The 127,058-nt window shown below is 41.6% G+C and overlaps 3 protein-coding genes across 4 annotated transcripts in view; 1 reads left to right on the plus strand and 2 right to left on the minus strand.

The window, feature by feature from the left end:
• Positions 1-11,778, minus strand: part of srpx (sushi-repeat containing protein X-linked) — a 59,552-nt gene extending 47,774 nt beyond the window's left edge. The window contains exon 1 of the mRNA XM_078408692.1: positions 11,568-11,778. Coding sequence (XP_078264818.1) covers positions 11,568-11,634 — 67 coding nt within the window. The 5' untranslated portion in view covers positions 11,635-11,778. The remainder of the gene's footprint in view (positions 1-11,567) is intronic.
• Positions 11,779-13,978: 2,200 nt separating this feature from the next.
• On the minus strand, positions 13,979-70,598 carry rpgra (retinitis pigmentosa GTPase regulator a). 2 transcript variants are annotated; one of them, XM_078409175.1, is made up of 17 exons: positions 70,476-70,598; positions 62,959-63,084; positions 62,699-62,791; positions 61,743-61,805; positions 59,612-59,770; positions 55,616-55,765; positions 50,903-51,061; positions 49,473-49,628; positions 48,061-48,185; positions 46,175-46,366; positions 44,179-44,368; positions 39,917-40,017; positions 38,587-38,652; positions 21,548-21,721; positions 20,041-20,092; positions 17,048-17,577; positions 13,979-15,028 (listed from the first exon to the last, which is right to left on the minus strand). In XM_078409175.1, exons 1-17 carry the CDS (start codon positions 70,513-70,515, stop codon positions 14,801-14,803), a joined length of 2,604 nt encoding a protein of 867 aa, XP_078265301.1. In that variant the 5' UTR covers positions 70,516-70,598; the 3' UTR covers positions 13,979-14,800. The 2 variants fall into 2 exon arrangements, with proteins under 2 accessions (XP_078265301.1, XP_078265302.1); XM_078409176.1 differs by lacking the exon at positions 21,548-21,721 and having other exon boundaries at positions 13,980-15,028.
• A 1,411-nt stretch (positions 70,599-72,009) lies between these two features.
• otc (ornithine transcarbamylase) lies at positions 72,010-120,463 on the plus strand. Its single transcript, XM_078409177.1, has 10 exons — positions 72,010-72,249; positions 84,697-84,835; positions 86,295-86,376; positions 97,252-97,339; positions 102,743-102,896; positions 104,807-104,929; positions 110,711-110,764; positions 110,892-111,041; positions 117,126-117,263; positions 119,844-120,463. Exons 1-10 carry the CDS (start codon positions 72,191-72,193, stop codon positions 119,901-119,903), a joined length of 1,047 nt encoding a protein of 348 aa, XP_078265303.1. The 5' UTR covers positions 72,010-72,190; the 3' UTR covers positions 119,904-120,463.
• Positions 120,464-127,058: the final 6,595 nt, after the last annotated feature.

Consider the following 127,058-nt stretch of genomic DNA (forward strand, 5'->3'; position numbering starts at 1 on the left):
TGTCATCATTGGAGGCAATCTCAATGCAGAGAGATATCGAGATGAGATTCTGCAACCAGTGGCAATCCCATATCTCCACAGTCTGCGACCGAACTCTATCCTCCAAGATGACAATGCTCGCCCCCACAGAGCAGGGTTTCTCAGAGACTACCTCCAGAATTTGGGAGTGGAGAGGATGGAATGGCCTGCCAGCAGTCCTGACCTCAACCCCATTGAACACTTGTGGGATCAGCTTGGGCGTGCTGTTCGTGCCAGAGTGACCAACACAACCACGTTGGCTGACTTGCGACAAATGCTGGTTGAAGAATGGGATGCCATCCCACAACAGTGTGTGACCAGGCTGGTGACCAGCATGAGGAGGAGGTGCCAGGCTGTTGTGGCTGTGTATGGTTCTTCCACACGCTACTGAGGCTCCTGTTTATTAAATGAATAAATTGTTAAATTGCCAATATGTCTTGTTTCTTCAGACTTCAATCATCCAATCCAGCAAACAACACCGAACAAGAGTCAATGGCAGAATAAGCTGTTTGGCATTGGCAGAGAAGATTTGGCAGATTTTTCATGGGCGCAACCCACATACTCAGCTCTGCTGCTCATCCCACAAATGCACGTTCCTTACAAATGTGGCACCATTTAAAAGGGAAATAAACAGGCTTTCCAACGGTGTAAGATTTATTGCCAAGAAGCATTGTTACAACACCTGAATGGTGTCAGATTAGGAGAAGGGGAGGTGCAATGAGACCTGGGTTTGCTTGTACATCAGTCACTGAAAGTAAGCATGCAGGTAAAGCAGGCAGTGAAGAAAGCCAATGGCATGTTGGCCTTCATTGCGAGAGGATTTGAGTTTAGGAGCAAGGGGGCCCTACTGCAGTTGTACAGGGCCCAGGTGAGATCGCACCTGGAGTATTGTGTGCAATTTTGGTCTAGTAATTTGAGGAAGGACATTATTGCTATTGAGGAAGTGCAGCGTAGGTTCACAGGTTAATTCCCAGGATGGCGGGACTAACATATGATGAAAGAATGGATCGACTGGGCTTGTATTCGCTTGAATTTAGAAGGATGAGAAGGGATCTTACAGAAACATATAACATTCTTAGAGGATGGGACAGGGTATATGTAGGAAAAATATTCCCGATGTTGGGGGAGTCCAGAACCAGGGGTCACAGTTTAAGAATAAGCGGTAGGCCATTTATGACCGAGACGAGGAAAAACTTTTTCACCCAGAGAGTTGTGAGCCTGTGGAATTCTCTGCCACAGAAGGCAGGGGAGGCCAATTCACTGGATGTTTTCACAAGAGATTTAGCTCTTGGGGCTAAGGAAATCAAGGGATATGGGGGAAAAAGCCGGAACTGATTTTGGATTGAATGGCGGTGCTGGCATGAAGGGCCGAATGGCCTACTCCTGCGCCTATTTTCTATGTTCCTACTTAAAGATTTTTTATATTTTGGCAGTTGTTTTCCCTTCTGGAGCCAACACATTAAACCGTATTCTATATAAATTTCAGATATCACTGCTAAAACGAGTTCCAGCCCTTTCCTTGTAGCAGATGAAACAATCGTCAGGGATGAATGATTGCAATCCACTCAAACTTCAATCTAACAGTGAATATCGACCGAGAGAGCTATTGTTAGGGGGTCTTAGTGTCTGGCATTGTAGACTTCAGTTTGCAAAATAAATCACAGTAATTACATGGCATGGAGTCTTGAACGTCCAGAAAATATTCCCCTGGCACCTTGCTACAATCTGAAACTTAGGCAATATCCTGGGAAACTTCCATCTGGAATTCTTCCCAATAATCTAAATACCAGAATCTCTAAAATAGGAGACATTTGGCCAGCTCTCTCCATCCCACTCAAAACATACATTGCAATAGCCAACTCAGTTGGGAATGTATACATGAGTGCTTCAGAGAGAGAGTTTGCAACTATCAACAAAGCCTTCATGGAAAGACGTTTGCCTTTGAGGCTTGACCAAACATACTCAATAACAACAATTTGATTTATATAGTATTGCCATAAAATAACCCAAGTCACTTCAGAAGTATGATTATCAAATAAAATTAGACATCAAAAGCAGAAGGAAGACTGGGATAACTGACAAAAAGCTTACCAAAGGGAAATGCTTTAAATAGAGACATAACCTTTGAGGCCTGTTGGTACCTGTTTACAGCAGGCCGGTTTGATGAATTTAAGCTTGCGTTCACTGGAAAGATAATCTTGCATTAGATGGTAGAGATCTTCGTTCCGAGGCAGGTTGCTCAACACACTGAATTCGGAGATCAGAAATTGAGCACAGAATCTATGACAACTTCAAAATATCATTGATGGAGCTTTGGAAATGCTACTTTCTGATAAAGGGTTTAGCCAAAATATATTGTATTGAAAATAAAATTCGCAAGCAAGCAAAAAAAAGATGGAATGAAATGAAGGTAATGTGATCCTCCACAAATACCTCAGGGACAGTTTCTTCCCAACCGTTATCAAGCAACTGAACCACCTTATCACCGACTAGAGAGCGGCCTTGAGCTACTCATTGGAAATCCTCAGACTATCTTTAATCGGACTTTACTCAATTTGATCTTGCACTGAACATTATTCTCTTTATCCTATATCTGTACACTGTGGACGGTTTGATAGTAATCATGTACAGTCTTTCCACTGACTGGACAGCACACAACAAAAAGCTTTTCACTATTCCTCAGTATCTGTGACAATAAGCTAAAACTAAACTAAATTTCCACAAAAATATCAACTTGGGTCATAAATGCACACTGAATCAGAAATTTCTTGTTGAGCAGCTGGCATAATTGAATCAAGGATGTGTCGATTGCTGATTGAGAGATAATATTGCATTTTTCATCCCGTTTGACTACATCACAAAGAAAGTTCACCAGCACCTCGACTGCCTTGGAAATTTAAGATTCAGCACGTTAATGAATATTCTTATTGAACTTCTACAGGTGTATGGTGGAGAGCACATTGATTGGTTGCATTACAGCCTGGTGCAGTAATTCAAACTCCCAAGAATAAAAGAGGCTGCAGAAAGTATTGACATTGCCCGATCCCCACCAGCCTGACGGGTCCTGACCTGAAACAACGCCGCCTATCCACTCCCTTCATTGGTGAATTACTAGTTAAAATAACAGGCAAATTAAAAGTGGCTGATAGTTTGGAAACAGTAACATTGAAAAAAAATTGGCTTAAAGCTAAAAGATTGGTTCCAAAATAGTTTACATGCCAACTGGTTAGCCAACTTGGAACAAAACATATTTGCAGTGCAGGTCCAAATAAACATTGCTCATCTTACCCCTCCAATTATAACAAACCATCTGACGAGCTCATGTAACTGTAGAATATTCTTTTGAATTCCCCAATTAAAGTATAATCATTCTCTTTCTACTTTTTAGGTATTCTTCAAAAATAAAAGACCCATGCATGAATGTTATCATCTCCAGGTGTTAATTGACAAGCCAATTCTATAATTCTTTGTCTTGCTCCTCAATTTAAAATTACTTTCATCTGGATTTGGCACCCTGGAAAATACAATGGCAGCAACTTGTACAGATAACCAGACATGACTTTGAGTGAAAAGGGCCTGTCCCACTTAGGCGATTTATTTTGCGACTGCCGGCGACTATCAAAGTCGTAGCAGATCGCCAAAATTTTCTTTTACCCGACGACAATGACCACGACAATGCCGAGTCAGGTTGAGACTACGTCTTCTGAAACATCGTGAAAATTCCCACGCTGTCAATGCCTCTCCGGCATCCTGATTTTCGCTGAAATCACTGACAAGTCGGTAAGTACTTGAGAGTTTTGAACTATAACTCCATGTATGGGTTATTTAAAAACCACGCTTCACTGTAACAAGGCATAAACTGGTTTTATTTCCAGTTTACTAATAGCTGGATTTTTTTTTTTTAATTAAAAAGTGGTTCAGTGAAATTTTGTTAAAAGTGTGTGGGCATTCTTTGAAAATGTAAGGGAAATGCATATCTGGTTTCTGGGTTGCATATCTGGGTTTGGAGCCCACTTTAAATGTAATGGCTGATGGCCATAAACATCGTGAAAATTCCCACGCTGTCAATGCTTCTACGGCATCCTCATTTTCGCTGAAATCACTGACAAGTCGGTAAGTACTTGAGAGTTTTGAACTATTAACACCTTGTATGGGTTACTTAAAAACCAAGCTTCACTGTAACAAGGCATAAACTGGATTTACTTCCAGTTTACTACTAGCTGTATTAAAAAATATATATTTTTAAGTGGTGAAGTGGATTTTTGTGAAAAGTGTGTGGGTATTCTTTGAAAATGTAAGGGAGATGCATATCTGGTTTCTGGGTGGCATATCTGGATTGGGAGCCCACTTTAAATGTAATCGCTGATGGCCATAAACATCGCAAAAATTCCCACGCTTACCTGACCGTCAAACTGTCGCCTCCAATCTACCTGTCAAATGTCCTGACGGTAAATAAATTGGTTAAACACAAGCATTTTATGGTATTTTGAAATGACTTTACTTATTTTAATATTATGTGCTTCTAAATGCATCTATGAGAACCTATCAAACCTGGGGACAGCATGCGACAGCGCCCGCAATAAGCAACGATACCTGGCGACAAGCCAGCTATCGCCGAGAAATTTCAAACAGGATGATTTCTCAGTGACGCGCCGAGATCCACTACGATTTTTGGAAGACTCTTCACGATCATGCCCGCGACACCCCAGCGAACTGTCGGCGACAGCATAGTCGCCGGCAGTCGACTTAAAATCGCGTAAGTGGGACAGGCCCTTTAGGGGCAGCACTGTGGCACAGTGGTAGAGTTGCTACCTTACAATGCCAGTGACCCAGGTTCGATGCTGACTGCGGGTGCCGTCTGTAGAGTATGTACATTCTCCCTGTGTCTGCGTGGGTTTTCTCTGGTTTCTCCAGTGGGTGCTCCAGTTTCCTCCCATATAACCATATAACAACTACAGCACGGAAACAGGCCCGTTCGGCCCTACCAGTCCACGCCGACCACTCTCCCTGACCTAGTCTCATCTACCTGCACTCAGACCATAACCCTCTAATCCCCTCTTATCCATATACCTATCCAATTTACTCTTAAATAATAAAATCGAGCCTGCCTCCACCACTTCCACCGGAAGCCCATTCCATATAGCCACCACCCTCTGAGTAAAGAAGTTACCCCTCATGTTACCCCTAAACTTTTGTCCCTCAATTCTGAAGCTATGTCCCCTTGTTGGAATCTTCCCCTCTCAAAGGGAAAAGCCTACCCACGTCAACTCTGTCCGTCCCTCTCAAATTTAAAAAAACCTCTATCAAGTCCCCCCTCAACCTTCTACGCTCCAAAGAATAAAGACCCAACCTGCTCAACCTCTCTCTGTAGCTTAAGTGCTGAAACCCAGGCAACATTCTAAAACGTGCAGGTTTGTAGGTTAATTGGCTTATCTTTCTCCCTGGTGAATACTGAAATATTAATTCAGGCCATCACACATATACCCACCTCCACACAAAGACTTTCCTTTTGGTTCCTGTGCGAACATACTCTTCCCTCACTACCCCCTTGCTTCTAATATATTTATAATGGGTTTTGTAATTCTATTTAATCATGTTGGTCATGTTATCATTTAACTGCTTTCTTATTGTGGGAAGAAGTGCAGTTATCCACAATGGCAGGAAGAAGTAAAAGCATTTTTTTTTAAATGGAGTAATACTACAAAGCAATGTGGTACATAAGGATCTGGGAGATTTAGTCATGAAACACATTGTTAACCTATAAGTACAGCAAGTATTCAGTAAAGTCTGAAGAAGTCTCGACCTGAAACATCACCAATCCATGTTCTCCTGAGATGCTGCCTGATCCGCCGAGTTACTCCAGCATTTTTTGTGAGCTTTTGTGTAAACCAGCATCTGCTAATTCTTGTTTCTAAAAGCTAATGGCAAATTGGCCTATCATCCACGGTGTTTGAAGTAAATAATATGCAACTTTGCAAGGCTCCGGAACCACTCTCTGGATCAACACCTGGAGCAAGTGGGTTGATACATGAAGAAATATGAGCAGTTTGGGCCAACACTCATTGGAGTATAGAAGAATGAGAAATGATTTCATTGAAACACAAGGCAGAAGGAGATGGGCAGGGTGGAGGCTGAGAGGGACATTTACCCTGGATGAGATATCTGGAACTGGGAGGCACAGGTTTAGAATCAGGAATCACCCATTTCAGATGCACACAGAGGAATCTCTTCTCTCAGTGGGTCTTTGGAATTCCCTAGCCTCGAGAGCAGTTGTTGAATACAAGGAATATATTGACAGAATTTAAACTGTTAGAGGATCAAAGGAATTTAGCAAGAAAGTAGCATTGAGTCCAAATTGGAACATCTATTTTCCTACAACCATCATATTCTTGAACTGACCTGCACAACCTTAATCCTGCCCCAGTAATGGACCACTACCATTGACTATTTTTCTCATAGTGTTTTGCACTTGTGTCTTGTTTTTGCAGTCTTTTTCATTTCCCTGTCATGCATGACTTGTGTTGATCTAAGTCTCTGATGCTGCTGCAAGCAAGATTTTCATCATACTTATACCTCATGGTACTTGTACACATAACAATAAATGCAACAACAAAAAATATTTCTGTTAACATTGACATATTCTATTTTTTACTTAATTACTTTGAATGCACCATGCGTCACATATGCATGTTTTTTTCTTAAATTGTATATTTTATTTAAGAAATGATAACCTATAATGTGCTTTAATAAACCTACATCTGAAGCAGTAAACAGCTACCTGGATTAAAGGGTTTCAGTTACAGGGAGAAATTGGATAGACTTGAATTGTTTTCTCTGGAAAGTCGGAGGATGAGGGGAAACTTAATAGCAGTATATAAAATTATGAGAGGCATAGATAGGGTTGACAGTCAGAACCTTTATCCCAGGGTGGAAATGTCCAACACTAGAGGGCATAGCCATAGCTCTAAGGTGAAAGGGGGGATATTTAATGGAGATGTGCAGGGCATATTTTTTGTACACAGAGGGTGGTGGGGGCCTGAAACGCATTGCCAGGGGTGGTTGTGGAGGCAGATACGATAGTGACGTTTAATAGGCTTTTAGATAGGCACATGGAAGTGCAGGAAATTGCAGGATATGGATCATGTATTGGCAGATGAGATCAGTTCAGCTCGGCATTGTGGGCCAAAGGGTCCATTCTTGTAATGTACTGCTCTATGTAAATTAAAAGGAGATATTGTATTGCAGAGTTCAGTATAATAGCAATGAATTTCAATGTTACGATTCATATCCAGTGCATATGACACATAGTCAAGTTATACAACATAGAAATAGGCCCTTCGGCCCAACTTTCCCATGTCGGCCAAGATGAGCCACCTACACTCATCACACCTGTTGCATTTGCCACGTTTTCCTCTAAATCTTTCCTATTCATGTACCTGTCCAAATGTCTTTTAAATGCTGTTGTACTACCTGCCTCATCTACCTGGCAGGTCATTCCAGCTCATTCCATATATCCCACCACACTGTGTGAAAAAGTTGCCCCTCAAGTTCCTATTAAGTCTTTCCACTCTTACCTTAAACATATTCTCTGGCTCTTGATTCCTCTATCTGGATAAAAGTTTCACCCTATCTATCTGCTTCATGATTTTATATCTATCTATATCTTCTTCTATCTATATCTATCTATCTATATAATACTAAAACTCTGCGTTCGTATGTAGGGATGTATGTGTGTATGTACGGAAGTTTAACTTACAAACCCTACTCCTCCAAGACGGTACACCAAAGCGCTACGATTTTTGTACCGCCGTATTCACCATTAACCTGGGCTTTAACTTACAAACCCTACTCCTCCAAGACGGTACACCAAAGCGCTACGATTTTTGTACCGCCGTATTCACCATTAACCTGGGCAACTATTGTAAGTACTTTCGTTCAAATTGAAGCTACCTTTTTAAAGCTAGAGAGATATTAAAGTTTAAATTTTCATTTCTAACCCTTTTCTTCAAGGGGCTACATTTGTTTCCAAAAGTTTACAGAAAATCATTTAGTTTTCAGCAAGGATTTAGTTTTCAGCTTGTGACGGCTACATTGTTTCGAAAAGCTTCCAAGAAGTCTTTTTTGTTATTGCAAGTCAAGTCAAGTCAAGTCAAGTCACTTTTATTTGTATAGCACATTGCAAGGATTTAGTTTTCAGCTTGTGACGGCTACATTGTTTCGAAAAGCTTCCAAGAAGTCTTTTTTGTTATTGCAAGTCAAGTCAAGTCAAGTCAATTTTATTTGTATAGCACATTTAAAAACAACCCACGTTGACCAAAGTACTGCACATCTGATTAGGAAAAAAAACAAAAACATCTGATTAGGAAAAAAAAAAAAACGGGCACACTTGGAGAGTAAGAGTGGGGCTGGGGAAGGAGAGAATGGGGGGTGTGGGGACGGGCCCAACGGGCCCTCCCCAACGGGCACACTTGGAGAGTAAGAGTGGGGCTGGGGGAGGAGAGAATGGGGGGTGTGGGGACGGGCCCACAAGTCAATTTTATTTGTATAGCACATTTAAAAACAACCCACGTTGACCAAAGTACTGCACATCTGATTAGGAAAAAAAAAACAAACATCTGATTAGGAAAAAAAAAAAAACGGGCACACTTGGAGAGTAAGAGTGGGGCTGGGGAAGGAGAGAATGGGGGGTGTGGGGACGGGCCCAACGGGCCCTCCCCAACGGGCACACTTGGAGAGTAAGAGTGGGGCTGGGGGAGGAGAGAATGGGGGGTGTGGGGACGGGCCCAACGGGCCCTCTTTTCTAGTATACTATAAAATCACCCCTCAGCCTGTGCTCCAAAGAATAAAGTCCTAGTCTGCTCATTCTCCCTCATCTCCTTATTGCTCAGTCCCTCGAGTCCTGGTAATTTCCTTTAAACAGTATCCTGACATGTAATTGTAAATTTCTTTTTTCAGGACAGGTTGACACAAAAAAAATCTGCCAATTTGAGCAAAGATGCCTCTTGGCTCCACAAAGGAATCTGGTCATTCAGGGTTAAGACGTATCTCACATGTTCCAATGTCCAGGAGTGTACCTATGCATGAGCGTCACCAATGCATGTTCCCCATGGATGCTGCCTGACCTATTGTGCCTGAAGTACCAACTACGATAGCAATGCAGTAATTTGCGATCTCTTCCCTAACAAGGAAAGACGGCACCCGGGACAGGATGGGTTAGCACCCCAGTCTGTATCTTTCGTGAGAAAGAAATCCAATAAGCTACGGAAAGGCCTAATGCCATCAGGCAAGAATGAAATGCTCGGAGAAGGAGAAAGAGGTCCAGCGCATAGGCCTTGAACCCGGTGAGACGCAGGAGGAGCCCGGCCAGGACTCACCCCACAGAGCCCAGTCCATCCACGAACCAGAGTCTCCCAACCCCTGCAGAGTAGTTATTAAGAGGGCTGATCCATGGGCAGTTGCTGCTGGGACGCAAATCGGGGTCTGATCAACCCCGGCTGGGTCGCCTGGGCGAGGGTGTCTGATGTTGTGGGGCCCGAAACACCCGATGACCCCAGGTCACATCACTGAGGATGCGTCCCAGCGCATCCAGAAGTTGTATCTTTCACATCAACAAAACACATCCTATATAATCTAGAAGGACGAAAGCCACAATAAGGTTTCTATTGCTGAGCTGAAATCCTGCAAGTGCCTTCCGAACAGCACATAAATTGTTGCAATTCAAGGCAGCGCCTCACAATTATCTTCTGAATACTGGTCTTGCTAGTACATCCATGTCACATGAAAGATTAACAAACTAAAGTCTAAATTTACAACTTTAGAAAATATCAGATTGTTATATTCCATATTTTAAAACGGGAAGTGCTCACTTTCCATAACACTAATCGCACAAATAGGACCAGATTCTTTGTTTTACCCTATATGCACTAAATTTCTAATACACCGTACACTCCTGGACATTGGAACATGTGAGATACGTCTTTACCTTGAATGACCAGATTCCTTTGTGGAGCCAAGAGGCATCTTTGCTCAAATTGGCAGATTTAACAAGCAGTTTGTTTTTGTGTCAACTTGTCCTCCTGAAAAAAGACATTTCCAATTACATGTCGGGATACCGTTTTAGTTCAAGCATGTAATTTAACCCCAGGAGGCAGCTGCCTGATTCCAACTTGCTATACAACATCAGAGGAAATTAAACCAAACCATTTGTGTACATGACACACTAGTTTTGAGTGTACGGATTTCAAAACTTTTTTTGGAGTCTATTATTTTTATAAACGATCGATTCTGACAAGACCATTCCTGATCAGACTGATAAATTTCCACCCATTTTTGTCTTGAACCACCATCCCTTGTCATATCACAAATGTCCCTTTTCACTCCTTCCACCATCTCCCTTTCTTTGCCACAATCCTTACAGCGTAAACCAGCATCTGCAGTTACTCCAGCTTTTTGTGTTTTTCAGTGTAACTCAGCACTTTCTTCCTGCACATCTATAACACTTTCCACCTCTGATGGGAGGTTAGAGCTGAAATGCAAACAGTAAAATGCAAACAGGGAAAGCAGTGGTCAAAATACTTTTACAATCATAGTGGGTTGAAGATAAGTTTTATGCTCCAGCGAGTGTGGCCAACGTGGCCCAAAGTTTTATCACAAATGATGATACTTTAACTCATTATCCAGGAGCCTCAAAGTGGGGCCGAGTTCAATGCACGGGCAAGGGAAGTGAACTGAACCTATTGAAAAGATTTAAATTAACAGGAAAAGTGCAACTATTTTGGCGCTGCCAGGTCCACTCATGTGTGCGGATTTTATTTAATGGTTTAACCGTCCCTACACATGAGCATGCAGCTCCTTGCCATTTCTATGCTTGTTTTCAGTCTGCATTTCCACGTTTGGCTGCAAGTCCAAAACCACAGCTATGTTACCCGAATTACTGCTGCTCCGAGATGGTGTGGGTAGACGGGCGGGTGCCCGGGCGGACTGCAATGCATTGGCTGCAGCGCCTGCCCACGCGCCTGCAGGGATCCCCGGGGCGCGCGTCGCCAATTGCCACTCCGCGCGCGCCCCCGCCGCCGCTGCCTGAGCACCGGGGACGCCAGTGAGTCCCAGGGACAAGTTCTGCCACTCACACACAGGCTTCCTAACCTTACCTCGTCTCCGCTCAAGAACTGCGCCGCTTTCTCTCGCATCCTCTTTCAAACCCGGTGCTAAGTGCATTTTTTAAAGCATTCTCCAGCCCAACAATGCGAAGCTAATAATCAATGTTGCTCGCCCGCCCTGCAAATAAAACCGACTCTCCAATAAAAATGACTTCAATCCACTCACCGTGAACTTGACGGGATTTTATTTTTACCCCCTTTTAAAACTTCCCAACTCTCCATGCACACGCACGCATATCTGCAATCAGCCCTGGAAACACAATACAACCCCACTTTTCTGCAGGAAGCAGTTGGGCGATAAACTGAAAGCGTCGGACCCTTTCCCAAGCAAGAAACAAAATTGCAACAAAAAAACATCTGGAGCACTACAAAATTTCGCATCTCACATACCTGCATATGCCTCCGCTGTAAGAATGCAGAAAGCGGACAGAAAAATGCATTTGGTGACAATGTGCATACTGCGCTCTGGGTAGTTCGCTTTCTAACGTTTACAAAAAAGTTTGCATTAAAACTACTGCGAGTCAACGCCGCGTTTACCGGAAACCGCTTCCCGAATCAAGGCATAGTCGTCCACAGCTACCTGACGTCCAAGCGCTGTAACCCAGCTGATCAAAAAGCCACAACCAGTGTGTGGCTGCAGCAGCAAAGGGATGCTGGATTGGCAAATGCCAATGGCAACGTGTTTGGAATACGTTTCTGAAATTTGGTGGAATAATAATGTTATGAATGGAAGGATTCAATTCGATGCAAAAAAATAACATTGGAGGCTTAGAGTAGCAATCCTAAACTAAACAAGCGTATGATCAAAACAATTTTGTATTTTTACAATCATCTCTGTGGAATATTTAGAGAATGGGTGATAAGCACAGACATCTCTCCACTTTAATTACTTATGTATTAACAATCATGAACTTGTTTTAAAAGCTACAAAACATTAGTTTTGGAACCAGATCAAATGTACATCTAAGTATAAGGAGATACATTCTATAATTTCCCACATTGCAAGAAAAAGCATGCAAAGGAGTTTAGTAATATTTACAATTTATTGCATTAACGACCAAAACATTTTTGGCAAATATCACAAGAAACCCGGATATTAATTACCCCATGCAACCTTACCCTGCTGTCAGATCAACTTGCTTTTATAAGGTTATATTAATATGGAAAGTATCTTAAGGTGTATTACAGAGAGTTTATTAATAAGATGTATGCAGGAAACGGTTAGCAAAGGATGTCCAAAGATTGAAGAAATTAGTTTTAGAGATGATTGATCAAGATAATCACTCATCAGCATTTGATAGGAACATTATTGACTTTTGAACATTCACTCAGTAATAACCTCTTCATTTACTCAGTTACTCTTTGATCAGTAACACCCACCACCCTTTGTGTAAAAAAGTTACCCCTCAGGTTCCCATCAAATCTTTCCTCACTCACCTTAAACCTATATCCTCTGGTTCTCAATTCCCCTTCTCTGGGCAAAAGACTGTGCATTTACCCAATCTATTCTCCTAACGATTTTGTACACCTCTATAAGATCACCCCTCATCGTCCGACAGTCCAAGGGATAAAGTCCCAGCCTGCTCAGCCACTCGCTTTAGCTCAGGCCCTCGAGTCCTGGCAATATCCTCATAAATCTTCTCCGCACCCTTTCCAGCTTGACAAAATCTTTCTTATAACATGGTGACCAAAACTGAACAAAATACTCTAAATGTGGCCTTACCGATATCTTATATAACTGCAACATGACCTCCCAACTTCTAGGCTCAATACTCTGACTGATGAATGCCAGTTGCACCACTTTCAAGGAACTGTACCCGCATTCCTAAATCCTTCTGCTCTACAACACTCTCCAGAGCCCTACCATTCACTGTGTTAGACTTCCTAAAATCCAACAGCTCATATTTCTCTGTCTTAAATTCACTGGAGGCGAGTTTTAGTTTGCCAGAAATGCTCAATTCCAGCTTTCATTTTAGTATTGGTCAAAAGGAAAATATGATTTGACTTTCAGAGGCGAGGTGAGAGTTACTGCATTGGACAAAAAGGCATCATTTGACTGTGGCATCAAGAAAACCTGGTACGACTGAAATCCAATAAGAAAAAACAAGACACATGGTAAATTAACCCAGAAGGTTAGATTACATGGGATCGAGAGTGAGCTGAACAATTGGGCACACAATGGCTTGGTGGTAGGAGTCAGAGCAAAGTAGAGGAGAGTTGCTTTTCTAGATGAGCTGGGGAAGAGGGCCAAGGAATGGCAGATGGAAATTTGCAATTCAGGTGTAGTGTTTTAGTAGATCAAACCAGGGTAAAACTATCACAGTAAATGATCGGGCCCTGGAGAATGCTATAGAACAGAGACATGGGGGTATAGGTACACAGTTCACTGAAGGTAGATAGGGTGGTGAAGAAGGCAACACAAGGAACTGCAGAGGTTAGAATCTTGTATAGAACACAAAATGCTGGAGTAACTCAGTGTGTCAGGCAGCAGATCTGGAGGTCATGGATAGGCTACATTTCACATTGTGACCCTTCTTCAGACTAATTCTAATAGGTGGAGAAAGTTGGAAAAGAGGTGCGGGCGGGCAAAGCCAGGCAACTCCCCTATCACCTGTATCAATCTATCACTTGCCAGGCTTAGTCCCGCCCCCGCCTCTTTTCCAGCTTTCTCAATATCATTAAGCAGGTCAGGGGCTTTCTTGATTTAAAATGCAGATGCAAGCAAAACATAAAGCAGCCTTGATAAACAAATTAGAACTATACAGTTTTTTTACAACCCAGTATTTTCCTTTATATATTGATATCTACGCAATTTATCACAAGCTTAAAAACGAGAAGGGAATTAAAATTACAACTGCAGCAAAAGAGTAAACTAGCAAAAACATTGTTTTCAAAATGTTTTCATGTTTTATTCAATTGTAATGCTTAAAATTCAAAGACAGGTGTTGTTCCTAAGACAGCATACTCAAATTGTAACTTAAAATTGGTATTAGATATGAATGGGTTTACTTCACTGTGTAAAGACAAGTCTAACCAAATATTTCAGTTCTGCTGAAATTTCACAAAATCATACTACGTATTTACTTTTAGTGTGTTAAAATAACATGAAAACCATGAAGAATCCTGGTTTATTCATGACCCAAGTTAATTTCAATGATTTACCGTTCAAAATGTAAAACCCAAACATAAGTATAATATTTTATACGACAGTTAAGAAATTATTCCGATGACAAAAATTTAAACATCGAACAAACTGTACTTGTAATTATTTACACACAAGAGAAGTGTAGGATAAATAACTGTTAACAAGTGACAAATTAGAAAAGCACCATTAAAGCCACTGTTCTGAACCATTCGAACCATATCTTGTTCATACAAAAATATACCTGATCAAATCAGTTATTGTAACATTACGCCATTACTGTTATTGAATCCCTGAAAGATTAGAAATTATTCTCTTAGCATCAAATATTTCTTTGCAGGTCTCAAAGGACAGTGATTTTGGTAACACTGATGGCTTCGTAGGCACATGATTACATAAGTCGGAAAGCTCCATTTTGGAACACCATCCAATTAAAGTGCGACTTCTTCTAAATTGCTGAGAAGGATCTCCAGTTCGCTCCTTACACCAACAAACAAGTAGCTGATTTATATTTGCTTTTAAAATTACTTTGTATTGCTTTTGTTGTGTTTTGATCAGAGGAATTGTTGTCCCCTGAACCCTCTGCTGGACAGTTCAGATTTTTTCCATCTCCATCAGAGTTTTCTTTGGTTGATTCCTCAGACTTTGTTTTCCTCCACTGTATTTTTCCTTCAGTTTCTTTGGTGGAATTTCTCTTAAAAAATGTCAGCTGCAAATACACGGCGAAACTTCATTTAAATTGGGGCAACAGGTTAATAGAATTAAAAAATCATAAATATAATGCATAATATTTCAGTCAATCTGAATATTCATGAAAACTAAACAACGTGTTGATGGGCATGTGTGGGAATAAGTTGCAGAGTACCGGGAAAATAAAGAGAGAACTGAACTGATGGGTTTCAGATGCGAGAGGAAGAGGTGTGCCGGATCGAACAAACAGTCTCCTTCTATGTCATTAATGTCTAGAACGCAGATTAACCATCTTTTTTTGGTGATTTGATTAATCCTTATTTGTCTCTCTGCATGTTTTTGTTACCTCCCTGGACTTAACCGACTAAAATTGTGTTCCATCCACCTTCTACAAGCTAATGTAAAACTCAGCCAAATATCTGCTATCATTGTCCTGAATCACACTCTTTCCTGGTCACTTATAATTCACTTGCTCCCTGATGTATATTGGCCATTGAATAAGCGACATTTCATTTACATTGTGTAGAAAGGACATGCAGATGCTGATTTATATTGAAGATAGACACAAAATGCTGGAATAACTCAGCGGGTCGGGCAGCATCTCTGGAGAAAAGGAATAGGTGACTTTTTGATTTAGAACCCTTCTTCAGACCCTATCTGTCTGTCTGTGTCCATCTGTCTATTTTCATTTACATTTTCAGATCTTTCTTTGGCCTTGCCTTTTCATATCACAATTACCTCCTCTAAATTTACCCCACAACTTTCCAGTTGCATTTACTTGCGCCTCCCCATTTCATTCCATCCCAAGACCATATGACCTGGGACTCCCTCTATGAACCAAACCTCTGTGCCATTCTCTCTATTCCTTTTTCCTCTTAAGATGTTTCCATAAAACTCTACTCTTTTCCAAAACTTTTGGTCATCTGCTCTATGTTGCTTTATGCAACTCAACATCAAATTGAAGCAGAGGTCCTTCTGCAGTTGTACAGGGACCTAGTGAAACCACACCTGGAGTACTGTGTGCAGTTTTGGTCTCCAAATTTGAGGAAGGACATTCTTGCCATTGAGGGAGTGCAGCATAGGTCCACTACGTTAATTCCCAGAATGGCGGGACTGTCGTATGTTGAAAGACTGGAGCGACTGGGCTTGTATACACTGGAATTTAGAAGTATGAGAGGGGATCTTATTGAAACATAAGATTATTAAGGGATTGGACACGCTTAAGCACATTTAGGACACGTTTAGATAAGCACATGAAAGTGCAGGGAATAGGGGGATATGGATCGCGTACAGGCAGATGAGATTAGTTTAACTTGGCATCATGTTCGGCACAAACATTGCGGGTCGAAGGGCATGTTTCTGTGCTGTACTGTTCTATATTCTAAAATACTTTCTACTAACCTAATATTTCTTATTAAAGACACATTTCTAATATCACCCCATCAAAGGCAGTGATGATGCAATATCCACAGATTCACATTTTCAATGCGAGTACCAACAAAATGATTGAAGGCAAACTTTGATCACGTTTCTCTGCTTCACTCTAAAATTGCTGAAGCAAAGTACTGATATTGCAAATATGTGAAACATTCTTCGGCAGATGTTATATTACAAAGAGTTATATTTTATCATTTTAAATCTGCCTACAGAATGCAAACTGATTTTTGTGAACACAAGTAATATGCAGTGGCATTCCAAATGTTGTTTAATTATGTTTTTATGCTATAATCAGTTGAATCCATGTACCTGTATCATTCAATCTTTTTTTTTGCATTGTGTATACAGTGATCATACAGGATTTCTGCAGAAATCCTGTATCCAATAATTCACACTTTTACCATTTGACAGCCCATTTTGGTTTTCCTAAATGGTAACAATTTATACACTTTTAAAGGCATCAGAGAATGAATCTGAGAAATCCAATTTCCCACTTGTGCTTCTGAAAATGTTCTATAGTCAGTTGGCTTTCTACTAATGTGTATGTTTTATGAATAAATATGAAAATAAGTAAAATGAGAGAGAAGGAATGGCTACTTACATTTTTAGTTCTAATGAATAAATCATTCGACCTGTTCTCTTTTAATGTTTTAATTTCTTCAGAACCTTTTGTGTTTTTATTTTGTTTTGCGTATTCTGTTTCCTCTTTTTTTTCCAATATTTTTGAGTCCTCATCCTCATTTTCTCCTGATATTTTTGTGTCTTCATTTTCTCCTGATATTTTTTTGTCTTCATTGTCTCCTGATATTTTTGTGTCCCCATTTTTTTCTGATATTTTTGTGTCCTCATTTTTACCTGATATTTGTGTGTCCTCATTTGCTCCAGATTTTTCTGTGTCTCTGTTTTCACCTGAGTTTTGTAGGTGTTCAATTTCTCCTACATTATCTGCATCTTCATTTTCCCCTAAGCTGCCAGAATCTTCATTTTCCCCTAAGCTTCCAGAATCTTCATTTTCTTCTAAACTTTCTGAACATTCATCCAACTCTGAGCTTTCCGACTCTTCATTTTCTCCAAATCTTTGAGCATCTTCATTTTCTGCTGATATTTTCACATTTTCTTTTTTCTGAAAGTCTTTATCAATACAAGAACACAGTTATCAATACTCTCCATTAGTATTACATCATCATGACTTTAAAACATTAGCAATACAAAAAACTAGCAAACATAGCTAAATTCTGCTTGTTGCATATTTTATTGCCATTATACTGCATTTTATTTATTTCTCCTTAAAATTATTTACCCTCATTTTTTGGACATCATAGCCCTGTCACAATCTGCAACAAATCTGTTTAGAAGGCTTGCAACCTCCCTCCATCTCCCTCTTCCATGCAAAACCAGTACAGATGACGATGGGAATATAACATATACCTATATGGGTGTTTCCGTAAATACAGCGTTCAGTAGTGAAACTGAAGGTCTCCAAACTTCCAGATTATTTTCCTGTTTTTTATGTAATATTCCCATTGTTTCATATCCTGTATTTTAATTAGTATAGATCATGGTGTATAGCCAAAATAATGAGATGACGCAAAAATAAATACCAGATATCTGAAAAATATCAGATATGTCTCTGTATTTTCTTACCTTTTATTGTAACATTTTTCAAGCAGGATTTCATCAAACCCTTAGGCTAATTTATACCAGAAAGATTACATTAATTTTGCAATTAAATAACACTATATAAGCCAAATTCTGATTATGCTTATGATTTTTATCATTTATCACCTGATAAGATGGTTTTCTGATGCCCTGTTTTTGCAGCAGAACATGAATAGCAGTGTCCATTTGGTCATGTTGGGACATGTATGATTTAAAAGCAGAGTAACCATTTTTATATATATTGTTTCTTTTTTTATTGTTTATATTTTGTGTTTAAGCTTTCCATTGAAATACTTAATAATGAATAGAACTTAAAATCACAAAATAAAAATCTAGTTTGCTCACCTATTTTAGCGATGTCTCACTCTGTAGTCCCTCCCGTTGTCTAAGGTTTTCAATGCTATTTATCACACTATAACAGAGTTTTTTTTTGCACTCATCGTGATTTTTAAAAAAATTCAACCAACGTGATTATAATGACTCTGGCATGAACTACGAGCCTCGTGGTGTGTTAGGTGCCTACATTTTGTAAGGGAGCTTAGAAATCAGTAAGTGTCCCATATGTCTTATAAATAAGACATGTTTTTTTTTAATTTTGAAAGTATTAGATTTTGGTCGAATTTTGGTCGATTTTGATCGCAAATTAGCTCAAAAGGATCATAGGGAGGCCCATTCTTAATGCTGTGGTATTTCATTATGATTGAATAATTTTCAAATTTGGCCACCCATGTCACAGGTTAGTACCCTTATTTACAGAAACACCCATATACCTATTCAATGTGGATGTAAACCAGATTTTCCACCGGGGTTCATAATATTATACGTCACAGCATTGAAAGGCATGGAATTTTAAATTCAAACTAATTAAATAACAAACGTATGCATTCTGATAAGTACAGCTTCAATTTCCAGTTAGTTGAATTGAGCAACTTATAATCAGCAAAATTAATGTATGACATTCTCTTTTAAAATCACTAAAATCTTTTAAAATCTGTATTGCTTATTTTTTTTCTGATTTCCAGCATCTGCAGTTTTTTTAAACATTTCATTTACTGCTAGTGTTTTATAGACAAACGAAATGTCTACAACAAAGACATGCTCCAATTACATCATGGTTTACCATTTTGGAAATTGTATGACATAACAAAGGAGATATTGATAACCACTGTAATCAATTATGTTTAATATTTCTGCCTCTTCCACCATGGGTCCTCACCTCCCCATCATCTAAAATGCATTAAATATCATCAAAGACCCACACCACCCTGTCCACAGTTTCACCTCACTACTACCATTGGGAAGAAAGTACCAGAGCCTGAAAATCATGCCCTCCAGGTTCAAGAACAGCTTCCTCCCATCAACAATCATGCTCTTGATCTATGCACAAATATTAACCACAACTCTACCTCAGTAACAATGATCTGCCATGGATTTTGTTTTGGTTTCACTACATATTTTCATTTTGCACTATTATGATCTGGCTGCCTACGTGCAGGTCCCAGAAGTGAATCTGCAATCATTCATTACAATCGCTCCACTATTTTAAACCTCTAGTCCAACAGATTCTCTTTATCCTGTATCCATACACTGTGGATGGCTTGATTGTAATCATGTATTGTCTTTCCACTGATAGGATAGCACGCAGTAAACATTTTCATTGTACCTCGGTAAACGTGATAATAAACTACACTATTAATTTATTTTACCTACTATTTATTGTACATTTAGTTGTGCATTGTTGTGTAATGGGCCTTTAAAGCTGTAGCAAGAATGAGTTTCATTATTCAATTGCTGGTACATATGACAATTAAACACTCTTGTCTCTTGAGTTGCAACTATAGATTAATGTTGAATAACAGATTAAATTGTAATCTGTTTTACCATTGTTATAAATAGTTCATTTTTAATATATATCAATAAAATATTTTTGCCCACCTTCTTCATCTTCCGACTCTGATTCCAACTGATCTTTATTAATTGATGTTACCTTGTAAAATACAAGTTATGACAATTTTTAAATAATTGACATCTTTACCAATTATTTAGTAAATTAAAACCAATGAAGAGCTATGATAAATTATTTATTTACAATCAGTGTCCCATACTGCCTAACGTTGAATCGTGCAATCAAGAAGAAACCAGGATCTAAATTTGCTACAAGTTGTGGTGACTTCCACCTATCTATGAACTTACATAAAAAAGAAAGCCCGAAAGAATTCCCATATAAAGAACAATTCACACTCAAAAAATGTATGGTAAGCAAATTGATTGATGGAAATATATCAATGAAAATATTTCCTATTTTTCATGCATAATTTCACTCTGCACAAACTGCATATTCAACCATGACATCCAGCATTACTTGAGCAAAAGAAGTTGCTTCAGTTTTGCTGAACTATTCAATTGATTCCCAGGCAACTGACAGTGCTCAACACGGCCCCTCTATTATTAAAACAAACTGTTTAAATTCTTCAGTCATCAAAATTGTTGCCCCGGTGCATTATACCACAGAGTGACTGAGAAGTGTGTCACATCAATGGAAGGGCCATTGTACTGCATTTGGGCGGCACAGTGGCGCAGCGGTAGAATTGGTGCCAAACAACACCAGAGACCAGATTTTGTTCCTGAGGGTGCAGTCTGTACAGAGTTTGTATGGTCTCCACGTGACCGCGTGGGTTTTCCCTGGGTGCTCCAGTTTCCTCCCACACACCAAAGACATACATGTTAGTACGTTAATTGGCTTCGGTAAAAATTGTAAATTGCCCCTAGTGTGTAGGAGTGTTAATGTACGGGGAACGCTGGTCGGCACGGACTTGATGGGCCGAAGGCCCTGTTTCCACGCTATATCTAAACTGTTGTCTTCCCAATTACCTGATGTCCATCTGAACAATCCCATCTAACATCTACTTCAACCACATCTGCCCGCAACCCCTCATACAGACCCGAAATGTCACCTATCCATGTTCTCTAGAGATGCTGCCTGACCCGATGTTACTCCAGTACTTTGTATCCTTTTTTGTAAACCAGCATCTTCAGTTCCTTGTTTCTACAGGGAAAATAGGATTTTGGATTTATAGTTATTAGTTAAAGATTAATGGAGGAAAGAGCTTAATATGATGGTGGGCAAGAGCTTGGACCATACATAGTAAATTATCATTTCATTTGCAATAATGCAGGGCGAGGTTTCTTGATTTTTGTTTTCCCCTCAACCGATTGGGCTTTTGCAATAATATATTAAAGGTTCCTATAACCCAAGGTTTAGCTGGATGATTTGGAAATGCAACATTGATCAAGGCCACCAGCTTAAATAATATAACATTAGTGTGTTTTTTTTAAACAATGAAGTACATCAAATTTACAAACCAATCACACTATGTTGGCCAGACCTTCCTCGAACTAATTAGATGTTGGGGATTAAGGCAATGAACACAAAGTAACTAACCTGCTCACTGACATCATTCTCCTTCTCATCAACTGCTTCTACTAGACTTGCTGTTTCTTCACTGTCATCCACCTCATGAATACTCCTTTCCTCTTCATCATCCTCACCTTTATTATTTGTGTCTTTTACCACATATACAACCTCTTCACTTTCATCATTCTGAATTTCCTCCAACTACAAAAGAAAATTAACCAATTTAGCTTTATATTTCCACTCACAAGGAAAGCTACGCTACTTGGTAGCACTAAATGTTTGAGAATAACTGCTTAAGAAACAGTATTTTTTAATATGTAACATATATTTTTATCAAAGCCTTATTTTAATAATATGATTGTACAAGTGACATAAATGTAATTTATATGCTGTCCAATTATGACATGTTAAATCATAATATTGTGTGCTGTGCTGAGAAATATCTCACATTAGCTTCAATAGAAAATGGGTGTAGAATATACATTTATCCATTTGGAGTCATGAAATGTAACAATGATATGATTTGGTGTTGAACACATCCATGCTCACCAAGCATTAAAAGCTACTGCACTGAGACAAAGCTCTATGTAAATTGAAGCTCTGGTGCACAAGGTTCTGTATCCTTTCACCTTGATGCCTTTAGAGATGCAGCATGGAAACAGGCCCTTCGGCCCACCAAGCCCGTGCCAACCAGCAATCACCCCATACACTAGCACTGTCCTACACAGGAGGGACAATTTACAGAAGCCAATTAACCTACAAAACTGCATGTCTTTGGAAGGTGGAAGAAACCGGAGCACCCAAAGAAAACCCATGGAATCACAGGAAGAACGATCAAACTCTTTACAGACAGCATCCTTAGTCAGGATCAAACTGGGTCTGAGGCGCTGTGAGGCAGTAACTCTATCGCTGTGCCATTGTGCCACCCTGCCTGTCTATTAAGTGTCCCTATGAATGAATGAATATAACTTTATTGTCATTCAAAACTATACACCAGACGAGTGCATATTTGAACGAAATTCCATTGCAACTGGCTCACAATGTAACACCAAATAATAAAAATTGATTAAAGAAAAATAAATAACTAAATAACTCGCACATAAGATAATGGCGGCGGATCATTGTGAATTCAAGAGTCTGATGGCTCGGGGGAAGAAGCTATTGCAGAACGTGGCTGTTCTGCACCGTATGCTGCAGCACCTTTGACCAGAGAGCAGCATGGTCAATAGTCCATGATAGAAAAGGGTGGTGTACTAGATACAAGTATGAGTATTAAATATCTCCTGTTTGGCACGATTTCTATTTCCCCTTAGTTATTATCCATGCACATAACTGTTTTTATTTGCCTTAATAGTCAAATAGTGAATAGAAAAAGTGCCTTTTACAGGTAATTTCAATCATGAAAGCCTCCAATTTTTGGTTAATATACCTATCATTAATCCTTTCAGACCTTGCAAAAATGTTTACCATTTCTCTACTTATCAGGATTCACCTAATAAATAATCAATTACTTATTAATATTGTAATTATAGTTTGAAATATATTTATATCAATAGGAAAATCACATCTGTAATATTTTAATATATCCAGTTTGATTTAATGCACCATTCATTCCCAATTAAATACTTCATTTCTTTATGAATCCCTGATAATGAACTGTCTACTAAGGATAGACACAAAGTGTCTGGAGTAATTCAGCGGGTCAAGCAGAATTTCTGGAGAAAAAGGATGGGTGACGTTTTGGGTTGGGACCCTCCTTCAAACGAAGAAGTTCTGAAGAAGGGTCCTGAGCCAAAACATCACCCACCCTTTTTTGCCATAGATGCTACCTGACCCCCTGAGTTACTCCAGCACATTGTGACTATCTTCAGTATATATCAGCATCTGCAGTTCCTTTTGTATGCATTTTATTCTGCTAAAGAAATGCATTAAAGAGGGGGGCCTTTCCTAAATAATTGTATTTTGGTCCATAAACTAAAAATAAATTCACTAGCATAGTTCAGGTAAGTATTTACTTCCAAAGAAGGATTTTTATTTCATTTTGGTAGTATGAACTATATAGTATTCACATTTAGCTGACAGGACCCTAGTTCTCAAAACTACTGCATCACCTCAGGTAACACCTTTCTGCTCTTACTCGTGCATGGTCAGCTGAGACACATTTTCTGACACAAGCTGCTAAGCTGGCTGGAAAAGCAATCTTACAAGAGGTTCTCAGTGGGGAAACTGGCCTATTTCCATTAAAGTGCACAGTTTAATAATGGTCTGCTTCTTCAGTGGGTTTATGCATGCGGATTGCCAAGATTAATAAGTAAAATCTACACAATAACTCCTTTAAGATAGGTTAGCTCTATTTTTAATTTTTGAATAATAGCTTTGTAACTTTTGAATCTCCAAAACCAAAGCTAATTAGACTAAAGTTCACTAATCCTTTTCAAGTCTGAGATCAAACTAATACACATGATTACAATACTATTAATGCTAATGATTTTTATTTCTAGTGAGGCTATATTACAGTATAATGTGCAGAAATAAAAAATCAGATCCATATGTCAGAGTCATAGAGCACAGAAAGAGGCTTTTCCTCCCTGCTACTACATGACGAAAAAGATGCCCATCTAATTTAGTCCTATTTGCCCACATTTGACCATTAAGCCTCTAAACCTTTTAGACTTGAGAGATACAGTGCAGAAATAGGCCCTCCAGCCCACCGAAACTGCGCTGACCAGCAATCATCCCGTGATCTAACACTAACACTATCCTACACACTAGGGACAATTTACATTTTTTTTACGAATGCCAACCGATCTACAAACCTGTACATCTTTGGGGTATGGGAAGAGTATGGAGCATCCAGACAAAACCCACACAGTCACAAGGAGAACATACAAACTCCATACAGACAGCACCCATAGTCAGGATCGAACGTAGGTCTCTGGCGCTGTAAGGCAGCAACTCTACTGCTGCGCCACTGTGCTGCCCATGTTCTTATCCAAATGTCTTTGAAATGTTTTTGTAAATACCTTTAATATGCCTCTGGCAGCTCGTCCCATATACCCATCACCCTCTGTGTGAATGTGGCCTGTCAGATTGTTATTACATTTTTCCCCTCTCACCTTAAATCTATGCTCCCAAGCTCTTGATTACCCAACCCTGAAAAAAATAGTCACCCCTCATGAATTTATACATCACTGTAAAAGTGCTTCTCAATCTCCTATGTCCCAAGGAATTAAGTCCAAAGCCACCTTGTCTACTGTGGTCGACCTCTCTATCAATTTCCTGCCTTGCAACTCTGCCTCATTACTGCTTTGGACTCCACCCACTGTCGATCAAAAGTAAACAAGTCCACAGCACTAAACAATATGTCTGCCAGAATATTGGTCACCGTCCTGTTCAGGTGCAACCTGTCCTTCCAGTATGAGTCATTGTCATAGAGTCATTGTCATAGAGCATGGAAATAGGCCTTTCAGCCCAATCTCTCCATGCTGACCAAGGTGCCCCAACTGCAATAGTTCCATCCACCCGAATTTTGCCCATATCCCACTAAACCTTTCCTCTGGATCGCTTCTGCCCCAGAAGAAATCCCAGTGATCCAAAAATCAGAATCTCTGCCCCGGCACCAAATCTTCAGATATGCATTCATTTGAAAGATAGACACAAAGTGCTGGAGTAACTCAGCGGGTCAGGCAGCAGCTCTGGAGAAAAATAATAGGTGACATTTCAGGTTGAAACCCTTCTTCAGACAGAAACTAGAGGTGGGGGATGGGGGGTTGCGGGAAATAAACTGGGAGGTGCGTGAAAAGGCCAGAACAAATCAAAGCCGGTAACAGGTGACCTCAAGAAGGGTGGAGCCGTAATAGTCCATTGTTGGCTGGGGAAGGTGTGACAACAAGAGGGATACAAGGATGTGAACAGTGGAATGGTAGAACGAGTAGGGTACAATACGATACGATAGAACTTTATTTATCCCAGGAGGGAAATTGATCTGCCAACAGTCCTTCTACAGTTGTACCGGGCCCTGGTGAGACCGCACCTGGAGTACTGTGTGCAGTTTTGGTCTCCAAATTTGAGGAAGGATATTCTTGCTATTGAGGGCGTGCAGCGTAGGTTCACTAGGTTAATTCCCGGAATGGCGGGATTGTCGTATGTTGAAAGGCTGGAGCAATTAGGCTTGTATACACTGGAATTTAGAAGGATGAGGGGGGATCTTATTGAAACATATAAGATAATTAGGGGATTGGACACATTAGAGGCAGGAAACATGTTCCCAATGTTGGGGGAGTCCAGAACAAGGGGCCACAGTTTAAGAATAAGGGGTAGGCCATTTAGAACGGAGATGAGGAAGAACTTTTTCAGTCAGAGAGTGGTGAAGGTGTGGAATTCTCTGCCTCAGAAGGCAGTGGAGGCCAGTTCGTTGGATGCTTTCAAGAGAGAGCTGGATAGAGCTCTTAAGGATAGCGGAGTGAGGGGGTATGGGGAGAAGGCAGGAACGGGGTACTGATTGAGAGTGATCAGCCATGATCGCATTGAATGGCGGTGCTGGCTCGAAGGGCTGAATGGCCTACTCCTGCACCTATTGTCTATTGTCTATTGTCTAAAATACATGAAACATGAAGTTAAAGTGACGAGTGGAAAGGTTTGGGGATGTGCAAAGATTGGGGGGGGGGGGGGGGGAAGAGTCAGTCTCAGTTTACCCCATAACAAAAAGGGGAGGAGTTGTACAGTTTGATAGCCACAGGGAAGAAGGATCTCCTGTGGCATTCTGTACTGCATCTGGAACCGGTCCGTTGCTGAAGGTTCTCCTCAAGCTGACCAGTGTGTCATGGAGGGGGTGAGCTGTATTGTCCAGGAAGCTCCGCAGTTTGAGGAGCATCCTCCCCTCCAAGCCCACCTCCCATAAATTCAACTGTGCCCCCAGGACGGAGACAGACTTCCAGATGAGCTTGTTAATCCTATTTGCGTCTGCGACCTTCGCCCTGCTGTCCCAAAACACGGCCACCGATTGGTAGAACATCTGCAGTATCTTACTGCAGATGTTGAAGGAGCGGAGCCTTCTCAAAAAGTACAGCCGGCTCTGACCCATCTTGTATGGGGTCTCAGCGTTCCTGGACCAGTCCAGTTTACTGTCCAGGTACACTCCAAGGTATTTGTACTCCTTGGTAGACTGCACATCCACACCAATGATGGAAGCAGGGGACAGAGGTATTCCTCTCCTCCTAAATCCATCTTAATCTCCTTAGTCTTGTCAGTGTTGAGCTGCAGGTGATTCAGCCCACACCATTCAACAAAGTCGTTGATTACACCTCTGTATTCAGCTTCCCTCCCATCACTGATGCAGCCCACAATTGCAGAGTCATTTGAAAACTTATGCAGGTGGCAGGAGTCCGAGTTAAATCTGAAGTCCGAGATGTAGATGGTGAACAGGGAGAGTTTGCTCCCTCGCAGTGAAGGCTGGATGGTGTTAAAAGCACTGGAGAAGTAAAAAAACATGACTCTCACAAAGCTTCCTGGTTTACCCAGGTGAGGATAGGAATGATGGAGCAGGTGGATGATGGCATCCTCAACCCCCATCTTTGTCTGGTAAGCGAACTGCAGGCGGAGGGGGAGGGAATTCAGGAATGACCTGAAATGAGAGAAATTAACCTTTTCCCACTAGGTTGTAAGTTGCCCATGCGAAATATGAGGTGGTGTTCCTCCATTCATTGTCCTAGCCTCATTTTCCCACACTCACTGGTTTTGAGGGGAATGGCCACAGGGATTCCTGCATTATCTACCTACTCCCTTTAGCTTTCCTGGTAGTCACTCAGCTACTTTCTCCTGGCATTTTAGGTGCGACCAACTCACTTAAACTCCTATCTATGATGCTCTCAATATCACAGATCTTCCTGGGTATGTCAGCTCTAGTTCCAATTCTTTCATTTGGTCAGTCAGGACCTGCAGTTGGACACTTCCCATTGTTACAGTCATCAGGGACACTGGAAAATTTGCTGATTCCCACAAACTGACAGGGCTACAGGAATAAAATGGGGAAATGGGACCGATCAGATCCACAAACAGCCACTGGACTCAATGGGTCAAAAGCCCTACCTCTGTGTCAGGAAGTAAAAAGCTTCAGTTTATAATTGACATTAACATTTTACTGAGAATATTTAAGAATGGGACATAATAAATAAACTGTATGAAGTAATCTCTTTAACTTTAAGTCATGATATTTTGAAAAATCCTGAATACGACTCCAGAAATGTACAAATACTTTTCATTGGGAAGATGTGAGATAACGAAAGAGTTATTAAGCATTAATACTTTAAGATTCATTTAACCAAATGTGGTTTATCCAGATGTTGTTTTCCTTAAACACACTGGAGTAGGCAGCAGCAGCGTAGGGGAGCACTGACAGCAATTTCTGTTTTTCTGCATTTAACTTTACCTGTGCGTGTGCCAGAATTCCCTTTCAGATTTCCTCCACTCACTAATAGTGAATGGTGATAGTTTCACTGTTAGTCTCATTACAGATCCTGTGCCACTATTGTCATCTATACTTCACGATGGTAACATTTATCCACTATGAACCATCTGTGAATTGCATTAAATAACACATATACTTCCTAGCCTATTGTAATGCACAAGAACTTTCCTTTTGGCAACAACCATCAATGGAAAATACCTCGTCCAAATAAGGACAGTCTGCGTTCAATCTTGCAAAAATGACAGATCTGTTTATTTCCCAGTTTATTTAATCTCCTACTTCCCAATAAGAGATCATTAATTTGCTTGGGCTTGCCCTCTCCTCAGGTGGCATTATCTCCTAGAGGTGCACTGGAAATTGTCCTGGCACATATAACAAAGGTTCTGAATCTGGATCAGAACTAGCTCCTGAAATGGTTATATATTTCAGAAAAACACACTAACTCAATAAGGAAAAAATTATAAATGCTGGAAATCTGAAAGAAAACATAAAATGCTGCAAACATGGAGCGAACCAGACAACATCTGTGCAAAAAGAAAAATAGTTGATGTTTCACATTAGAGTCCCTTTGTCACTATTGGTCTGATGAAGGGTCTCGGACCAAAACACTAATTGGGTAGTTTACAACCTAACGAGATGAACGCGGAATTCTCCAATTTTAGATAACTTACAAACACCACCACTCCCTCTCCTTTCCCTCCCCCTCTCTCTTCCCTGTGCCCCACCTGGACTAGTACCCATTGCACCCCTCCCCCTCCCCGTTCTTCCTTCCTCTGGCTCCAGATTTCACACATCTTCTACCCTTATCTCACACCTTTTATCATATCATCTCTGGCCTTCGTCCAACCTTCTGCTTTTCAAAAGAAAATCCCTCACCTGTATCCAACTATTCCTCCCTAACTAAAAAAGTCACATATCCATGTTCTCCAGAGATGTTGTCTGACCCAGAGTTACTCGAGCACCATGTGTCTTTTTTTGTAAACCACTATATTGTGTCTACATTAATGTTGTTTCTCTCTCCACAGATGCTACCCAATTTCCTATGCTTCCAGCATTTACAGATTTCTTTTAGTCAATAAGAGGTCATTCAAGTGAAAAAGAAATATTATCATATGGGTAATGTTTTTCTTAATTTTAACGTAGAAATTTTCTCCTGACCAGCTATGTTATCCAAAACATTTCAGTTCAATTTCTAGAAATAGTTTTCAGTGGAAAAACAAAATAGTCTGTTCAATATTTAATTTTAGCAAATTACTTCACTGGCAGCTGTAACAAATGGAGAAGACCAGTGTTTTTAACCATCATTCATGAAAGAGAAAAAGTAATTCCTGCCACAAATAGGTGAGGAATCATTTTTGTAACATCCATCATGGCATTAAATTATTCAACACAGATCAGCTATGCTTTCTTTATTCTCCTTAGATTTAACAAATTGCTGTACATGCTGACTGACAAAGATGAATAGGTTCAAATTTCATTGTCGAAAAATAGTTAATGCCATGAAAACCCTACTGACAATAAAAAATGGTGGGCAGGATAGGTCATCATACTCCTTGAGCCTGCTCTACCATTCACTAAGATTGTGGCTGATCTAACTGGCCTTATTTCTATTTTCCTCTCCAATCCTAGATCCAGCTTCCTCTCTAAACCTAAAACCTCTCAATTCCACACCGTATAAGCATTTCTCAGGTTTGAATGTACTTAATGATTTGCTTTCTATAGCCCTATATGAAAATAGAAAATTCCAAAGATTCAAAACCTTCTGAGACAAAAAAAAATTCCTCCTCACGTCTTAAGTGACTAACTCTTTCTACTGAAACCATGCCCACCAGCTCTTGACTCTGCCACCCTGTTAAACTTTGGGTCAATTTTCTGAAGGCAGGGGTGGGGTTTACAGATTGGAAATGGGCAAGGACTTAGCTTCTGTTCTGCCTTCCATTGATTCAACTTGACAACATCTTTGCTTTAACATGGTGACCAAAATTGAACACAATACTCTAAATGTGGCCTCACCAGTAAACTGCAAAGAAATCTTGTGGCAAAAATTGGTGTTGTCCGTGAGATATCTATATACTAAAACTCTCTTTTTTTTGCTTGTTTGTTCCTGAACTACAGCCAAAACGGTACACGATAGCACAATAATTTTAGGCCCACCTTACTCACCGTCGTCCCTTTGGTGCTAATGGAAGACGTTTCATTGAAATCGGTGTTATATTTTTTAAGTTATTCACATTTTAAAGTTTAAATCTATCTCCTAGGGAGGGAAGGGGGAGGGAGGAGGGGAGGGAGGATAAGAATTGTGGGGGATAGAGTGGGGGGGAGGGGGATGGATTGGGAGGGAGGGAGGGGAAGGGAAAGGGGGAGGGGAAGGGGGAGGGGGATGGGGAAGGGGAGGGGATTGGGGGATGGGGATGGGGGGAGGGGAAAGGGGGGGAGGGGAAGGGGGAGGGGAAGGGAGGGAGGGGAAGGGGGGAGGGGAAGGGGGGAGGGGAAGGGAAGAGGGGAGGGTGCAGCACCAATGCAGGAGAGGTTTGAGCCCTACGGGTCCACTTGGTCTAGTATCTGCTAAAACCAAAAACCCATATTAGCTCCAGACCATGAAAAAGCTATAAATCCATGAACCTATCAATTCTGTATAGGTGCATGTTTATTATTACAATGAGATTAACGTGGATGCAAGTCGTTTATGGTGTTTTGCAGCAATCTTTCGTGACCATGTTTAAAAGGCGACCGAAAAATTCAGAGCACATTGGTTTATCTTTCTGCACATTGGTTTATCTTTTTTCCAAATAGCACTGAGAGTTACATTTTGTCAAAAGGCTTCCACTAATACTTGCGTTATTAAAAGCAAAGCACCATGCTTAATGTGCATAATTTCTAATTTGTTGGCTGCAATTAGAGGGTGTTTATTGGGGGCGTTGGACTTTGTCTCTGGAACTGTTACGCTATAATGCTAAGAATGATATCTGCACTCTATCTTTTTCTTCACCCTACTTGTATAGTCTTTCTGCTGGCTAGATTGCATGCAACAAAAAGCTTTTAATTGTACCTTGGTATATGGGACAATAAACTAAACTAAGCTATTGTATTTGAGTTTAACTTAATTTGATCTATGACCTGATTACCTGATTTTGATTAGATAGCATGCAAAACAAAGATTTTTACTGAACCTCAGAACACATGTCGATAATAAATCTAAACTTGTTGGACAAAATTGGATTTTCTTGCCATGTTGGAGGTTGAAGGGAGACCTGATAGAGGTATATAAAATTATGAGAGGTATATATAGGGTAGAAAGCAAAATATGTTTCCCCATGGCGGAAATGTCAAGGAATAAAGGGTACAGTTTTAAGGTGAGAGGATCAAATTTTAAACAGGATGTGCAGGGCAAATTTTCTTTTAAACAGAGATTTGTGGGAGCCTGGAACACATTGTCAGGGGTGGTGATGGAGGCAGATACGATAGATGCATTTAAGAGGCTTTTAGGCACATAGATATGCAGGGAATGGAGGGATATGGATCACATGTGGCAGGGGAGATGCGTGTAACTTGACATCATGCTCGGTACAGACTTTGTGGACAGGAGGGCCTGTTCCTATGCTGTACTGTTTTATGCTCTTATGAATTAAAGAAATGAATGTTTTAACCATGAGCAGAATTCAAGTGACAAGCGGGTAAGTTTAAAAACATGTGTTTAGAAGTTTTCAAAGTAAGGTCAGAAACAGTCAAGACAATTAACAATCTAAGAAATCTTGAGTTTTAAAATACAAGATTTCACTGCAAGAAATCTTTTTCAAATTAGGTAAAGAGCAGCCTAAACAGATTTCAAAACAAACTAGTTTTGTTCCAATAGTGGTCACTGTCAGCGGTGCTTACTGAACAGAGTAAAGAGAATCACTGCAACATAAAGGAAATTTAAATGGTCTGTATAACATGCAGCTGATTCACAAACCTCCCTATTCTGGGCCCCTGCTGAAATTTCATTTCACCACCAAGTTCCTCGAGTTGCTACACAGAATCATCTAACAATATAACATGAAGTGACTTGACACGGAGCATTTCTTTCTTCCTGGGATAGGATTTATGCACTATGAAAGATACAACAGCCAATTGACAAACGAGTGCATTGACATAGTTTCTCGAAATAAACCTAATGTTTCAAGCCATTTCTGTACGACAATAGAAGTGTTGCCAACTTGACATGATGAAACCACAGGACTTCACTTACTGACAAATACAACAAATGTCACGTGTCAAGGTTCAGCTGCATGAAATAAACAATATCCCATTATATCGTCAGAAGATTTTATTTTGGCATTCAAACAGTGTGCAGTTAATTCTCCTATTGCAGCTGCCAAGGAAAGCTTTATTGCTTAATCGCATTGTTTTCACTGGAAGACCAAAGTATTTAATCAACTTTTCTTGTCGGCTTATAAATTTAGCATCTGATAATGTAAATCCTAGCAAAGCACATCCTGATGTTAAGTAGCAGCAAACTGTAGATGTGCAGAAATATCTTTTCAAATCACCAGTAGATACTCCCCGACTTATGCAAAAGGCAACTTAGGTAAACTCGCACTTACGTAAATAATTCTGTACTCAGTCCCTAGTGCAATTAAGGCAGTTTGTAAGTTCCACAACACCATGCGATCACTCACGTTTACATCGGAACCAAGCTGGCAATGGCGGTTGTACTTACCCAGAAGGCCGCGTGCCACATAAATTGCCCCAGATGCAGACGCACTCCGCTGAGACAGTTAATACTCTCAGTGATGGACACAAAGTGCTGGAGTAACTCAGTGGGTCAGGCAGCATCACTGGAGAATATGGACAGGCAACATTTCGGGTCAAGATCTTTCTTCAGTGTCAGCGAGTTATTTCGGGCAGGAGATGGGGTTGGTGATTCTCATGTAAATTGGTGAGTGCCTGTCGTTAAACCAATTGTTTCATTCCAGCATTATTGCCTGAAGAAGTGTCTCGACCCGAAAGGTCAGCTATTCCTTTTCTCCAGAAATGCTGCCTGACCTGCTGAGTTACTCCAGCTTTTTGTGTCTATCTTTGGTTTAAACCAGCATCTGCAGTACCTGCCTGCACACAAGATCAGATCAGAACCTGGCAATACCAGTACACTACATACTGCTGGCAAGGTTGGCAGAAATTAAAGGACTTCCAGCAGATGCATTAACCGGTTAGTCCCATTCAATAGAAAAAAAAGTGCTGGAGAAACTCAGGGGGTCAGGCAGCATCCCTGGAGCTCATGGATAGATGACATTTCTAGTCGGGGCTCTTCTTCAGACCATTCAATGATATTTGCATCGTGGTGTGTGGACCCTGGTCTGTGCTTTCAGTGTCCAATTGTGAACAGGTCATAGAAGAGAATGATGACATACTAGAGTTAACTTCAGCAACCCCAGATTCTTTCCGAACAACCCAGCAAATAACTGTAATATTGTATTACCAAGGTATTGGAAGTTCGCGATTCACACCGATTGCATCAACCCAATGGCAAAATGTGACAAAATATAATTTTGATTTTTTTATGACTTAATTTCTTAATAAACTTAATAAGCAGGAATAGGAAGATTGATCATACTTATAGGAAATCATAATGAAGTTTGTAAACCCTACTTGAGCAAGAACTTTAATGAAATACATCTCGAAACACAACCCACCAAATATAAATTGTAAGAAATTTCTAATTTTCACTCTTATTCATTATATACAATATACAATTTTCAATGTTGTTTCAAAACGTAATTCATTTACTGTACAAAAATATGAAAATATACATACATTTTTACAGATCAGTTAGTAAATGTGGCAATAGTTCCAAATGTGTCAGATACAAATAAACAATGCTGCTTGTTAACTGCATAATGAAATTTACAGATATGGTGTTGCAAGTGCACGATATTTTGAACTACAAATACCACGAACAAGCTTGCAACCTGCCCCATGTGAACCAGATTATAGTCTCAAATGGAGTGCATTTGATCAATGCTTTGGTTGTGGCAACTTCACCTGTTGTATGTAAGTCAATTCTTAGAATGGAGATGAGGAGGAATTTCCTTAGCTAGAGGATGGTAAATCTGTACAATTCATTGCTACACATGGCAGTGGAGGCCATCTCTGGAGGACTGACTGCCTGACCCAGTGAGGCAGGCAGTGGCTCAGGCAGTCACAGTATATCCTCCAGAGATGCTGCCTGACTTACAATCACCATATGTTCTCCAGGGATGCTGCCTGACTTTCTGCATTATTCCAGATGTTTGTGTTTTTTTTTAATAAACTGGCATCTGCAGTTCTTTGTGTTTCTTAATTTCTTTTAGAGGTTTCTAAACCATTTCATCCCCTGACCTCTTTGCAACTCCCCTGACCCAACATTTTTATGCATTTGGGGGTCATTTTAACTTATCCCACCCCAGAGGAAATTAACAGAATCAGAAGAAAATCTGGTTTTACATGTTATCATATTAATGGAAAGCAGAAATTAATTGTGGAGTAATACTGGCCATTAATTTGATCTTATTTACTTGATCATCTTTCAGTTAAAAAAATCGATGTCATTTATTCCAACTGTTTGTCGACCATTATTTGCAAAAAGGCACAAATGAAATATAAAAGGAAATTGCGTGATATGCAAAATGATACAATAGAAATTAAAAAAGGACAGATCATAAAGTAAGAAAAAAGCATTGGTTCACAAATCACATAAATTAATGTATGAAATACATAGGGAAAAAATGCAAACTGAAGAACAGACTTTGAATGAGAAGCAGAACAGAAAGGCATGTTTACCCTAATTTTGCTCTATACACAATCACATGGACAGCAACTAGGTTGTGAAGTTTGTAACTTGCTAATAATAGGTTTGCTATCAATTCTTATTTCAGCGTTAAATAATGAGGTAGCACATTATTCCAAAACTGCTTGGAGTTAGCTTTCTCATTCTTTGTGCCAGGCTTTTCATTCAAGTTTTGTGCTCCACCTGTGTGTTCTTTCAAAGCAAACTTTGCTCTTTTAGGTTTTGTTTTCGGATTCCTGTCATTATCATCAACCCAATTTCCTTTATCTCTACATCTCCCTCCCCTGCTCTTGTTTACTTCAAAATTCCCTCCATCAGATTCTTCTAAACTTTCTCTTTCCTCCTTATCTGCCATTTTTCTTCTGTTGCTTTCAAGTTTATATTTCCCACTTTCGCTGTCCCCTACTGTGTCCTCCTCTTCCTCACCTTCACCTTCCTCCCCCTCACCTTCCCCCTCCCCCTCACCTTCCCCCTCCCCCTCCTCACCTTCCTCGTCCCCCTCACCTTCCTCCCCCTCACCTTCCTCCTCCCCCTCACCTTCCTCCTCCCCCTCACCTTCGTCCTCCCCCTCACCTTCCTCCTCCTCGTCACCTTCCTCCTCCTCCTCCTCCTCGCCTTCCTCCTCCTCCTCGCCTTCCCCCTCACCTTCCTCCCCCTCACCTTCCTCCCCCTCGCTTTCCCCCTCCTCCTCGCCTTCCCCCTCCTCCTCGCCTTCCCCCTCCTCCTCGCCTTCCCCCTCCTCCTCACCTTCCCCCTCCTCCTCCTCACCTTCCCCCTCCTCCTCACCTTCCCCCTCCTCCTCCTCACCTTCCCCCTCCTCCTCACCTTCCCCCTCCTCCTCACCTTCCTCCTCCTCCTCGCCTTCCCCCTCACCTTCCTCCCCCTCACCTTCCTCCCCCTCGCTTTCCCCCTCCTCCTCGCCTTCCCCCTCCTCCTCGCCTTCCCCCTCCTCCTCACCTTCCCCCTCCTCCTCACCTTCCCCCTCCTCCTCACCTTCCCCCTCCTCCTCACCTTCCCCCTCCTCCTCACCTTCCTCCTCCTCCTCACCTTCCTCCTCATCATCCTTCTGTTTATTCCTCCGCTCATTATACACTGTTTTTCCTCTCTCATCCTCTTCCCCCTCTTCTTCATTATCCTCTTCCTCATTCTCACCTTCTCTGTCTTCCCCACTCTCACATCTCTTGTCCTCTTCTTGCTCACTCTCACCTTCTGTCTCTTCTTCCCCACTCTCACATTCCTCCTCGTCCTCCTCTTCCCTACGCATGCCTTTCCCCTCTACCCCACTCTCATCTTTTTCGTCCTTCTCTCTGCTCATACCTTCCTTCTCCTCCTCCTCATCCCTACTCTCATCTTCCTCCTCCTCTTCCCCACTCTCACCATATTCCTCCTCCTCTTCCCCACTCTCACCATCTTCCTCTTCCTCGCTCTCCCCTTCCTCATCATCCCCACTCTCATCTTTCTCTTCCTTCTCACTGCTCTTACCTTCCTCCTCTTCCCCACTCTCACCATTTTCCTCCTCTTCCCCACTCTCATCTTTCTCTTCTTTACTGTTCTTACCTTCCTCTTCCTCCTCTTCCCCTCCCTCACCTTCTTCCTCCACTTCCTCTTTGTTTCTTTCCCTCGCACGTTTTTCATTTTTAGCGCTTTCAATGGACTTGTTCCAGCTTGTGTCTCTATTTCCTTTATTCTTCCTCCTCCCACCTTCCTCCCCTTTATCTTCCCCACTCTCATCTTCTGTGCTTTTACCTCCCTCCTCTGCCCTAGTTTCACTTTCCTCCTCGTCTTCCCCACTCTGATCGTCTTCCCCACTCTGACCTTCTTCCTCTTCATCTTCCAATTCCTTAATTTCCTCTTTTTCCCTGCCCATTCGTTCCCTTTCCACTTCATCAGCTTTCCTGCATTCATTTTCCTCTTCATCATCACTGCTCTCACCTTTTTCCTTCCCTTCTACTCTCTTTTCATCTTCTTTCTCCTCTTCATCTACCCGGCTCTGCATTTCCTCTTTGCTCATCCAAGCACGTTCCTCATCTCCATCGGTCTCCAAGCCTCTTTCATACACTCTATTTCGTCCTGCCTTTCCTTCCGCATTGCCATTTGCTTCTGTCCTCTTGCCTTCTTCTGGTTCCTCTCTATTCTCATTTTCTTCATCACTGTCAGCTTCACACTGTCTTTTGATTTCTTTCCTCGCTGCTATTCTGTTCTCTCCTCCTCCTCTTTGGTTTTGATCAGTTACATTTCCTTGTTCATAAATTTCCTCTGCATCAACATCTCCAGTTTCTTGAGCCACTTCCTCTCTTATAGTTTTACCACCAGTAATACTCCCATTGGGTTGTTCCTCATTGCATTTACCACTTTTCCCTTCTACTTCTGTACGTCCTTCAGTATCCTCTTCACCGTTCGAAGTTTTCTGCTCTTCAATTTCTTTTCTTCTTTCTTCTTCTGTATCTTTGCCTTCTTTTAATATTTCATAATTTATAAAGTTCCTCTCAGTACATTTATTGACAACTTTCAGAATATTTTTATGTGAATTATGTTTTTTTCTTGACTCTACATTACCTTTTTTGATTAAATCACTAAGCTCAAACGTGGACTTAATTTGTTCCTCTTGTTTCTCTTCTTTATTTAACTCCTCTTTCCCCTTCATTGACTTACGGCCTTTCACACTCTTACTTCTATTGGCTTTTTTAACTCTATTGCCCATGTGACTATCACCACTTATTCTGACACCATTGTTTTCTTCTTTGGTTTTCCTATATTTTAATTCTTCTTTTCCTTCCTGCATAGCTGTGTCTTCAATTGGTTCAGAAATATTTACAGCATTTTTTTGTCTTGCATTTATAGTACTACAGCCATATATGTGCTTGTCATTTGCTGTCATTGGCAGTCTCTTTTTTGCTATTATATTTTCTTTGCCACTTGTTTTTTTCTCATTGCTAATACCTTTGATATTACATTTGGCATGGTTTCCATCTGCCATTCCTTCAAGCACACTTGAGTGCAGATTTAGTCCTGAAGACTGTGTTAGCTGTTTAACTTTTATGGGCTCTCTAACTTCCCGCTTCTCATTAATCTTTCTTTGTCCACCCTTACCAGAGTTTTTACCTTTCTTCTATTCCAAATGAAAAGCAATGAATGAAAAGGAAAAAAAGAGGGTTATTAAAAGTAAAAGATAAATATAATGTCCACATAGGTTATGTGGTAACAAAATAATAAAACAGAAGAATGAGCAAGATAGCAAATCAAATATATAGGATCACATTATTAACAGAGTTAATTAAAGAAAGGAAAGCTACAGATCCCGATGAAAAAAATAATTGCTTGGGATAAATAGTCAATACATCAGAGATAAAGGTGACAATTTTAGAGATGAGAGATAAATAAGTCTGGGAGCCTTGCAAAAAATAGGATTAAAAGATGTCAACTTGAATAAATAAAATTATACTGCAATGAATTGAGGCAAAGACAATAGTATTTTCCCCACAGCTTACTGAAAAATGGCATCAAAGGGGGAAAAAAAGACTAGTTTGAAAATTATTCCTCTTCTGAATCAGTGAGTTTTCACATCATCTACCCTGACCATCATGAGCAAACACTGCATTCAAACATAAGTAACTGGTATATTATTTTGAACCCAAAGGATAAATGGAAATGCAATCTTAATTTTTATATTTATTCTGTATGGAGTGCTAAATACCAGATATAAGCCCCAGTCTTGCAGCTCCAGTTTCTAAATGGTACATTAAACAATTCAATTTATTATAAATTGTTTTCAAAGAAAATCAACTTTGCACTTACCTGTTCCTTATGAACAGGTGATAAGGTCAGGGTTTTGTCATTAGGATTCACCATGACTGTATGAGTCTAGAAAGAAAAACAATTAATGAAGTGAATATCTACTGTAATGTTATCTGGTAATAAATCAAATTTAAAATATCAACAAAATAATACTCACAGTACATACATGGGACATAATAGCACAGGAACGGGCCCTTGGGCCCGCAATGTCTGTGCTGAACATGATGCCAAGCCAACTCTTACCTCCCGTACTTATATTACACTCTTATCTGCCTGCACATAATCCACATCCCTCCTTTCCCTGCATTTCCAGGTGCATATCTAATGGTCTCGATATGCAATACAATAGCAATATAGCATAGAATAGCAATATATTATATAAACACCAATATATTATACAATAGCAATCATATATTATACAAACAGCTATACAATATACAATAGCAATCATTTTTAAATTGTTCAAATGCCTAAAGAATAGTCTACATGATATTCCAGAACAGAATATTTCCTCAGATGAGCAGAATAATGTACATGCCTCAATATAGACTAGTCAATCTAAAAAATAAATCTCTTGTAACTTCCATTGATGTTGGAGCCCAAATCTGACAACAAGGGTCACTGCAACATTTTGTACATGTTAATGCAACCAAAAGATTGAGGCAACCAATAAATCATTCCGGTGCTGTACATCCAGTCTAAACACTAAGTATTCAGAAGACCAACATCATTTACCAATCTTCACCATGATAGAACCCATCTTCACACAGCCAACCCCCTTCATTGTTTTAAAAATTAGTAGACCTCCTCCTAGTCTCTGCTTTTTTCAGGGAAAGCACATACATCCCCATTTTTCGTGTTCACTGAACATGTCAAATCTGGCAAGTTGGTTCTGGTCTGAAGAAGGGTCTTGACCCGAAAGACACCCATTCCTTCTCTCCAGAGATGCTGCCGTCCCGCTGAGTTACTCCAGCAATTTGTCTATTTTAAGTTGGCTCTGCATTTTCTTCAAGTAAAAACGAGCAGAATTGCACATTATAATTCAATTATGATCTAATCAAGGTTCAAGACAAATTTATAAATTACCCCTCTCTCTCTCTCTCGACCTTCCAGAAATGAAGTCCTAGTGCATCATGGGCTTATCAATTTCAAATTTGATTATTTCTCTTTCCAGATTGCTTAATTTTTCAAACTAACCTTATTAGCCTCCTTATTCCTCCATCCAAAATCTACCACCTCTCATGTTTATTTGTCAATTGTTCATCAGATTTCCACAGTACATTCTTGACCATCCACAATATGTTCTTAACCTTTCACTATTTCACCTTACCATATTTAACGGATCAATTGTTTCGCCAAGACCTTTATCGCTTTCCTCTTCCTCAGATTCTGCTTCAGCTGAACTTTTCTGGGCATCTTTGACCTCTTTATCTTTTGGAAATAATTGTATGAATTTGATTAACATTTGATATAAATAAATAAAATACCTATGAAGTACAACTTGCTATTCTGAATGACTAGATTGCTCAAATGAACTTAATTTAACCAGTGCTTACTTATCATATTTTTAAGAATGCACAAAGACATGAGACAAAAGAATACTTCTGGGTAGATCACAGTTTAACGTTTGTGTTGCTTTGATGGCTGAGCCATGCATCAGAAATTGGTTCTAATTTTAAAATGCATATGTATCATTTTAAATTTTAAATTCTGAATTATTTGTCAACAAAATTATTTGAGAGCAATGAGAAGGATATAAAAGGACACAACAAATCCTGTGTAAACATCTAATTCGAGATCGACAGATTGGGTGACACAGTGGTACAGCTAGTAGAGTTGCTGCGTTGCAGCGCTAGAAACCCGGGTTTGATCCTGACCTTGAGTGCCGTCTATATGGAGGCTGCATTCTCCCTGTGACCTCATGGGTTTCCTCCAGGTGCTCTGGTTTCCTTCCACATCCAGAAGAGGTGCAAGGTTGTGGGTCTCTATAAGTTACCACTAGTGTGTAGGGAGTGAATGGGAAAGTAGAATAACATCGAACTAGTGTGAATGGATGATCAAAGGTTGGCGGTGAACCAACGGTCTGTTTCCATGCATATTGTCCAAAACTAAAACTATTTACCCAGAAGAACCCAGCCGCAAGTCCCTGATACAGTTTAACAGTCAATTATATTTAATCAATCATTTAAGTAGCTAATAAATTATATTTCATCTACCCTTTCAATCAGATGATGATAGAAGTAATGTAACTTTTGCTTTCTTCATGTCACCCTGTCTCTTTAGCCAATTATATTTTACCTGCTCTCACTGATTACCAATCCTATTACCACTTTAGATTTATTTTATATATTCAGTCAAAATGCTTCATGCTTTGAGTCACTATGTTAAACTTTTCTTTAAACTTCTATAATTTCTGATCCAAAAATTCAATCCAATTGGTGAAGCACAATTTACTACTTACAAACAATTGGTAGTTTTATTTTTTTAGATCCCATGGTTGATGGATTTTTGGTGCTTTAGTTTGTGCCAAGTCTTAGCAAAATGTACATCACATCCAGAGCTTTTTTAGTGAACAAAAAGGTGTCGGCAGGCACGATTAATAAATGTGGCCGGAAAATGAAGTAATGATGTTTAAATTTATAAGAGGTGCCAGAATGCTGTTACCGTCACAAAAAAAGCATCAATTTTCTTTCATTATTCAGCTTTTTTGCCATCACTTTACATAAATCAACTACATTAGTCAAAATGCGTTGTCAGTGGTATAAAGCATTTTATAAATTACCTTTCATTTTATATTAAAGAATCCTTGAATGATGCAAAACTAGTTTGAAAATGTACTTTAGACATCAATATTTAAGCTTTAAGTTATAGTAACAAGTTCTGTTTCAACTTAAATATGAAGAGCTGAGCTGATAAATAACACCTCTTTCCACCAAACCAATACCAACTGTATTCTTCTAATGCACCAAAAATCCAACTACTCAACTGGCTACTTATCCTGCCTCCCTCCGTACACTTTCTTGCATCAGATCTCACTATTGAGTCGGCCTCAGGTGGAGTATTGCTTAGGCCACACCCTGTAACATCCAGTCACCATATCACATGAGGCACAGCTGGATGAACATCCATGTTGGATGCATACAATATCAACAGTTTAAAAGTTTTATAACAGTTGTTATAAAGTGTCTGATATTTAACGACACTTAATAATTACCAATTATTTCTCAGGGTGGAAATGTCAAAGACTTGAAGCCATAGCTTTAACGTGAGAGGGGCAAAGTTTAAAGGAGATGTGCAGGGCAAGATATTTTTTTTACACAGACGATGGTGGGTGCCTCAAATCTACTGCCATGGGTGGTGGTGGAGACTGATAGAACGGTGGCGTTTAAGGAGCTTTGAGATAAATTTGCAGGGAATGGTGGGATATGGATCATGTGCAAGCAGAGACTAGTTTAACATCATGCTCGGCACAGACATGATGTGCCAAAAGGCCTGATCCTAAGCATACTTTTCTAGGTTCTATGCAAATAACAAATGAATGGGGTCTACACTTGAACTATGTGGCATTGGTTAGAGGATGAATCGCATGGCTGATCCCAAAGCAATCAAGCTCTATCATTGGAACCATGTGGAGAGGAGTGACAGATGCCAGTACAAGATTTACCTATCTGAGAGCAATTGAATAGTGGTAGTTCCCTTTAAAACAACAGCGCACGGCTAACATGACTTGGCCTATTAATTTTGCAGCAGCATTTTATCAGCATGCTATTTAGCAAATGGAAAACATGGTATGCATTCAAAAAACACTTTCAAAATTTCAGTAATTTCATGCAATATTACTCACTCAGTCATTGCAATAAATAAAATGGAAATGCTGGAACTGCTCATTTATAATAATAATAATAATAATGCATTACATTTATATAGCGCTTTTCAAACACTCAAAGACGCTTTACAGGGATTTCTAGAACATAGAGAAGTGAATAAATAGATAAATAAGTAAACGAACAGAAAAAGGAGACAGAAGGTGAGGTGACCTTCAGTGGTTGAAGGCAGTGCTGAACAGGTGAGACTTCAGTGATGTTTTGAATGTGGTGAGTGAGGAGTCTCTGACGGTTTAGGGTAGTGAGTTCCAGAGGGTGGGAGCAGCGATGGAGAAAGCCCTGTCCCCCCAGGATCTGAGTTTGGTCCGGATGGGGGGGGGGGACAGGAGATTGGCAGCAGCAGAGCGGAGGGTGCAGGTGGGAGTGTGCCTGTGGAGGAGGTCAGTCAGGTAGGATGGGGCCAGGTTATGGAGGGCTTTGTAGGTCATGAGGAGGATTTTGTACTGGATTCTCTGGGGGATGGGGAGCCAGTGGAGTTTGTAAAGGACGGGGGTGATATGGTCACGGATCGGGGAGTGGGTGAGTAGACGGGCAGCGGAGTTTTGAATGTATTGAAGTTTACTGATGATTTTTGAGGGTGAGCCATAGAGGAGGCTGTTGCAGTAGTCCAGACGGGAGGTGATGAAGGCGTGGATGAGGGTTTCTGCAGCTGTGGAGGAGAGGGATGGACGGAGACGGGCAATGTTTTTGAGGTGGAAGAAGGCTGTCTTTGTGATGTGTTTGATGTGTTTATCGAAGGAGAGGGTTTGATCAAAGATGATTCCAAGATTCCGGATGTGAGGGGAGGTGGATACTGGGAGACCATCAATATTGAGGATGAAGTTTTGGGTGGATTTGGTGAGCGTTTTTGGACAAATTATGATGATTTCAGATTTGTTGCAGTTGAGTTTGAGGAAATTTGATTGAAGCCAAGATTTTATTTCAGTGATGCAGTTTGACAGTGTAGAGTGTGTGGTGGTGGAGATTGACTTGGTGGAGATGAGGAGCTGGATATCATCGGCGAAGCAGTGAAAGTTGGAACCATGACGGCGGATTAATTGATCAAGCGGGAACAGGTAGAGGGAGCGGTGGGGGATTTACAGTTGTTAATGGAGATGAACTGGTGCCTGTCAGAGAGGTAAGATTTGAACCAGGATAGGGCTGTGCCGGTGATGTTAAAGGAGGTTTCAAGTCGGGTGAGGAGAATGGAGTGATTTATGGTGTCAAAGGCGGCGATGAGGTCAAGTAGGATGAGGATGTTGAGGTTGCCAGCATCGGAGGAGAGGAAAAGGTCGTTTGTGATTTTGAGGAGCGCAGTTTCAGTACAGTGGTTGGAGCGGAATCCGGATTGGAAAGTTTCATACAGGTTATTGGTAGAGAGGTGGTATTTGAGTTGGGAAGCTACAGCACGTTCAAAAAATTTGGACAGAAAGGGTTTATGGAGGCAGAAACAGATTTAATGTTTCAGGAATGGCCTTTCTTCAGAAAGTAGATATAAACATATTTAAAGATTCGGAGGCGAGAAGGAGCGAGCAAAAGGGATGGTTAATGATTTGGTGGAAGGCTGCAGAGATTATATAAAAAAACGAATAGTGCAATACAAAGGCAGATAGCACAGGAGCAACAAAAAAAAGGTTCCTAGAGGAGGTACAAGTAGAACAGATTCATTAATTATTTTCAATTTTTTTAAAAATACAAAAGATGTCGGAAATCTGGAATAAGTGCTTACCTATGCTGGATATTGGTGATTTTTCATAGACTTGAACATTAATAATTGGCTTTGAGACAATTATTTTTTTTTCAATTATTTTCTCTCCTGGAATTGTGTTACAACTGTCGGGCAAAGAAGGCTTTATGATACTAGTTCCAATTGGAGGCAGTGTACGTACCATCTGACCAAACTGCTCTGGAGATCTTTCCTGAAAACAAAACTGAATGTAAATAAAGTTTAATGTATTACAGTTTAAATCTAGATTTATAGAGCAGTGCTCTAAAAGTATTCTGACGAACATAGAAACATAGAAAATAGGTGCAGGGTTAGGCCATTCGGTCCTTCGAGCCAGCACCAGGCCATTCAACATGATCATGGCTGATCATCCAAAATCAGTACCCTGTTCCTGCTTTTTCCCCTATATCCCTTAATTCCTTTAGCCCTAAGAGCTAAATCTAACTCTCTTGAAAACTTTCAGTGAATTAGCCTCCAATGCCTTCTGTTGCAGAGAATTCCACAGATTCACAAATCTCTGGGTGAAAATGTTTTTCCTCATCTCAGTCCTAAATGGCCCACCCCTTATTCTTAAACTGTGACCCCTGGTTCTGGACTCCCCCAACATCGGGGACATTTTTCCTGCATCTAGACTATCCAATCCTTTACGAATTTTATATGTTTCGATAAGATCGCCTCTCATCCTTCTAAATTCCAGTGAATACAAGCCCAGTCAACCATTCTTTCTTCATATTCCCGCCATCCCGGGAATTAACCTGGTGAACCTACACTGCACTCCCTCAATAGCAATAATGTCCTTCCTCAAATTAGGAGACCAAAACTGCGCACAATACTCCAGGAGCATTGCAATACCATGCAATTAACCACTGTCCCCAAGTTCTAAACTATAATTTGCAAACGTTTCTATTGTTAATTTGAAAATCCCCAGTACTCCCATAATTAGGATCAACTTCCAGTCATTAATTTTTGGCAGAAGACAGTGATGAGACATGATGATAAGACACAACAGGGAGACATTCTCTTCCATACTCCATTTGTCTAGTGCCTAATGTAATCGCACATTCACAACAGTTAAAGTGTCTAGATTAATTCTGGAGATTTTCTTCCTTTGTGAAAGTAAGCTGCCAAAATTCATTATGACATCAATATCAAACCTGCCATTGAAATACAGAAACAGGCCATTTGGCCTGAGCAGTCCATGTCAATATTTTTCCCGCTCACCATCAGTCCCAGTTAAATTGTATTCCTATATCAACTCACTCCACTTTCTTCCATTTATTTACCCAATATGATCATGAATGTTAGTTGATTTCTGCCTCAATCACATTCTTCTATGTCTCTTACACTGAATCCTGTCTAAAACATAGAACAGTACAGCACAGGGACAGGACCTTCAGCCTACAATGTCTGTGCCGAACACAAGACTAGCTCTTATCTGCTGGCACATATTCCATAGTGACTATTCAAAAGTCTCTTAAATGCCACTATAGTATCTGCCTCCACTACCCCCCCCCCCCCCCCCCCCCCCCCCCCCAGGCAGCAAATACCATGTATCCCCCAGATTCTGCATTTATTTAAAACTTACCCTGCACATCTCCTTTAAACTTTGCCACTCTCACCTTAAAGCCATGCCCTCTAATATTTAATAATTCCATTCTGGGAAAAAGATTCAGCCTTTCAACCCTATTTATGCCTCATAATTTAATATACTTCTATCAAATCTCCCCTCAACCTCTGGCATTCCAGAGAAAACAATCTAAGTCTGACCAAACTCTCCTTGTTGCTCATACCCTCTAATCCAGGCAACATTCTGGTAAACCATCTCTGCGCCCTTTCCAAAGCCACCACATCCTTCCTGTAGACTGCACACAATATCCCACACTTTACAGCATTGGGTTTGGGATTATTGAACTATGAGATACAGTTTGCCACTAAATTATGGAAGTGTTGCAGGTGGAATTTGAATCTCATAGGATGATAAATGCAGTTCTACATGTACCCTTTCACGACGTCTAATTCGTGCCGAAAATGAACGATTCAATGTGTTAGTTGTAGATGAATCGCCCATTGTCATGGAATATGTATCAGTTAAATAGTTCTTGTTCATGTCATCACTTTCAATCACAATGTTTTCTGAGCCCGATGGCCTGGGGATGGCAAGTACGAGCATGTGGCATCCTCCACAAGCAACCTGCAAAAAAAGCACTTGGTTACTTGTGTCCATCTATACATATGGAAAGCAATTCCATAAACATTGAGCATGATAGCATTTTTTACTGAAATAGTTAGGATATAAATGGATACCAGCACTGATACAGCTATTTGTCTCTCAGAAAATTTTATTCTTCTCTTAACAGGAACAGTTTCTTCCCAGCTGTTATCAGGCAAATGAACAGTCCTGTCATTACCTAGAGTTTGGTCCTAACCTCCCATCTACCTCATTGGAGACCTTTGAATTATCTTTAATCAGACTTTATCAATATTATATCTTTGCATTAAACATTGTACCTTTTATCAGTGCACTGTGGACACTTGATTGCATTCATGTACAGTCTTTTCTTTGAGAGCACAAACAAGAGCCTTTCACTGTACCTCGGTACACATGACACTAATAAACTAAATTAAATTAGCCTAATTAAAGGCGACATGTTGCTGCAAAGGAAGCTCTGCCATAAATCACTTTGAAAATAAAACTACAAAATAGTGAATACTTTTATTGTAAACAGCAAGAACTATATTCTAGATACCCTGCTGATAATAGCATGACCTTTTCACTACTTACGAACTAAAATGAAACCTTATACAATAATGTGGATAACAAGTTACCTTAGAATTATAAATAACCAATATATTCCACACAAAGCTGAAAATAAGGCATTGTCATCAAACCAATGTCATTCAAGAACATAAGAAATAAAAGCAAGAATAAGACATGAGCTGCAAAGCCTAGACAAAAGAAACTGCAGATGCTGGTTTACAAAGAAAGACACAAAGTGACGGAGTAACTCAGCAGGTCAGGCAGCATCTATAGACAATGTGAATAGGTGACATTTCAGATTGGGATCATTCCTCAGATCCTAAAGCCTAGTCTGTTATTTAGTAAGATCACAGCTGATCTGGTCGTGGCCCATGTTCAACTTCCCCATCTGTTCCCTGTAACTCTCAACTTCCCTAAATACCTCTATATGTCTCTCAGCTATTCGATACTACAACCACCAGTTTTCTCCTCATCTCCATCTTAAATTGGTGATCCTTCTTTTTGAAACTATACCTCCTAGTTCTTGATTCCCAAGAGGGGAATGTCCGCTTGGCATCCATTTTGTTTAAGCTTCCACATTGAAACTGCAACACAGTTTGAAACTCCATTCTATTTTACCCATATAGATCGACTGACTACCACAGCTAAAAATAGAGAATGATGCATTATATAAGCAGAATTTGCCTGCTTCTGTTGTCAGCTTCCTGTTTCATGCCATAACAGAAATGGAAACAACTTAGTTTCCCCACAATTAATCCGATTCAAATTGGACCAGAAGAAACACGACAAGAAATAGCCTACAAGGTGATAAAAGAAGGGCAATAAAAGTAACTCTACAGTTAATAAGTTTATTAAAATCCACACAGTCCAGGCAAATAAAAATGTGATGTTTGGCAATAATTGCTGTGAGGTATACTTGGTTTTTCACATCGAACGGCACATACCATTATTGATACACTTGAAGAAAAAACAACATAACTACCTGAAGGTAGTACAACTTTAATTATTCTCCCCCATGCTCAATTATAGCTTGAACGTACCAAGTCCATCACAATTCATTTGGACATAATATGGCATTTCAAAATTAGTGGAATTAGTGACAACATCAAAAGTCTTTAATTGCTTACCGATTGGACTGCTAACTTCAAGAATCTGGTGCAAAGCGTAGGTTTGAATTGATTGGTAAAGTTCTCTTCACCAAGCCCCAACTTTCCATGCCGCCCATCACCAAAGGTGTACAGAAGGCCATTATCTACCAGTAAAAAACATCACATAAATAAAAGTAGCAATCGGCCTTTCAGCAACACCTTCTGGTTGGAAAAAGCTGCCCCCAAGGTCCTTCTTAAATCTGTCTGCTCTCACCTTAAGCCTATGCCCTCTAGTTTTAGAATCATCTACCTTGAAGACCCTGAAGCTTCACTTTATTCTTTGTCTAGTACATCTCAATAACGTCACCCCTCAACCTTCTACACTACAGCCTATCCAATCTATCCCTCTAGCTCAAACCCACAAACCCAGGTGACATACTGGTGAAAATCTTCTGTACCCTTTCCAACTTAATGATATCTTTGCTATAGGTGGGCAACCAGAACTGCACACAGTACTCCAAGTATGGTCTCACCAATGACTTGTACAGCTGCACCATGATGTCCCAACTTTTGTACTCAATACCCTTCCCAATGAAGGCAAACATGCCAAATGCCTTCTCCACAACACCATCCACCTAATTCACCACTTTCAGGGAACCATGCACCTATACTCCCAGATCTCTTTGTTCCCCAGCATTCTCCAGGTCTCTACTATTTACTGTGTAAGCCTTTGTTTGACATGCAGAAGTGCAACACCTCACACTTGTCAGAGTTAAATTCCATGTGCCAGTGCTTTTTATGTGATGGCGTACTGACACCTCTAAAATGTTAACGTCATTGTTTTGTATTTCATCACTTTAATAGCAACTAGCCGGGCGTGAACCCATTGGGCCCGAATCTCTCCTGCGGGCCCGGCAACCCCCGTTGGGTCCAAACCTCACCTGCAGGCCCGGCAACCTTCCCTCAACTGACGACCCGTGGACCCGTTGCCGGCTGGAGAGTCTCCATCACCCACTCCATCCCCCACTTTAAGACTCCCCCGGGGCCGGGGGGGGGGCGGGCGAGTGGGGAGAGGAAAGGGGAGAGGGAGCCACTCAATGCAGCCCTGGCGGCCAATAGCAGGAAAGCTCTCCTTTTAGCGCCTCCAGTTTATTTCTCCCCACTCACCCATTCATCAACCCTCCAAATCTCTACTTTCAGTCTGAAAAAGGGTTCCACTCCAAAACATCACCTATTCATTTTCTCCAGAAATGCTGCCTAGCTCTGCTGAGTTACTCTAGCATTTTGTGTCTATCTATGAGTTTAAGGTCAGCGAGGATCTGCCACCACAAAGGATCCTGCCATTGACATAGGCATTGCATTGACAAAGATGTTTGGCAAGTTTGTATTTAATACATGGGAGAAGTGAAAGCGAGTAATACTTTGAAAGCCAACACAGTGATTTCACATACCTGTCACTACTGCAGAGTGGTTCTCCCCACATGAAATAAACCGTATCTTTTTTTTCTTCAAGTCTTCCACAACCTTTGGCAATGTAGACTCAAATACGGATGTGCCATGTCCTAACTGACCGAACTGTCCAAAGCCAAATGCATATACATCATCCTCTGTAGAAAGATCAAATACAGGAGATGGAGTGAAGTGGCACACAAAAGTTTTTAAAAAAACAACGGTAAAACAGAAATGTTGCCAATATAATCTTTTATCAAACAAATATTAAAATCAAGAAATACTGTGTCCCTTTGTATCAGTTATAGAGGGTTTCAGCACCATTTCGCACATGAAAATATTTACTTGAAAGTCATCTGAAACAGCACAGGAAATTCGGTCTTACGTATATTAATGGATTTGGGTTGCATACAAGGGCACAATTTCCAAATTAAAAACCTACATGGAGGCATGGGTGGATCATGGAGAGGATGCCAATGGATTTTAATGAGTTGAAAACCAGCTGGTGGAATGGACAGATGGGTATCCCATGAAATTTACTGATGAGGAATGTGAAATGTTATATTTTGATAGGAAGAATGGGAAGAGGTAATGAAGACTAGAGGACAATGTACAAAAAAAAGGGTGTGAAATATGGAAGTATGAAATTGGTCTGAAATAAGGTCAAAAGTTACTATGAAGGACCACAGAAAACCACAGCCTGGGGCTCGTCTGGAATGGACGCTGCTCCAAAAGACCTAGTGCACAGACTTTGGAAATGGCGCCAAATCTGGCGATTTGACAAAGAATTTCACAGACTATCACAAGCTGTTATGTGTCATTTGTAATATGGTCTGTGAAAAGTTATACTGCTTTGTTTTTTGTCTGCTTTATTTAACATGTGTTAAACACCATTGTCATAATTGAATAAACAGGTCCAAAATTTTCCCTTTGATATATTAGTTTCCTTTCCAAATTATTTTAAAATTTAATAAATGAGATGGTCAATGGGAAACCCGGTATATAAAATTACAATGCATATGATTTTAGAAGTCTGTTACTATGCTGATGTTGCAGCAAAATGTAAAGTTTGGTGAAGCATATTCAATACATGGAAGAACATTTGGGTTGCAGAAATACCAAAGAAATTTGAATAATTCAAACATTAATCTCAAACTCATTATGAAAAACAATTTTCATTAAATCCAATAATTTGACAAATGCATAAACTAAGGATTTTTAAATACATCTGCTTACTGTGGAATCTCATGAAGCATTGCTTTTTAATCATTCCATAGTAGTTTCAAACAAATCTAGACATCCATTTTAAACCTAAAAATAGTTAAGCTATTTTTTTTAAACCACTATTGAATGTAATATTTGGAACAAGGTTGAACCTTCATGCACAATTCATCTAACGGTGATTTTTACCTCAATCTTTTGACAAGCATACCTGTAAGAATAAGAGTGTGACCACCTCCACATGCAACTTGTTTGACTTTCCCTGAAATATTATTGACAGGCTGTGGGATCCGGTTATTTATCGTCTCACCAAGTGGTAATCCCAGTTTCCCATTATCAGATTCTCCGAATGTGTAGAGCTCTCCGTCACCTATGAAGAAGTAATAAAAGTATGTTGTGGTAATCCAGTTACAGTTGCTATGTTAATTGTTGCACTGCAAACAGTTAGGATTTTTGTCACTAATGTTAGGACTTTTTGCTCTGCTGTCTCCCTCCTTTCTCCTAATCTACTTAGTCAAATTTCTCATGTTGTCCAGTTCCAAACTTTCATCAATGTCTAGTTTCGCTCCTCTCACCCCTCAAGTCCTCGGTGAATTCATCTTGTCCATGTGACCACCACCTACTACCTCCATTTTATTACCACAAAAATAACGAATGGTACTTAGGGACTGTGCTGAACAGCTGGCTGAGGTATTCACCAGGATCTTTAACCTGTCATTATCTCTGGCTACGGTCCCCAAGTGCCTGAAGTCGGCTACCATAGTGCCGGTGCCGAAAAAAGCAAAGATCACCAACCTGAACGACTACCGTCCGGTTGCCCTAACTCCTATAGTCATGAAGTGCTTTGAAAGGCTGGTTCTCACACATCAAATCCAGCATCCCTGCCTCACTGGACCCACATCAATTTGCATACAGGGCAAACAGATCCACAGAGGACACCATCTCTCTGGCTCTTCACATTGTCCTGACTCACCTGGAGAGACAGGGCACGTACGTGAGGATGCTATTCATTGACTATAGCTCTGCCTTCAACACGGTCATCCCCACCAAGCTCATCACCAAGCTCCACGAGCTAGGCCTCAGCTCGTCGTTATGCAAATGGATCCTGGACTTCCTGCTGGAGCGACCACAGGCAGTGAGAATGGGACCGCACCTGTCCTCCACTATCACCCTGAGTACCGGCACACCACAGGGCTGTGTTCTGAGCCCCATGCTCTACTCCCTATTCACACACGACTGTGTTCTGCATTCGACACCAACACCATTGTCAAGTTTGCAGATGACACAATGGTGATCGGGCTGATCACCAACGGTGATGAAACAAAATACAGAGTGGAGGTGCAGAACTTGGCGGACTGGTGCTCTGATAACAACCTGTCCCTAAATACCACCAAGACCAAGGATCTGATCATCAACTTCCGTAGGTCACACAACGGGGAATACGCCCCGATCTTTATCAACGGGGACAGTGTGGAGAGAGTGTCCAGCTTCAAGTTTCTGGGCACTCACATTTCGGAGGACCTAACATGGTCCAATAACACTGCTGCGCTGGTCAAGAAGGCACAGCAACGACTGTTCTACCTAAGAACACTGAAAAAGTCTGGTCTACCCCAACAGCTGCTGACGACCTTCTACCGCTGCACCATAGAGAGCATCCTAACACATGGCATCCCTGTGTGGTACCTCAGCTGCACGGAGGCAGAGGGGAAAGCTCTTCAGCGGGTAGTCCATAGAGCTCAGAGGACCATCGGAACACAGCTACCAGCTTGGAGGGCATCTACAACACACGATGCCTCAGAAAAACCACCAGCATCCACAAAGACTCTTCACACCCCTGCAACAGTCTGTTCGAACTTCTACCATTGAGCAGACGATACAAGGCCTTCCACGCCCGCACCTCCAGACTCAGGAACAGCTTCATCCCCAGGGCCATAGCTACTATGAACCGGTCCTGCTGAGCCGGATGGTCACATCGCAAAGTGAACCGGCACAGATCTACCTGCACTTTATTCTGTTTTAAAACTGTTCTAATTTGTTTCATTGGGTTGTTTAAATTAATACTGACTAGCTAATTAATTTATTGCATCGTATGGGAGGCGCATTCCCAATCTCGTTGTACCCCTGTACAATGACAATAAAGATATATTGTATTGTATTGTATTGTATTTCCTGGCCACCATGTTATGGTTAATAGGTTCATCTCCTCAGATCTGTCTCGCTCTCTTATTATCATCTATCTACCAAAAAAAACCCTCAAACTATGATGTTTCCATTTTTGCAAACTATCATCCAATCTCTGATCTTCCTTTCATCTTCAAAATCCTTGAATGAGTTTTAACCTCAAAATTGTGATATATTACGTAGACATTCTTGAACAAACCTTACCATTCACGTTCTCATCCAGTCATAGACTAGTGATATTTCATCGGTTTATGTCAATTTATAAGGGAGATGTTGAGATTATGACATTTGATGATATTTTATCAGATTTTTCTCTCCTTTTGTCCTTCTCTATCCATCTGCAACCTTTAGCCATATCATCCTTTTCCTCTCTGGCACTGACATGCTGGATAGTACCAAACTCATTTGGCTTGGTGCACTTCTAACTGGTTGCTGTCAAACAACCATCAACAATGGCTTTGCTTCACATGTGCACACTATTATCTCCACAGTCTTGTTTCCTTCCTTGGCAACTTCATCCAAAATGTATAACAATTTCCACATGTACAGTGATAAGTTCACAAGTAATAGGAGCAGAATTAGGCCATTCAGCCCATCAAGTCTACTCCACCAGATGATCATACATTATAGCTGATGTGTCTTTCCTGCTCAACCCCATTCTCCTGCCTTCTCCCAATTACCCCTCAAACCTGTACTAATCAAGAATCAATCAATCTCCACCTTAAAAATATCCATTGACGACCTCCACAGCATTCTGAATTCCACAAACTCACCACCCCCTGACTAAAGAAATTCCTCCTCATCTCCTCTCTAAAGGTACGTCCTTTTATTCTGAGGCTGTGAACTCCCACTATTGGAAACATCTTCAAGACTCTCTCACTCGTGGATAACTCACAGCTCCAGCTTAATCCTTGCCCATTGACGCTCCAGTAAATTGTCAGTTACATTGTCCAATATCAAACTCCATTAATGCATAAATTTCTTCCAACTAAACTTTGGGAAGATCTAAAATTTTCTTAATTCTTCATTTGTAACACCAAAAACTTATAATGTTTCATCTATTTCTGCTGGAAAGAAAATCTACATTTATTTGGAAATTTTAAACATTTGTCCACCCGAGAGCTTTAGAACACCAAGTTAATCTACTCTATGTGAGCCATTAAATATATATAAATTGAATAACACTTAGTCTGAAAAGTAGTAGGAAGAACAATGAAATTATGTAGATAAAGTTATTTACCATCCATTTTCATTTACATGTACTACCAAAAATAGTGTTCATTTTCCATGAATCCCATCATGATAATCACTTTGCAAGTAGTTTAGTTTAAAATGCTTGCTTCCATTATTGCATGACCAAAAGAATCCACCACATTCAGATATCAAATTTAAATTGTAACTCTTGGAAAAAGATACCCTTTTTCCTGTCATTCATTTTGCATGATTGTTCAATAGGAATTGTGGTATTGTGATCTACTATGTAATATCTTTCAGGGTACTCACATTTCAAAGTGTGACTACAGAGATGTTGTGTATAAAATCATGAGAGGAATAAATCGGGGAAATGCCCAGAGTAGGAGCATCAAGAATCAGAAGACATTTGTTTAAGGTGAAGAGAGAAAGATTTAATAGGAGTCTGAGGGGGAACCTTTTTACACAAAGGGTGGTGGATGTACGGAACAAGCTGCCAGAGAAGGTATTTGCGGTAGGCACTATTGCAATGTTTAAGAAACATTTAGACATGTACATGGCTAGGACAGGTTTAGAGGGATACTAGACCAAGTGGACCCGTTGGGCCCAAACCTCGCCTGCATTGGTGCAGCACCCTCTCCTCCCCCCTCCCTCTACCTTCCCCCCTTCCCCCCCTCCTCCCCCCTCCTCCCCTCCCCCTCTCCCCTCCCCCCTCCCCCTCCCTCCCCTCCCCCTTCCTCCTCTTCCCCCAAACAAACGAGAGTTTTAGTATATAGATGGGTCAAACCCAGGCAGGTGGGACTAGGGTAGTTGGACATGTTGGTCGTTGTGGGCAAGTTGGGCAGAAGGGCCCGTTTCCACACTATGTGACTCTATGTCACATCTCAACATAACAAATCTCCAAAGTTACATTTGTGCATTGGTTCAAGTAGCAATTCAAATCATTAATCATTTCTATTCCCCACATACAGGCCTAGCCCTTTATCTAAAATTTGCAGCTGGATTTGGAGAATGGCAATTACTGATTGTTGTGAACAATTTTAAGTATAGGAGTGAGATACATTTTGTACATATTCAAAATTAATTATAGTGATTACAAGGAACTACAAATGCTGACTTCCAAAAAAAAGGCCACAAAGTGCTGGAGTAACTCAGCAGGACAGGATGCATTTCTGGAGAACATGGGCAGGTGACGTTTCGGGTCGGGACACTTATTTAGACTGAAGAAGGATCCTGACCCGAAATGGCACCTCTCCTCAGCCGTCTGTGAGATCTCCAGCGATGCTGCCTGACCCGCTGAATTACTCCAGAACTTTGTGACTTTTTATAATTACAGTGACACCTGTAACCAGGCTGATATCTCATAGACAATTATGCAAAATAAATGACAGGGGAAAATATATTTTTCTCCAATTTCTTTTTCCAAACCAAAAATGACATTCTCACCAAAAATGAAAATGATTTACTCCCTCCACCCCCCCCCCACCCCCACCCAAGACAGAAAACAAGTGATATTCTCTTTATAGTCTAGGATATTTGCTGTCATTGATACCTGTTACAAGAGCAGAATGGTAATATCCACAGGAAACCCAGGAGACTGATTTGCCAACATCTACTTGACGTGGCAGAAAGGCACTGGTTTCCAAACCAAGGCCGATTTGCCCCTCAGAGTTATCACCCCACATGAAGAGATTCCCATCCTCTAAACAAAATAAAAATGAAATTAGTTAACCAGCTGAAAGCAAAACAACTTTACAGTTCATGAAAAGTTATTCATCATTTTTCAATAACCTGGTATTCCACAATTCTGTAATAGTCTGTATCCACTAATTGACGACAGCATGTCACAAAGTACTGTAACTCTTGCATTAACAGATTCCAGTCCAGTTAAACTAGAAATAGACATTGCCGAAGCTAAGTGTACATGTGCAATTAATGAGTGGGAAGAACGAGTAGGCAGTAATATAGACGTATTATTGGACAAGATATTTAGAGCTGTAATTTAAGTCAACAGTGTTTTATTGTCATATGTCCCAAAATGAACACCACAATAGAATATGTAAACACATAAAACACACACACACTTTGTACTCACATAAAACACACACACACTTATTGTACTCACATAAAACACACACAGTACTCACATAAAATACACACACATAGTACTCACATCACAGACACAGACCCACACACAATAATAGTGCAAAAAGACAAAACCATTGCCCCCAAGCCTATACAGTTCAGAGCTTATTTGGAGGTTGGTGTGTTTAATAGCCTGATGGCTGTAGGGAAGAAGCTGCTCCTGAATGGAATTGAGGCCAATAAAATATAAGACTTGGGTGATTATCATCCAAGTAGTCAAAGTCAATCTCGTTTCCAGCTATTACACAACAAAATCAATAGAAATGATACAGTCCTTGTCCCATCCAGGGAAGTGTTTTATTAGCATCCTTATCACTCACCCAAAACTTTATTCCATCAGTGCCCCAATATGATAAATCACAGTGCCATGCAGCACAGGAGGAGGCCTCTTGACCCGTCCATGTCAGTACCCAAGTGCCCATGGCTGTCTACATGAATCCCATCATTCACCATTTGGTTTATAGCAGTTTATCTTTGGCATTTCAAATGTCGGGAACTGATGGGGTTAGTTTATTTTTAAAAAGACCGTTAACTGCTTGGGAACAGGTTTGCTAAACATGGTGGCAAAGAACAGCCTGTGAACTCAAGGTTGCAACTGATAAGAACCTAGAACGATGGTCTCTTTATAGTGCGTGGGTGCTTGCTACATCCTAATCATCCTATATTAGGAAGCCCGTTTTTCAACAGTGTGTTCGATGTGAAAGTTGTTAGATGAATGACCCGTATCTTTTGCCTGCTAGTCATTTTCAGTCTTTCAGTCGTAATTCCGTAGATTGTGTGTTTTGTTAGTTATGATATGTTAGAAACATAGAAACGTAGAAAATAGGTGCAGGAGTAGGCCGTTCGGCCCTTCGAGCCTGCACCGCCATTCAATATGATCATGGCTGATCATCCAGCTCAGTAGCCTGTACCTGCCTTCTCTCCATACCCCCTGATCCCTTTAGCAAAAAGGGCCACATCTAACTCCCTCTTAAATATAGCCAATGAACTGGCCTCAACTACCTTCTGTGGCAGAGAATTCCACAGACTCACCACTCTCTGTGTGAAGAAATGTTTTCTCATCTCGGTCCTAAAAGACTTCCCCCTTATCCTTAAGCTGTGACCCCTGGTTCTGGACTCCCCCAACATCGGGAACAATCTTCCCGCATCTAGCCTCTCCAACCCCTTAAGAATTTTATATGTTTCTATAAGATCCCCCCTCAGTCTTCTAAATTCCAGCGAGTACAAGCCCAGTCTATCCAGTCTTTCCTCATATGCAAGTCCCGCCATCCCAGGGATTAATCTGGTAAACCTTCTCTGTACTCCCTCTAAGGCAAGAACGTCTTTCCTCAGGTTAGGAGACCAAAACTGCACACAATACTCCAGGTGCGGTCTCACCAAGGCCCTGTACAACTGCAGCAGAACCTCCCTGCTCCTAAACTCAAATCCTCTTGCTATGAATGCCAACATACCATTCGCTTTCTTCACTGCCTGCTGCACCTGCATGCTTGCTTTCAATGACTGGTGCACCATGACACCCAGGTCACCCAGGTCACGTTGCATCTCCCCTTCTCCCAATCGGTCACCATTCAGGTAATACTCTGCTTTCCTGTTCTTGCCGCCAAAGTGGATAACCTCACATTTATCCACATTATATTGCATCTGCCATGCATTTGCCCACTCGCCAAATCTATCCAAGTCACTCTGCAGCCTCCTAGCATCCTCCTCGCAGCTAACACTGCCACCCAGCTTCGTGTCATCCGCAAACTTAGAGATGTTGCATTCAATTCCCTCGTCCAAATCATTAATATACACTGTAAATAACTGGGGTCCCAGCACTGAGCCTTGCGGTACCCCACTAGTCACTGCCTGCCATTCCGAAAAGGACCCGTTTATTCCTACTCTTTGCTTCCTGTCCGCCAACCAATTTTCTATCCACCTCAAAACTGAACCCTCAATACCGTGTGCTTTAAGTTTGTACACCAATCTCCTATGTGGGACCTTGTCGAAGGCCTTCTGAAAGTCCAGATATAACACATCGTCTGGTTCTCCCTTATCCACTCTACTAGTTACATTCTCGAAAAATTCTATGATTCGTCAGACATGATTTGCCTTTGGTAAATCCATGCTGACTTTGTCCGATGATTTCACCACTTTCCAAATGTGATGCTATCACATCTTTAATAACTGACTCTAGCATTTTCCCCACTACCGATGTTAGGCTAACTGGTCTATAATTCCCCGTTTTCTCTCTCCCTCCCTTTTTAAAAAGTGGGGTTACATTAGCTACCCTCCAGTCCTCAGGAACTACTCCAGAATCTAAAGAGTTTTGAAAAATTATCACTAATGCATCCACTATTTCTGAGGCTACTTCCTTAAGCACTCTGGGATGCAGCCTATCTGGCCCTGGGGATTTATCTGCCTTTAATCCATTTAATTTACCTAACACCACTTCCCGACTAACCTGGATTTCCCTCAGTTCCTCCATCTCATTAGACCACCGGTCCCCCGCTATTTCCGGCAGACGGTTTATGTCTTCCTTAGTGAAGACAGAACCAAAGTATTTGTTCAATTGGTCTGCCATCTCCTTGTTCCCTATAATCAATTCACCTGTTTCCAACTGCAAGGGACCTACATTTGCCTTAACTAATCTTTTTCTCTTGACATATCTAGGTTCAGTTGGTAGTCAAGGTCTGCAGATATTTTAATGCTTTGCTCTGATGCCATATAATCATTGTGCCTAAGTAAAAAGTTTTAAACGCTACTATTGGACTCTGCAAATCATTGAGAATTCAGTGATCCCAAAATATCAGCTGTTGTGGGACCTTCCCTTCATTCCACATGGACTGGAAGAGTTCAGTCAGCTTCTGCATCATGACAGGGCCTCCTGCTTTGTACACTTCAGCAAGAATTGCATCTGATCCTGGTGCTTTGCCACAGGAAAGTTGCAAGTTACGATCTGGAAAACAATCGCATCTCCGGCAAGGTAAGAGATCGAAAAAAGGTTTTCCTCCCCCCCACATAAAACAAACCAGAGAACATTAACACAAAACACACTAAAAATAACAAAAAAGACGAAAAGACAGACAGACCATTGGCGAGGCTGCCATCGCTGACGGCGCCACCCGGTGGAATCAGATCCAGATAAATCAGATCCAGATATTTGTGAATCTAATGATGTGCCTTCACTTTCACTGGGGAGACACTCAAGCATCCCCACTCAACAGCAACCTGGGAGTACATTTGCCAAAACACTGCAGATGATCATAGTGCATTACTGGCACCTAAAACCAATTGGGAACAAATATGAAATGTTGGCCTAACAGCAATGCCCACAAATGAATTGATAAAATATAATAAATAAAGTAATGAATTATGAACAGTTAATAACGTTACCAAGGCTGAATATGTCAAAATCTCTCACCAGTTAACGCTGCAGAAATATTTGAACCAGCAGCCAGCTGCTTGATCTTTCTTTTCCCCTTGAAGTACTCCACACGTTGAAATGTCGTTCTTTCTTCATTATCACCCAGGCCCAACTGTCCTTCACTGTTGTCACCAGCTGCATAGATATTTCCTTGCTCTGTAACACACATTGAGGTCAGAGATAGACACAGAATGATGGAGTAACTCAGCGGGTCAGGCAGCATCTCGGGAGAAAAGGAATAGGTGACGTTTCGGGTTGAGATCCTTCTTCAGACATGAGAGATACAAAAGACTGCAGATGCTGGAATCCTGAGAAAAAACAAGGAGCTGCCTAACCCGCTGAGTTAGCCTAGCACTTTGTGATTTATTGAGGCGTCCAGATAAAAGTCTACGTAGTTGTGTTCCATGCTCCAGTTAACCAAAGTGAGCACAATTGCAAGACAGAAATAACCAGACAGTTCCAATTATAAATAATAGCATAAGAGCTTATTTGGAAAAAAATGCAGATTAAGTGCATATAGAATTGCAAAGCCTGGAATTTCCCAGAAGAGACCAGTCTCAAGCTCACAGCACTCCCTTACCCATTAGATTTACAAATATCTGGATCTGATTTTTTATGACATCTTGCTACACAATGCCAGCGTCAACCTAATCTGCTTGGCATTGCAGCCTACTGGGCTTTCTGATGGAAAATAGTATGCTCCATTCACAGTGGAGCAGTGGTAGAGTTGCTACCTTACAGCACAAGAGTCCTGGGTTCGATCCTGACTACGGGTGCTGTCTGCACAAAGTTTGTGCGTTCTTCCTGTGACCACATGGGTTTTCTTCGGGTGCTCCGGTTTCCTCCCATACTCCAAAGACGTACAGGTTTGAAGATTTTTGTATGTTCCCAATGGCCAGTTTCTATTATTTATAATTATTTCAAAATTAATGCATTTGGTAATAATTACAATAAAAGCGCTAATGCAGAATTTGCCAAATTTGACACCTGCAGGTAAAGCAGATACACTTTACACCAGATACACCAGTTGATTAAGAGTTGACCTGGGCTTCCCTTGATAAGTTGGCCTGGGCTTTGCCTTGGCACTACCCCTCCACAGTTAGACTGCTCCATTGATGTTGGTCTTCCATTGACAGGGTATCTCTTTTGTTGCTGACCTTCCACCTCCATTGTCCCAGCAGCTTCCTCAACACTGCACTCTACCCTTTTCTCTCCTCCCTACCCCACCCACAATCAGCCTGGCCATTCCCATCGTTACTAGAGTGTGTCAGAATGCAAAATGCAGGGTAACAAAGTTTCTGTTGTAAATACATGTGATAACAAAGTTAACTAAAGGTAAATTACCTGTCACAGAACATCTGTTACTGTCCATCGTATTGAATAGGGTCAAATAATCCGCATCAGATTTAACAGACAAATTCCTTAATCCATTAAGAAAGTTGATGACAGTTGGTACTCCACCACCTGCCCCATAAGAAGTCAAACCTGGTGCAGCTGGAATTTCTCAGGACAATTTGACCCAACAATATAATGAAAATCATCATTGCGAATTCCTATGCCCACACTTCACAAGGAAAGTGTACCAAAAATATGTCCCCAAGTGAATCCTCAGTCTTCTTACATAACAATCTGTAAATCCCAAGGGATTGTCTGCGAATCCTGCAGATATTTATTATTTGCAAAATGGCAGAGATAAGGAGGGACTATAATAGAGAAGCTAAAGGGGGTCCCCTTAAGATTGTGGATGTATTTATACAGACAGAAATCAACAAACAAAAGTGGTCAAATTATGCAGTTAAAATATATGTGGAGATTCTATACTTGATAGATATAGGAGGAAAATTGATGATTAGAAAACCAATGCATCTTTCTAGAATAGCCTCAGGAATATGGAAATCCAACATAATCAGTGAAAATGAACAATTTCCTCTATGGACACTGGAATGGGAAAATTTATACAAAAGTAATGGGGACGTGTACACAAACGCGAGGATTTCAATATATTAAAATGGTTCTCTAATGGATTTCATAATTGATGTGGATTTGCAATAGAAATCTTTCGGATTTATAACCATTAAATTTATAAGAATATATTTGTACAGCCAGTTTCACCGGTCAATTATCATACCTGTCCAGATCAATGTATGGTTTCTCCCACAGGCAGCAAGTTTCACTCTCTCCAACTTCAGAGCTAAAACAAGACACATACTGAATAAGAAATGCTGTAATGTTCTCATTTAAAATCTACAACATGTATATTGTCAATCTGAAATATATGGTTAAAAGATAAATCTTTTTCTCCCAAAGGCCAGTTTAAATTTTGTTTTCAAATCAAACACAATGATTACGCAAATGAGAACTAAATATCATCCTGAAACTATTAATCTCATGAAGACAGCACTGAACTGCAGAGGACAAGATCATTAATCTTTCAGACAGGATAAGAGGGCATTTGGTACCTCTTACAATTAAACACAAAATACCAAAGAGTAGGTAGGCTTACTCTTCTTTTCTTAGGCAGAACCTAAGAATTCAAAACGACTTGTTTCTACTTCGAGTTTCTAGGTAAACTGATGAGACCAATGGGGCATCCTCAGAATCTACCACATTTCGAATCATAGCCATACAGAGCGGAAACAGGCCCTTCGGCCCAACTTCCCCACGCTGACCAACGTGTCCCATCCACACTAGTCCCACCTGCCTGCGTTTAGCCCATATCCATCTAAACCTATCCGATCAATATACCCAAATGCTTCTTAAATGTTGCAATAGTACCTGCCTCAACTACCTGTTCCAGCAGCTCGTTCTCAACATCCACCGCCCTTTGTGTGGAAAAAGTTACCCCTCAGGTTCCTATTATATCTTTCCCCCCTCACCTTAAGCAAGGTTGGGCGGTGCTTTGCCTGACAGATGTGTGGATGGCTTGTGAGATGGTGTGCTGCTTTCACTTTTATACTGCGCATTCGATAAGCCAACAGATTTCATTCTTACACACCACTTCCTTCAATAGATGTTGTTCCATTCCAACCATTCCTTCATCTCCTTTTTAACATTTTTCTATGACACAAATACAAGAGAACATACCTTTCACACAAGTGGGTTTGTTCATAGTGTTCTTTGTTCCCAAGCCTAGCTGGCCCCAATTGTTGCTTCCAAAGATGTACAACTTGCCATTTTCTGTCCAAAAAAAGTGTATCATGTGAATATTTGCCTTTACCCATGACTCTATATTTTCCAACACTGAATTATCTGTGGTTTTCTTCATAATTTTCTATTGTTTTCGATTGAATGTTCATGGCAATAGAAAAAGGGTAAATAAATCCACAATAGAACCAACAACTTACCAGTTATGAGCGCAGTGTGTTCATCCCCACAACTGATTGTAACAGCTTTGTCACTTTTCAGCCAGAATTTGCTGGGGACATTATCTGAAAATTTGCTTTTACCAAATGTAAAAACAGCTCCTGAATCTGAAATACAAAATAAATTAATTAATTAATAATTAATGAATCAGATCATGCATTCAATCCAACTAGATTATAAATTAAATTCTCAAAGATTCTCCAAGATGAATGAAAAATGTGCAATGGTGAGCCAAGGGATGCCGACATACGATCTGGATTATTTTTAGTTAATTTGATCCAAATGTGTTATTAATTTAAAAAATCACAATTGCCTCCACAATGTTTTTATTTCCCCCAATCTTATATATGTTTTAACAACCATTTACGTCACAAAAGGTAAGTGAAAAATTTACCACTTTACGTGCTAAATTCCTCACAAAGTTCTCAATAACAAAAATAGTCATGAACAGAGAAACTGACCAATGGGAACGTACACATTCGGCATGGTTCAACATGTTGCTTGATGGAGCCTTCAGATTTAGAAACAGATTCATTTATTGTCATGGACACCAGGTGTCAGGCCTAAACAGAGTTGATGTGGAGAGGATGTTTCCATTAGTGCTATAGAGTTGAAGAGCAGAGGCACATCCTCAGAATAAAAAGACATACCTTTAGAATGGAGATGAGAAGGGATTTATTTAGCCAGAGGATGATAAACCTGTGGAATTCATTGCCACAGACAGCTGAGAAGCCAAGTCATTGGGTATTTTTAAAACAGAGATTGATAGGGGGTATGGGGAGAAGGCAGGAACGGGGTAATGATTGAGAATGATCAGCCATGATCACATTGAATGGCGGTGCGGCCTCGAAGGACCGAATGGCGTCCTCCTGCACCTATTGTCGATTGTCTATTGTCTATAGGGTTCTTAATTAGTAAGGGCGTCAAAGGTTACCCGGAGACGGTAGGAGAACGAGGTTGGGAAGGAAAAATTGAACAGCCACGATTGAATGGCGGAGCAGACTTGATGGGCTGAATGTCCTAATTCTGCTCCTTTGTCTCATGATCTTGTTTCACTCTTTTCCTTAAAGTCCTCCAAGACCATTTTCTAATCCAGTCAGACATGCTTGTTCTTCTTCCACAATCATTAAAGAGATAGTGATCAGTGGCCTTCTAATGTTAACAAAGTGGGTGTCAGTTCCACAAAGCATTAGGAGGATTAATAATCGAGCACATAACTCGACATGCACTTATGTGGAGGGAACTGCAGATGCGGCTTTATACTGAAGATAGACAAAATGCTGGAGTAATTCAGCGGATCAGGCATCCTTTTCCTCCAGAGATGTGCCTGATCTGCTGAGTTACTCCAGCATTTTGAGTCTATCATGTACTCTTGAGGTTTTGGTTCATCCTCAAGATGAAGAGGAGACTGGGAATTTGGTAAAATCAATCATTCTTAACTGCGGGGAAGAACCTGGTTAATAATTGCAAGGTGCTCTGTTTTGCAGTTCCTGGCCTAGGGTGTTCGGTGGCTTGTATCCTGTTCCTCTGGTGCAGCAGATATCCAAACAAACTTCCATTTCATCTGCAGATCAAAACGTAGGTTTGTCTGCAGAGACACTTCTGGAGGAAAGAAATGTGCCCAACATGCTCCTTATTCTTATGGCTACAATGTCTGCAGGAGGCTGTGCATATTCCCCAAGTACACGAGCAACAAGTGTTACAATATGGGAGCTTCTGTCCCCAGTGTTTTTTGAGTATGTATATATATATAGTGTGTGTGTTTGTGTGTGTGTGTGTGTGTGTGTGTGTGTGTGTGTGTGTGTGTGTGTGTGTGTGTGTGTGTGTGTGTGTGTGTGTGTGTGTGTGTGTGTGTGTGTGTGTGTGTGTGTGTTTATCATATTGTTTACAGTGTACTATGTTTACATGTTATGTTGAGGTGCAACAAGTAAGAATTTCATTGTTCTATCTGGGACATCTATATACTAAAACTCTCGTTTGTTTGTTTGTTTGTTCCAGAACTACAGTCAAAATGGTACACGGTACCCTGTCAGATCTTTTGCACACAGCCAGACTCTCGTTGATTCTGAACACTGCTTTTCAGGTGTATAAAAATTTCTACAGATGTATCTTCTACTGAACACATTCTGATGGGATGCAACTCAGCCTGGTATGGCAACTGCTCTGCTCTCAACTACCCGAACTGGCAGAGAATGGCAAACACAGCTCAGTTTATCACACAAGGATGCAAAGTGCTGGAGTAACTCAGCAGGTTAGGCAGCATCTCTAGAGAACACAGATATGTGATTATCTATAGATGTTCTTCAGAGATGCTGCCTGACATGCAGAGTTACTCCAGCACTTTGTGTCCTTTTGCGTATTAACCAGGATCTGCACTTCTTTGTTACTATCAGTCCTGTTACGGGCTTATTACTTCCTTCACCCGGTCCATCTTCATGGTTGCATCAGGAAGGCTGGAAGCATCACCATCCTGTCTGGCCAGCTGCCTTCCACCCTGGCCCTCCCCTTTTCTCTCTTCTATCTTCTGGGAGAGCTTGGACTTCCACGCTTAAGAGCAGTTTATTCCTCACTACCAAAAGACTCCTGAACCAATCACTTCATTCACACCCCCTTTCAGGTAATGCTGCCCCATACTCTTAACTCTACCTCATTGTCATTCAAGAATCATGAGTCAAAAGTATTTTAGTGTCCTGTGTCCCGAGATTCTTACTTGCAGCAGCACAACAGATTTGTAAAGCTAGTATTCAGTAGACACCATAATAAACAATAAAAAGTTTAATATGATCCATTATTGTATTTTAATGTTCTATTCCATCGCTTGGATTTTGCACCACAATCTGGCACTATCCTGCTGTTTTGCACTCTATGTATTTATCATTACAATGTGTATACTGTTTATTCTGAGCTTCATGTGAACAAAACATCTTCAGTGGTTCTTTATTTCATTGCACCCTGCCAACTATCACTACCGTGAAGATGGACGGGAAGGAAGTAACAAGCCTGCGATATGGGTTGTGTTCACCACTCTCTGTAGGTCCAGGTGGTTAGGAGCAGAACGGTCGCCATACCAGGCTAAAAGCATCTCATCAGAATACTTTCTACAGTGCATTAGTAGAAGTATTCAGACACCTGAAAATGCAGCTTCAGGGCAATGAGATACTGGCTGTATACGATAGTAAACTAACTCGAATTTGCTGTGCGAAGAGACTGATATCCATCTAGGTCTGGAATGTGCATTTACGGTCTGGAAAGAGATGTCGTGGTCTTTGAAATGTATCCCAAATAACTGCATAACACTACTTCAGTCCATGGGCTGCTCCAGGGAGACATTTCAGGATAAACACTAATTGTTGCTGAATGGTTTTCAAATCTCTTCAAATGCAAGGAGCTGCTCACAATATTTCATGATCCTGGGCGAAGAGGTAAATGTCAAACTACTTGAAATTGGCATTTAGAGTTAATTGGCCAAAAATCCAATGTATGAGCATTCCTGGTTCAAAGAAGAACCCCTTTTTCATTTGGCCCATAAAATTACCATTCATTTCAATTTAATAATGGAACTATCAAACCAATCTCAAATAAATCATCTGATGGATGATCGTTCCTTTCCAAGCAATAGTACATAAAGTCCAAGATTTAGTACTGCCATTACCTAAAACGTGGTATGAATAGTTACAGAGAACACAGCGTACTCAAGAATATTAACTATAACATTGCCAGCACAGCACTGATATTCCAAGTTTTATTTTATTTTTATTCATTCCCTTTGCACGCTACTAACTTCTGGGAAAAGCCACAGGAGGTATTTGATCAAATGTGCCACCATGGAGCCCTGATAAAAGTAAAGTTAATTGAAAGCAGGGGGAAAACAGTCCAGTGGTTGGACTCGTAACTTGCACAAAGGAGGACTGCTGTGGTTATGGATGTCAATCTTTCCAGCCTAGGATATTAAAACAGGAGCTCCAGGAGGCAATGTCCTTGGCCCAAACATCTCCAGCTGATTTATCAATGACCTTCCTTCCATCAAAAGGTCAGAAGTAGGGCTGCTCATTGAGGATTATGCAATGTTTAGCTCTTCAGTAAAAGAAGCAGTTCATTTCTGCTTGCAGCAAGTCCTGAACAACATTCAAACATGGGATAAAATGTAGAAAGAAGGAACTGCAGATGCCGGTTTACAAAAAAAACCCCACTAAGTGCTGGAATAACTCAGTGGATCAGACAGCATCCCTGGAGAACATGGACAGGTGATGTTTCGGGTTGGGGCCTTTTCTTCAGACTGAAAAGTCCCAACCCGAAACATCACCTATCCATGTTCATCAAACAAGGGCTGATCATTGGCAAAGACCTATTGTACTTGAGTTTGACTTGATTGTATTTATGTGTAGTATTATTGATCTAATTGGATAGCATGCAAAATTTGATTGGATAGCATACGCATTACAGGCCACCAGCAGTGTCCGTTTTAAAATTGTCAAAAGCTTTTGAAAGCTCGTTTGCAGGAAAATCTGTTTTTAAAATGTCAATATCAACCTATGATAAATTTGAAGTTAAAACTGATAGTATCAGCTTTATTATTAAGAATGGAAAAACTATATTTAAAATGCTTCCCTAGATGACCTATTCCTGTGGCATCTTCTGCCATATGGGAACTCAGTGCACAGCCACATTCCACCCTGTGATCTGTTTGCGTTATGAATAGGAATATTTTATTGTCACATGTGACTAGGTACAGGGAGATTCTTTGCTTGCATACACAATGTATACAAATAGCAGCCACCCTATGATGCTGACAAAGTTGCAAAGCACGCCGGCTCCTGCTTTTGTCGTCCGTCCCCCCCCCAACAGTTCCCCCATTGTCCTTTGTGTCGTCGTCCCCCATTGTCCATTGGTCTCCCCCCACCCCCCTCACGACGGTTCCCCCACGCCGGGTCCTTCCTTGTTCTCCCCCCACACCCCTCACGACAGCCCCCCACATCAGGTCCTCCATTGTTATATTATTATATATGAATGCACGAAGTATAAGAAGTAAAGTGGATGAGCTTGAGACTCAGTTAGAGATTGGTAGATATGATATTGTGGGGATTACAGAGACGTGGCTGCAGGAGGATCGGGACTGGGAACTGAATATTCAGGGTCCTTTTCAGAATGGCAGGCAGTGGCAAGTGGGGTGCCACAAGGCTCAGTGCTGGAGCCGCAACTATTTACAATATATATTAATGATTTGCATGATGGAATTAGAAGTAACACTAGCACGTTTGCAGATGACACAAAGCTGGGTGGCTGTGTGAATTGCAAAGAGGATGTGAGGAGGTTGCAGGGTGACTTGGACAGGTTGAGTGAGTGGGTAGATGCATGGCAGATGCAGTATAATGTAGATAAATGTGAAGTTATCCACTTTGGCGGCAAAAACAAGGAGGCAGATTATTATCTCAATGGTGTCAGATTAGGTAAAGGGGAAGTGCAACGAGACCTGGGTGTCCTTGTACACCAGTCACTGAAAGTGAGCGTGCAGGTACAGCAGGCAATGAAGAAAGCTCATGGCATGTTGGACTTCATAACGAGAAGATTTCAGTATAGGAGTAAATAGGTCCTTCTGCAGTTGTACAGTGCCCTGGTGAGACCACATCTGGAGTATTGTGTGCAGTTTTGGTCTCCTAATTTGAGGAAGGTGTTGCTATTGAGGCAGCGCAGCGTAGGTTCACGAGGTTAATCCCTGGGATAGCTGGACTGTCATATGAGGAAAGATGGGAAAGACTGGGCTTGTATTCATTGTTTAGAAGGATGAGAAGGGATCTGATAGAGACGTATAAAATTATAAAAGGACTGGACAAACTAGAAGCAGGAAAAATGTTCCCAAAGTTGGGGAGTCCAGAACCAGGGGCCACAGTCTAAGAATAAAGGGGAGGCCATTTAAAACTGAGGTGAGAAGAAACTCTTTCACCCAGCGTTGTAAATTTGTGGAATTCTCTGCCACAGAAAGCAGTGGAAGCCAATTCACTGGATGGATTTAAAAGAGAGTTAGGGGCTAGTGGAATCAGGGGATATGGGGAGAAGGCAGACACAGGTTACTGATTGTGGATAATCAGCCATGATCACAATGAATGGCAGTGCTGGTTCAATGGGCCAAATGGCCTCCTCCTGCACCTATTTATATGTTTCTATGTTTAATTGGAGGTAGCATGCTGTGGTGCATTACTTTTAGGAAACATCTAAAGAATTATTTGATCTATCTTATTTACAATGAACATATACACAACATACTTACAGTTTTAAAACATATTTACAGATTTAGTTTAGCTTAGAGATACAGTGGGTAAACAGGCCATTCGGCCCGCTGAGTCCGCACGGACCAGCGATCCCTGCACTATCCTACACACTCTAAGGATAATTTATCATTTTTACCAAGTCAATTCATCTACAAAAACCTGTGCGTCTTTGGAGCGTGGATGGAAACCGGAACTCCTCGAAAAAGCCCACGCAGGTCAGAGAGAGAACGTACAAACTCCGTACAGACAGTACTGGCAGTCAGGATCAAACCGGGGTCTCCAGTGCTATAAGGCAGCAAATCTACTGCTGCGCCATCGTGCCACCCAATGAATGGACATCAGTTATTTTTGGTAAAACAATAGATAACCAAAAAGCATAGCATCGTCTATTTCCTCAGAAGACTTAGGAATTTTGCAATGTCTCCAACAATCCTGACAACTTCTACAGATGCACTGTAGAAAGCATCCTATCGGGGTGCATCACAGCTTGGTCTTCCCATGACCGCAGATAACTGCAGAGTTGTGGCTGTAGCCCAGTCCATTATATAAACCAGTCTCTCCCCCATCAACTCCTTCCATACTTTGCACTCCATCGGAAAAGCGCAAAACATGATCTAGGACCATTTACACCCTAGTCATTCTCTCTTCGACCTTCTCGGTCTGGCAGAGGATACAAACGCTTGAAAAAACATACCACGAGATTCAGGAACAACTTCTTCTCCACTGTTATCAGAATACTGAGCAATCCTCTCCGTGTAGCCCCGATCTCCCAACCTACCTCATTGCGGCCCTTGCACTTCAGTAAAACCTGCACTTTCTCCGTAACTGTAAGCACAGTGATCTTGATGGGCCAAATGATCTCTTGCTGAAGTAGTTAGAGCCTCCTTCACTTTGCTGGGGGTTTTACCCCTAACTCCTACCTCCCACCTCACTTTTCCCTTTCCCTTCTCCCTCCTCCATCTAACGCGACCTTCTCCCTCCTACACATCCCTCCCTCCTCCGCAGCCCCTTCTCCTCTCTACCTACCTCCACCTACACCCACCTTCCCCTCCTCCTTCTCCCTCGCTCTGACTGTCTCCGTAACCCGGGCGGGAGGCCGCGATCCCCTTTACTCGGGACAACACGGCCGCTCCCTCCCTCCCTACCCGGGAGGAGCCAGGCCCGGGCCTGAGGCTGAGGCTGAGGCTGAGGCTGAGCCCTCTCTCCCTGTGGCCGCGCCGAGTCTGACTCACCCGGCACGTCGTCGCCGTCCGCCTCGGGCTCGGCCGCCATCTCCGCCCCGCTCCGCTCCGCCGGCTCCCGGAGCGACAGCGACGACCCGGATGTAAACAAACCCGCCTGCCATTGGCAACCGAGCGACCCGGCGCCCGCCGCGACACCCCGTGGCCGCCCCGGGAACTGCAGGCGCCGCCTCCGCCGCCTCCGCCGCCTCCGCCGCCGCCACCTGGTGGCACCAGCTGAGCCACCGAGTTGTTCCAGCACTTTGTGTCTTCCTTGTAAACCAGCATCTGCATTGTGTCTTTTTTTTGTTGTAAACCGGCATATGCCGTTGTGTACTGCAGATGCTGGTTTAAACCGGCACAAAATGCTGGAGTAACTCAGCGGGACAGGCAGCATCCCTGGAGAAAAGGAATAGGTGACGTTTCAGGTAGAGCGCCCCTTCTTCAGACTGAGAGTCTGGGGAAAGGGGAACAAACAATATAGACGGCACAGGGGAAATGAATGGAAATGCAAAAATAACCGATAATCAAGGAAATGTGGGACATACCCCTCCCATTTCCCCTTTATCCCCCTTTCCTTTCCCTCTCCCCCACCCCTTCCACGCACATCCCTCCTTCCAGATTTATATTTCATTCTTCCTCTTTCCTGATCTGAGATCCTTCTGTCTTCTTTTTACCAGCCTTTGTTACGTATACCCATCTGTCTACCAACCCCCCCCCCCTCCCATCTATAACCACCTTTCACTTTGCCCCACCACTACCTCTCAATTTTAGCTTTTTCACTCCATTCTATCAATCTGAAGAAGGGTCCCGACACAAGACGTCACCTATCATTCTCTCCGCAGATGCTACCTGACCGGCTGAGTTTCTCCAGCACTGTTTTTTTAATGAGAATGTTGTCAAGATTCAAAGGCCTGAGTTAGAGGAAAAGATTGGACAGGCTAGGACTTTATTCCTTGGGGTGCATGAGACTGACTGGTGACATTACAGAGGTGCATAAAAGCATCGCTGGAGAACATATATAGATAATGTGTGTAGGAAAAAACTACAGGTGCTAGTTTAAACCAAAGATAGACACAAAATGCTGGAGTAACTCAGCGGGACAGGCAGCATCTCTGGAGAACATGGATAGATGCTGGTTCAGATCCTTCATCAGACTGATTCTTTGGGTCGGGTCCTTTTTGAAACTAAAGGATTCCAACCCGAAACACCACCTATCCAAGTTCTCCTGTTTATGTTTTACAGAATAAATATGGCTTTTTTTTGTTGCTAATTCAGACCGAGTAACGCTATGTTCTGATTTACAGAGAGTAGTGCTATTTTATATATATCTCTTGTGCTACTGCATAAGACAGATGACAATTAAACACTATTCATTCTTGAAAAAAAGCTTTTGAATTTGCCTGTTCAATGCATTTCTAGCATTGGCCATGGAAGCGCAATACTAATGTACAATTAACTCATAAAATAATTGCGCACGTGGCCGCCAACAATATCACCAATATGCTCGAGTTTGTTTTGCTCCGAATCGCGGGTTCCAGGTATGTGGTGACTGCAGCGACGCTGTTCCGTCGCTAGCGCCGGGCATGACTCGGACCTGTTGATTACATCAGGTTCAGTGAGTGTGAGCTACTCTGATCGGAGCGTGGAAACACCACATTCCAGGCGGGGAACCCAGTGCACCGAGGCGGCCAAAATCCCCCCTCCGCAGATACTAAAGAACAACCATGATTTTCGCTTTAAGGAACCTCTCTCTGGGCATCAAGTGCTCCGTGCGCTCATTTGGGTGAGTGATTTTTTTTCCCCTGGGCGCAGGGAAACAGAGCGAGTTACTCACTAACACTTGGGGCTGGGGTATGGTCGAGGTCGGTGGTGAAGCTCATGCCTTGTTCTCGAATTCAGTCTCTCTAATTCAGGGCTTTCCTTTAATAAATAGAGTCGTATTTCAGCCTGGAAAAAGTACTGGAAAAAGTGCCGGAGTAACTTTTTTTTTGAAAACCAACACATGCAGTTCCTTGTGCCTGCATTTTTGTTCAGCCTATTTTGGTCTCGCGTTGACTGCAACAGGATCCTCGCAGCCGATGGGTTCCAGGGGAGTGTGAGAGGTGGCTGGCAGTCTTGGGACTCGCTGAGGCTCGGTGCAGCCAAGGCTCTGCTCTGTGGCGGAGAACCAGTCTAGGGTTCTTCCGTGTTTGAGTCCGGTGGGGACACCCCTCAAACAAGAGAAGGGATATCGCTCAAGAGTGTTGTGTTATGCTGTTGCAAGGAAGAATTTCAGTGTTTCGGGACTTTAGGGACACGTGAGAATAAAACACTAAAGGACACGAAGTGCTGGAGTAAGTCAGCGGATCAGGCAGCATTCCAGGACCTAGAAGGGTCTCGACCCGAAACGTCACCCATTCCTTCTCTCCTGAGATGCGGCCTGACCTGCTGAGTTACTCCAGCATTTTGTGAATAAATACCTCCTATCTTCGACTCTTGTAAAGACAGGGGCTAACACCACTGAGTTTAAAGAAATATAGAAACAGGGAATTGCAGATGCTGGTTTATCAAAAAAAAGTCAAAGTGCTGGAGTAATTCTGGTTCTGGTTGATTACTGCGCAAACACCTCATAAGTGGTTATCTCGTGCGTCAAGCAGCATCTATGGAGAACATGGATGGGTGACGTCTCTGGTCGGGCCCCTGGGTCCTCAGACTGATTTGGGGGGAGGAAGAATAGAAAACGAGTAGAGAGGAGGGCAAAGGACAAAGCGTGGCAGGTAATTGAGCCCTTGCACGGCAGGCGAGGTTATACTCAACAAATTGAGAGGGAGAAGGGAAAATCGGAAGTGTCAGTATTACAGTATAGCAAAGGGGATTACAGAGGCATGAGGCAGGAGCTGGCCAGATTTGACTGGAAGGAGACCCTAGCAGGGAAGACGGTGGAACAGCAATTGCAGGTATTCCTGGGAATAATGCAGAAGTTGCAGGATCAATTTATCCCAAAGAGTAGGAAAGATTCTAAGGGGAGTAAGAGGCACCCCTGGCTGACAAGGGAAGTCACGGACAGCATAAAAATAAAGGAGAAGTATCACATAGCAAAGAAGAGTGGGAAGCCAGAGGATTGGGACTCTTTTAAAGAGCAACAGAAGATAACTAAAAAGGCAATACGGGGAGAAAAGATGAGGTACGAGGGTAGGCTAGCCAATAATATAAAGGAGGACAGTAAAAGCTTTTTTAGGTATGTGAAGAGAAAAAAAAGTAGTCAAGGCAAATGTGGGTCCCTTGAAGACGGAAGCAGGGTAATTTAGTATGGGAAACAAGGAAATGGCAGACGAGTTGAACCGGTACTTTGGATCTGTCTTCACTAAGGAAGATACAAACAATCTCGCAGATGTTCTAGTGGCCAGAGATCCTAGGGTGACAGAGGAACTGAAGGAAATTCACATTAGGCAGAAAATGGTGTTGGGTAGACTGATGGGACTGAAGGCTGATAAATCCCCAGGGCCTGATGGTCTGCATCCCAGGGTACTTAAGGAGATGGCTCAAGAAATCATGGATGCATTGGTGATCATTTTCCAATGTTCTATAGGTTCAGGATCAGTTCCTGTGGATTGGAGGGTAGCTAATGTTATCCCACCTTTTAAGAAAGGAGGGAGAGAGAAAACGGGAAATTATAGACCAGTTAGTCTGACACCAGTGGTGGGGAAGATGCTGGAGTCAATTATAAATGACGAAATTACGGAGCATTTGGATAGCAGTAACCTAATCATTCCGAGTCAGCATGGATTTACGAAGGGGAAATCATGCATGACTAATCTTCTGGAATTATTTTGAGGATGTAACTAGGAAAATTGACAGGGGAGAGCCGGTGGATGTAGTTAGTGTACCTTGACTTTCAGAAAGCCTTCGACAAGGTCCCATATAGGAGATTAGTGGGCAAAATTAGAGCACATGGTATTGGGGGTAGGGTACTGACATGGATAGAAAATTGGTTGACAGACAGAAAGCAAAGAGTGGAGATAAATGGGTCCCTTTCAGAATGGCAGGCAGTGACTAGTGGGGTACCGCAAGGCTCGGTGCTGGGACCGCAGCTATTTACAATATACATTTATGACTTGGATAAGGGATTAAAAGTACCATTAGCAAATTTGCAGATGATACAAAGCTGGGTGGCAGTGTGAACTGTGAGGAAAATGTCATGAGGTTGCAGGGTGACTTGGACAGGTTGTGTGAGTGGGCGGATGCTTGGCAGATACAGTTTAATGTGGATAAGTGTGAGGTTATCCACTTTGGTGGTAAGAATAGGAAGGCAGATTATTGTCTGAATGGTGTCAAGTTAGGAAAAGGGGACGTACAACGAGACCTGGGTGGCCTAGTGCATCAGTCACTGAAAGGAAGCATGCAGGTACAGCAGGCAGTGAAGAACGCCAATGGAATGTTGGCCTTCATAACAAGAGGAGTTGTGTATACGAGCAAAGAGGTCCTTCTGCATTTGTACAGGGCCCTAGTGAGACCGCACCTGGAGTACTGTGTGCAGTTTTGGTCTCCAAATTTGAGGAAGGATATTCTTGCTATTGAGGGCGTGCAGCGTAGGTTTACTAGGTTAATTCCCGGAATGGCGGGACTGTCATATGTTGATAGACTGGAGTGACTATGCTTGTATACACTAGAATTTAGAAGGATAAGAGGGGATCTTATCGAAACATATAAGATTATTAAGGGGTTGGACACGTTAGAGGCAGGAAACATGTTCCCAATGTTGGGGGAGTCCAGAACCAGGGGCCACAGTTTAAAAATAAGGGGTAGGCCATTTAGAATGGAGATGAGGAAAAACTTTTTCAGTCAGAGAGTTGTAAATCTGTGGAATTCTTTGTTTCAGAAGGCAGTGGAGGCCAATTCTCTGAATGCATTCAAGAGAGAGCTAGATAGAGCCCTTAAGGATAGCGGAGTCAGGGGGTATGGGGAGAAGGCAGGAACGGGGTACTGATTGAGAATGATCAGCCATGATCACATTGAATGGTGGTGCTGGCTCGAAGGGCCGAATGGCCTACTCCTGCACCTATTGTCTATTGAACTGTACTGTTGCCACATAATGCCATTTAGAACAGAGAGTTGTAAATCTGTGGAATTCTTTGTTTCAGAAGGCAGTGGAGGCTAATTCTCTGAATGCATTCAAGAGAGAGCTAGGTAGAGCCCTTAAGGATAGCGGAGTCAGGGGGTATGGGGAGAAGGCCATGTACTGCAGGCAATCACTTACTATGACTTTGTCTTTTTGTCTTATATTTTATGTTTGGAAGGACTTCTGTTGTGGAACAATTCGCCAGTCCTAATTTGAGAGGGTGTTGCAGTTGAATGCTGCGGCTGCACTTTGCTGCATCTCGGCTTCCCCCGTCTTCTCCCATCAGCGAGTCTCTGGCTCCCTCCTGGCGCTCCGAGCGTCCCGCCACCTCTCCCCGTTCCTGCGCTCCTCGCTCCTCCAGGCTCGGCGCCCCTTCTCCGCGCCTCGCTTCCTGCGGCTCTTCGGACCCTCGCTGCTCGTGCTGGCCCTCCAGTCCTTTTCCCCACTCGTCCTCTCCATCAGCCGGACTGCTGGGCTCTGTTTCCACTTGGCCGGCGCTCAACATCTCGAGGCTGGGGCCACCGAGCAGAGCTGTGTCCTGGCCCAGCGCCCGGCCCAGCTCTCGCTGCTGCTTGGCCGCTGCCGATCGGCCTCTCCCCGGTTCCTCTTCCTCCTCTTCGGGCTCGACACTCCACTCCTCCTCTTCTTCCACCGCCTCCTCCTCCAAGGCCATTGAGCATGGCTCCCTGGACCCTTCTCCCTCAGGCCCTGGTGGGTCGCTGACCTCTAGCGCTCGCTGCTTCTGCCCCTGCAGACCCTCCAGGCCCCTCGGCTCGGGTTCTTCCCGCTGCTCCTCTCCCAGCTCGCTCAACCTCGTCCTTTCCTTCTCCTCCTCCTCATCTTCTCCTCCCGCCGGCCAGCCTCTCCTACTCGGCCTTGCTCTCCTTACTCCCTTCCCAGCCGCGTTTCCCCTTCTCCCGCCGGCTGGCCAGACGTCAACCCCTATCTCCACAATTTTTTACAGCACAAAAATTGACCAATTTGGTGTTTTTTTCAAGGTAAGAACGTACGTGTTGCACGTGTTACTAGTGTATGCCGGAAGCTTGGTTGCCCCCCAAAACGCTTGAACAACTCCGTGTGTCACGCCCTTTGACCTTATGACCTTACATGCAAGGGCTCCATAGGCAGATGATTTGACAAAGACCAGAGATAAAAAGATGTGATACAAAAGGATTGAAGAGTTGCAAATTGTGAAGCTAGAGGAAGGAAAGCAGGGAGAGGGGAGAAATATTTTTTATTGTGAAGAAATTAAAAATAAAATCTTGGATCCTTCCTCTACTGGACATGGAGGGGGTGTATCTGATGGGACATCATTCAGACAACAGAAGGGATATTTCCCCAGTGGGTCGCATGAGTGACAATGGGGCTAAAGAGTCAAATAGGATGGAAACAGGCCCATCAGCCCAACTTGCCCATGCTGTTGGGCTAGTCCACTAGTCCACCTGCCCACGTGTGGCCCTTATCCCTCTAAACCTTTCCTAGCCATGTAAAAGTGTGTATATCTACTATTTTACTATGTGTAAAGAAAATGAAGTGCTAACACAATGGGTATAATACTTGCAGAATTTAATGTTGACACACAAAGCGTGTATCAGGAGTTTTGCATAGTTTTTGTCTTGTTTGCATTTTTTTGATTACCAAATAAAGTTTATGTTTGAAAATATTTTTTAAAAGTGGGTGTTGCAAGGCAACATATCCAGTTACAAGTCTGGTTTGATTAAAAAATAAACAATTTCAAATTAAACTTTAATATAAAACAATGCCCAAACTCGGGATGGGAGAAAATGCAGCCAGTACATTGGCGAGGAGGTGTATCAGTGTTTAGAATGGTGGATTAGTTACCAATAAATCAATCAAATCCTGTTTTGTCCAGGATGGTTTTGAGCTGCTTACATATTGATAGAACTGAGCTGATCCAGGCAAATGAAAAGATCCATCATGCTGCTGACTTCTGCCTTGTAGAAGATTGAAAGTCTTTGAGATGTCAGATGGGGAGTCAGTCTCTGTAGGAACCCAGTCCCTGACCTGATTACCAATGTATTTATGTGGCTACACAAGGAACTGCAGATGCTGGAAGGTCAGTGGCACAGCTAATGGGGGAGCAAGGGAAGCAACCGCTCCCCTTCAGCACATTTTTGAAAAGTGGTGCCTTTTGAACAATTTTTTAACTCTTTAGTTCTATTGTGCGATAAAAGTCGAATCTCATTATTTTTTTAATTGTTTTTTTATCGCATGATCTTGGAAGAACTTTCTGGAGTCGTTACTTTATTTGACCAACCTCCTAGTGTTTTGAACTGTCTGCTCAATCTCCTGTGATGCGTTGGTGGCAGCTGGCATCTGGGGAACCAAAACAAACCGTGATGTCATAACTTCCTCCCTGACTGGCAGTTTACCTCGTCTTTCAGTACTAAAAGAAGAACAACGCAGTCAGATCAAATCTTTCGCACTGACTAAAGAAACTTTGATACTAGATGGGCGTCCAGAAAGTCAGCAGTAGAGGCAGTCTTGCAGAATTTATCAGCACTAGTAGTTGTTCTCCAAAAAATTCTGCATGGTGAGATAAAAAACTGTACTCCTAAGCAGCTCGCTGAGGCAAAGGGTATACTGGGAACACTCAGTACTTAGGAATTCTTAGTTGTTCCTATATTCTGGAGTAAAGTGCTAGACAAGGCTTTCAATTTATCCACATATTTACAGAAAAGTAGTCTAGATCTGGTAACGGCTTCTCATTTGATTCAGCTTTCTTGAAAAAGATATGAAAAATATGCGAAATGAATATGAGTCTCAATTCAAACAGATTGAAAATGAAGCAACTGAATTGGCTCGAAAATGTGATATTAATACAGAATACAAGCAGCAGAACGTAAAAGAAAAAGATTCCATGATGAAATTGCAGAGGATGAAGGAATATTTGATGCTCGAAAGAAATTCATGGTTGAATCCTACTTAATGTCCTTAGATTCTATTATAAATAGCACAGGTAAAAGATTTTAGCATTTTTAAAATGTGGCTTCCAAATTTTGTGTTTTAGATCCAAAGCATTTTGACAACGCAGATAATGTGAACAAATTAGAATTTTTAGCAGACACATACTCAGACGTTATCGACAGTCAAACTGAAATCGTACACGAGTTTCTTTCATTCAAAGACATGTACAAAGAAATAATGAGCATTAGGAGTAAGGCAAATTCAAGTGTCGAGACACTGACCGTGAACAATGTACTTAAATTCATGATCGCCAATGACATGTGTTCCATTTATCCTAACCTGTCCACATTGTACCACATTTTTCTGACCTTACCAATAACTAGCACAGTTGCGGAACGATCCTTTAGTCGGCTGAAACACATAGTAGCTTCGTTCTACAATGGGCGAGGATAGATTGTCTGGGTTAGCTTTGCTCTCCATTGAAAGAAAGTTGGCTACTGAGGTGGATTATAATAAAGTAATAGATAACTTTGCTAGAATGAAGCCTAGACGAAAGAGACTGTTGTAGTTTCTTCATACATTTTTCACATTGCTTCGTTTGTTTTCATTTTACGTTTAAAATTAAAATAATTAAATAACACATGTTTTTATTATGTTTTGAAATTTATGAGCTTAGTGTAAAACTTTTTTATTGTGTTTTGATTTTAAATACAAAATAACAATTATGTACTTCCTTTAAAACTGTATCTTCCTTGTGTTTGATTTTAAACACAAAATATAAATGTATAATGAGTTTTAAATTGTTTGGTATGTGTCATGGCGCATTTTTTTATGTGCTCGCTCCCCCTAACTTTAGAACCTGGCTACGCCCCTGTGGAAGGTAGGGTCCCGATCCAAACATTACCTATCCATGTACTGCAGAGATGTTCGACAAAATGTGTAGGAAGGAACTGCAGATGCTGGTTTATACCAAAGATAGACACAAAGTGCAGGAATAACTCAGTGGGTCAGGCAGCATCTATGGAGAAAAGAAATGGGTGATGTTTCCAGTCTGAAGATGGGTTCCGAACTGAAACGTCACCTACTCCTTTTTTCCAGAGATGATGCCTGACCCGCTGAGATTGTCTAGTACTTTGAGTCATTATTTGTTTATGTACAGTGCCCTCCATAATGTTTGGGACAAAGACCCATCGTTTATTTATTTGCCTATGTACTCCACATTTTGAGATTTGGAATAGAAAAAAATCACATGTGGTTAAAGTGCACCTTGTCAGGTTTTAATAAAGGCAATTTTTATACATTTTGGTTTCACCATGTAGAAATTACAGCTGTGTTTATACATAGTCCCCCCATTTCAGACACCATAATGTTTGGGATACATGGCTTCACAGGTGTTTGTAATTGCTCAGGTGTGTTTAATTGGCTCCGTAATGCAGGTATAAAAGAGCTCTCAGCACTTAGTCTTTCCTCCAGTCTTTCCATCACCTTTGGAAACTTTTATTGCTGTTTATCAACATGAGGACCATTGTGTCAATGAAAGTCAAATAAGCCATTATGACACTGAGAAACACGAATAAAACTGTTAGAGACATCAGCCAATCCTTAGGCTTGCCAAAATCAACTGTTTGGAACATCATTAAAAAGAAAGAGAGCACTGGTGAGCTTACTAATCGCAAAGGGACTGGCAGGCCAAGGAAGACTTCCACAGCTGACGACAGAAGAATTCTCTCTATAATAAAGAAAAATCCCCAAACACCTGTCTGACAGATCAGAAACATTCTTCAGGAGTCAGGTGTGGATTTGTCAATGACCACTGTCCACAGAAGACTTCATGAACAGAAATACAGAGGCTACACTGCAAGATGCAAACCACTGGTTAGCCGCAAAAATAGGATGGCCGGGTTACAGTTTGTCAAGAAGTACTTAAAAGAGCAACCACAGTTCTGGAAAAAGTCTTGTGGACAGATGAGACGAAGATGAACTTATATCAGAGTGATGGCAAGAGCAAAGTATGGAGGAGAGAATGAACTGCCCAAGATCCAAAGCATACCACCTCATCTGTGAAACACGGTGGTGGGGGTGTTATGACCTGGGCATGTATGGCTGCTGAAGGTACTGGCTCACTTATCTTCATTGATGATACAACTGCTGATGGTAGTAGCATAATGAATTCTGAAATGTTTAGACGCATCCTATCTGCTCAAGTTCAAACCCATGCCTCAAAAATCATTGGCCGGCGGTTCATTCTACAGCAAGACAATGAGCCCAAACATACTGCTAAAGCAACAAAGGAGTTTTTTAAAGCTAAAAAATGGTCAATTCTTCAGTGGCCAAGTCAATGGCCCGATCTGAACCCAATTATGCATGCCTTTTATATGCTGAAGAGAAAACTAAAGGGGACTAGCCCCCAAAACAAGCATAAACTAAAGATGGCTGCAATACAGGCCTGGCAGAGCATCACCAGAGAAGACCAGCAACTGGTGATGTCCATGAATCGCAGACTTCAAGCAGTCATTGCATACAAAGGATATGCAACAAAATACTAAACATGATTACTTTCATTTACATGACATTGCGATGTCCCAAACATTATGGTGCCCTGAAATGGGGGGACTATGTATAAACACTGCTGTAATTTCTACATGGTGCAACTAAAATGTATAAAAATACCCTTTATTAAAATCTGACAATGTGCATTTTAACCACATGTGATTTTTTTTTTTCTATTACAAATCTCAAATTGTGGAGTACAGAGGCAAATAAATAAATGATGGGTCTTTGTCCCAAACATGTTGGAGAGAACTGTAGCTCATCTGGTTGAGTATTGATTTACCGCCTCAACAGTGGGGGAGTCAACAACAGTAATGCCGTTGGATATCTAGGTTAAGTGGTTAGACTCAGTCTATAATATGTAAACCAAGTTTGTCATTAACAGTTGAATAAACCAGGGCTGTGATTTGGGATCTGCAATGAGGCAATGCCAGTTGCTGCTGGCTTCAAAAAGAGCCACCCATGAAAATCCAGCAAACTCTGTGCAGGGATTTTACTTTTTGTTTGTTGTCAGATGGTTAGTCCCATCAGGTCCAAGGCATCCAATAGTTTGATATTATCATCTTGACTAAACAGTCAATCAGTTTCAAGAACTGCATATCCAGAAAGGGGGGGAAAAAGCATTATTTTAATTTTTAAGCATTTTTTCCAGGCACTAAGTAAAGATTAGAGCATACATCTTAGTTTTTAGTTTTAGAGATACAGTGTGGAAACATCCCCTTCATTCCACTGAGTCCACACCGACTAACAGTCACCCCACACACTAGTTCTATCCTACACACTAGGGACAATTTACAGAAACCAATTAACCTACAACCCTGCACATCTTTGGAATATAGGCGAAACCGGAGCACTAGTCACAGGGAGAACGTACAAACTCTGTACAGACAGTACCCATGGTCAGGATTGAACCCGGGTCTCTGGTGCTATAAGGCAACTCTACTGCTGTGCCACTGTGCTACCCATAGGATTACGTTCAATGCTTGAACATTGTGAAAGTATTCAGGAAGATATAGAGCAGTCAGAAATACGGGCAGAGAAATGGCAGGCGGAGTTTAATCTGCACGTGTAAGGTGGTGCACTTTGGGTAGTCAAATGTAAGAGGAAAGTAAACACTAAAATAGGACCCTGAGGAGCTTTGATTTACAGAAGGAGCTTTGATGAGCAAGTCCAAAGCTTCCTGAAATTGGCAACATAAGTAGATAGGGTGCCTTCATCTATCGGGGCATTGAGTAAGAAAGTCAAGAAGTTAAATTGTAACTGTATAACATTTTGGTGAGGCCACTTTTGGAGTATTACGTGCAGTACCGGTTGCTGCATTACAATAAAGATGTGGAGGCTTTGGAGTGGATGCAGAAGAGGTTCACCAGGATGTTGCTAAATTTAGAGTATATTAGCTCTTAGAAGAGGCTGGACAACTTGGTTTGTTTTCTCAGGAGCATCAGAGACTGAGGGGCAATCTAATAGAAATATATACAATTATGAGGGGCAGAAATACAATAGATAGAATATTCTTCACAGGTGGAAATGTCAAATATTAGTGGGCATAAATTTAAGGTATGAGGGGGAAAGTTTAAAGGAGATTTACGAGGCAAATATTTTACACAAGGAGTGGAAGGTGCCTGAAACACTCTGTCATGAGAGGTAGTGGAAGCAGGTACGATAACAATGTTCAAGAGGCATTTAGCCAATGAACAGGCAGGGAATGGAGGGATGTGGAAGCAGATGTGCAGCTTAATTGGCACCATAATTGGCATAGACATCGTGGGCTGAAGAGCTGGTGTGCTGTACTATTCATGTTCCATGAATTAGCCTTGTAAATCATTGAAGGAAATAACAATTCTTCTATAATCCCATATTTTAAAATATTTACACCAAGAATTCCAATATTATCTAAAATAAGATAGACACAAAATGCTGGAGTAACTCTGCAGGTCCGGCAGCAGGATGGATGAGAAAGGATGGGTGAGGTTTCGGGTCGGAACCCTTCTTCAGACTGAGAGGGGAGGGAACTGGAGGTGGGAAAAGGCCAGCACAAATCAGGGCCGACAACAAATGACCAAGGAAGGGTGGAGCCCATAATGGGCCATTGATGGCTGGAGAAGAGGTAAAATCTCCTCACGGTATGCTTATTTATCGAAAATAAGATTTGTGTGGAATAAGGTTGGCTAAGCAGCTGAGTATTCTGTTAAAATCTTACCTAGACTTGAAACAAATCACAACAATTGCACTTTATAAATCAATTTAGACAATAGACAATAGGTGCAGGAGGAGGCCATTCGGCCCTTCGAGCCAGCACCGCCATTCAATGTGATCATGGCTGATCATTCTCAATCAGTACCCCGTTCCTGCCTTCTCCCCATACCCCCTGACTCCGCTATCCTTAAGAGCTCTATCTAGCTCTCTCTTGAATGCATTCAGAGAATTGGCCTCCACTGCCTTCTGAGGCAGAGAATTCCACAGATTTACAACTCTCTGACTGAAAATGTTTTTCCTCATCTCAGTTCTAAATGGCCTACCCCTTATTCTTAAACTGTGGCCCCTGGTTCTGCACTCCCCCAACATTGGGAACATGTTTCCTGCCTCTAACGTGTCCAACCCATTAATAATCTTATACTTTCGATAAGATCTCCTCTCATCCTTCTAAATTCCAGTGTGTACAAACCTAGTCGATCCAGTCTTTCAACATATGACAGTCCCGCCATTCTGGGAATTAACCTAGTAAATATACGCTGCATGCCCTTAATAGTAAGAATATCCTTCCTCAAATTTGGACACTGCACACAGTACTCCAGGTGCGGTCTCACTAGGGCCCTGTACAACTGCAGAAGGACCTCTTTGCTCCGATACTCAACTCCTCTTGTTATGAAGGCCAACATTCCATTGGCTTTCTTCACTGCGTGCTGTACCTGCATGCTTCCTAATCATAAGCATTTTGAAATGCCTTCACTTCGGCTGATTTCCCTACTTCCGTGTCAACCAGCGATCACCCCGTACACACTGGTTATATCCTACACACTAGGGACAATTTACAGAAGCCAATTGACCTACAAACCTGTACATCAGCCATGATCACATTGGATGTCGGTGCTGGCTCGAAGGGCGGAATGGCCTACTCCTGCACCTATTGTCTATTGTCTATCTTTGGAGTGTGGGAGGAAACTGGAGCACCCAGAGAAAACCCACACGGTCACTGGAGAAAGTACAAATCTGCACAGACAGCACCCCTAGTCAGGATCGAACCCGGGTCTCTGGCGCTGTAAGGCAGCATCTCTATCGTTGCGCCACTGTGCCTGTTGGGTCAATTGGATTCAAAAGATAGAAGTGTCTTCTGACCCAAGTTAGTCTTTTATTTCATTCCCTGCAGGTGTAAGTTACCATCTAATCTTTGACAATGCTGTCCTTATCTACAATTAAATCTGATTTTTTTTTGATGACTTTTCGGCAACTGTTTCCTGCCTCCATTTTGGCATGTAATAAATGTGGTTTTCCCTTTGCTAATTCTGACTGAGTAACACCAAGTTCTGATTAACATAGTACCATGTTTACATATTTGTTGTGCTGCTGTGTAAGAATTCTGTTGTTCTATTCTGGGACATATGGCAATAAAACACTCTTGACGCTTGACTCTTGACCCTTGACTCTTGATTACAGATGCGGGCAGGCTGCACTTGGAGCTGCTGCTCTCAAAGGGCGTCATCTACTGTCTCTCAAGGACTTCAGCGGAGAAGAAATCGAACAATTCTTATGGACAGCAGCTGATCTGAAAATGAGAATAAAACAGAAAGGAGAGGTAAATAGCAAGTTAGCAACATCACATACTACTAATGTATAGAATTATTATGTATACTGTTCTTCTGAGCATCCTCACTTCTGTTCATGTTGTTCATGCATACATCCCATTTCATTCCGTTTTTTAAAATAAAATGATAAACCTAGAAAGGCAGCATAGTGGCGCTGCTGGTAGAATCGCTGCCTCATAGCATCAGAGTCCCGGGTTCGACTCTGACCTCGGGTGCTGTCTGTGTGTGGAGTTTGCATGTTCTCCCTGTGATCACCTAGATTTCCTCCGGGTGTTCCGGTTTCCTCCCACACTTCAAAGGTTTGCAGATTTGTACGTTAATTGGCCTCTGTAAAAATTGCCCCTAGTGTGTAGGGAGTGGATTAGAAAGTGGGACAACATAGAACAAGTGTGAACAAGTGATCGATGGTCAGCGTGGACTCAGTGGGCCGAAGGACCTATTTCCCTGCTGTGTCTCAAAAATAATAAGGTGGACCTCCGTGATTCGTCATTCTCTCATTGCACTCTCTATTCAGAAGAATAACATATATTTTTATATCTATCTTGGTCTAGTAAAGAATAATGAGAGAAAAGACAAGGAACTGCAGATCCTGGAATCTTAAGTAGAACACAAATTGCGGGAGTAACTCAGTGGGTCAAAAAGAAGTGTGGAGAAGGGTCCCAACCCAAAATGGCACCCATCCATTCCCTCCACAGATGCTAGCTGACCCGCTGAGTTACTCCAGAATGTTGTGTTTTGCCAAATAAGGGGAATTTCTTCAGCTTGAATTTTGACCTGTTGAGGGTGCACAATTCAATTCAGTGTATGGATGTTCTTTCACCTGTGAGATGTGGGTTTTACTCGATAGTTCATCATGGATGACAGGCTTGTACCTGGTTTCATCTGGGGGCACAGAGCACAGTAACTTGGTCAGTGAGAAGCTGCCCTCACAGGTTGGCCACTCCAGTATAACTCAAAGCAGGGACTAAATTCCAAAAGCTGCATGGAAATTAATTTAGATTGAACTACGATTTGGCTATTTCTAGCGTTCACAACAATGATATATGCTCTGAGTGAAGGTTGTACAGATAAACTCTTCATTTGAATTGGGATTTATTCCCTGGTGTTCACTTCCTGTTTAACAATAATATATTTGATATTTGCTTCACTCAGAGGGTGGTGAGTATATGGAACGAACTGCCAGAGGAGGTAGTCGAGGCAGTACTGCAACAACATTTAAGACACTTGGATAGGTATACGAATAGGGATATAAGCCAGATGTGGGCAAGTGGGACAAACTTAGATAGGGCATCTTGGTCAGGTGGGATGGACAAGATTTGTGGAAAGGCTTGTTTCCGTGCTGGGTGACTCTGTAACTCCATGACTCTATTTTCTGCTGTTACTAGTGTGGAGATTTGGTCCAGCAAAACTTTTAATCATATTCTCTTTTGCTCCCTGGCCTTATGAAAGATCCTCCCTTTGCTGCAAGGAAAATCCATTGCCATGATCTTTGAAAAAAGAAGCACCAGAACAAGAATATCAACTGAAACAGGTAAAGGATTTATCTTGAATGAATGAATGAATGAATGAATGCATGAATGAATGAATGAATGAATGAATGAATGAATGAATGAATGAATGAATGAATGAATGAATGAATGAATGAATGAATGAATGAATATAATTTTTATTGTCATTCAAAACTATACACCAGACGAGTGCATATTTGAACGAAATTCCGTTGCAACTTCAAAGAGTAACAGATCTTGTTGACCTTGTCTGGAGTAATGACAAATATTATATTCTAGATGATTTCTGGTCACAGATTAATAATTTTTTAACATTAGTATAAATATGGTTAAGAGTCCTCAGCAAAGAATAACAAAAGTAATTTCCTGAAGAAAATAACTACAATCAGCAATGTCTAATATAAATAAAATTTTAAATGAGTAGTCATTGATGAGTATTGGTGGATTACACATCTGGCACTGTAAGGCAGCAACTCTACCTCTGCGCCACAGTGCTGCAGTTATACTATCTCTGAATTCTGTAGTGGGCCTTTTCTGTTTTGGGCCCTCTAAAAGCACCAACCCACATGCAGATCCGAAACAAAATAATTTCAAACCATATCAATACATCACAAATCTGTGGTTCTCTGGTTACTGATTGATAACATTTTAAAATACAGCTCCAAAGCCACTTAATAAAAACCTTGCAACATTATTTGTCTATTTCATAAAGGTTACCGAATTCTGAGCAAACAATTAAATGATTTACTTCTTATCACATAGTGAGTCCACTATGGAAGGACAAAGACTGGGAGCACATAAAAGTAAAATCGGAAAAATTTCAAAAAAATTCCTGAGGAAATTTTTTAATGCTTGCTTGCCTGGTTCTGGCTATGGAGAGCAGATCATAAAATTGTTTGTTTTTTTAATGAACAAAAGTGGAAATACTTTAAAATAAATTGCATTTATCATCCATATTTTTTTAATCTAGTCTGTGCCTTTGCACTGGCAAGAAATTAAAAGGAAAAGACAAACCTCCAAAAAAAAAGAATTTTATTCATATTGATTGTTTGTTTCAAACCATCTTAGCATTTTTATGCAGAAACAAAGAACTGCAGGATGCAAAGGATGCAAAGTGCTGGAGTAACTCAGTGAGTCAGGCAGCATCCCTGGAGAACATGGACAGGCAACGTTTCAGATCGAGACTTTTATATTTTTTGAATTGTTTTGTGAAGGATGGTTATCATAACATAGACAAGATGGCAGAGAGTTTGTATACAACAATGAGCAGAAAGATAATGATCAGTGATCCTGATTTAGTGTCGTTGATGCAAGAATAACTGTTAAATGTCAACTAAAGGTCTGGATCACTTCTGCCCAACTTCAAAAATTGACAAAGATATGCACCTTAACAAAGATTGTATCCAATTTAATGTCTTTCCAAAAGATGGCAACTGAGATAGTGTAGAACTTTCTCCGGAAGACATTGTCTAAGACTTCAGGCTTTTTATCTGCAAAGGGTGATGGAACTTTGGAACCTCCTACCAGAAATAGCAAATGTCCCTAGGCCCTTTATAAATTGTAATCTGTAATTGATAGATTTTCATCATTCAAAGCTATTGAGGAATATGTGGAAAAGAAAGTTAAATTAAATTAAAAACCCAAAATGTTAGAGCTTGTATTGTGAACACATTCAAGCCTATAAACCAAAGATTCGTAATACTTCCACATAATGCATCGATGGCTGAGTATGAAGTTGATAACATTTCCATGATAATGATTAGTGTAGCCCGAGGACAGCATCATGAACCAGAAAAGTTGCCTCTGTGGTTGACAACTGTACAACTTCTGGGGAGCCAGTTTGAAAAAGCAGAATTTAGTGTCACTGGTGTCTGAAGATGGTCCTGACCCGAAACGTCGGTTATCCATGTTTTCCAGAGATGCTGCCTGACCTGCTGAGTTACTGCAGCACTTTGTAGCGTTTTTTTGTAAAGAGTCTGAAAAAGGGTGCCGACCGGAAACATCACTTAATAATAATAATAATAATAATAATAATAATATTCATTTTTGTCATTGCAACGAGTACAACGAAATTAAAAAATAGCCAATCCTGACGGTGCGTACAAACATATATGCAATAAATGCAAAAACAAATAAATACATAAATACAATTAAATACAATTATGTTAAGTACAAAGATTTTTTAGTGTTGCCTAGTGCAAAGGTAGTGTTCAGTTCTCGTATGGCCCTGGGGTAAAAACTGTTCTTAAGTCTGTTTGTTCGGGATTTTATCGACCTGAAACGTCGACCAGAGGGCAGATGAACAAACAGACGGTGGCCGGGGTGGGATGGATCTTTTATTATTTTGCCTGCTCTACTGAGGCAGCGTAGGCTGAACAGGTGCTCCAGGGAGGGCAGTGAGCAGCCGATGATTTTCTGGGCCGTCGTGATGACCCTCTGAAGGGCCTTCCTGTCCTTTTCTGAGCAGCTGGCATACCATGTGGTTATACAGTATGCCAGCACACTCTCGATGGAGCAGCGATAGAAGGACAACATGAGCTTCTCCTGCAGGTTGGTTTTCCTGAGGATCCTCAGGAAGTGGAGTCTCTGCTGTGCCTTCTTTACTGTGGTGATAGTGTTGGTAGACCAGGTGAGATCCTCTGCGATGTGCGTACCCAGGAACCTGAAAGCTGGTACCCTTTCCAGACAGGTTGCCTGAGCCGTTGAGTTACTCCAGCACTTTGTGTCAGAATGTGATGACAATTGCCTTCAGCATTGTGCATCAGCTGTGGGATCGGTTTCATTCCTGTGAGTTCAACAGTCAGAATTGCTGCCTGGCTGGTGTGATTGACTGTTCGTCTGGCCAATGCTGAACCGGGAGAACCAAGAAAAGAGCTTCTTTCTTTCCTGTGCGGGTGGGACTGTCTGGCACAGTTCAGTTTAGTTTAGAGATACAGTGTGGAAACAGGCCCTTTGGCCCACCAAATCCGTGCCGGCCAGTGATCACCTGCACACTAGTTCTATTCTACACCCTAGGGACAATGTACAGAAGCCAATTAACATACAAATCTGCACATCTTTGGAATGTGGGAGGAAATCGGGCCACCCGGGGGAAACCCACGCAGTCACAGGGAGAACGTAGAAACTCGGTACAGACAATATCTGTAGTCAGGATCAAACCTGGGTCTCTGTCAGGCAGCAACTTTACCGTTGCGCCACTGTGCCACCCCTAAAAGGAAATGATCAAGAATAACTCAAAACATCTGAAAAGGAATTTGAGCTTAGTGGCTACTAGTTTCGGTGAAGTCCTCGATGACAAGAGTCGATATTCCAATAATCGCATGCATACAATAAAGCCGTACTATTTTCCACATTGTGAGAATGTCAGACTTACCATCAATGTGCGTTCTATTTAATGCAATGCTATGTAAAGGAATCTGCTGATTACACTTATCTGGCCAGAATGCGCAGTTGAGAGGAATGCGTTGGGCCAGGAACATGATTACAGTGTGCAGTGTGTTTAACAGTTTCGGTGGTGCAGACCAGTAGGATCACAGTTGTACAACTAATTAATGGACAGTTTCAGAGATCAGAAAGTACAGTGGTTTAATTTATTAAATAAGTTGTTAAGCTGGAAAGAGTGCAGAGAAGTGTTGCCAGGACTTGAGGGCCTGAGCTATAGGGGAGGCTGGGTAGGTTAGGACTTTATTCATTGGAGTGCAGGAAGATAAGGGGTGATCTTATAGAGGTGTATTAGATCATGATGGGAACAGATGGGGTAGATGCACAGAGTCTTTTATCAAGAGTAGGGGAATCAAGAACCAGAGGACATCGGTTTAAGGTGAGAGGGGATACATTTAATAGGAATCTGAGGGGCAACACAGAGGGTAATGGGTGAATGGAATGACCTGCCTATGGAAGTAGTTGAGCCAGGTACTGTAACAGCATTGAAAAGACATTTGGAAAGGCACATGGATAGGAAAGGTTTAGAGGGATATGGCAGGGATTGCAGGGTCTTGTAGATGGGGCATATTGGTCGGCATGGGCAGGTTGGGCTGAATGGCCTGTTTCCATGCTGTATGACTACGATTCTCTCTATAACTCTGTAACACTGAAACTGAACCATTTTCTTCTCACTCCATACCTTGTTGGCAAATATCAATAGTCGTTTATTTGTCACATACACATAAATGTGTAGTGAAATGAAACATTACCCGCAGTTCAACAATAAGACCAATAAGAATAATCAACAAAAATCCAATAACACATACAATCATAAACTAACACCAAACAAAAGAAACATCCATCACAGTCAGTCTCCTCCAGTCCCCTCCTCACTGTGATGGAAGGCCAGAATGTATTTTCTCTTCCCCTGCCGTCTTCTCCCGCGGTCAGGCTGTTGAAGTTGCCACGTCGGGGCGGTCATACAATTGGCATGCAGAGGAAATTGTAACTGAACTTTGCATGTGCAACATCTGTGGTTCTGAAGCTTCATCTGAATATTTGCTCTGATATTCTACAGTTAGAACATAGAACATAGAAAAATACAGCACAATAACAGGCCCTTAGCCCGCAATGTCTGTGCCAAACGTAATGCCAAGATAAACTAATCTGCCAGCACGTGATCCCTATCCCTCCTTTCCCAACATTTCCATGTGCCCAGCTAAAAGCCTTTTAAACGCCGTTATCATATCTGCTAAAGCTAATTTTTTTTTTTCAATACCATGGCACTTTTTACTGGTATTTTTCAGTGGAGAAAGAAAATGCTGGATTTTTTATTTTCTTTAAATCTCAGCACGCATATTCTTAGACTAGTCCATCTGTGAGCACACTCTCTGGGGGTGGACTTTGAAGTGAATTCCAATGTGCCAATTAGCCAGGTGCAGAACCTGTTTTGTGTGGCATAGATAACACAGCGGGAATTGACAATTACTGAAAATCGCAGCAGGAGTTTTGATTGAATTAATGTACTGAAAAAGGATTGTTGTACTTGTATTAACTGAATGTACAAACCCGCTGGATTCAGCAAAGTAGCAGTAAATCACAAAAAATAAGTGGTTCTATTATGAAAGTAAAATCTTGGTGCTGCAGGCTTGGGATTTTTTTGTGGAAACATCGGAGTATTTGTCACTCTGACTTCAATATAATGTAATCAAAATGTAGAGATACAAGGAACTGCAGATGCTGGTATCCTGAGCAAAAGACAAAGTGCTGGAGTAACTCAGTAGGTCAGGCAACATCTGTGGGGTGAATGGACAGGCGGTGTTTTGGGTCATGACCCTCCATCAGACTGATTCTAGTCAGGGGGAAGAAAGCTGGAAAAGATGTGGGGACGGGACAAAGCCTGGTCAGTTATACGTGGATACAGATGATGGGAGTTTCATTGGCAGATGGACGATCAGATAGTTAACTGACACATTGGAATTCACTTTAAAATACTCCAACCCCCCTCCCCTAGAGAGCTTGCTCACAGATGGACAATCTAAGAATGTATGTGGTGAATATAAAAATAAAATAATGTACAATTTTCTTTCTTCACTGCAAAAATGTGGTGTCAATTGTCTCAAATATCGTGCAGTCCCATGAAGTCAAAATTAACCCTCTATATTTGTTGCGACATATTGGGAAAGAGTTTCAACCATTTCTGTTACACAGGGATCCTGTGCTGCTAGATTGAACATTGAATATGTTCAATTTGTTGAATGTCCAGTGTTACATTTTCATGTGATTACCTTCCTATAGTTCCAAGGAACTGCAGTTTACAAGGAAAGGCACAAAGTGCTGGATTAACTCAGCAGGTAAGGCAGCATCTCCGGAGAACGTGGATAGGTGACATTTTGTATTGGGACCCTTCTTCAGACCTGACCCAAACCATCACCTATCCATGTTCTCTGGAGATGCTGCCTGACCCACTGAGTTACTCTGGCACTTTGTGCCCTTCCTGTAGTATTTGCAGCTTTCAAGCACAAGAGGGAGGTATCAGAATATTCAGTCGAGCAGGCCACACACTTCTATTGCGTTCATCGATGCAGAGTATCTCCGTCATATAATCCTCTCCACCCTGCTGCTCGACATGCTAAATTTGGCTGGACTCTGGGCATGAATCTCTCCCCCATTACACCTGTTAAAAGCTTCTTTTTGTATCGAGGTTCTATTTCAAGTACGCAGATGCTCTGCAGTGCCAGAGGCAAATATTTTTATGCAGTGACGCACTGATCAGGGAACATATTTGATTGCTTTATGAGGCAGTGTTGCTCCTGGGTATACAACTTTGTGATTGAATTTGATGAGGATGGCAGGCAAACTACCAGAGTATCCATTCAATTGACTTTCACTGGCATCTGTACATCCCAAAGAAAAAAAACTGAACAAGAATTTTAATTTAATTCATCTTTAATGTCATGAACTTAGAGTGTGATTTAGGTTTCAAAATTCCAAGAGGAAAGATAATGGAACATTTTGCTGGCAGAATTTGCAAAATAATTTTATGTGGTTTAGTCCATTATTGTTTGGTGTTGCAAAAGGAAATACAAATCATGATATTTCTTATAATGACAAAGCAAAATGGACAGAGTGAATAAAGAGTTTGTTTCTGTTGTTATTTAGGGAGTCTCCATGTGCATTTCTTATTATCGTTAGACTTTTAGACTTTAGAGCTACTGCGTGGAAACAGGCCCTTCGGACCACTGTGTCTGTGCCGACCAGCGATCACGCCATACAGTCAGTAGCATCATCCTACACACTAGGAACAATTTACAATTTACAGAAACAAATTAACTGACAAACCTGTATGGCTTTGGAGTGTGGGAGCACCCAGAGAAAACCCACGCATTCACCGGGAGAACGTACAAACTCCATACAGACAGTACCCGTAGTCAGGATCGAACCCCGGGTCTCTGGCTCTGTCGGCAGCAACTCTACCGCTGTGCTGCCCCGGTTGCATCTGGTTTCAAAAAGATATTTAAATATTATAATCATTCTTGACATCAAAAATAGCTTTGTAGGTGAGATGATGCTTCTTGTGAAATGAGTTCAGATAGAGCACATGGAGATTGTAACAAAGTGAGGTCAATATTTCAGGCATTCAAGGCAGTGCCTAATGAAACGTAGTGGAGTTGCTGGCTATCCAAAGTTGCTTTAACATAGCTCTATGATCAATGACCATTGCCCAATCTTATTCACAGGATGTGCTGTGGAATATAGTTCTGTGAACTCATGGTATGTGAAGTCAGTTTTTACAGAACACATTCTTATCGAATCCATTCTCCCTTGAAGGCAGCTAGTTTTCCTGTCAATCTTTGCTTTCAATTTACCGAGGTGAGATCTTCCCTTATCCACTTAAAATTAACATCCTCCATTTGTTTTTGCTTTGGATTACTTCTCCTTTCATGTACAAGGAAAAGCTGGGACTGCCAAATAAAGTTAATTTACCGCACATCAAACAAGGTTCTATGATTTTTATATTATCTCAAGGGTAGAGGTTATTTGTTGACCATCATTGCATCTATTTTGTTGTCAAACCAAACGAATTGTACATTATTAACAATATGTTCTTCACAAAAAGGGTAACTTTATTGCCAATCTAACCCAAAACTCAAATCGAAGGCCTCAAAATTTTTGGCATAACTTCAATAATGGTCATACACAGTTGAAAATCATCTCAACCTGAGACAGAGTGACCTTGTGCGTATGTTTGTTATTTCACACCTGCACAGAAAATCAACTCCTGACTTCTTAGCAGCATTTACAGTATGTTTGCCTTAGCTTTATTTTTTCTGGCATAAAACTCCCTTGATTGATGTCAGTGGTTGTACCAAGCCAGGAATTCATCTCTTGTGCAAATGTAAACCTCACTGATTTGTAGGATGACAGTTTGTATTTAGTTTAGAGATACAACATGGAAGCAGGCCCTTCAGCCCACCGAGTCCACGCCGACCAGTGATCACCCATAGATTAATTCTATCAAACACATTAGAGACAATTTACAGAAGCCAATTAACCTACAAAGCTACATGTCTTTGGAATGTGTGAGGAAACCGGAGCACATAGTGAAAACCCACGTGATCATAGGGAGAACGTACAAACTCCATACAGACAACACCGTAGTCAGGATCGAACCTGGGTCTCAGGCACTGCAAGGCAGCAACTCTACCACTGCGCCATTCTGCCGCCCCCATTTACTCGCATGATACCAGGGGCTTATTACTCAAACACCATTCATCGTCCACTATGAGATCCAAAATATTATCCTTTGGCTGCACATGGCCTCACACGTGCCTGGATTGTTTTGCTTATGGTGCTCTAAGTAACAGTATCTATGAGTCTCCTGGCCTCAAGATCACTCCATAGAGTCGTGGAGCTATAGCATGGAAACAGGTCCTTTGACCCGCCTTGTCCATGCCAACCAAGTTGGTACATTGGGCTAACCCCAGTAAAGTCCGGTTGACGATAGTCTGAGGGTCTCCATTGAGGTTGATAACAGCTCAGGACTGCTCTCTAGTTGTTGATATGATGATTCAGTGGCCAGCACGGTGGCGCAGCGATTGAGTTGCTGCCTTACAGCGCCAGAAACCCGGATTCGATCCTGACTATGGGTGCTGTCTGTACAGAGTTTGTACGCTCTCCCCGTTTCCATCCACACTCCAAGACGTACAGGTTTGTAGGATAATTGGCTTTGGTAAAGATTGTAAATTTTCTCTAGTGTACAGGATAGTGCTTGTGTATGGGCATTGCTGGTCTGTGCTGACTCGGTGGGCCGAAGGGCCTGTTTCCACGCTGGATCTCTTCAACTAAAACTAAGTGTAAATGGAGTCAATGGAAGGGAGGTTTCTTTGCATGAAGGTCTGGGCTGTGTCCAGAATTCTCTGCAATTACTTGCAGTCTTTGGTGGACTCCAGACTTGCTGTTCCTTGTGTCCATTTCTCCTGAGGACATTATCCACTAATCTTACCAGGTCTCCTCGATCCCCTGTTTCTGACCAATGTCTTTCTTTAATCCCCTCCCACCCACTGCACCCCCCCCATCCACTCACACCCGCCCCCCCAAACCTTGCAAGGACTACCCATTGAAACTGCTCTCAGCACTCCCTAGTAGTTGAAAGAATGATGTGTCATCTGTCCCTTTTACAGCTATTGTCCAAGAATGCAACTGGCAGCAGCTGTGAGAAGCCGTATTAGACTCGTCTCCATGAAACTGATAGAGCGTGATGCTATATAGGAAAAAACAGCCACTCTATTTGTGAACCTTGGAATTGGAGATAATCATTTTTATGGGATTTTCCCAGTGTCAGGATGAACCACAATATTGTGCGAATGCCGTTAAAACAGTAAAGCATTTTGTTGGTTAAACACTTCCAAGAGCATTTACAGCTCTTGTTTTATAGAAGAAACTGACTCTCAATTTGACTAATCTTTTGCTACCAAAGTTGAAGGATTCAGCTAAGACACCAGAGGGCTCCCTTTTCAAAGAAATGTTCCTCATTAATAATAACAAATAATAATGCATCTCAAGGAGTTGTATCTGGACGAAGACACAAACAGCTCCTCATTAACTCTTAAAACCGTACAGATAAATGTATTTCAAAATATTTTATTGCAGAGTCCTCCCCCCAGGACCAAAAGGTTGTGTGTTGTGGAGGGAGGTTTCTTCCTGGAAACTGGAGAAAGGATATTAAATGGGAGTTAGAATCTTGTGCTATCACTTCAAACTATGCATTAGGTTTAGGTTTATTATTGTCATGTGTACCGAGTTACAGTGTAAAGCCTTGTATAGCACATGATCCAAACAGATCAGATAATGCTATACATCAATAAAGTAACATCAAACCCGGGTACAATAAATGGAAGAGTTAACAAGAGAGAGACACAAGGAACTGGAGAATGCTGGTTTACAAAACAAATACAGTGCTGGAGTAACTCAGTGGGTCAGGCAGCTTCTATGGAGAACAAAAAAAGGCACAAAGTGCTGGAGTAACTCAGTGGGTCAGGCAGCATCTCTGGAGAACATGGACAGGTGGCGTTTCTGGGGTTGGGACCCTTCTTCCAACAAGGCAGGTGACAAGAGAAATGTCAACTCTCAAATCAGCAAGCCCTGAAAATGAGCGCCGAACCTTGTCGAAACAGCAACAAAAGCAACAAATAAACAGCAATTTTCCTTAAAATTTAGATGCCACTTGCAAACCAACATACATTTACAGAACTGTGTCACCCAGATGTGGTATCCTTCTTTGATATTAGTATCTATTGACTTCAGCAGGGAGGAAAATCCTTTTCCTCAGCAACCAACTCTCATTTCTGTTTCCCATTAACAAAATGTTCACTACCACCTCCTTTCATCGCAAGCACATCCTTTCATCGTTTAATCGCTTCAGCCGTCCAATCTACCATGGACCTTTCATTTTGTCCGCTCCACCCCACCAAACTCTTTGCTTCTGAAAACTTATCCCGTCTATCTTAATCCTCGACTAACCTTAACGAATTACTGTGCACCCAATAATTGCCTCTCCACCTTCTGAAAACTTGGTTCCTACCCAGTTCCTGCTGCTTATTTCTTTAAAACCATTTCGTAAAAATTGTGTATGTTCTGTATATTATTTTTTGTCCCGTACAGACTATGCTGAAGATTAAATAGCAAATGTTTTCTTCTCTTTGGACAGGCTGGGCATGGTACAAATGCATTATTCACTAGACATCTGTGGTTTTGACCTTGAAGCTATCTCAGATTAATGTGGCCACACTGCTAACAGCACAGCTAACAGTCCTTAAATGCCTTGTGGCAAATTTTCTATATTTTGCAGAGCATTATTTATGTGTTGAAGATTTCAATAAAGACACAATCAAGGAACTAAAAAAAAAGCTTTGCTTGTTGTTCAATAATTTTAAGTATAACTGCAAAATTCCCTTTTGTTTTGGTCCCTGAAGGATTTGCATTGCTCGGTGGACACCCATGTTTCCTTACAACACAAGATATTCATTTGGGAGTGAATGAGAGTCGTAAAGACACCGCAAGGTTAGTAGCAACATAAAAAATTAAAGCAAAATGGGTAAAGATAATGCAGTACGATGCTGAACGTGTTGCAGTAATAAAAACAACAAAAATAATCTGCCTCCAGGATTGAGACAAAATTGCAAGGGTTTTTTCCAGAATACGATGCGCTCCAGAATTTGTGGGTTTTAATAAAAACAAGCCAATGAAAGTTAAAAGTAGTGACAAATAATATTTAAATATCAAGATAGAAACATGTGTCATGTTATCTCGACATACATCATTGAATCTCATTGACGAGTTATATGCGAGGCAGTAATTTTCTCTTATGGCTGACAATCTAGTAATAAGAAAAAATAGAACCAATTCAATCACATTTAGAACAACGCTCAACAAAGATAGACACAAAGTGCAGGAGTAACTCAGCAGGTCAGGCAGCATCACTGGAGAAAAAGGACGGTGACGTTTCGGGTCGGGACCATTTTTCATGTTCAACTCTTTTCTTGGTGAAGTACACTGCAGGCTTGGTGGGCTGAGTTCAGTGTTAACATCTGATAACGTCGGAGTGAAGCAAGGGCACATACCCTGGAAACTGGCTGTGGTCCTGCATCAGTTTAGTTTAGTTTAGTTTATTATTGTCATGTACACTGAGGTACAGTGATAAGCTTTAATTTGTTATGTGCTAACCAGTCAGCGGAAAGACTATACATGATTACAATCAAGCCGTCCACAGTGTACGGATTCAGGATAGAGGGAATCATTTTTAGTGGAAAGTAAAGTCCAAGTAAAGATAGTTCGAAGATCTCCAATGAGGTAGATGAGAATTCAGGACCACTCTCTGGTTGGTGATTAAATTCCTGCTATAATCCAAACTTTAGAAGTGAATAACATGTACTCGGAAGTAAAATATTATGCTCCTTTCGCGCGCTAACTAGGTGCAAGACCTTATTAGGGAACCTCAGAAAATAGCAACATTGGGAAAATTTATCTCTTCAAAAATCATCAGTAATTTCCACCCCAATTACCCAGTTAGAATAAAACCTAACTCCCCACAGCTGCAACCCACAGAGATTGCTTCTGCCTTTGTCACAAGGTTAACATGGGAAATGGGTCAGGACCTCGAGGACTCTCTCCATGACAGCCCCGATACATAGCCACATACAGCAATACAGCCAAATGTGCCAATGTATGCAGCAAGACACAGCCATATAGAGCAATAAATCATATACAGCTATGGTCATATATGCAATACAGCCATGTACAGCATTGGCTATGTACTGCACCAATATATATAGCAGTACAAAGCCATTTCCAGCAATATAATCATATATACCTATGGTCATATACAGCAATACAGTCACATACAGCAATACAATCATAGACAGTACAGCCATACAGATATACAGCCACATGCACCAATTTTTCCAGAGATTGTAGCTTGTTGGTATTTGGCATGATCTGGAGAGGCTGCAGCGAGATCCAGCAATGAGTTAACAAGGACAGGCTGCAATGAAACGGCATCAGGCAGCTGCACACCAGCGTTATGTCTGGGACCCTTTTCATTCCTGTCTCTTTCCTGACTTGCTGCTGAGTTTGCTTCTTATTTCACTGCGTGTTAGAATTGAAGATTACAGACTTCTTACAACAAGCTGCAATCTCTGCGTGAATAAGGAGCCTGTCTCCTGGCATGGGGCCACTTGCGGTGCGGGACTCAGTTTGCGAGGGCAATTTTATGGGGTGAAGCCATGTTGTCAGATGTGCTGAAGACCCATCTTCCCCTTTTCCTGGCCTTCCTCACCTCTATGGCTGTATTGCTGTATATGTCTGTATTTATATACAGATTACACATTTATGCTCCAGTCTACGACAGGTGGGCAGAGATAGTTGCCGTACATGGTGATAACATCATTACAAGTATGAATGGTGCCGGAGAAACATGAGCCCCGCTGAACTAAATCACACCTGGAAGTGCGTGGATGGTTTCCTGATGGGTGTAACTGCGACCAGAATTGGTCACTGTGGCATTGGGAGATGTGCAGAACAGCTTATTCGTGCAATTAGAGTACCTAAAAGAGCGTTAATAGATCTAGCTTTTACACATGGATGATTAATAAAAATGGATACAAAATTAAATCAGTTTTGGAGCAGCTGGTAGAGCTGCCGCCTCACAGCGCTGGTCCTGATCTTGACTGCTGTCTGTCTGGAGTTTGCACGTTTTCCCTATGACCACGTGGGTTACCTCCCACATCCCCAAAACGTGTAGGTTTGTAAGTTAATTACCTTCTGTAAAAAATAAATTGCCACTATTGTGCAGGGAGTGGATGAGAAAGTGGGATAAAACTGAACTAAGGTGAATGGGTGAACGATGGTTTCATATTTTATTTTCATATTTCAGATACAGCGTGGAAACAGGCCCTTTCGGCTCACCAAGTCCGCGCCGCCCAGCGATCCCCGCACATTAACACTATCCTACACACACTAGGGACAATTTTTACATTTACCCAGTCAATTAACCTACATACCTGTACGTCTTTGGAGTGTGGGAGGAAACCGACGATCTCGGAGAACGTACAAACTCCTTACAGTACAGCACCCGTAGTCAGGATCGAACCTGAGTCTACGGCGCTGCATTCGCTGTAAGGCAGCAACTCTACCGTTGCGCCACTGTGCCGTGATATGGACTTGATGGGCTGAAGGGCCTGTTGCCATGCTGTGTCTCTAAACTAAACTAAACTAAGCCAGTCTTGCCTTAACTGTCACCATAGCTAAATGTAGAGTTTGATGGACTCACCAATTTGTGAGTTTGTGGGGCATAACTAATTTCTATCTTGTCACCAATTTGTGATTTCAGCCAAATATTTTGAATGATTAAGATCACGATATAAAAAGTCAAAATACCGGCATCTGTTAAATCTTTGGGCCTCCACCCTTGCTGAGGTCATCTGTTGCCGACCCTGTTTTGTTCTGGCCTTCTCTATCTTTCAGATTGAAGAAGGGTTCTGACCTGAAACATCACCTATTCCTTTTCTCCAGAGATGTTGCCTGACCCACTGAGTTACTCCAGCATTTTGTGTCTATCTTCTATTAAATTTTTGTTGTTTACTTGAAGCAAAGAAGGGTGAGGGGTGATCGTAACTGAACTAAACTTACAAAGGTGTACAAAATTATAAGGTTATTGTTATTACCCAGATTAGGGGAATGAAGAACCAGAGAACATGGGTTTAAGGTGAGAGGGGAAAGATTTAATAGAATCCTAGGGTCAACTTTTCACACAGAGTGTGGTGGGTATATGGAACGAGCAGCCAGAGGAGGTCGTTGAGGCAGGTACTATAACAGCATTTAAAAGACACTTGGACAGATTAATGGATAGGAAAGGTTTAAAGGGATGTAGGCCAAATGCGGGAAGGTGGGACAAGCATAGATGGGGCACCTTGGTCAGTAATGGCAAGTTGGGCTGAAGGGCCTGTTGCCGTGCTGTATGACTTTCTACCATTGAGTTGACTTGCTTGGATAATGGCTTTGCATTGCTGCAAAAAGATACACCAACACATCCCAGAGTCCTATGTGGCAGCAGCTGAGGCTGGAGAATAAACGCACTGAATAAAAGGTGACGGGATTCTGTTGCTAGGCAACCTCCATTACAGGGTTGTGCAGTCTACTAAATCTAATAAGGTTTTCTTCAGGGAACAGCTCGGAACGAGCCACCCTATATTGCTTCCTAGCAGAGCATCTTTGGATTTATGTTCTGGGCAGTAATGAACAATGGCTTCAATGGAAGGGATAGAGTGTTTTAATCATTGGGTCACTATTGTTGCCAATATCGCACTGGTTATCTTCCTTGTCCATGTAATAATAATCCATGAAATAAAAGGGAACGTCATGTAGGTCTTTCACGTTTTTTTTTGTTTTGAGCGCTCGTGGCAGTAAATGTAAATGGGCCAATTTTCCCAAAGAACCATTGTCCCGAGGCACAGTATTCTGTTGCACTGTGAGCCTGAAACAGAGTGCAATTTTGCCTTTGACCACGGTTACCATGGCAAGCGCAGACATTAGGAGCAATTGAAGCCTGACTATTGCTTCACTGCTTTTTTAGGAAAGCAAGTCTATACTGCCTCAAACTTTGGGCAGCACGGTGGCGTAGCAGTAGAGTTGCTGCTTTACAGTGTCAGAGTCCCGGTTTCGATCCTGACTCCAGGTGCTGTCTGTACAGAGTTTGTACGTTCTCCCTGTGACCTGCATGGGTTTTCTCCATGAACTCCAGTTTCCTCCCATACTCCAAAGACATACGTGTATGTAGGTTAATTGGTTTGGTACAAATTGTAAATTGTCCGCAGTGAGTGTAGGATAATGTTAGTGTGCGGGGATCGCTGGTTGGTGCAGACTCGGTGGGCTGAAGGGCCTGTTTCCGTGCTGTATCTCTAAATTAAAACTCTAAACTAAACTAAACTAAATCACTGCCTGCCAAGGTCGCCAGTGTTAGTAGAACAGATTTCGGACTATACTAACTTTCCAGAAGAGCTTCTTGTTAATCTGAAATTCAAATATCTTTTTCTATCTGTGTTCTGGATTCAAATTAAGCCAAACTGCCTGGATAAGGTGCTCCCGTTTGACCTGTGATGGGGTGCCAATTGAAATGAGGATAATGGGATGTGGTACTAGTTGGTTATGAATGTGAGTTCAGATGTGATAATGAGTGAAGCATACAAAACAAATGGTGCAGCTGGTGGAGCCGCTGCCTCATAGGGTTCGATCCTTACCTCGGGTGCAGTCTGTGGAACTTGCAAGTTCTCCTTGTGACCGCCTGAGTTTCCTCGGGTGCACCGGTTTCCTCGCACAACCCAAAGACGTGCAGGTTTGTAGGTTAATTGGACTCTGCAAATTTCCCCTATTGTGTAAGAAGTCGATGAGAAAGTGGGATAATGTCGAACATAGTAGGATTGTTACTGAAATGTATGCAATAAAAGAATTACACTCTACTTACGTATGCGTGACAATAAAGTACCATTGAACTAATGTGAACGGGTGATCAATGGGTGGCGTGGGCTTGGTGAGCCAGAGGGCCTGTTTCCATGCTGTATCAATAAACTAAAATTGGAAGCATGCTATGTGCTGAATTATTATCCATACAATTTGATGCTTTTTAACCTGGGTTACATTTTAGCATTTTGTACTGTTTGGTAACATTTTGAGTCTGCTTGATTTATATTCCAGGGTGGACACAAAGTGCTGGAGTAACTCAGCGGGTCAGGCGGGTCTGGAGGACATAGATATTTGACTTTTCGGGTCTAAAGAAACATCCCGACCCAAAACGTCACCTATCCATGTTCTCCAGAGATGCTGCCTGACCCGCTGAGTTACTCCAGCACTTTGTGTCCTTTTGTGTATTAACGAACATCTGCAGTTCCTTGTTTCTACCTTGTATTCCAGGGTGTTGAGTGGGCTGACTGACATAATCCTGGCCAGGGTGTACAAGCACTCTGATCTTGTGCAACTGGCGGAGGATGGTACAATCCCAGTGATCAATGGTCTGTCGGAGCTGTTCCATCCTATCCAGATCCTGGCTGATTACCTCACCCTTCAGGTATCCTGAGAAATTTCTGATGGGTTACATTTAATAATTTTCCTGGGGGTAAAAAGGTATAATGTATTCACTGTTGGTAAAGAAATAAACAAACACTCTCTAATACCTGAAGTGGCTTAGGAACAGGTCCGTCCCAGACCGCATGAAATTGCAGAGAATTGTGGGCGCAGCCCTGACCATCACACAAACCAACCTCCCTTCCATTGATTCCATTTACACCTCACGCTGCCTCAGCAAGGCCTCCAGCATAATCAAGGATGAGTCACACTTCGGCCACTTCCTCTTCTCCCCGCTCCCATCAGGCAAGAGGTATAGAAGTGTGAAAACACATACCGCCAGATTCATGTGCAGTTTCTTCACAACTGTTATCAGGCAACTGAACCATCCTACCAACAACTAGAGAGTGGTCCTGAACTACTATCTACCTAATTGGAGACCCTCATACTATCTTTGGTCAGACTTTGCTGGACTTTATCTTGCACTAAACATTATTCACGTTATTCCCTTTATCATCTATTTGTACACTGTGGGTGACTTGTAAACATGAATTGTCTTACCGCTAACTGGGTAACACAAAACAAAAGCTTTACGCTGTACACATGACAATAAACTAAACTCAAACTTAAGAATTAATGTCTGAATAAGGGTCCCAACCTAAAATGTTGCCTATCCATGTTCTCCCAAAATGCTGCCTGCTCCACTGAGTTACTCCAGCACTTTGTGTTTTGCTCAAGAGTCCAACATCTGCAATTCCCTGTGTCCCCAATTAGACAGCATATTGTTGTCAGCTGGGAGCAGCCAGCACAAACCTGGCCCATTGAGTTACTCCTTGCATCCTTTTTTGTAAACCAGCATCTGCTGTTCCTTGTGTCTCCCTAATGCCTAATTTGGAAATAGTTCTTCATTTTTATTGATAAGCCTCTGTGGCAACAATCAACATCAATCATGCCGAATTTATATGTTCTTTTACTTTAGGAATGTCACATGAAGCTTTCAATTTGACCACCGACCAATCCTATTTTATATGGGACTAGGTGGTCAGTGACGATAAAGGCAAAAAACTTGATGGAGAAACAAAATAAAGATTTTATTGAAGGAATATTTAAGCTAAAGCCAGTAGTGGTCTCTATATTTTATTGTGACTGATTTTGATAAAGATTTCGAGCTGTAAACTGTTTAACTTGTCTGCTGAGATATCACTGTCCAAGCATACAGCAGGTCAGCTGGAAAGTTGACCCCATTAAAGGGATACGGATCATGTGCAGGCAGAGGGGATAGGTTTAACCTGGCATTATGTTCGGCAGGGATATTGTGGGCTGAAGGGCCTATTCCTGCACTGTACACTTCTATGTTCGATGTTCTATGGTGGGAAACATCCCATGGAGGAACTCTGGGTCAGGCATTATCTCTGGAGAAAATGGGATGGGTGATGTTTCGGGTCGGAAACCTTCTTCAGACTCGTAACCCTAACCCTACTTCAGCTGCTGAGCCTGGGGATTTGTACCTTCATGGAGCCTGTCATTTTAAAATGTATTATCTCTGCACATTGATGACAGAGACCAGCAGAAGGCTTTCAGAATATGGCTCGTTAATAAAGACCACTGCTGACAAATACATAAGGGGTTAACCGCACAGCTATCTATTATGTTGTGATGTTAATGGCATGGGTGTTGACAGAGGAATGGTGCTTTTGCCCCTGCACTCTCCTCAAGCCAAAGAGTGAAAAGCATTTTGTGCTTCTTCGAACGTTTGGAAGATCAGTATGCCCAAGTTGCAAATGCTTCCCACATCTCTAGTCTCCAATGGTGGCATGGAACACTTCCTTAAATCTCAGTGGAGGAACAAAAATCTTTCAAATGTACAGATTTATCTATGCAGTTCGACATTAAACCTGTCCGTGTCCTTTTTAGGAACATTTTGGCTCCCTGAATGGTCTGACCTTGTCTTGGATAGGAGATGGGAACAATGTGCTTTACTCCTTCATGATGAGCGCTCCGAAACTTGGAATGCATCTCAAAGTTGCTACTCCCAAGGTATGCCCTCTGGTATAAAAGGTGTTTCTTCTCAACAAAGAGTGACCATATTTCAATTCATTATAGAGACCTGTTTGTATAATTGTAAACTCTAACCTGGCACAAACCCGACCTTAAGGGTATCAAAGATAAAAGGGAGAAGGCAGGAGAATGGGGTTGAGAGGGAAAAATTGATCAGTCATGATCAAATAGACAATAGACAATAGACAATAGGTGCAGGAGTAGGCCATTCAGCCCTTCGAGCCAGCACCGCCATTCAATGCGATCATGGCTGATCACTCTCAATCAGTACCCCGTTCCTGCCTTCTCCCCATACCCCCTCACTCCGCTATCCTTAAGAGCTCTATCCAGCTCTCTCTTGAAAGCATCCAACGAACTGGCCTCCACTGCCTTCTGAGGCAGAGAATTCCACACCTTCACCACTCTCTGACTGAAAAAGTTCTTCCTCATCTCCGTTCTAAATGGCCTACCCCTTATTCTTAAACTGTGGCACCTTGTTCTGGACTCCCCCAACATTGGGAACATGTTTCCTGCCTCTAATGTGTCCAATCCCCTAATTATCTTATATGTTTCAATAAGATCCCCCCTCATCCTTCTAAATTCCAGTGTATAGAAGCCCAATCGCTCCAGCCTTTCAACATACGACAGTCCCGCCATTCCGGGAATTAACCTAGTGAACCTACGCTGCACGCCCTCCATAGCAAGAATATCCTTCCTCAAATTTGGAGACCAAAACTGCACACAGTACTCCAGGTGCGGTCTCACCAGGGCCCGGTACAACTGTAGAAGGACCTCTTTGCTCCTATACTCAACTCCTCTTGTTACGAAGGCCAACATTCCATTGGCTTTCTTCACTGCCTGCTGTACCTGCATGCTTCCTTTCATTGACTGATGCACTAGGACACCCAGATCTCGTTGAACTCCCCCTCCTCCTAACTTGACACCATTCAGATAATAATCTGCCTTTCTATTCTTACTTCCAAAGTGAATAACCTCACACTTATCTACATTAAACTGCATCTGCCATGTATCCGCCCACTCACACAACCTGTCCAAGTCACCCTGCAGCCTTATTGCATCTTCCTCACAATTCACACTACCCCCCAGCTTAGTATCATCTGCAAATTTGCTAATGGTACTTTTAATCCCTTCGTCTAAGTCATTAATGTATATCGTAAATAGCTGGGGTCCCAGCACCGAACCTTGCGGTACCCCACTGGTCACTGCCTCCCATTCCGAAAGGGACCCATTTATCCCCACTCTTTGCTTTCTGTCTGTCAACCAATTTTCTATCCATGTCAGTACCCTACCCCCAATACCATGTGCCCTAATTTTGCCCACTAATCTCCTATGTGGGACCTTGTCGAAGGCTTTCTGAAAGTCGAGGTACACCACATCCACTGACTCTCCCCTGTCAATTTTCCTAGTTACATCCTCAAAAATTCCAGTAGATTTGTCAAGCATGATTTCCCCTTTGTAAATCCATGCTGACTCGGAATGATCCCGTTACTGCTATCCAAATGCTCAGCAATTTTGTCTTTTATAATTGACTCCAGCATCTTCCCCACCACTGATGTCAGACTAACTGGTTTATAATTACCCGTTTTCTCTCTCCCTCCTTTCTTAAAAAGTGGGATAACATTTGCTATCCTCCAATCCACAGGAACTGATCCTGAATCTATAGAACATTGAAAAATGATCTCCAATGCTTCCACTATTTCTAGAGCCACCTCCTTAAGTACCCTGGGATGCAGACCATCAGGCCCTGGGGATTTATCAGCCTTCAGTCCCATCAGTCTACCCAAAACCATTTCCTGCCTAATGTGGATTTCCTTCAGTTCCTCCATCACCCTAGGTTCTCCGGCCCCTAGAACATTTGGGAGATTGTGTGTATCTTCCTCAGTGAAGACAGATCCAAAGTAACGGTTTAACTCGTCTGCCATTTCTTTGTTCCCCATAATAAATTCCCCTGTTTCTGCCTTCAAGGGACCCACATTTGCCTTGACTATTTTTTTTCTCTTCACGTACCTAAAAAAACTTTTGCTATCCTCCTTTATATTATTGGCTAGTTTACCCTCGTACCTCATCTTTTCTCCCCGTATTGCCTTTTTAGTTAACTTTTGTTGCTCTTTAAAAGAGTCCCAATCCTCTGTCTTCCCACTCTTCTTTGCTATGTTATACTTCCTCTCCTTAATTTTTATGCTGTCCCTGACTTCCCTTGTCAGCCACAGGTGTCTCTTACTCCCCTTAGAGTCTTTCCGCCTCTTTGGAATAAATTGATCCTGCAACCTCTGCATTATTCCCAGGAATACCTGCCATTGCTGTTCTACCGTCTTCCCTGCTAGGGCCTCCTTCCAGTCAATTTTGGCCAGCTCCCGCCTCATGCCTCTGTAATCCTCTTTGCTATACTGTAATACCGACACTTCCGATTTTCCCTTCTGCCTTTCCATTTGCAGAGTAAAACTTATCATGTTGTGATCACTGCCTCCTAATGGCTCTTTTACCTCTAGTCCCCTTATCAGATCAGGATCATTACACAACACTAAATCCAGAATTGCCTTCTCCCTGGTAGGCTCCAGTACAAGCTGTTCTAAGAATCCATCTCGAAGGCACTCTACAAACTCTCTTTCCTGGGGTCCATTTCCAACCTGATTTTCCCAGTCTACCTGCATGTTGAAATCTCCCATAACCACCGTAGCATTACATTTTTGACTCGCCAATTTTATCTCCTGATTCAACTTGCACCATATGTCGAGGCTACTGTTTGGGGGTCTATAGATAACTCCCATTAGGGTCTTTTTACCCTTACAATTTCTCATTTCTATCCATACTGATTCAACATCTCCTGATTCTATGTCACCCCTTGCAAGGGAATGAATATCATTCCTTACCATCAGAGCAACCCCACCCCCTCTGCCCTCCTGTCTGTCTTTTCTATACGTTGTGTACCCCTGAATATTCAGTTCCCAGCCCTGGTCCTCTTGTAGCCATGTCTCAGTGATCCCTACAACATCATAATTGCCCATGACTAACTGAGCCTCAAGCTCATCCACTTTATTTTTTATACTACGCGCATTTAAGTACAACACTTTAACTTCGGTATTCACCTCCCCTCTCACCATTGGCCCTGACCTTACTCTCTTATCCCATCTAGAACTCCTTCCCATTTATTCGAGAGTCCTTTGCAATTTCTCCTGTATTCGCTTCCCCTTTAACTCCATCTTCATATTCCCAATTTGTCAACCCCTCCTCCCCACTACTTAGTTTAAAGCCACAGGTGTCGCACTAGCAAACCTGCCTGCCAGAATGTTTGTCCCCTTGCTGTTAAGATGTAACCCGTCCCTTTTGTACAAGTCACCCCTAGCCCAGAAGAGATCCCAGTGGTCCAGAAATCTAAATCCCTGCTCTCTGCACCAGCCCCTCAGCCATATATTCATACCCTTTATCTCTCTGTTCCTGGCCTCACCAGCACGAGGTACCGGTAGCAGTCCAGAGATAACCACCTTCGACGTCCTACTTCTCAGCATTTTTCCCAACTCTCTAAACTCCCGCTGTAGCACCTCCTTCCTCTTCCGCCCGACGTCATTCGTGCCCACATGCACCACGACTTCAGGTTGATCGCCTTCCCTCACTAGGATTTTCTGAAGCCGGTCTGTGATGTGTTGAACCCTGGCACCAGGGAGGCAACAGACCATCCTCAAGCCCCTCCTGCTGCCACAGAATCTTCTGTCCGTCCCTCGGACGATGGAGTCACCGACCACTACGGCTCTTCCTGACTTCGGTCTCCCCTGTCGAGTATCCTTGCCAACAGGTCCGCCACTCGGACTGGAACCGTCTTCTGCCCCGACAGTTCCCAAGAGGGTATACCTATTTGCAGAACAGACTTAATGGGTCTTTAGACTTTAGAGATACAGTGTGGAAATAGACCGGGTAAGTACGGGTATCAGGGGTTTTGGGGGGAAGGCAGGAGAATGGAGTTGTGAAGGAAAAATAGATCAGCCATTATTGAATGGCGGAGTAGACCCGAAGGGTCAAATGGCCTAATTCTGCTCCTATGACATATGAACTTATCTGCAATGAATCTTGACATCTAATATAATTTGATTTGGTTCCACTGGACTGGTGCTTGGGACTGGACTACTTGATAGACCAGATGGCAAGCCGGCATGATGCGAAAGGCCAGGCCTACTTGGTCTAAGTCCAGCAGGTCTTTGGACAGAAATCCAGTGTCCATGGGCAAACCAGCTGCTGTAGTTTTCCAGCCAGAAGAATACCTTGATGCACCGAGAGGGTCAATTTTCAATGGTAGTGGATTTCTTGGATTTCTGTTGAGAATCATTCCTATCGTTGAGTAAAACTAGCATTCAGGAAATGGTGTAAACATTGTTTATAGCAACAGTATTATCATTTAGTTTAGTTTAGAGCCACAGAGAGGAAACAGGCCCTTCGGCCCACCAAGTCCACACCGACCGTGATCACCCGTACACTAGTTCTATCCTACAAACTAGGGACCATTTATAGAAGCCAATTAACCTAAACCTGAACGTCTTTGGAATGTGGGAGGAAACCGGAGTACCCAGAGAAAACCCACCCGATCACAGGGAGAACATACAAACTCCACACAGACAGCATCCGTAGTCAGGATCAAACCCAGGTATCTGGCACTGTAAGGAAGTGACTCTACTGCTGTGTCACTGTGCCGCCCTTTTTTTTCTTCAGAGCAGCGTTTTGTGCCACAAGTTCCCATTTTATAACCCACATGGAGGTCTGTGCAATAGTACTACAAAGTCAGAGATTAATCAGTTCTACTTCACCAGCATCTCTAACACTGGCTGCAAACTGTCTATTTTATTGCTGGCTTGTCGTGTTCTGTTCAGTCCTTACAATAGGAATCAACAACGTTCAGTGGACAAATAGAGATGAGACAAACTTGCAGCTGGTAGAGCTGCTGCCTCTCAGCGCCAGTGAACTGGGTTCAATACTGACCTCGGGGTCCGTGTGAAGTTTGCATATTCTCCCAGTGACCGTGTGGGTTTCTTCCGGGTGCTTCGGTTTCCTCACACAACCCAAAGACGTGCGGATAGTTAATTGGCCTCTGTAAATTGGCCCAAGTGCGAAGGGAGTGAATGAGAAAGTGGGATAACATAGAACTAGTGTGAATGGGTGATCGATGGGTGGTGTGGTCTCGGTGGGCTGAAGACCCTGTTTACTTGCTGTAACTTGCAATCTATCAATCTGGTTAGGATTACATGGTGTGAACCCAAAATCTTCTCAAACCCTATTAATTACTGCCTGTTATCAACATATCCTTTTAGGTATATCATTTAATTTAGAATAATGCATGGAAACAGGTCCTTCGGCCCACCGGGCCCACTGGTGCCGACCATCGATCACCAGTACACACTTTCACTCCAACACACTAGGGACAATTTACAGAAGCCAATTAACCTGCAAAGCCGTACCTCTTTGCAATGTGGGAGAAAATCGGAGCATCCGCAGGAAACCCACGCAGTCACAGGATGAACATATAAACTCGACATGGACAGTACCTGTAGTCATGATGGAACCCGGGCCTCTGGCACTGTGAGGCAGCAACTTTACCGCTACGCCATTGCACCGTTGTTGACTGAGTGACTTCAGACATCTGTTTAACTGTTTGTGAAAACTTGTACCATCACCACAGGACAAAGGTATATGAATCTCTGCTGGAAGGAACTGCAGATGCTGGTTTACGCCGAAGATAGACACAAAAAACTGGAGTAACCTGTTGTCTCTTTACAGGGCTTCGAACCCGATGCTGATGTCGCCAAGTTTGCTAAGTCATTGGCTGGGGAGGTAATTTATTTTTGTTATCTTTTGATATATTTTATGAGGATATCAGGTGTTGTTAATCTCCCCGTTTTGTGGATGAAGTTGCATGTTTCTAAAGAGCTTTTCCTTTTATGTTTATTGTTGACGTTAGTGTGGAACCAAGTTGTTCTTCACCAACGATCCTATGGAAGCGGCAAGTGGAGCCAATGTCCTGGTCACGGACACATGGGTCAGCATGGGGCAGGAAGAGGAGAAAGCAGAGAGGTTGAAGGCATTCCAAGGTTATCAAATCACAATGAAGGTAAGGCATATGCAATCCAAAACAAAGTACTGCAGCCATTTTCTCTTCATCTTCAGCTTCCTCTAACTACTTCCTATCCTTTACCTCAGTGCAACACATCCCATATTATTACCTCTGTGATAACTGGACTTTCAGTGAGAATTTTACATCGGGTAGAGTTTATTGTCATATGCACGAGGTGCAGGTACAATGCAAATCTTGCTTGCAGCAGCAGCATCACAGGTGCATACACAAACAAAGTAACTTATAAATTAATCGTACATACGTTATACATAAATTCTACATGACAATGAAAAGAAAACATGATGCAAAGAACAAGACATTAATGCAAAACACAATTAGAAAACATTTCCAATGCAGTGCAGAAGATGGTCCATAATGTTCCGTTGTCGAGGTAGGATTAGGGTTGTGCAGTTTGGTTCAAGGACCTGATGGTTTAGAAAAATAGTTGTTATTGAACCTGGTGGTGTGGGATGTCAGGCTTCTGTACCTCCAGCGCAGATGGTGAAGACCCTAGATGATAGATGCTGCCTTCTTGAGGCAGTTCCTCACGTAGATATTTTTGACGGTGGGGAGGACTGTGGCTGTGATGGACTGGACTGTGTTCATCACTCTCTGCAGCCGCTTGTGATCCTGTGCATTGCAATTGCCATACCAGGCCATGATGCAACCAGTCATGGAGGTCCAGGACTTGGAGACTGGTGATGAGTTTGGAGCGGATGCTTGCATTGAATGCTGAGCTGTAGTCAATGACCAGCAGTGTGGCGCAGTGGTAGAGTTGTTGCCTTACAGCGCCAGAGACTCGGGTGCTCGTATTTACCAAGTTTGTCTGTTCTCTTTGTTTACGCATGGGTCTTATCCGGGTGCTCCAGGTTCCTGCACCTTCCAAAGACGTGCAGGTTTGTAGGTTAATTAGCTTCTATAAGTTGTCCCTAGTTTTGTAGGATGGAACTAGTGCATGAGGTTCGCTAGTTGTCGTGGGCTCGGTGAAACTAAAACTAAACTAAACTAACTAAGCAGCCTGATATATCTGTTCCTGTTGTCCAGATGGTCCAGAGCAGAGTAGAGAACCAGTGAGATGGCATTTGCTGTTGACCCGATGTGCTGAGAGGCATATTGAAGCAGATCCAGATCACTGCACGTATTCATCTAGGTTTGTGAAAGGGAGACTCTGTTTAGTTTTGGGCATGGATGGACTAGATATATAATTAAACTGACACTAAAGGTCTGCTTACAAAAGATGAAAGTAAAATCATTTCACACGCTGAGTTTATAGATTTATATCATTTGTGAACCATTGCGTGCCCCAATTTAATAATGTTACATAAATAGCATTCACGTTCTCCCTGTTTGCACGTTCTCCCTGTGAGCACGTGGGTTTCCTCTGGGTGCTCTAGTTTCCTTGCACATGCCCAAAGGCATGTGGATGTTTAGGTAATTGGCCTCTGTAAAATTGCACTTAACGTGTTGGTAGTGGATGAGAAAGTGGGATAACATGGAACTAGTGCAAATGTATGATAGACGGTTGGCGTGCACTCAGCGGGCCAAAGGGCCCGTGTCTCTAAACTAAACTAAACCACAGTCAAGATGCAATAGTGGTGGAGGGAGCAAAGATTTATAAAACAGACTGGGATAGTTGAAGATTCCCACTTTCACAAGGGCAGATTAGGATGATTGATAAATATTAGCCTTGAACACTAATAAAGAAACATTGAATGCAACACTTGTCAATTATTCATTGTAATAATATTCCTGCCATATGCTTGTTTATACAGATTTTTTAAATCAGTTATTTTATCCTTCTATTATTTGTTCTGGATTTTATGCCCCATTCCCAGGCTTCTTCACTAACTTTCAACCAACTATTAAGATTAGACGAGATTGAGGAATTAAATCATTTCTGAATCTTTTTCATTTCCTGGCAAAGTTGCACCTTCAGGAACATAATCTATTTCTGTACCCACTCCCAATGAGCACCATTATGTGGTACAATAACGACATTTAAAATACATTTGAGCAGATACATGGGTAGGTAAGGCTTAGCGAGAAATGGCCAAACGCGGGCTGGTGGGACTAGCATAGATGGGGCATCATGGTCAGCGTAGGGAAATTGGGCAGTCGGCCCTGTTTCCATACCGTGTGACTATGTGCAAGTGAAAATACTGCATTAAATCTTTGTACCACTAGATAGCAGCAAGAGACATCAGTCAGATCAGCTTGCACACATCTCACTTCAACAAAGTAGGAGTATAATTTCAACACAAGTTACTTGAGATGTTACATCCAATATCTACATAGAATTTACTTTCTACTGGCATTGCATTCTTTTTTGGCTAATATTCTGAACATCACATGAAGGCTTTCCACGACAGAATATAATCGCAAAGTATTATAGTAGATAGACACAAAATGCTGGAGTAACTCAGCGGGTCAGGCAACATACCTGGAGAAAAGGAATAGGTGACATTTCAGGTCGGACCCGTTGAGTTACTCCAGCATTTTGTGTTTATCTTCGGTAGAAACCAGCATCTGCAGTTCCTTCCTACACACAAGTATTATAGCACTGTGTGTCGATATCACAGAGAGTCCTTGCCTTGTAAACCTACATTGATAAACAAGTATTTGATTGTTTTAGGAAGGAACAGGTGGTTTCTAAAGAGATCTGAGGTACCTGTCGGAACATTTCTTATAATACAAAACACAAAGTGCAGGAGGAACTCAGCAGGTCAGGCAGCATCTGCGGAAAGATGGACAGGCAACGTTTTGGGTGGGAATGAATAATGGTCTGAAGAATTGTCCCAAAATGTCTGACCTGCTGAGTTCCTCCAGCACTCTGTGGTTTGCACAAAATTCTCACACCTGCAATTCCTCTGTCTCCATTTTTTATGATACCTGAGGTACCTTTGTGTTAGATGACACAAAAACGTTTAAGAGCAATGTATATCGATGAGGCAGATAAATCATAAAATAGACCCATGACATGTTGTAGAAACATTTCCAGTGTTCAGATTGGTCTGATTGTACCTTGCAGACAGACAGAAATCAAAATCATTATACCTAGCAGTGCAACTTAGCAGTTCAGAGAAACGTTTATATCCTGACCATTGGCAAGGAGCAAGCAGCAAAAGGACATTAAAGTCAAAGCCAGTATTCAAAGTCATAAAAATATAGTGGGCAATCTATCAAGTGATGCCTCGAAGCTTGCATTTGGCCCATTTCAAAAACAGACCAAATTCAGTGTCCTAAATATATCTTCAGTGTCACGCACCTTCTGTTTTCTCATCTCTGGCTTTTGTCCAACCATCTGCCTATGAAAACCCCTCCTCGGCTGTGTTCCCCGATTACCTGCCATGCTTTGTCCTGCCCATTCTCTTTTCCAGTTTTCTTCCCACAATCAGTCTGAACCCAAAATATCACCTTTGCGTGTTCTCCAGTGATGCTGCCTGACCCACTGAGCTACTCCAGCACTATTTGTTGGAAACCAGCATCTGCAGTTCCTTGTTACACCTCAACATTTTCAGTGCAGTTGTCTGGCTGATTTTAAGTATTTTTCATGGACAAGACTTTTAAAAAAAAAGACTTTAAAAAAAAAAGCTTTTATCTGAGATAGTTTGCAATAATCAATAATATAACAAGATTAATATACACCTTGGAGAAAATGGATTGGTGATGCTTCAGGTTAGGACCCTTCTTCAGACTGATTATAGTGGGGGGAGGGGGGAGAAAGTCTGAGGAAGGGTCCCGACCCGAAACATCACCTATCTTCTCCAGAGCTGCTGCCTGACCCGCTGAGTTACTCCAGCCTTTCATGTCTATCTTTGGTATAAATCTGCAGTTCCTTTTCATTACATTTCATATAATCGTGTTAATTTTGCTTGCAGTATACTTTTGGGGTATATATTGTGACACCAGATTTGCATCAGAGCACTAAACTATGTGGATTACAAAATGTTAGTGCTTTCATGCCCAATTCAGCGATCTTATTTTTCCATCAGTAGAAACAAGGAACTGCAGATGCTGATTTATACCAAAGAGAGACATAAAGTGCTGGAGTAACTGCGGGTCAGGCAGCATCCCTGCTGAAGTGCTCACAATGAGATACTCTACTTATGCTGATCAGTCTGAAGAAGGGTATCGACCCGAAACGTCACCCATTCCTTCTCTCCAGAGATGCTGCTTGTCCCGCTGAGTTACCCCAGCATGTTGTGTCTATCTTCTACTTATGCTAACTGTTTAGTCCACACGTTAAAAAAATGATTGCATATTAGCATGAGATGAGCATTGGCTCTTAAAGTGTCCCAGGGAGCCCCGCGGGCCCGATCCACCTGCCGAACAACCGCGCCGACGACGACCAGAACGATGACCGGAATGCACCCCAGTAGTCCCGACTCGCCCCACAGGCCTCCAAGGGGACTGCAGTGAAGCCAGGTGGCAAGGCCTGTCTGGGCCAAACAGCCTCAGCGGTGGCGGTGATGGCAGCGGGAGACTCGGCGGCAGCGGGAGACTCGGAGGCAGTGGGGCCTCGGCGGTTGCAGGAGCCTCGGCGGCAGTGGGGCCTCGCAGTTGATGAGCGTGAGGGGGGAGGGGAAGACAATGGGGACCCAGCGTGGGGAGACTGCTGTGAAGAACAATGGAGGACCTGGCGTGGGGGGGACCACCGTGAAGAACAATTGGGCCCAGCATTGGGAGGACCGCTGTGAGGCGCAGTGGAAGAACAAAGGGGGACTCGGTGTGGGGGATGGGGAAGGGGGCACTCTGGTTTTTGAATCCTCTTCCCAGGAGATAAGTCTGTGTTTGTTTGTTCCGGTGAAGGCGTTGTGCTCACGGCAGCCAGCCAACAGTCGCTTGTCTTTTTCTTATTGTTTTCACTTTTAATTTCAAGTTTTTATGTACCTTGTGTGTTGTGACTGTCGGCAGACCAATTTCCCTCCGGGGATGAATAATATTTTATCGTATCGTATCGTAAACCATCATATATTTAGAATCATTATCTTTAGATAAGATAGGGAAAGATCTCATAGATAGCTAGTACTTTGTATATCTTTAATTGACTTTAATGTGCTTAGGGATAAGAGCTCAGGGTAGTACCACTTAAATATTGGTGAATAGCTTCAGAATTGAGGGACAAAGGTTTAGGGGTAACATGAGGGGGAACTTCTTTACTCAGAGGGTTGTGGCTGTATGGAATGGGCTTCCGGTGGAAGTGGTGGAGGCTGGCTCGATTTTATTATTTAAGAGTAAATTGGATAAGTATATGGATAGGAGGGGATTGGAGGGTTATGGTCTGAGTGCAGGTAGATGAGACTAGGTCAGGGAGAATGGTCGGCGTGGACTGGTAGGGCCGGACAGGCCTGTTTCCATGCTGTAGTTGTTATATATGTTATAATATGGTGGGTTTAATGCTATAAACAGCAAACATGAATAGCCTCTTTGTTACTGGTTACCGGTTTCTGTGACGTCTATTATGTGAAAGAATGCACTCATTGCAGATTTTTTTTAGAAAACGCAAATATTGCAAAAATAAATTGGTCCCATGGTGTTAATTAGCACATCCTGTGATATTTCTTTAAAGGATTGTCTGGTAACAGCTCTCTTCCAAGGCAATATCTGAGATCTGCCAGCTTAAACCAACAAAGTGCTCAAGTGGTCGCATTGGCAATAAACATTGTACTGTTAGTTGTTATATTTTTTGTTATATTAGATGAATTCTGAATACTGCTACCTCAAAAATAATTGAATGTATTGTAACCAGAACATTTGTAGTTGACATGATTGGAAGCTACAAGTGATAGTATGAAGCAGCAAATGGTCCATGGTAAGTATTGATAATTGAAGAAGTTGGACTGAATATATTTTATTGACATAAAACTGTGCTGCACAAGAACAGGCCCTTGAGCCTACAATGTCCATGCCGAATGATTACAAATTGAACTAATCCCTTCTACCTGCACTTGATCCATATCCCTCCATTCGCTGCACATTCATGTGACTATCCAAAACCTCTTTAATGTCATTACCCCTGGCAGTGTGTTCCTGGCACCCACCACCCGGTTTAAAAATAACTTGTTTTTCTCTGCTTTATAGACTGTAAAGTCAGCAGCTCCAGACTGGACGTTCTTGCATTGTTTGCCACGAAAACCTGAAGAGGTTGATGATGAAGTATTTTACTCTCCACGATCACTGGTCTTCCAAGAAGCTGAAAATAGGAAATGGACGATCATGGTAGGAAGACTGACAAATATTGGAAATCACATCAGTTTATTCTTACATAATTATCACTGTGTTTGCACCAAAAGGAACCATAATATAGTATAGTCTCCTTTAACAAAAAGACACAAAGTGCTGGAGTAACTCAGTGGGTCAGGCAGCATATCTGGAGAACATAGATAGGCGACATTTCAGGTTGGGACCTTTCTTTAGACAGATTGTGGTAGGGAGGTGGGGGAGAAAACTGGAAGATAGGTGAGGCAAGACAAAGTCTTGCGAGTATTAGGTAGATACAAGTGAGGGGGAGGGGTTGATAAGCAGATGGTTGGACAAAGGCCAGAGATGAAAAGTCAGAACGTGTGAGACAAAAGGATTGAAGAGTTGCGAGGTGTGAAGCTAGAGGAAGGAATGTAAGTGGAAGGGGATGGGGAGGGAACAAATAGGTGCGAGTTCACGTGGGGCATAGGGGAGAGAAGGGGGGAGGGGGAGATTTAAAACCTCCTTAAAACATTTAATGTTCACATAAAAACATATGCTAAAATAATTCTTTACTTCATGTTGCTAGATGTATTGCACATGAAAACCAGAGTCTCACTTCATTAGATAAAGTACTGTCATTTACGATTAGGAACCTGAGGGTCAGTTTTATCACTTGGTGGGTAGTGGGTTTAGAAACGAGCTGCAAAAGGGGTAGATGAGGCAGGTACTAGATCAGCATTTAAAAGATACTTGGACAGATACACAGATAGGAAAGGTTTGGAGGGATTTGGGCCAAATTGGAACTAGCTTAGATGAGGCTTCATGACCAGCATGGACGATTTGGCTGTTGGACATGTTTTCATAAATTCTTTGACTATATCTGTGAGATCTTTAAGAACAGTATATTTACCTATCAGACTATATTGAAACCGCATAATGATGGAGGATAATCACAGTAGTTTCAGAAATTGTGAAATGAATCCAGTTTTAGTTAATGGACTTTGAGATGCTAAATCACTCTTCATGGTTTTCATTAGGAATATTTTGGGTGCTTTGAATCAGTGGGATGATTCAAAATTTGGAGAATCATGTAAAACCAGCTTTCTGAATTACTCTTATGCTTACCGGACTTCAGAGCCGTGGCAATGGACGATCAATTATATATTACTACATTTGTACAAGACAATTGTAGTTTTAAAATATCCCTAGTTATTTATTGGATCTCCATCATATTTCCAGAGGTTCGGATATTACACAATAGGACTGTTGACTCTTCAATGATAGTTGACTTTTCAGCAGCTTGCAGCGCTATTGCGCAGACACTGGGAGGTGTAAAGCACTCATGCAGTAAGGTCACGGATAAAGGCCAATGTAGAGCTGGCTGTAAAATTCATCACAGGTGGCCTTTGAAGTACATCAGCAACATTCCTCAAACTCAAATTGTCTTTATTCCTCAAACTAAGACTGTTTCCAGTGTTTGAAGTGATTTTGTGATGCGTACTTTCTGCATTAGTCCAGTGAGACCACCATCTACTCCACTTGCCAACAAGTCCCTTCAGTTATCTATGTTACATACATCACCTCAACAAAATTTCATGGAGGTGATTGATTCTTGCTATAAATGATTCATCTCAATACATGTTAACATTATGATTTGTGTCAATTTTTTTTCTTTCCCTTCCACATTCATTCTGCAGGTATTTGTAGCAAATGTTACGATATTTTCTTACCAGATTTCACTCAGAAGGGATATTCGTATGCAACTTGCAATTATCAGTGTTGTCCTCAAACAGAATTTTTAGTATTAAATTGCCATAACATGTTGTGAAAAACCTCTTAAATTATTTTTAGATTATTTATTGTCATGTGTATCGAGGTACAGGGAAAGGCTTTTGTCGCATGCTAACCAGTCAGTGGAAAGATAATAATTCATTACAATTAAGCCATCCACAGTTTACAGAGAAATGGCTAAGAAATATATATACGTGAAGCTGCACAATGAATTTTCCTCCATTGCTCCATTTAAAACGTCCTACTTTGTCTAAGTGGCTCAATTATCTCCTTCTGTGGGCCTGTGAAAAACTGAATGCTTTATATCATCATGGGTGCCCTTTAAATTGAGGTTGCTGATCTTCTGGTTGAAACGGATTGAGTGCCAAGTAGCAATGAGCAAGAAATGATCAATCTCACTTCCTAATGAGCAATTCATGAAATACATGGTTCATTTCAGAGGTTTTTCCATCAGATAAGCAGTGAATTTGATTGTCCATAACAAAGAATTGCTGGGTTAAATATTTCTCATATGATAATGAGGTAAATTGGAAGTTATTGTTGAACCGGTTTAAAGTCTTCATAACAGTCCTTATCATCTTCCAATCTTCTTGGCCAGTCATCAACATCATAAATACTTTGTACTATAAAATGGATCTTCTTACTTATTACTGTATGCAATTTCAAGGAGATTTTGTGTTTCCTATCTCCAGTAAGTTCTTCACTTTGAAGGTTGGTAACAAATAGGAACAAATATATAATAGATATAAATCTGATCAGCAGTCTTTGATTATTATCATTGTTTAAATGTGCACTTTGTCTAATTTTTGTTTTGTTTTCTTACAGGGTGCAATGGTGAACATACTGACAGATTATTCTCCATTGAGTAACAAGCCAAAATTCTGAATCCTGTCCTACAATTTAACGTCCATAACGTTCATGGGAGAATAATATGAAAAGCTTCAAACAATTGTGTAACTCTACAATTCATTGATATTAAATTACAGCATTTAACCAAATTATGATGATAATGTACCTTGTTAGTGGTAATTAAATAGAGGCAGTCAATTTTTCAGATCCTTTCATCAAAGGAAGCTACGATAATGTGTGTGAGCATACTGCCCAGTTATTAAGGGTGACCACATCAGTTTGATAATATTTTGGACGCAAATAAAGTTTGCTAATTAAACTTTATTATCTGTGGAGATATTATTATGCGTTGAAGGAAACAAAGTGGTGGAGTAACTCAGCAGGTCAGGCAGCATCTCTGGAGAACATGGATAGGTAACATTTCGGATCGAGACCCATCTTCAGACATATATCAATCATACCTTAATCTCAATCATATCTTGCTGTTTCCATTTAATCTTCAGAATTGCTAGTTAGATGCTGATTGGGAGTAGGCACTGTACAGAATTTCTTATCTGATGTTATAACTGGAAACAGAAGTTTATGGTCTAATTAAGTTAAATTTTCCTCCTGATATTTTGAAGTCATCGAGGTGTTTGAACTACAGATTCATCCTAGACCTCCTTATTTTAAAGAATAAACAAAGGTTATTGACTGTTTTGACAGTCAATGTTTAGTACTGCTGAAAATGATACAAAGTGCTGGAGTATCTCTGCGGGTCAGGCAGCATCTCTGGAGAACATGGATAGGAGACGTTTCATGATCCTTCTTCACACATCTTTTGTACTGCTAACATTTGCGTTGACACCACCAACAACAACAAGGCCCACACATGTCCAACTTTAACACAACATAAATATCCCAAGGCATTTCTCAGGAAAACTATAAAGATTAATAATTCTATTGCAAAGTCCTAGCACTTGCCAAGCAATGATAATGCACAGCCCAGAATTTCCCATCAATTAATTTTAATAGATAGAAAATAATACAATATCTGTAAAGCTAGGCGTGCAAAAACAAATAATGTACCCTAATGTCCATATGGCAGAGGTGTTTGAAGAGTTAATGTCACGGTAAAATCAGCCAGTGAAACATTATACTCACCTAACCTAGTTCCAGGACTTTAGATACTAGCTGCTAACATAATCTTCTCAAAAAACATTTTGTATTCATCTTTAGGGACTCAAAGTCTCATCATCATCTTTTACATTCACTGCACTCTCCCCTGATTTGAAGGAGTAAGAATAAGTGTTGGATTGCCTATTCATAGATTATCCTATTTTAATGACTTCCAAGGGATGTAGCTCACGGCAATCTTCATCTGTTCAGTGTGAAGGCAAGTACTGTTTGCTAATTAAACTGTATTATCTGTGATATTTTCTTTCAATCATACCTTGCTGTTTCCATTTAATCTTGGGAATTGCGAGTTAGCGGTTAATTGGGAGTAGGCACTTTGTACAGAACTTCCTCTCTGATATTATAAACGGAGACAGGAGATTATGGTACAATTAAGTCCCCACCTCAGAAATAATTGTGGTGCTTTGCTCCAGAAAGGAATTCATATGTATCAATTGGAATGAGCTTGTAAATTATAGAATTGTAGAAATTTGGGACAAAGGAAGCTTTTAGGCCCATTTTATCTATATTGATCCAGCACAACTTGTATAACTACATTCATGCCATGTTTAATAAAATAAGGCACCACCTCTACCATTTTACCCTACTATTGACACATCCTGCTGTCTTTCATGGAACTGTGAACACATAATTGAAGGGCCATTTGTTCCTCCACAACATTCAATATCCACTGAATACTTTAATATGCAATCATTTGCCTTATTATGCCATCCCAAATGCATTAGTTTAGAGATACAGTGTGGAAACCGGCCCTTTGGCACACCAAGTCCGTGCCGACCAGTGATCCCCACACACTAACACTATCCTACACACATTAGGAACAATTTACAATTTTACCAAAGCCAATTAGCCTACAAACCTGTACGTCTTTGGAGTGTGGAAGGAAACCGGAGCACCCGGAGAAAATACATGCAGGTCACGGGGAGAACGTACAAACTCCGTACAGACTGCACCTGTAGTAAGGATCGACCCCGGATCTCTGGCACTGTAAGGCAGCAACTCTACTGCTGCGTCACTGTGCCACCATTCTTTCATGTATTTCTGGATTACAGTAAACCCTCGCAATAACGGACCTCTATATAACAAATTTTGGTTATAGCGGACCAAGACTCCTGTTGCACTGTTCCCCACTTCCGCCAGTTACCCAATGAGATGGCTCCAAATGATGTATCTCCAGTTGTGGGAGTGGAGAGAGCGAGCAGCATGAATGGTGGTAGCGTGAATACTGGGCCCATCCCCGGCCCATTGCGTGTGGGGCTGAGGGCGCTGCGGATCCCCTGCCTGTGAATTCCACGTTTAAACCCCCCCCCCAACACCGCGTTTCTTCCCTCATGGCTTTGGGTTCAACTTTACTCCCCTCACTCAATGTCAACTGCATGGATTATTTCATATCAACTGCAAACTTCTTTATTATGGCCCCAAAACTTGGGTATAATTATATAGGACATCGAACAGTACTGCACAGCAACAGCCCCTTTTGCCAACAGTATCTGTGCTGAACATGATGCCGAATTGAACTAATCTCTTCTGCTTGCACTTGATCTATATCCCTCCATTCCCTACATTTAATGTACCTAGCCAAAAGCCTCTTAAATGCCACTGTTGTATTTGCTCTCACCTCCTTATGTTCAACCTCTCCTTATAGCTAAAAGCCTCTAAGCCAGGCAGCATTCTGGTAAACCTCTTCTGCACCCTCTCCAAAGCCTCCACCTCCTTCCTGTAATGGGGTGAGCCTTCCACAGTGCTAGAGTCTGTGCTGGCTGCACTCCCTGGCAAATCTCTCCTGGATGAGTTTTCAGAACTGAATATTGGGGAGCAAGATGCCCTTGGAGAGACAAATGAACTATCTGCCTGCTCTTCCCGGCCTGTTTAGAAGCCATATCTTACAATTTCTAACGCATTAATGCTTGGAAAGTCTTGTAAACTTTAGTTCGAACAGCAATAGCAAATTCTGGACATATATCTCTGCAGCATTTGTTGTATACTAATACAATTACAACTGTTAAAAGACATTTGGACAGATATATGGGATGGAAGAGTTTCATGGGAAATGGGACAAATGCAGGCAAATTGCCAGCTTGGTTGGCATGGACAAGATGTGCTGAAGGGCCTGTTGCTCCATGAGTCTGTGATATCCCAGGCACATTTGATGATGAAATTGAGCAGCAGTGGAAAAGAGCAGAATTTTCTGGAAGGGTTAAACATACATTCACAAAAAGCAACCAATGCGTTTGGAATGAGGGGACAAGTCGGAGCATAGTGACTAAAAGTGCAACCCAGCGACATTGAGGTAGAAGGAACAGAGACTGAGAAGATGTGAACAGGAACATGAATCTCAAGGAGATACAGAAGATGGTTTAGTGCTGTTCGAACTAAAGTTTACAAGAATTTCCAAGTATTAAGGCATTAGAAATTGTAAGATATGGCTTCTAAACAGGCCGGGAGGAGCAGGCAGATAGTTCATTTGTCTCTCCAAGGGCATCTTGCTCTCCAATATTCAGTTCTGAAACCTCATTCAGGCATTGTGCAAAACCACCCATATTCCCATGCTTCACCATCAGTGACAACCTTAGCCATTATGTTAAGCATCTAAAAGAGACATAGAAGGAAAAATACAGCGAAAAATCAACAGGATGATTTCACCTATCTCATGGGAAAGAATAAATAATCAAAGACAATAACAGTAGTGCAACATTAGAATAGTGTTAGTCAATAATAATGTTAAAAAGGAAAAGTACATTATCTTGATTGATACAGAATGGCCCTTCGGCCCACCGAGTCCATGCCTACCATCATACTAGTTCTATCTTTCCATTTTCTCCTCCACTCCCTACACACTGGACAATTCACAGAAGCCAATTAACCTACAAATCCGCACATCATTTGGGAAAACCGGAGGAAACCCATGTGGTCATAAGGAGAACATGCAAACTTCAAACAAAGAGCACCAAAGTTCAGATCGAACCGGGATCTCTGATTGGCAGTAGCTCTACCAATTTAAAAAATATCCACCTATTTCATCCGACAACAAGATTGCCAGCCAGTAATTCCAGGGTGAATTAATGTTTCATGAATTATATAATATTATTGGTGGAATTATCAATATATTTTTGGAGCAGCGCTGATGGAGAATCAAGGCATTTTGAGGTGCTTAAAGATATGGTGTTTAGGCTATTTTCTACTTTTAATTCTTATTTCCATTACTTTTATGTGGAATTTAAAATCCAGGTCAATTATATAATTGAAGATGATTTTATGCAGCCTTTATAAATGTAAGTTACTGGGAAAGGAAATGTGTAAGGGAAATGCCTTTTCATATTTAATGAAAACAAATTAGAATTTTTTTAATTGAAATCTTTTGCTGATCATTAACTTTTAAGATCACTATATTGAATGAGGTATGGCATACCTCAGCGGGGAATACTGCTGTTAATTTCCAAGACATTTTATATCTGGATTCTGCCTGAAAATTACCGATACAACTTGTGAAAATTTAAAAGTTGATTTAAATTGAAGTCATGGATTTTCCAAAGGACCTTTCAGGTAAACTAGTAGGTTAGACACAAGGAAGTACAGATGCTGGCTTGCACCAAAGGACATAAAATGCTGGAGTAACTCAGCGGGTTATGCAGCATCTCTGGAGAACATGGGTAGGTAATGCTTTGGTTCTGGATCCGTCTTCAGACTAAAAGATCAGATTTGATTAGTTTACTGCCATATACACCAAGGTGCAATGAAATTCTTTGTTCACATGAACCTCAAAGAGTAAACAGTACACATACAGAAATGATCAACACAATGATAAATACAATAACTAGTAAGAATGGAGCAAGATTGTAGTGCAAATTCAAGTAGAGCAAAAGGATATTAAGACTATCAATATAATAAGAATACAATAATGAAATAGCCAAATAAGGTAGAGGTAAGAGTATTTGGCAGCACCGCCTGGAATGGGTTGTGAAAGAGGTGATCAGTTCAGGAGTTGGATAGCAGTGAGGAAGAAGCAGTCCTCAAGTTTGTCTCTGAGCTTTCAAACTCCTGTATCTTCTCCAAGAAAGTAGAAGAGAGAAGAGGGAATGGCCAAGAGATTTTGCCAATTCATGCAAGTACTGCTTTAACAGGCACTAATATATAAAAATATCTTAGATGTTGAACACTGAGCATTATGAAAAACAAATGAAAGATTTAATGGTTTTATTTATATGTTCACTTCTTCCCACGGAAGTCAATTAGCCCTTAAGAACTCTGCTGAGATTCTCAAACGTTTCCACTGACAACAGCTATTATTTGGTTTTGTAATAGGGGTGAACATGCATGAATGAATTAAAGGTGAGGGAATGTGCAGGAGTACAATGTGTGGTGTGCAGTTTATTATTAATGTTCCAAATAAAGGCCATCAAATTGACTGCAGGTCAATAAGTGATGGCCTTGGCAAAATGTTCGGCACAAATATTTTGTGGGTCTGTTCTTGTGCTGCACTTTTCTATGTTCTATATTGTAACAAATGTAAGATGCATTTACAGTCAGCTGAAACAGTTTAGTATGCAAAAGGTGGCAAAAACAATTATTTTGCCTTTACAATATGTACCACGCTTAATCTGTGAAACCTCAGTGTTATTTACTGTGCCTATGACACATTACATGTGGATATGGATCTAAGATTGCTTGTATGACTCAAGAGTATTCAAATACATATTTAAGCAGAAATAATGGATTTACCAAGGAATGGGTTTTCAGCTGGACAAACCATGTATCAAGAGTCAAGAGTGTTTTATTGTTTTCTAGACCAAGTGGACCTGTTGGGCCCAAACCTCTCCTGCATTGGTGCACCACCCTCTCCTCCCCCCTCCCCTCCTTCCCTCCCTCCCCTCCCTCCCCACTCCATCCCCCTCAACCCCCCTTATTCTCCCTCCTAACCCCCCCCCCCCCCCCCGAGATAGATATAAACCTTAAAATGTGAATAACTTAAAAAATATAACACCGATTTCAATTAAACTTCTTCCATTAGTGCCAAAGGGACGATGGTGAGTAAGATGGGCCTAAAATTGTCGCGCTATCATGTACCGTTTTGGCTGCAATTCAGGAACAAACAAACAAATGAGAGTTTTACTATATAGATATCCCAAAGTGGAATAATGAAATTCTTACTTGCAGCAGCACAACAGATATGTAAATATAGTATTCAGTAGATACCATAATAAACATTTTAAAAAAGTTAAATAAATAAAAAAATAATATAGTGCATTAACAAAAACTAGTGCTAAGAATGGGCAGCTTGTAGTTCAGAGTTTAGTTGGGAGTTTCTAGCGTTCAATGGCCTGTTGGTTGTTGTGAAGAAGCGGTTCCTAAACCTGGACGTTAGCGTTTTCAGGCTCCTGTACCATCTTCCCAATGGCAAGAGTGAAATGAGCGCATGATCAGGGTAGTGTGGGTCTTTGACGATACTGGCTGCCTTTTTGAGGTAGCCCTTCGACAGTGGGGAGGTCAGTACCCGTGGACTGGGCAGTGTTAACTACTTTTTGTAATCTCCTTCATTCCTGGGCATTCGAGTGTTAAACCAAGCCGTGATGCAACCAGGCACTACATGGCCAATATCATGAGTATGGCCTGACCTTTGCAATAGATGCACAACAGAGAAACTCGATCTACAATTTGTTTCTTTTCTGGATAATTTCCAACCAATATTTATCTGAAACAAAATAATATTGCCTGCGTTGCTTTGGAACAAGGCAGTGATAACATCAAATTTGAAAGATTTCCAGGAACCTGTTGAACAATTTTAAAGGAAGGTGCAGGAGGCTCAAATATCAGCACTAAAATGCAGGGCTTCTGTGCTGCGAACGTTATGTAAAGGTTTTCCAATGGACAGTGTTTACGTATCCTGTTTCTATTGTCCATTTTCCAACAGTACATGAAACGACAGTGAAATCTTGCACCACCATCGCCCACTTTCACACCCTGCTCCTAATACGGAGCTGCGTAATCACAGGAGCCCAGCCGCGGAGCTCCGCTACT

The sequence above is a fragment of the Rhinoraja longicauda genome, chromosome 12 (genome assembly GCF_053455715.1).
Source record: "Rhinoraja longicauda isolate Sanriku21f chromosome 12, sRhiLon1.1, whole genome shotgun sequence".
In the NCBI taxonomy this organism is placed as follows: Eukaryota; Metazoa; Chordata; class Chondrichthyes; order Rajiformes; family Arhynchobatidae; genus Rhinoraja; species Rhinoraja longicauda.

Excerpts from the sequence above, each read along its gene's own strand:
- rpgra (XM_078409175.1), bottom strand. The coding sequence starts at position 70,515 with ATGGCGGCCGAGCCCGAGGCGGACGGCGACGACGTGCCGG. Across the intron at positions 51,062-55,615 it reads CCATTCTGCTCTTGTAACAG|GTGACGGAGAGCTCTACACA; the intron begins GTATCAATGACA and ends ACTTCTTCATAG. Across the intron at positions 15,029-17,047 it reads TATTCATTAGAACTAAAAAT|CTGACATTTTTTAAGAGAAA; the intron begins GTAAGTAGCCAT and ends GTGTATTTGCAG.
- otc (XM_078409177.1), top strand. The coding sequence starts at position 72,191 with ATGATTTTCGCTTTAAGGAACCTCTCTCTGGGCATCAAGTGCTCCGTG. Across the intron at positions 86,377-97,251 it reads AAGAATATCAACTGAAACAG|GATTTGCATTGCTCGGTGGA; the intron begins GTAAAGGATTTA and ends TGGTCCCTGAAG. Across the intron at positions 117,264-119,843 it reads ATAGGAAATGGACGATCATG|GGTGCAATGGTGAACATACT; the intron begins GTAGGAAGACTG and ends GTTTTCTTACAG.